Consider the following 114796-nt stretch of genomic DNA (forward strand, 5'->3'; position numbering starts at 1 on the left):
TTTAGCAACTTAAATATTTATTTTTAAATAAGCAGTTTTGGACCTGATTGTTTAAATCCAGAACTAAATATGTCATTTAAATCTTAAATTTATATCCTATATCCTTAATGCTAAATCTGGAAACGGTTGGAACAAAATATTTAGCTTAATATGTAAATTCACATGACCGGAAGTAACAAAATAAAAGGTGGTGGAGCAGCTCAGACTGTCTGTTTACGTTGCTTGAAAATGAATAAAACCTTCTCAACGGTGGTAGTCTTCTCTTGGACATGGGTCATTGTGATAATAACAATATATAGGTAAAATACATATTTAGGAGAAACTATTTAAATAGTATTTTGTGTGCTCCAGCTATTATTTTGTTACTTCCGGTCTCCAGTCATGTGAATTTGCATATTAAGCTAAATATTTAGTTCCGACCGTTTCCAGATTTAACATTTAGGACATAGGATATAATTTTAAGATTTAAATTAAATATTTAGTTCTGGATGTAAACAATCAGGTCCAAAACTTATTTTAAAATAAATATTTAAGTTGCTAAATAATGTTGTAATTGTGCAAAAAAAAAAAAAAAGTGACCTATAAATTCACACTATTTTAAACACTGTGTGACGCTATATGTGAGAAAATGTAATTTTGAGCATGTGCTGCTTTACAAACGGCGCCCCATACACATTTAGGTCGCTTCAACTGCAAACGTGTAAATTCACAATCCAAATTCTTCACTGCTTCAATAACGAGCCAATTTGCAACTCAATGGTTTTATTTCATTTTTACAATGTGAACCACATATATCATACCAACAATTAAATGTTAAGTATATAGATTAGCCATTAGTTACCTTTTTTGACAATTATGTATGAAGAAAGAGCTGATAATAGTGTTGGCTTCAAACACATGTGGCTCGAGTCTGCCTGTGTAGAAAGTGACCCAAAAAGAAATTGGGATTAAAATCCAAATGTATGTTTTCGGTTGCAGATTTTGTCACCACGTACATCACACTTCCCTATTTGAGGTGCAACGACCACCTTTCAGTCAAAAGTGCTGCGAGTGAGTGTTAAAAACACAGGGCAGATTAAGCGTGTGGAAAAAGAAAGCGAAGCAAATCGTTCAAAATGCAGGATTTGAAACAATAGAAGCAGACTACCATCAAATCCTCCTTGCAACAGAGTGTCACATTCAGGGAGGGAAGTGAGGATGCTACCTAAGGCCTTCCAGAGCATTGGATCTGGCCCACCATGCAATTTTAAAACAAATTACACCTCAGAGGAACTGCTGTAAATGACCAACAAATGCTCAAAGTATAGAAAAGCCATCCGAGGACTGACTTTATGGTTCCTCAGCCATGAGATTGAAACCCTGTGATAAATTAACTGAAATTGTATTCCAAAATGAACAATAAAAGCAGTCCTCAGCAATGATTACTTTGTCACCCTTTATAATGGTTAGAGCCTCTGTAGTCAAATGAAATCCCACTATTCAGTGGTTTTGCAACAGAAATATGAAGGAACCGCCTGTGCGAAACGTTCATTATAGGACAAGCCAGCAGTCATGCAAGAATATTAGTGCCAAAGTAAAACAACGTTTGAACAAAATTGACACGCTTCATACAAGTCGCCATGTTCCATGTCGTCAAGATGAGAGCACCGCTGACGTCACAGTGGCTCACTTCAAGTGTAAATGCCTCCAACAAAGCACAGCCTGAAATAAATGCTTCACTAAGGGGTTTCATTTCCAGAACGAGTCACTTTAGAAAGTATTAATAACAAAAGGAATAAATCACAAATAAGTGAGCCGTGTTTGACGTCAATTTCTGAATGTCATCGTCTTGCGTGTTAATGAAATGAAATAATATAGCTTGTGTAAGAGCAAATAATGGGATGGCGAGTCAGATGAGAAACTCCGACTCAAAACTCCTTTTATTCTTACAGCACCAATGTAAATTAACTGAGGACCGGAAGCAGGAGCTCGTGCGTTACCGGCGTCCACGCGTTCAAACTGAGAGGCTACACCTGCGACGCAATGGAAGAGCCGATTTTGTTTTGCATGAAATCTTAAGTGCAAAAAGCCTTATTGCAACTCATCAGAAAAGTCACACAACCACATAAAAGAGCAGCTGCGGGGGGGAGAATGCGTCTCAAAAATCCTCTCAATTATCCTCAACAAAGAAAAAAAGGCGTCAGAATGAGTGAAACTGAAGATTTGGCTATCACTGTTGTTGACAGTGAAAACAAAAATGCTTACTTAACACTGGTGGTAAAAAGAAAAAAGTGGTTGAAGCATTTGAAGGGCTGGGCTGGACATCAAGTGCGCAGAGAGTAACAGAAAGAAGCACTTGACGTCTTCGGTGACACCTCACTTCCTTATTAAGGTGGCGGGTGGGGGTGGGGGTAAGGGCACAAATGTGTCAAGAATCAAGTGGCTTCAGCACAGTGCATCTTCACCCACGGGATAACTGCCTGGATCCGGCCCCCCGGACCTGCGGAGCGGGTACACGCGCTCCGATTTGACGAGAGGAAGGGAGACGAAAAGCTCCGCCGCAGACGGCCATCTTTACGTCCGCAGGGAAGTTCAAATCATCCTGTTGCGCTTGTGAGTGGGCGAGTCCGTGATGACGTCAGCGCACTGGGTGGAGTTTCGTTTACGGGCCGCGCCCCCTCCCCCCGCCGAGGCCGAGCCGGACGAGTCCAGGTGGAGCGCCATCTCCTCGGAGATGAAAGTGTTCAGGTCCACGTCCAGGAGGCCGTTGCGTCTGCCGCGACACAGCGCCCCCGAACCCGAAGAAGCCCCTCCGCCGGCGACGCCTCCGTTACCGCTGCTGCCGCTCACGTGCGTGGGAGACCCCGGGGGTCCCGAGCGCACGCTGATGCTCGCCATGGCGCCGCTTAGACCTGGACGCAAAATGATAATCTTTAGCCATGCTTAAGACCCTTGTAAGTATGTGCTTGGATACATATACATTATTTATTTAAAAAAAAAAAAAAAACTACAAAGATGTGGATATAAATTCTGCATTTTTCCATCCTGATTGGTGGGATAGGTCAATGTTCTTAAGGGAGAAGGGGTACCTACCACTAAGGTTGCAACAACTAGTCTATTAACTAGAAAATTTGATACCACCCTGTAAGTTACTTTATGTGCAAAACAGGCTGGATTTAAACTGCCCTTACAAATAAGGTTGCAACAACTAATCGATTAAGTTAGTGTTTGGGTCCTTGTTTGTGTGTAATGGGAGGCTGCGCGCACCCGGGTGATTAGAGCAAGAGAGCGCGAGAGAGAGTTCACTGCTACACTCAGGTTTGGTTTCTCAATTAATATTAAGAAGTGTCAATAGTTAGATTGTCTTTTGTGTTGTTAGTAGAAGCGTGCAAAATTTCAGGTTCTTAGATTATTCGCGATTCAGCCGTGGAAGATACGAGAACGATTCACAAACATCCAAATTCCGATTACTTAACTCTTCCAGGTAAAGCGGAACTAAAACATAGTCAGCGCGGTCTTCAAGACGCAATGAAGAACGGACCGAGAGTAAATATCATGCTCAACTTATGCCGCTAAATAAGAAAACAATATTACCTGACTGCAGCCGACAGTCGCTACAAACAACAACACCCAGTTGCTAGTTGCTACAAACATACGGCCGCAAAACGCTACGGTAGATATAACATATATATGGCGGGAAACACAGACAAGACTGAAAAAGCAGTCCCTGCTCTTGCACTCCTCTTAAAAGAAACTGCTGCATTTTAAGCCAAAACAACTGTTGTGTTTGATAGAACAATATGTCTATATGCTGCCATAGCAGATTCATGGCGCATTAAGCCCCCGAACTATTTTTAATTTGCCCGTTGTACCCTGAAAACCCCCGTTTACAGACGTCGCGCAACCGCTTGTGTTTCAACCCAGCCATAAAGCGAAGGTAATTAATTATATTTATTATTCAAAATGTCATTTTTAGATTAAAATCATTCATTGATGTCTAAAATTTCATTTACAAAAAAACAAAACGACTTTTCAAAATTATTCACTCGCATATTTTAAACTTTTAAACAAATTACGTCACAATGAAAAAAATGGCGTCTGTAGAAAAGTCCCGGATATCTACCTCATAACTATCGCTTAATTGTATTCTATTTGTTTCTGTCGCATTTTTTCCGATCTCAGATGATAATTGACCCACACATAGAAAAATTGGAAAAGAACGTTTAAAAAGGTATATATATGGAAAAGAAAATCTCGACCACTCCTTGATGTCTGCGATTTCTGCATCGCGACCCTTGTTATATTACCATGCTTCAACCATAAAATCCCCCCAAATCCAGCTTTGGCCATTCACAGCTGTGTCTTGACACTCAGTGATACATACTACATGGAGGTTTTGGATCGAAACAAGGTAAGTATGCGATAATATCTCGTTGAAGTCATGGCGTCTGTAATTCTGCTCTCGCATGCTCTCGCCTCCAGATAGGGCTTTGCTGTTTAAAATTTTTTTTTTTTTTTTTTTTAAATGCCCTCCTGTTCAAAATTTTTCTTCCCCCAGAAAATTGAGATTTTATGCTTTCCAATGATGTATCACACGTGCATATCGGACAATTTTGAAAGGGGCCTTAATTGGGGGTCTCAGAGCGGAACTTCAATTCACCCGAGTGTTTTCCGCCATATAGAACAAGATGCGAAATGACGGACTTGCCGGCGTTCGTAAACAGCCACCATCTTAAAGCAATAGACTTCTCTGGAAGGCACTGTTGTAGCGAACCTATTTAACTTTTTATCCAAAATACTCTTAAATCGGCAAAATCTTGACTTGAATCTATCTTCAAATGATGAAACAGTTTTAAAATTTTGACATGTTGAAAGTAGAGCTGGGCGGTAAACCGAAAATTTACCGTCACCGAAATTCTTCACGATGACCGACGTAATTTTGACCATGTCGGTAAATTCGGTAAATTAATAAAACAAGAAAATAGTCTTTTCATCCCGCTTTGACTCTGTGTTGTTCGTCTATGCTCATTCCCCTTTAAGAAAGCAGTGAATGTACTTACGTAGGGAGTCACGTGATCATCAGGAAGCCAATCAAACAGAAGCCCGGTAAGGTAACGCTAGCAGCTAATGCTACAAGCAAAACGTGATGGAGTGTGGCTTAAGGGAGGTTCGCCAAACTTTCACCCGACATTTAATAGACTCTTGGTGGCATCCAGACGGGCTTTCACCAGCTGTCCTCCCTTGTTCTCACAATTTCCGGAGATGGTGCTTTCAGTGCTTTCTACCGGTAGCCAGGCCACAGGCTAACGCTAGCCGCTAATGCTAGCGGCCGCTAGCGGCTAACGCTACAAATGAACGTGATGGAGTCGGATAGCGGCTCTAACTTTGTCGAAACGGCTGAATTTAATGAGTGGATTGGGCATGGACTGCATCTAGCAATTACTATGTCGCGTTATTTTGTATCTGACTGTGTGTGATTTCTCTGATAGCTTTTGTGATGGTAAAGCATTCAGCATAAAGCACAAATGGCCCCAGCTATTTTTCTGTATGTGTTTAATTCTGTGTCATTATTGCTATCATAAAATCTTAAGTGTTTCATTTGCAGAAGATCAATATAGCTTTAATGTGTGTCTGTCTGTTTGGGGGTTCATGTATGTGTGCATTTATTAAAAAATGCACTGGGGGGGGGGGGGACGGGGACCCTGAAACCATAAAGTAAACACTTGTATTGAATAATTATGTCACAGCAGCCATTAACAATAAATTGTCTTTTTGAAGTGTACTGTTCGAGCTGCAAGTCATTTGTGTTACAATGACATGTTTGCACAGGCATATCGATTTTGACAATGTACATTGTTCAATCCATACACTCTGTTATAAATGCTCATACTTGAATTCTTATTGTTTACAATTCATTTGTATAAACCTAATGTCTAGACTGCATGTACATTTGTTAAATATATCAAATTGAATGCTGGTAACTAAATCAACAAGAAACTGTTAATCTGTATTTCATGCATTGATTCAGATTTTCAAATTATATAACAGTCCGCTTGGACGACTTTATCGTCATTTATCGTTATCGAGATAAATCTGCTCCATTTATCGTGATACATGTTTAAGGCCATATCGCCCACCCCTAGTTGAAAGTAAACAGAAGAAAAATTATGGAATAACGGGAGCAATTTTAACAACTTTAACGGTTGATTCACAACATTAAATTAATTGAATGTGGTTTAAAGCTGCTGATACAGAATGGGGACTTGAGTATTTTATTTACTGTTTTGAACTGTTAACTTGATACTGAAATAGTAGTTTGGTTTAGCCTGAGAGGATTTTTTTAACAATTTTGGAACTAATGTACGAAACATTAAAATCGTAGCCTCTGAATCGTAATTGAATCGTTAGGTGACCCAAGATTCCCACCTCTAGTTGTTAGAGGCCGTGTGCCTCCGTCAAAGGAGAGTAAATGAAGCCAATTGTATTGTTTGTAGATGAGACCTTACTACTTAGCACGGAGCGCTAAGCTAGTTAGCGATTATACTAATCAGTGTATTAAGTGTCCGTTTGTATTGTGTTTTGGAGAAGCAGATTAATGCTTGATTTATTGTTAGATAGTAAAGTTGTATCATTTCTTTTTATAAAGAAATCAGACACATAAACCCGTTCATATAACAGCTTAGTCTCTCCTTTAAAGTGCTTAAGACACAAAAAAGCATGTTTATTTCATAATACACGCGGTATTTTATGCTCCTGAATGATATGGACCGCTTGGATGTGTGTGGAAGCGATCGCTATATTTATTTAGTTTTTTGAATCCCGCGCCAGGAAAATGAGTGACTTCCGGCTTCGGTCTCGCATTGAGGAGGAGGGCGCTGTGACGTGTACGGTAGAAGACGTCCTCTTCACGCTACAGTGTACTGTTGTGTATGAGGACGAAGGATTCAGCTGATTTTGCGGATTAATACTTTTATTTTTTGCATCACGCCAGCCAAACGACTGCAGAAAAATCATTCTGTATGCGGGAGAGGCGTATGCGCCTTTTTGGAGTTTCAAAAGGTTCCCATTCACCGTGGATATTTACTGTGGGACCATTGGACTTACAAGGAAGTGAGTAAACATCTTGTTTTGTATTATGTCAAATACGAATACAGTGATTACAAAGTAAACACTATAAAATTCCTTTAAATAAAGGACTACTTACGTTTGATCATTGATAGGCATGTAAAAAGCTATCCTCACGCTCATTAGCAGTTAGCTGTTAGCACGTTAGCTACACAACAATTCCAGCCACCCTCCTCCAGGGAACGAACTGTAAATTGCTCTCCGCCGGGCGGTTTGCCGATCCGCAAAGAAACTCGACAACCGGGTCGTCATGTCAAATAATCCAGGCTAGCTATGTGTGATTTTCCACTTCGAAGACTTTGAAACATCCCTCGGTTCGGGTTAGCATGTCGGCTAGCTGTCACTCCTTCTGGTCTGTTTACATTCTCCGAAGCCGGGGAAGGGAAATGACATATGTCCGATTTAGGTGTCATAAAATATCGTTCGGCAGGTGTGACAGTAAAGGTAAAGTCGACTGTTTTGACCATTATGGAGTAATTTTGCCATGTCGTCTTGAATAAATGGATTTTTATTATTTTATATTCCATTTAGCACAAGTTATTTGTCATGACCATGCCATTTATTTAGCAATTAGGGAAAGTACTTGGGTAAAAAGAATATCCTGTAAAAATATTGAAGTAAAGAGACAGAAACAATGACATTTTGCCGCTCTCTTCGTCGCGTTTTCCTCATTGTGAATAGTTCCCCCTCGACGGGCTGACTGGTCCTTCTCAAGCCATTTATATAGCTATTGGGGAAAAATACTTGGATAAAAAGAATATCCTGTAAAAATATTGAAGTAAAGAGACAGAAACAATGACATTTTGCCGCTCTCTTCGTCGCGTTTTCCTCATTGTGAATAGTTCCCCCTCGACGGGCTGACTGGTCCTTCTCAAGCCATTTATATAGCTATTGGGGAAAATACTTGGATAAAAAGAATATCCTGTAAAAATATTGGGAGTAGAGAGACTGAAACAATGACATTTTGCAGCTCTCTTCGTCTCGTTTTCCTCGTTCTGAACAATTCCCCCTCAATGGGCTGAATAGTAAAACCGATGAGCCTAGTCTACCGCTGACGTCATCCACCTGTTGGGGACGCTAAAGCCCTATAATTGTAGGCGTGGCTAACCGGCAGATTAAAAGACTAATTTCTCGTCATCTGCGCTTTGCTAAATTGTTGTATATGGTCGAATCGTCTCAAAATATGATTCTAATTCACATAATAATGCCATTTAAGACTTTTTTTCTGGTGTCGTATGCTCTTTAAGCTCCCATTCAAAATAAACGGTCATACAAGACATACAAAACTGTTTTGATAAAGAAAACTCATATATTAGTCTGCCTGCTCCTCATTCGATTTTGTTGTTTAGTTTATTTAAAGAAAATAAACTTTTTTTGACACACTGAATTGACACAAATTGACAAATTATACCAACGTTTTGCCAACAAGAAAAAAAAATGTCGATCAGCAGCACTTTTTTTTTAATGTACAGGACGTTTGTCTGATTCGTGTACTGAGAAATTCAAATGTTATATATTGAGAACCTTTATTAAAAACGAAGTTTTATGTACTTAATACATTTGTAGACTAAGTTCAGTCAGGAAGCTGTAATACTTTTGAAGGGAATAGTCAACCATTATGTCTTTATTGTTACTTCAAGTTACATTGTGAAAGTAATTGAAAAAAGTGACATTCATCCAATTAATCAATTATTCGTTTAATTAATCTTCCGATTAACTGATTATAAAAATAATCGTTAGTTGCAGCCCTACCTACTACCCTTGTCCCTGCTGGCCCAGAGCAAACACGCTTTATCTCTCAACCACATGCGGATAGGCATTTTCTTTTACAAGTACAAACTTGTATATACAAATTCGGAAGAAGGAGTGATGAACTTGTTAAAACTGCATTTGGGAAGAAACCCCGAATTATACTTTATTGTTAAAACTTTAAATTTTAGGGAGAAACCCTGAATTATATTTTACTATTGATTATTATATTTTATTAAGTTGTTTTATGAATAAATAAAAGCAGTTATTAACGGACTATGAGGTGCAACTGACTATAAGCCGCACCCACCTAATTTTACAAGAAAACGGCATTTGTTCACATAAAAGCCTCAGTTAAACTATAAACCGAAGGTGTCCACATTGTGTTATATATTTCACAAAAAAACATAAAAATTAATTTAAAAATGAAATAAAATGATAAATTAGCCACATTGCATTACTGTAAAGTAGTACAGTATATAAGCGTATATTATATAGTAGTATATATTAATAAAATGTTAATAAACCCCAAATTAATGAAAGTAAAATAAAAATGTTTTTTAAATTCAGTGTTTTACTCACTGCCTGCAACAATAGACGTCCAATTCATTTAAACTGGGAGTGAATGCTTATGTTTCAGTGCTACCAGCGCCGCTAGACAACAATCCATTTTAACTGGGTGGGCTGAGAGCAATCGTTCGCTGCTAAACTCTGCCAGTCAAGATGAATTGGAAATCTAGCACCGTCACATCAATGGCGCGAGTTAAATAAGTACCCTATAAAGAGTTAAATTTTGGACAATCAGTAGAGGTGGGAATCTTTGGGCACCTAATGACTGGATTTTGAATACGATTCAGGGGCTACGATTCGATTACAAATCGATTATTGATGACGAAGCCCCCCCCCCCCCCCCCATTAGCTGCTTTTAATGTTTTGTACATTAGTTACAAAAAAAAAGTTTAAAAAAAAAAGCCTCGCAGGCTAAAATAAACGACTACTTCAGTATCAAGTTAACTGTTAAAAACAAATAATATACTCAAATCCCCATTCTGTATCAGCAGCTTTAAACTACATTCAATTAATTTAATGTTGTGAATCTACCGTTAAAGTTGTTAAAATTGCTGCCGTTATTCCATAATTTCCCTTCTGTCTACTTTCGACATGTCAAAGTTTTAAAACTATTTTAAAGATAGATTCAAGTCAATATTTTGCCTATTTAGGAGTATTTTAGATAAAAAAGTTAATTAGGTTCGCTTGGAAGGTTCGCTACAACAGCCTTGCAGTGAAGTCTACTGCTTTAAGATGGCGGCCATTTACTAACGTCCGCATCTAGCTTTTTGTACATGTGCTGCTAACGCCATCGTTATTTTGCATCTAGTCCTATATAATGGTATCTACAGTACCATTATGTGGACGTAGTTTGTAGCAGCTGTTGGCTGCAGTCAGGTATGTTGTTGTTTTTTTATCTTGCGGCATGAGTTGAGCTAAAGGAGTGAGTTGAGCATTGTCATTACCCGAGTGGCCTGGTAATGACAAGCATGATGTTTAGCTACTCTCGCTCCGTTCCTCATTGTATCCCGAAGACCGCGCGGCGCACTGAGTGTGTTTTACTTCCGCTTTACTTGACATATTTCAATAATCGGAATTTGGATGTTTGTGAATCGTTCTCGAACCTTCCACGGTCGAATCGCGAATAATCTAAGAATCGGAAATTTCGCACACCTCTAACAATCAGTATAATTCGTGAATAACATGCAAACTCATTGGGACCAAATACGTCACTTGAGGAATCACATTTGATTGTTGCTCACCATGCAATGCGATGGCCTCCCTGAACGGCTGGAGGTCGGCTTCTACGGACGAGCCGGTCTCAGCCGGCGAGTTGGCCCGGCTGGGGGCCACCATGGCCAACCTCGTGGTGGCCCTGCTACTCCTATGTGGGGGTGCTTTGCCACACAGAAAGCTGATAAGATCCTCCCGGCGGATGGTTCTCCGTCGCTTTTTTACCCACGCCAACATGTCCTGCGAGGGAGAAAACCGGTAAACCGTTCAAGGCCTTTTATTCTTGAATGAAAAAAATAGAGACTTTCAGTCTGACAATGCTAAAAACAGGCCAACCTTATTACGTCGCTGGTGTCCTATCTGGATGCCCCTGTCGAAGCTTCGCTGATGGGCCTCAACACTCTCTACGATGATGAAAACAATAAAATGACCAGAGGAGGGTAAAGTAGCCAAAAAATTTACTTGAGTAGCGTTACTTCAAAATAATGTAATATTACTCAAGTAAAGGTCGTTATCCAAAAATTATACTCAAGTACAAGTATAAAAAAGAATTTTGGTTAAAAGAATATTCAAGCAATGAGTAACATTGTGAGTAACTGCTTACTATGATTTTTTTTTTTTTTTTAAACAGTGGTATTTTTTTTCTAAGCACAAAGTTATCTGTACGAACTGGTATTATTATACTTTGAGGAAGAAGATGACTATTACATTAATATTACATAACCACATTAAGCCAAACAAATTAAAAAAAAATGTAATTCCGGCAAGAAAAAACAAATACAGAAATAAAGGATCACATCTCCGATTTTCCGTGGTCAATCAGTGACGAATAAAAACTGGGAGAGAGGTTAAAATCTGCGCTTTCGAGTCATGTTGTCGGCAGCGCTTTATGTCAAATAATTTTTCACGGTGCTCAACGGGATTGAACAGGCCGGCGTGATCATAGAATGGCAAGCTTGAGTCTGATTGGTATAATGGAGTCATGTAATCATTGTTGCGACATCTCCTTGGTGAAACTGGTAGCGCCGCTGGCAGAAAAGAAAGGTAATATCTAATATGTAGAATAAAAAGGGAAAATGTAAGGACTAGCGTAGCACAAAGTAGTGGAGTAAGAATACATTTCTTCTTCACAAATCTTTTCATGTAAAAAGTATGGCTTAGTAAAACTACTCTTGAAGTACATTTTTCTCAAAAAGTTACTCAAGTAAATGTAACGCGTTACTACCTTCCTCCAAACATAACAACAAATACATAAGCATAATTCCAGATACTTTAACTGCGGTAGTACTACAACAATATGGTGAAATTGCTGTACACAGATTACAAAACAGTGTCCAGTGCAATCCTATTACTGCACCAGACAGCAATTGTGTCAGTGGTGGATTCTTAAGATTGTAACAGAAGAATATAAGACAGCAGGGTTGTTATTAGCTACACAATGAACGTTTCAGTAAAAGGTCATCCAGCTTAGGGACACACTAGCCAATATGGCAGTGATACAAGTGGCGTCCTTCCTTTTTGAGGCTGAAAGGATTGGGTACAATGGAACATAAAAAGATAATGAAAGTGACTGTTCGAGAAATGTTAGTGTCCAGGAACTGTTGACGTGCCAGGATGGACAGGTTGTTACTACCCTGTCTCTCGTTCTGATAGTACAAATTAGGGATGTCCTCGATCCAATCACATGATCGGAAACGTCATATTCAGAATATCGGAAAAAGATTTTTTTAAATGAATGTTTGTTTTTGCATTTACACTCGACGTCCAATCCATTTTGACCGGAAGGGCTGACAGCGATCGTTCGGGTCGCATTCAAGCTGATATTACGTTCATTACGCTCACAAGTGTCGGATAGACAGCTGATTCATATGCAGGTTTGAATAAGCCTAGGTTGAATATGAAAATAAGTAAGAATTGGACAGTCCATACTACATGAAAAAAGTAGTGTAAAGGGAAAGAAATCAGAATTGACCAGCAGTGTCAACGTAGCCTGAGTGTGGTCTGCGAGAGCTTAACACATTGGCAATAGATGTTCATGCCATTTGAACTAGGAGGGTCTACCAGTTTAAATGGATTGGATGTCTACAAGGAACAAACTAATGTAATTTTAGAGCCACTCCATTGGACGTCTATCTTCTTCAATGGCATTTAAAAAGTGTTAAAAAGCCTAATTGTGCTAAGAAAAAAAGAATGGCTCCGTCCAATCTGTGTACAGTTTGCATATTCATCCTGTGTTCATTTCCATGTTATTCCTACATGAGCAACCTTCCAAGCATTAAATTTGAGGATTTGAAATCTACTTGACTACAAAAAAAATGCATATTAAGTTAATCGAAGACTATGAATTGTCCATAAGTCTCAATCCAAGTGTAAATGGTGTTTAGTATGTATGCGTTAGCTGGACTCAGTTTAATACTTAACACAAAGTCAGTCTATGAACAGGTTTTGAGCATCCATCATGACAGTCTAATCAACCTAAGAGTTGCATTTCCAAGGATCGTAAATAGAGCAAAAATGGAACCAGGTGGACTGAAAAGGGTTGTAAATATACAGCAGAAAGCCATGTTCACCGCAGGGTCTGTCCTATTCACACATTACGAAAACAAATGTAAAAGATATGCGTCCATGAACTGACACTGATGCGCATAAAACACAAGGTAACTTCGTACAGTGTGTTTACGGAGGTAAATATTGCTCCTTGTGTAAGGTCCGAGTCTTGACGCATATAATAAATTCAAGGTTTTTCAGATTCTAATTGACCTGCAATATAAACACAGCCGTATTCACCTTCATTTTCATATTAAAAGTGGTGTGTGGTGGTGTACCTTTGTACAGGTTGGTGACTGCTGTAGCTGCGTTCTGAAATGGCACCCAGAGTGACAAGCCCTGTTGATGACATACTCGGTCTGTAAATGAGATAGAAGGGGAAGGGCGTGTTTGGGTTATTCAGATATGACAACATGAGGCCAAACAGCAACTAAACGTCCAAGAAACACAGCAAATCAAGATGAAGCCATTTTATCTTAGCTCTACAAAGTCACGAGCACCAAAATAAACAGTTCGAGAGAGACACCAGCTGAAGTGCCCTCTCAGCAGTAAAGTTGCAAAGCAATGTCAAACATATGTCTGTGGACAACACGCTCTAAAAATATGGACATCAATCTTCACCCGCACCAGAGAGTCGTTGCAGGCCGGAGACACACCAAATTTCATACAGCCAACTAATAATATCCACGCCATTTTGTGATTGGAAAGCTGGCTAAGCTACACGTTGTCTCGATAAGTGTCCACTCAGCAGCTGACCGAATGCTAGCATGTGCTGTGCTGATGAACTTTCGTCGCCATTAGGCGAGACATGGAATGAAGCGGCGAGTAAACAGATGGTAACATTGACAGTTCAACAAACTGTCATCGGGGAATGTCGCGTAGATACGATTGTTGTTACCATCGCCATTTTGTAACTAGCTTGGCTGACGACGGGGTAGCACAACGGTAGAACATTGAGTCAACAATTAGTTTATGGACACACGTCAGCAATCATATGTGGTCTTTTTTTTTTTTTTTAAACGTAGGCTCTCGTATTTGCCAACTAATTTACACTGGGCTCTTCCAAAGTCCCCTAACTTGTCCTGTAGTCATCTACCAAGTTCACGGTTCATATCGTTGGACAAAGTCAACATAAATTGTGTACTGCGCCGCCGTTTTTGCTAGTTCCTACTGTACAATAGCGTTCGATCAACGTGTCAAAATGTCAGTAACGCTGAGCTAAGTTGCTAATCAACAAGCTAAAGGGTAAGCTGGCGGTGTGGCGACACTGTCATCATGCTAACAAATAGACACTGAAGAAAGCGACGGTTTCAACCTTTGTATAACTGTGCCACGGCGGTGGCAGAGTTCTGAAAAAGATGCCACAGTTTATCCTGGTCGTTGTCGGCCTCCTCCTCGCTCGGCTCCCTCTGCTCCGCCTCGGCCAAACACTGCCGCTCCCATTTTGAGAACCAGTGTTCGGGTCCGTGTTCCTGGATCTCCGAGTCACCGTCTTCCTTCTTCTCCTCCATGAATCCACGAAAACTTGGAGAAACCTTACTTTTAACAGTTTAAGGTACGTATGTAGATGGTATCTAGACCTGTACGAAAATCTTTGTTGAGAATATTAGCGGTTTTACTACTTGGCACTCGATTTCGACCGTGTCTCGACCATTTCACGCTATGCTTAGCCGACTATTTTCCGAGTTGCCGACGTCAGGGATATATACAAACGTAAGCTACCTTGTTGTTCGCTTAGTCCCGCCTTTTTGTTGTACACTCGGCGGTGATTGGCCAGGTACAATATAAGGGGTGGGTTTACCTGAAGGTTAATAATTCCATTGGATTTCCGACTTGTCCTTCACTTTGTTGCCACAAAAGAAGCTCCGTGAAATTTCCCCATTTCAAAAGCTTGCAAGAGAGTTCATGCTTGTCCAAACTACAATGTCACATGTAAAAATAGTCACGAATGAAATTATAATAGTCGAAATGCATTCATTTAGAAACTTTTCCGTGTGTTTTCCAAACATATCCAGTCAGTGTTATTGTTTAACATGCAATCCCATTGTTTCTTCGCCACCGTGCAATCGTTGTGATTTTACTTTTATTTGCGTTGTCTCAGTGCTGGAAATGTGTTTGGTTTTCTTTACGATTAGTATTGCACACTAATTTTGCGAACTTCCCCCCAAAATGAACATATAAACGCATGCAACGTTAACAACAGAATTACCTTTCCTTGCTTTTAATGCGTATGGTATTTATTTGTTTAAAGTACGTTTTTACACATACTATTGATGTCTATATATACGCATAAAACAAAAAAACGAGTGATTTGCAGAGCAAAACAGTACAACGAGACGGATGGAGTAATACGAGCATGACGTCACACTCAGGTACGGTACACGTTTGATTTAAGAGTTGCCCTTCTTGACATGTTCAAAACAAACGGATATGCCTGAAGAAGATGGCATGGCCTGGCAAGAACGATGGAACGAAAGGTATGCTTGTTTTCCAACGTATTTTAAAGCTTTCAGACGAGAAGTAGGGTGTCGACTCGCCACCGTCAGTCAGCTGGGATACACCTATGAACATAAGCGGTAAAGTAGTTTGATATAAGTTTGATGTTTTTTTCCAAGTCTTTCAGGAAGTCTGCTTCGTATTTTAGAACACAACAAACCAAATTTCTCGATGTCAAGTCTAATATTAGTTTGTTGTGTAATGTGATGTACCAGTGAGTCTATTTATAGAGACGCGAATCAGCATCTGTGTGTGGTGATAGTGGTGATAGCAGCTCAAATTAATCTGATTAGGATTCATTGTATTTTTTTTTTCTCTTAAACTTCATCCATTCATTTAATTCACTTGTTTGCTATATTTAAAACCATTCAATTTGCGTAAAACACGTTTTTTTTTCCTGACAGGTGACCGTTTTGCAGATATTTACAGCATATTATCGTATAGATACATAAAAAAATTAAAAAAAAAAAAAAAAAAAAAAAAAAAAAAACACGCATGCAAGTAACATCACAGACATAAAGGGTTATTATCAATGCATATTTCTCGTGGAGGTGATCGACAAAGAAGAGCAAAAGCTAACGTGATGGCTCACATGGTTCGGACGTTTGTCTCTTGGACTTTTCGGAGGTAACAAATGAAGTATATATTTACTACCCGGTCACTTCTACACAGAAAATCACCTGATTTTGCGTGAGTGTTGCTCATTTCGATAAGGCAGTCATTGCACTCTCGTATACACGTACATAAATTAATGAAAAAAAGTTTTCTAAACATAAAGTGCGGAAAACGTGAAAATATGTAATTTGTGCTATGCAGTAAATTAATACGCTTAAAATTAATGAATGCACGCTCAACTAATCAATATAGAACAATAATCGTTGCATTACACTGTTTAAATAAATAAATAAATAATCTGTTTTTAAGTAGTCATAGATGGCGCTGTCTTTTAAGGTATTATTTTACCGAACGTTTTGTTTTTATAGTCAAATAAAAGTGAGTTGTTGTACCCAACACAGATTGAAAATAGAATAGTGAATATGGAAATATATTTATTATTTCCTGCAGTATTTACAAGCAATAACAAATATATCGTGAATCAATTTTAACGAAATATGGCGCATTTTTATTTTGATCAAGTAATATCTCCACGGAATTTCAAATGTGTTTTTGCTATAGTCACTCAAAGTAAATTTAAAATGCAAATTAGTTTATAGTGGGTCATAAAGGGGTTAATGAGGGGGATTACATGACAAATTGGCCGATAGATAAGTATACAATGCGCGTTTTAATTACAATTGTGAAACAGGAATACGTAGTGAATTAGGTAAAATGACGAATATGACGAAGACAGTGTTATACAGATTTTACGTGCGTGTCAATTTGAATGTATATGAATTTCCTCCCTAATACAGACAAGGCCAATATTACTCCTTTCAACTGAACGTACATTTGTAATTTCCCGAATAATTTTGAGTACTGAACATGTTTTGGAGTGTTGGTGATCCTGGCCGGGCCGGGCTCTTGTTTGGATCTCCATGCGGATGTGACATTTCATAGAAGAGCGCGGCCGCCATTTTGACTCGACACACTGAGCCTTGCACAAACGGACGGGAGGAGCGTGTCGAGGGCCAACGCCGCTCAAGTCACAACGCTTGCATGATCGGGCAAATTCCTCTTGAGGAACGGCGCTTCTTTGACGGGAATGCGACGGCTTGCCGAATTTTGCCATTCGCGCTGTTAGGGACGCTTTCGAGTGGATTTGTTTGCATCGGGGCCGCGGCAACTCTCGTCTCCGCCAACTTCCAAATTATCGTCAGTGCTATTCCGATTTGCAACCTGGTTTGAATGGATAGCTTTCTCCTCCGCTCTTCCCCAGACGAGGGACAAACGGAGGAGCTCACGGACTGGGGATATCGCAGGCAAAGTTGTTGAATGTGCGTCTACTGCAAGAGGTTTTGTTTTCATTGTTGTGTATTTGGCGTTTATTGGCTGCCTTGTGTCAGGTAGCGAAGGTAGCTGAAAACCGGCTGTTTGTTCCACCAGGTGCGGGTCGTGTATTTGCTCCACACTACCCGGTGGAAAGCCGGAATAATTTAGCTCCTTTCAGCGGGCCTCCCTCCACGGAGCCCCGAGCCACTCTCCCAGCCGCCGCCAGCCAGCTACTCGCACCCACCAAAGGCGCCGAAATTGGGCGAATAGCGAGCAAATACGTCCGCGTTTCTCTACCCGCTCCCCCGCCGACCTCCCCTCCTCACTCCCCGGCGCTGACAGCGGACAAGGCCGAGGTCGTAGTCGAGCAGGCCCGGCCGCCGAGGCTCGACAAGTCCACTCCACCTTCGCATCATACCACACCTCAGCAGCAGTCCAGAACCAAGCTCGCATCCGAACCGGCCTCGGAGGACGTCGACGGCAGCCGAGAGAGCAAGGAGCTCCGCATCGCAACGACAAAAGCTGCCAACATGAACCACCACCATCACCACACGCAGCAGCAGCAGAAAGCCGGCGAGCAGCAGCTCAGTGAACCGGAGGATATGGAAATGGAAGGTTAGTTATTGCACTTGGAAGCATTAATAGACGCGATTGCGCCGAGTGAGCATGGAAGTTGCATCCGCGCGAGGAGAGCTGAACTTTACAGTAAACATGAGGGCCCGGAGCTAACCGGCTGCGTTTGTGCTGATTGCGCGTCCGTTGCAGCATACTTGTGTGGAACTGACCTCATTTTGTTCGTTTGCGTGTGCTTTCGTCCCTGTTGTGCCCGAAGCATGCCACAGAATACAACCAAGCAGCAGCTTTCAAAGTTCTTGTTTAGAACAATACGTTTCATTGAATTCCCTGCCCGTGTTTGCTCATTTATCGTAGCCTACCCGATCAGACATGCATATAGTGTTTGTAAACAGTTAGCTAGTAAGTATGGTTAATCAACATGGAAATATTTCGAGATAAAACATGAAGCGGGGCTACTGGTAGGTATATTTTGACAGATTCTGCCACTCCACGACTGAAGAGTCCACCGTTTTTGTACGTGACCTAAGTGTCTGAAAAAGCTTTTCGACCAAGTCATGTTATGGGAGCCTCCCGGTGATGGTGCGTTAGCATCGTGTTTAGTGACGTGAAGTAAAAAAATACCATTCGTTACCTTCATACGCGAAAAGCCTAATATAATTACTATATCGGTAATGTACATTGTTGTCGGTTTGCGATTAAGGGTGATGTGTTAAGCCGGTAAACACATGGATGTGTCTTAACAAGGCAGCTAATTTGAAGCTATGCAATTAGCCTCAAGGCCCACTTGGCTACGTTCACGTACTGGTTAGCTTCATGCGCTAACGCTGACGGAGGGGGTGTGTGGCGTTCTAAAATGGAGGCCTATGTTTTGCAAGCTGCTTCTCGGTAACGACACTCTTTTGAATCTTAATTTAGCGCCGCACGCCTTCTACTCTTTATATACTCTAGTTGATGCCTATATTTGTCATCTATCATTTATGGCTGTTAGCTGGTGCTTGTCACCGCAGCTAATAGTGGCTAATAACGGCCTGTATGTGTGACTGCACGGTGGCTAAGTGTTTGCTAAAGAGCTAAGTGGCTAACGCAGATGCGTCAGTCCCAGTTAGCCAAATTGTCAATGGTATGATATATGAAGACGGTGCAGTTGAGGTAGTGAGTCATTATTAAAACATTTTAAACGCCATTCCGAATGCTATTTGATTGTGCTATGATGGCTGTGTGTTAGTAATGGTGTTGCCGCCGCAGTCAGGCCAGGCCCACACTTGGGCAGCGCGGGGATTTGCTGCTTCATTGTATGGCAGACAAACAGCATGGAGCTCGCCATTTTTAATCATCTGTGTTTTTGTTAGTCCACTTAGTAGTCGGGGCACATCTGCTTGAAACATTATTGTAGTTCCCGTTGTACGTCAGCGGATAGCCCATTTAAAATGTGTTTTTCTTCTCTAAAGTTCATTTTGTAACGGTTACAAGACTGCCAGTCCTCAGCATCACTGCGTCACTTATCCCCATTGATTTGATTTACTGGTTTAACGCACTGCCAAGCTTTCTTCACCAGCACACTGGCCTACTCGGTTGTTAGTCAATTCAATTTGCAGCATAATCCTCAAATACTCTCTACTTTTTAAGATGTTAGTTTTTTATGATTATTTAGAACAGGTGTTCTCAAACCTCTTTATTTTCACATGCTCAGTACCTACGTTGGCATCATATTAACTATTATAAGCAAATGTTGTTTCAGCTGCTTGACAATTTAATCCACTTTAGCGGTGCCTGCAATTTTAACTTTTCAAGTGGAATTAAAAAAAAAACGTAACCACTTTCAGGCAGCTTGGCTAAACTTTGTTCATGTAGCCATTGCCTTTATAAAACATGTCAGAACAGTCATACAATCATAATTGGACACAAACAAATAATTTCTTTTTGGACATGGCCTTGACCGATTGAAGCAGTTTTAGATGAAAGAGGAGAAATTTGAAGTCTCTTTGGATCAAAGATGTTATGATTCCAGCATGTTTCATGTCATTCACTCTTAAGTAAACTGAACTGAAATAATTGTTTTATTCTCCAGTTGTATTTAGATCCACTAATGTTGTAAACATTTTCTTTACCTCCTAAGCACTGTCCGATTTGAAGGATTGACACAATTTTATATGATCATTGTTTTCAGTGTGAAATATATCATGGTGTTTTGCTACTGAGATTGGATAAAGTTGAAAACCCCTATTTAACATATTGAATGCAGACTTTTTTTCTCCAAATGCAATGCTGTATTTTATTCTATAGTTACTTGTTGTTTATCGAGTAAGAAATTCTCCCAAGTTCAATGTGATCTGTAGAAATTCTGACTTAGTGAATGGCAATATTGATTGATTGCCGTGAATGTACACTTCTATTATAAACTTTTTTTTACTTGAGGAAAGCAAGTTTGCTGGAGACGGACATATCTTAAACATTTTGCATGTTAAAATTCATAGGAAGTGGACACACACACAGGAATACTTGTATAAATACTTTTAGGCTAGGTTCATACTGCAGGTCTTAATGCAAAAATCTGATTTTTTTGTCATGTTTTTTTGGCGTGCCCATTCAGACTGCCTTTGTCCATTGAGACCATTCAAGTGTTACGCATGCGCACTAATTGGCAGTCCGACACGCGCTGAGCAAGATGACCCGCATGCGCAGAAGCATCAAAACAAATGACCACACATGCTGGCTGTCATCCGTCATTTCAGGGATATCATATTTTGCTTTTTAAAAAGAGGACACAAATAACAGACGCAAATAATTCCAGTTTAGGTTTATATTCAAAGTATATGGATCGATAGCATAAACGCACTGTCTGTGCATGTCACACACACATACGGGCAGTTTGCCCCGACTCTCAGCTGTGTAAGCAATGTTGAAATATTGCTTATATGGAGCAGACAGAAAACCGATCCTTCTCAGGTTTATCCTCAAGGCAACCCATTTTTATATTTTTTATGACTGTTGTCAAGTCCAACCCTTCCTACAAAGCCGTGTTCAAGGCAAGCTAGGCGCTAATAACGCACAGCTGCACCGCTACCGTAGCGTGTCTCTCGCTTTTTGATGACGTAATTGCTGCATGAATTCCGATTTGAGAGACTGGACAGTACAGACCGTCGCGACAGTCTGGAAAAATGTGGCCCAGATCGGATTTGAACCACATACGAAAGTGACCCAGATCGGATTTGAAATGGTCCAGTTCTATGCGACTTGTCACGTTCAGACCATCAAAGGTAATGCGAAAAAATCTGATTCGTGCATTAAGACCTGTAGTATGAACGTAGCCTTAGTGGCAGGCAACAATTGCCATTATGTACCCCTGACAAATTTGAGGTCCGGGGCCAAATCAGTTTTTGCTAGTTTCTGATCTTAAATCCACCGGATATTCAATTTGTTGCGTATATGTAATATCAGGCAATCATCCATTTACATGGGTTCGCACTTCGCAGTCATAATGTGATAAGTCGTAATGTGTCAAACTGATGTAGCCGAGACAAAAATGAGTTTGGTTCCGTTAAAATTGCAATTGTCCATCATAGAAATTTCTTGTTCACAACCCTCACCAAGTCACCCTTCAGGTATTATATTTCAATTAGGGCTCTGGTTGACTTTAATAACTGTGGAGTATCAAGATGGTCTAATTTTAAATCACAAGCTTGCTTGTATTGCTTACCTGTAATTTTTTTCTCCACTATCTTCACCCAAAACGCCCTTTTCACATCACTTAAAATTGATGCGGACCTTGTCTGGGGAAACTGACAGCCTTTCCACCAATGGTGCTTTGGAAATGTACATGCTCTGCTATACTCAAACATTTCGGAAATTTGGATTGTTGTTAAAATGCGCCATTTCTCAGACACCTAGTATTGTTATACATTCAGATCAAAATAGGCACTGAAGCTCATAGCAAAATTATTTGCAGTTACTAGTTAAGTAATAAAATAATGTCATGCACATCGCCGCCAAGTTAATCCAGCAAGCACAAGCTTCTTTCAAGTCTTATCAAATCACAACCGAGGCCCATCTGTACAAACAACCTCATTCCAGTCCCGCAACGTTTTTCCCAATTCTTTATCAGAGCCACCAGGATATAAATCGTACAAGTTTACTTAACCCCGTCTAAATTAGGCGAAGTAAAACACTGAACGGCTCTGTAACTGTCTGGGTCCTCAGAACAAGTTGAGCTGACTTCCTTCTACTACTTTATTGAGACACTAAAGAAAAGTATCAAGATTTCTTCTGAAGTTATTCAGATTGATCAATTATTGCGTAAAATAACAAACTGTTAATTGACTTCTGTCAGCGTTTTTAGAAGTAATGAAAAGTATCAAGATTTCTAATGCAGTTATTCAGATTGATCAATTATTGCGTAAAATAACAAACTGTTAATTGACTTCTGTCAGCGTTGTTAGAAGTATTGATACTGAACAGGAAGTGTTGTATCTGGATGCGATATTTGTTTGCAAAAGTTTTGATACTCAGTGATTTCTTTTTGCCCAACCACAGATTACTAGATATTTTTTCTCAAGGGGTGAATTTTGCCACTACTCTTGATGATAATAGAGGATGATATTTGCATTTTCCTTGTGAACTCATTGGCAGCCATTGACGGCGCTAGACGTCTCTACCAGTAGTCTATCAGCAATAACTGAAAGAATTCATTCAAAAATAACATTTAATTTTGGTGATATGGAGTTGAAAACTGCTGTATCATGACAACAGTAACGTCTTTAGAGAAAGGTATCCTTTTTCTGACTACATGACCGCAATTCCCTCGAAAAGATACTAGTTCTAAAATCTGCTAAAACCCACCGTAAACCACTATTAGTGCCAATGTTTGTTGCACTGTGCCGAGTCCATCATTTTGTTGGTTTGTATGCTTCATCTGCAGTTTTTCTGCATCTTACCAGAGCCTTGAATTAGTTTCATGGAGCATTGTTATTGTGATTGCCTTAACATTTTGGATGGTGTGTGACTGTCCCTCTATTTGTTTTTAGAGAGCTTTTAGCAGTGTTATAACTCGACATCCCTTTTGAGTGAGTCAATATTGCTTTAGTCACTGTCTGTAAATCAGCACTTTCACATGACCTTTTAAGGAAACCCTGCCAAAAAGGGGTGTTTATTATGTTTCTGGATCACAAATTGTAAACAAATAAACGTTCCCAGCTATGGATGCAATGTGTATATCACAAATAGTTTTTATTTTGCCCACTTTTCAATATTTGACTGTGCTGTTTTTGTTCCTGCGGTCCACATGTCATACAGACTTAAGGCATTTTCACTCTCTCTGTGCAGCTGGGGACACCGATGACCCTCCAAGAATTCCAGCCAACCCAGTAATCAATGGTAACATGGCCATGGCGGACGGACACAACAATACAGAAGAGGATATGGAGGACGGTGAGGAGGGTGTGCATTGACACAAAATTTGGATTTTTCCATTTTTATTCTCACCCCTTTTCAGGGAGCGCTGAAGGCCTTTTTTTAATTTACATTTATTCCATCTCACTTACCCCAGACACCAGCTGGCGGTCAGAAGCTACCTTTAGGTTTGTCGTGGAGCGCTTCAGTCGTCTCAGTGAGTCAGTTCTCAGCCCGTCCTGCTTTGTCCGCAACCTCCCATGGAAGATCATGGTGATGCCACGCTTCTACGCCGATCGACCACACCAGAAGAGTGTGGGCTTCTTCCTGCAGTGTAATGCTGAATCAGACTCTACGTAGGTGTCTTCTCTTGAAATTGACATTCATCAACATCATACCAAGCAGAACATGCCTAATAAGATCAGTTATTAGTAACACTTATTTATGCACCACATTTCATTCACTGATTGCGACGTGCTTTACAGGATAGCTACAGCCTTCATGAAAGTAATGCAGGATGAAAATTTTGGAAAAATGTCAATCTACATAGAAAAATCTAAAGCTTTATATGTTTTCAGGTCATGGTCGTGCCATGCACAGGCTATGCTAAAGATCATTAACTATAAAGATGACGAGAAGTCATTCAGTCGCAGGATTGGTCACCTGTTCTTCCACAAAGAAAACGACTGGGGCTTTTCCAACTTTATGTCCTGGAGTGTAAGTTTATCACAGTTGCACTTATTCCGCCAATACACCCACTTTTCAAAAAATGATATGTACTTACTAATTACATAAATTTAATACTATTTTTTTCCCTATTCGTTTAACTGCCGGTGGTAACCTTTTGATCGACAATGTTTTTTAGGACGTCACTGACCCAGAAAGGGGCTTTATCGATGATGACAAAGTCACATTTGAAGTTTACGTCCAGGCAGATGCCCCACATGGAGTGGCGTAAGTAGCTTTCGACTGGCTTTTGGGTTGGAGTGTTCTAAGCCTGCCTTTTTCCTTGCCTGTCTGTATCAAGTCTATGCTGTAATAGTAATCTTTGCTTCATATGTAACCAGCTGGGACTCAAAGAAACACACAGGCTATGTTGGACTCAAGAACCAAGGAGCAACCTGCTACATGAACAGCCTGCTACAGACACTCTTCTTCACTAACCAACTACGTCGGGTAAGATATTTGTGGTTCACTTGCCACTTAGTGGGAGCATGCGTCTTTGTCTTTCTCTGTACGTGCGCTGAAATTGACTAGTGACCAGTTCTGGTTGGAGTTTGCCTTTCACGCTAAGTAAGCTGTAATAAGCACCAGCACCCAACTTCCCTTACCACAGTACTTCTCAAATAGTGGGGCTGGTCCCCCAGGGGGACGCAGAGTGGGTGGCGCATGTGACCTCGGGGAACATACTTTTTTGGAGTACTAGAATAAAGTGTAATTGCACATCCACTCAGTGGGTGGCAGTGGCGCTTATTTTCAGAGTGTGCGCAGTATTTTTAAACCAAACAAGGGCACACAGCAAAGCGCACTGGAGAAATGATGAGCTAAGACGAGGAAAAATGACAAAGCATATGTAGTGTTTGGCTTTTAGATTTGACGTTTAATACAGTGGCAGACGGGGAAAGACCAGGCTGTTTACTGTGTCTAAAAATGTTTACAGCAGACGGCAGGAAACCAAATCAATTAGACATCACTTAGACATTAGACCAGACCCCAATCACATTGATAACCCGCTTGATTTTTTTTTTTTTTTTTTTTTTTCCAACGAAAGTGTGTCGAATATTGCCAACAATTGTCCTGCTTCTTGAGTGTTACATCAGTAAATCAGCGAGCATTGTTAGTAGAGGTGTGCAAAATTTCCGATTCTTAGATTATTCGCGATTCGGCCGTGGAAGATTCGAGAACGATTCACAAACATCCAAATTCCGATTATTGAAATATGCCAAGTAAAGCGGAAGTACAACACACTCAGCGCGCCGCGCGGTCTTCGGGACGGAACGGAGCGGGAGTAGCTAAACATTATGCTTCTCATTAACCGGCCCCTCGGGTAATGCCAACGCTCAACTCACGGCTCTAGCTCAACTCATGCCACGAGATAAAAAAACACAACAACATACCTGACTGCTGCCGAAAAGCTGCTACAAGTACAGCTAAGCTACATAATGTTACGGTAGATATCATTTATATAGGACTAGATGGATTATAGACTCGATAGCGGTAGCTGCACATCTGCAAAAAGCTAGATGCGGGCGTTAGTAAACGGCCGCCATCTTAAAGCAGTAAACTTCCCTGCAATGCTGTTGTAGCGAACCTTCCAAGCAAACCTAATTAACTTTTTATCTAAAATACTCCTAAATCGGTAAAATATTGACTTGAATCTATCTTTAAAATAGTTTTAAAACTTTCACATGTCAAAAGTAGTCAAAAGGGAAATTAAGGAATAACGGGAGCAATTTTAACAACTTTAACTGTTGATTCACAACATTAAATTAATTGAATGTAGTTTAAAGCTGCTGATACAGAATGGGGACTGGAGTTTTTTTATTTAATGTTATTTTTGTATATTTTTTTACTGCTATATGTTAACTTGATACTGAAATAGTAGTTTGGTTTAGCCTGAGAGTATTTTTGAACAATTTTGGAACTAATGTACAAAACTTTATTTAAAAAAAAAAAAAAAAAAAAAGGAGGGGGGGTGCATCAATAATCGTTTTATAATCAAATCGGAGCCTCTGAATCGTAATCGAATCGTTAGGTGCCCAAAGATTCCCAGCTCTAATTGTTAGCATCATATAAGGTGGCATACCAAGTTGCTCAGTGCAAAATAACACCATACCATAGCTAAGGATGTCATACTGCCTTTGCAAAAATTAAAACGGTCCCTCTGGCCAATGACACTGTCCTTTTTGTTCTCCAATTTTTTTCGGTCAAATTGTGTGGCATTTTATCCTCATGAGTTAATGTTGGTAATTATGTTAATTTTATTATTTTATTTTTCAGTATCAAATGGTCAAAAAATGTATCTTGAGTGTATTTTTACAGTTTGGATGTGACTTTTTTATAATTCAGGCAAAATGATGCACTTTGTCTTTTCTGTTACAAACCAAACAATGTTAATCAAGTCATAGATTATTGTGTGTTGTTATACTGTATATATTTTTTTCTCTAATATTGAGAAGGACACACCGTTTTGCAGAGGTGTACTCATAATATTCAGACAAATGATACTATTCACAGTGGCGGCAAAGAGTGGGGTTTGGGGCGGGAATATTTACGTCTTCCTGGTGGGGGCGCAAAAGAAATAATTGAGAAGCATTGCCTTCACACAACAGTTTTTGTTTTAAATATATGGGCTAAAGGCTTTTTCACACTCGGGGCAAGCTCAAAATGGGAGGAGCCACGTAGGCCGACGTAGACACTATCGGGAAGTGAAAAGCGGGTGGACTCAGCATATTTACTGACTTTTCCTATTTCGAGGTGTAGGGGAGATTATAATAGCCCTGTAGTTTTACGATTTTGGGTGAGAAGGTGTTTTTTTTTTTGTTATTCTTGAACTACATTTCCACACAAAAGCACATCGAGATATCCTTTAGCTTAGCAAGCAGAGATGTGAGAGCCATTTTTCGAGTGTCCCAGAGCTTGCAAAAAAAAAAAAAACCAAAAAACCCCACCCATCTCATTTTTCTAGGTTTTCGTGTATCCGTCCGCCGAAACAGCCTGTTAGCACATATGTCAGTACACCTGCCCCTCTGCTGTTGGATGTGTTACTGATGTTGGCGTGGAAACGCGGTGAAAATAGAACACGGTTCTATTTTCGGTCCCGCACTTTGGCGAAAATTTACTGAAGACTTGCCGCTCCGTCCAAAACGGCCGCTGCCGCCGCTCACTTATGCCAATAAGTCCTCTCCCACATACACAATGAATGGGTTGCTGCGAGTGTGAAACTACGTTGTCATGTCCGAAGTCCCGTTTGTGGGCTATGGAATGTACTAAAATAGTTTTTTTTACTTTTGACAAATAATGAAGTCTTGATTAAAAAAAAAAAAAACACAAAAAAAAAAAAAAACATGGACACGTGTATTACAGCGTCAATACTAGTGATGTATGGTTGAAAGTAGGGCTGCAGCTATCGAATATTTTAGTAATCGAGTCATCGACTGAAAATTCTATCGATTAATCAAGTAATCGGATAAAACATGTTTTTTTAGGTAAAGAGCAGTTATAAATATACATGAGAAAACAAGACATTTCATCTAATATTGAACCATTTTCAGTCAATCAATGTCTTTTTTTATGTACATTGTTGAAAACAGCCAACAATTGCCTCTCAGATATGACTAGAATTAAAAAGACTAATTCACTGCTTTCACTCAAAAAACGTTTAGATCTTATAAAAATTTATATGTATATATATTTCTTACCTAAAAATGCCATCACGCTTGATAACGCACATCACTTAAAATTTAGGTGTTTCAATTGAATTTCCATTTGTGTCAAACTATTTTTGAGTTCTAGGTAAGTTTTAAGTTAGTCTAAACTTTAAGTCCTAATAGGATTTTGAGTTTTTGCTGTGTTCTAAATAAATGTATTGTAACATATCAGGTTATAATATGGCGGGGATATTTGCATGCGTTCCTGAATGCACCGAGTGAGGTGCGGGAGAGCGAGAGACGTGCCTTCCCGTTGTTGTCATTCTGGTAGGTGCGTCGGCTACCGCAGACATCAGTCGTGTGTTGGTTGTTCCACAAGTTCCCAAAAAATAAATAATTGAAACCTAACGAAGCGGTGACTCTTTGTCAACGTTACAGTGTGATACCTGCTGTATTGGAGCACATTAGGGACCAGTGTTACTTGCTGTTTTATCCAGCAATGACTACTGAGCTCAAATTGACAGTGAGCATTATTAAGTTTTTATTTTACACCCTCATCACTCTACAGTGCTTTTTTTTTTTTTACAGATTAATTAAAGCCTGTATGTAAGACACGTTAGCCGTGATAGTAACGTTAATCTTACTGTATTTATTAGCGCTGAGAGATTTACTGCTTTAAGATGGCGGCTGTTTACTAACTCTGCTGACTGTGATTTCGCATCTAGTTCAAAATACATGTGATATCTATGAGACGTATCAGATGCTACCTGCTACCACCGTAGCATCATGCAAGCTAGTTTTTAGCAACATCGGCGTAGTTTGTAGCGGCTGTTGGCTGCAGTAAGGTTTTTTTTAAAAAAATTATTGCTTCTTCCTCTACGCACATAACATCAGCGCTTTGTCCCGTATTAAAAGTAGTCCGGGCAAAACTTGATGCTTAGAGGGGACAAAATTAAACGATTCCTCGAGGTGAATAAAATTACTCGAATCAGTTTTTAAACTCGAGTTACTCGAGTATTCGTTTCAGCTCTAGTTGAAAGGTAAATGATGAATACTTTAGCTTGAATGTATTAGGTTTAAGAAATGCAAGAGGGCCTTTTCATCAAAAGGACAGCCCTGGACTATATATATATGAAGAGAAAGTAGTTGTAAATATTGTATCTTCTCATTGCAGGCAGTGTACATGATGCCAACAGAGGGAGACGACTCATCCAAGAGTGTTCCTCTGGCATTGCAGAGGGTTTTTTATGAGCTACAACACAGCGACAAGCCAGTCGGTACCAAGAAACTCACAAAGTCTTTCGGGTAAGATACATTCTTTATCTGTGTTTCTTAGGCTAGGTTCATATCGCAGGTCTTAATGATCAATTCCGTTTTTTTGGCATATGTTTTTTTGGCGTGCCCGTTCAGACTGCCATTGTCCATTGAGCCCGTTCAAGTATGACGCATGTGCACAAATTCGCAGTCCGAGATGCGCTGTGCAAACTGACCCGCATGTGCAGGAACATCAAAACAAATGCTGGCTCAACGCCATTCTAGGGTGATCATATTTTGATTTCTGAAAAGAGGACACAAGTAACTGACATGAATAATCCCAGTTTTAGTCTTACATTCAAATAGGGCTGCAGCTATCGAATATTTTAGTAATCGGGTATTCGACTGGAAATTCTATCAATTAATCGATTAATCAGATAAAACATTTTTTTTTTTTTGGGTAAAGAGCAATTATAAATATACATGTGAAAACAACACTTTTCATCTAATATTGAACCATTTTCAGTTGATCAATGTCTTTATTTTCGATGTACATTGTTGAAAACAGCCAACAATTGCATCTCAGGTGTGACTAGAAAAAAAGACTAATTCACTGATTTCACTCAAAAAACTTCTAGATCTTATTTAAAAAAAAAAAAAAAAAAAAAAAAAATCTTATTTCTTACCTAAAAATGTCATTACGCTTGATAACACACATCACTTAAAAGTTAGGTGTTTTTCCCACGTGTTTCAATTGAATTTCCATTTGTGTCAAGCTATTTTTAAGTTCTAGTTAAGTTTTAAGTTAGTCTAAACTGTAAGTCCTGATAGGATTTTGAGTTTTTGCAGTGTTCAAAATAAATGTATGACGCCTGCTTTATTGAAGCACATTAGGGACCAGTGCTACTTGGTGTTTTATCCAGCAATGACTACTGAGCTAAAACTGAGTTATCGTTATTATGTTTTTATTTTACACAGCGCTATGTTTTTACAGATTAAATAAAGCCTGTATGTAAGACGTTAGCCACACATCGACAGTAGTCATAATAAATACATACCTAGGCCTCCACAGGGCTAACGTTACGTGAGCAAGGGACAGTAACGTTTATCTTATTTATTAGCGCTGAGAAGTCTACTGCTTTAAACCCTTAATGCCTAAATTTATTTCCAATAACAAAAAAAATTGTTTTGGGTGTATTTTTCAGGCATGAAAAACTCTCACCTTTCGGCGAAATTCGCCGTTTTGAAGTAAAAAAGGATGACCTACGTGAATCGTGTAGATCCGAGGAGAATTTTTTTAAGGGGGGTATGGGGGTCAGGTGTAGAGATGTGCTGGTTACCTTCACGGTTTACCATGCTATGAAAACGTCGCGGTTACAAAACCACTAAAAATTTCCGTCATACAGTAGTACGTATTTGTTATCTTTCATGTGTCCAGAAGTGGCTTGGCGCGGCAGCGCTTACCCCTTCCCCTGTTTGATGCTGCGTGTGTCAGTGACGCTATTCCAGCAAACCCAAAAACAAACACTCCAAACACAGGGCGTACTTTTCTTCAATTTATTGAGCTCTCAAATCATGGTAACTGAAATATACCAAATGAATACATTTAAAACATTGTACAATCATATTTTTCCATGTGTGAGTAGCTTCAACAGTTTAGCTTCATGAAAAAGTTCGCCAAAAACAAAACACACATTTTCTTTCTAATTCAATACACAAAGTTACTAAAAATTTACAAAGACAAATGATAGGCAAGGCTTAGCTAGGAGAGCAACTTCATTGAGGTTAATCACAGCCGCTGAGAGAGCAAACAAGTTTGAATGCAGGGGGGGAAAAAAGAGAGCGCCAAAGATGGCTAATTGCGACAGAAAATCTTGTCCTAAGTACAAATTCACGTTCGCTGGACGAGGGGAGGTCTCACTCCCAATTTTTTTTAGATGAATGCATTTGCCAGCATATTGAATTTGGTGAGGAATGGTTTCAATCGTTTTCATATTTTGCGGTATGACAAAATTACTGCCGTTCGTTGCAGCTAGCGTTGAACACTGCCAGAGCTTGCCAAATCTCCGGTCAAAAAAATAGCTCCCGTTAGCGTCAAGTTAGTGTATTTAACGGTAATATAAAAGCAGTGTTGTCAGTAACGCATTATTTGAGTAATGCGTAACTGTAATCTCATTACTTTCAGTAAAGACTAATCTAACACGTTCATTTTTCTCAGTAATCTGATTACTTTCCTTGATGACTGTGCGTTACTATTTTGTTATTGTTGAATGAAGAATACTGTAGTCATGGGAGTGACATCACATGTCACATTTTCTAATCGGGCATGGAAAAAAAAAACGGGTCACATGTATTACCATGATGCGTGAGCCGTGAGCGCTGGGAGTTAGCGGCCAAAACAACACAGCCTTGCTACCTCGCCAGGATGCAATGAAATAGGCAGGAGATATACAACAAACGGCTGCATTTGCACTCTGGAAACACAGCCATTATTTCACATTTTTGTCCAGTAAAGATGACCAAAATATCTCCGTGCGCTACGAACTTTGCGCTGGCTCAAAAAGACTGTCGACCGCTAAAAGCATCCCATTCAAGCACCACTTGGAATTGCAGTACAACAGGTGACAAGACAGCCAGGACTTTTTGATACTGCTCGTGCTCAATTCTCGGTTCAAGCTCTGTTGTTGTTGAAGGTTTTGAAAGCTTAGGTTCAAAGAAATTCTAAATATCCATCTTGCCTCCTCAGCTGTAGTTTTGGCTAAGCAAAGCAAACGGCTGTCTTTAAGGTGCTATGGTCACATGATCTGTTCGAAAAATAATTTGGACCCATTATGAAATACTTTGAACGATTCTTGTTCATTTCATTCATTTTTGTTGTTTGTTTTATTGCTCTAAAAGTTTTATAGACAACATTCTAATGGCCATATTCAATGGTCTTTATTTTAAAGGGGAAGTTCAGAATTTTTTACATTAGGCTTACTCTTTGAGTTAGCCGGGGTTGAATTAGTCGATGAAGTTGATTTGAACAAATTCTGTGCAGTTTGCATGTTATTTGTTAGTTTCAGGGCTCTGGAGTGGCTAAGATAGCGCGAGTCAATGGTGGTTGAAATCAACTCCTTCAACTAATTAAACCCCCGCTAACTCGAATATTAAGCCTCATGTGAAAAATTTATATTTTCAAATTCGCCTCATGTAGGACGTTTCGCCGACAGACGACATTTTGGCAGAACGCCGGAACATATCTCCTCCACACCCTACTCACCTTTTTAACCCCTGACCCATTTTCATGCCTGGTTTTTACCTTCAGATAGATGCTAGATTAAATTGAAAGTGATCATTTGAATATAGCCCATAAAATAGGCATACATTTAGGTATGATGCCGATTAGCGACAACAGGCAATTAAGTAAAACAAATGGCAAAAAAGGCACATGTTCCCATCTCAGGTCTGAACACACTTTTATTGATACATCTTTTTTCACTGCTTGTGAAATTCAGAAACGCAATTATTGTTTCTGTTTAAGCACAGATGTACATTGCACTTTTCACATTTGAAAACGCTCTGCCCCTTACAGTTTGGGAGTTTGCAACGTTGCCGCGCATTTTCAGCATTTGGCACAATGTTACCACTGGCTCCTATGTCTGGTTGGCTTGGTACCGGATCTATTTTCCCTGTGAATACATCAAATGAGTGCATCAGACCTCTTGTGTCACAAAGCACAAAAAATTGTCTCCCCATTTGTATGGCTTTTAGGGGATGTATTGTTTTAGGCTCAATCTGACCTTGAAAGGAACCATTTGCGCATCTACACACAACATTTGGTCCTAAGAGAGAGCTTGAAATTTGGGGAGAAGTGTGTCAATTAGTAATCTAATTTTGTAAAGCTTTTTTGGGTGCTATGTTGTCACATAAATGAAGTGTTTTATTTCTTCCCATCTGTCTCGGGTCATGACATCTGCTACAATCGGAATTCGAGTTATACTGGACCAGTACAACATGAACAAGTTTTGCAGAGTTCTGCTGTTTTACAGTTCTCCAAGGTATCCTGTTTCTTTTCGATGTAGTAGCTCTTGCAGGTGCAGCACTGGTGGTTGGAGGTGGATGAGGCGGCCCATCAGCATCTGCCCTCACTTTCACTGAGAGCACTCTCATCACTCTCCACAGGAGTAGTTTTGGTCCGATGTGCTTGCTTAGCGTAAAAAGCCGCTGCGTCCATTTGTATTTCTGCAGAAAAATAAGGAACACAAATTACGGTTATAATTTCAAAATAAAATGTGTTTAAAACCATCAACATACATATTCTTCTGTTTGATAGTTATCAGCACATGCTGTGTTCATTTTTCATTAGAGAAATAAATCAATAGCAATTACATTGTTTATGTAACACGTTATGTTTGTTATGTCTACAGATAAGTGTGGCAATGTCTAAATAAAACGTGTCTAAAAGCGGAACAACATGGACGCACACGTGTGCACCGTTGCATACAAAGGATGCGTTCATTTTTTTGTTCTACAGAAAAAGAATCACTACAAATGCTCTTTTTTATGCAACACATTACTTTTGTAATGTTTACAGATGATAACGAGAGTGGTAGTTTATACACAAAAGGCGTGCGAGTATTGCAAACCGCCGACAAACAGCGCATTTACGTTTGCGGGGGGGGTGGGGGGGGCGCTTTTCCTTTGATGCCGGCTGTGGCATAAAAGCGACAAAGCAAAATAATCAAAGCGCTTGAAAAATACTCGTCATAGAAACTATCTCCTTGTGTTAGCGACACAAGTACACAATAAGACGGTACATATTTTTTATTTCAGCTTACTTACCTCGAATCGGCCGAATTTGTCAAGTAGGTGACGAGAGGTTGGACGTGACTCACAACTTGAACATCGCGGTCCGGGAAAAGGATGTGGTGTCGTTTCTGGTCGGACCCGACAGAAACTAATGCTTGAAGTAGGTTCCTAGGCATGTGTTTACAATAAATTGACCGGCAGTGAACAAAGACTGACGGTATTTTGGCCGCAGTTTGAGCGGAAACACTTTGATGCCGAATCGCCGCATACGGCATTAAGGGGTTAAGGTGGCGGTTGTTTACTAACGCCCCAGAGTCTGTCATTACGCATCTAGTTCTATATACGTGCAATATCTATGAGACGCATCCGACGTTACCTGCTACCACCGTAGCATCATGCAGGCGTAGTTATTTAGCAACGTCGGCAATTGGCATAGTTTGTAGCGGCTGTTGGCTGCAGTCCGGTATTATTGCTTCTTCCCCTACGCACGTCCCGCATTAAAAGTAGTCCGGGTAAAATGTGATGCTTAGAGCTGGGGAAAAAAACGATTCCTCGAGGCGAATAAAATTACTCTGATCAGTTTTTAAACTCGAGTTGGTCGAGTATTCGTTTCAGCTCTATATTCAAAGTTTATATAGATTGATAGTATGCACACACTGTGCGTGTATAACTCACACATATACGGCCAATTTGCCCCGACTCTCGGGGCAAATTGGCCGTATATGTGTGCTGCAGCCACATTCTGGAAAAATATGGCCCAGGTCGGATTTTAACCACATATGAAAGTGACCTAAATCGGATTTGAAATGGTCCACTTTTATGGGACCTTCACTGGTCAGACCGTCAAGTTAATGCCTGACTCGAGTCGGAAAAACACAATCAGATTTGTGCACAAAGACCTGCAGTATGAACCTCGCCTTAGTTGACAGACTGATAAAGACAACTTTTTTTTTTTCTGCAGGTGGGAAACCCTAGATAGTTTCATGCAGCATGATGTTCAAGAGCTGTGCAGGGTGGTGAGTTCTCACAAAAGACAACCTTAACGACGGTCCATCTGCTTTTCATTTCTGGAAATCAATATTTCGGTTTGTTTATTTCAGCTCCTTGACAATGTGGAGAATAAAATGAAAGGCACCTGCGTTGAGGGAACGATCCCTAAACTCTTCAGGGGAAAGATGGTGGTACGTTCACTCTGCCTCATTGTCTTTGACAGACTTCAGGCTGTGGCCACCAATGACAGCGCTATACATCCAATCCATTTGAACCAGGAGGGCTAGCAGCGAATTAACATTTGTTCATTTGCTGACGGACCCTACTGGTTCAAATGAATTGAATGTCTCTGAGTGATAAATGAATTTCAATTCACAGTTGAAGGATGGATATGGTCACATGACTACAGTCATATCTGCATAATTTGATCATAAAATGTGAGGATATTCTAAGTCAGAGCAATTTTGTGATTTTTCTTTTCTTCTTTCCAACATTATAAAGGTCACACAGCAGAGTGGAAAAAATTGCCCATTTTGTTGAATAGTTATGGTGTTTTCTGTAACGATGCCATGAGGGAATGCTTTTTAGGACTCAAATTATTGTTTATTTTAAAGAATTGAAAAATTACAAATTTTCCTGTATTGTGTTCAGTTAGGCATCTTGGTCATTCTGATTGATGTATGCTTTTGTGTTGCTTTACAGTCGTACATCCAGTGTAAGCATGTGGACTACCGATCAGAGCGGATAGAGGATTACTACGACATTCAGCTTAGCATAAAAGGAAAGAAAAACAGTGAGTATGAGCATAGCGACCTTTTGAATTTTGCATTTAATTTTCTGGGGAAAACTGTGATTAAGTCGTAGCTTTTTCACTCATATCCACTATTTGATGAAATATAAAAAATATAAATTTTCTAGTGTGTAGATTAGTCATACAATAGATCTGTATAAATGTGTGTGTTTTTTTTTTAGTTGTTAAATTAAAAATTCTCTAAATGTTCCACTGTGATATTGTTCCTTTTGTATCTAAAAGTATGTTCTCCTTCCTTCTCGCAGTCTTTGAGTCATTTAAAGATTATGTGGCAACTGAACAGTTAGATGGAGACAACAAATATGATGCGGGAGAACATGGCCTGCAGGTATGGTTTAATTGTAACAGGATTACAATCATTAATCCCAAGAAAGTGTTTTTAAAAAGTCCCCCATGCATATCTCTAACCCAGTGTTTCCCAACCTTTCCTTAATTCAGGGATATATGTTAAATTGGGAACATCCCATTAACTCTACCAAAAATATTTTTTTGACTCATATACACAGGTTTTTGACATTTGGCCATCTAGTGGAAAATCATTTAATTGTCTTTTTTAATTTTTAATTTAATTTAATTGCCTGTCACCATAATATGTCAGAGACGTACCGGGTAATTAGATTGAAAACAATATATTTGTGGTAAATATTATTTTGGGACTAGTAGAGTGAAAATTGTATATTTTCCAAGCAGTACATGATCTTAAACAGTATGCCTTGCTGCTGCATCGTGCTTAGGGGATCACTGCTCTAGCCTACAAAAAAACGACTCATGTGAGCATCTATGTCAACATTTAGGATGTGATGTTTACTTGTTTGGTCTACAGGAAGCTGAGAAAGGAGTGAAGTTTCTCACTTTCCCACCAATCCTTCACCTGCAGCTGATGAGGTTCATGTATGACCCACAGACTGACCAAAACATCAAGATTAATGACAGGTGCAACAGTCAGGATACCTTTTTCACCTGTTTTTTCTTCTTACTTGATGTGAATATTATGTGCATTTTGTTATATCCAGTGTTCCCGCAGGTCCTTAAAAAGTCTTTAAATGTTTTGAATTTAAAATCCACATAATCAAGGTCGTGCTTAATGCCAGTGTAGTACTTTGTGTATGTTTAGGACTTGAGTTGTTGCCATGATGCCAATTCCTGGTTGTTTGCGGTTGTAGAGGTGAGCGATCATGTGAAGAGATGGGGAAGTGTACATGTAATCAAAAATGGATGGAAGATGGTTTATTTAAGAGGAGATTGGCCCCTGGTGAAAATAACTGTGTCCGGTGCAAAGTCTTGCAAAAAGAATTTTTCGTTAGAGACAATAGGGGTCAAAGCCATCAAGTCGCACATGAGAGGAGAAAAACACCAGCGGACTGTGGCAGCAGTACTGTGGTTGGGTAAATCAAATTTGATTTTTTTCATTAGAAATTGTTGCGACATGTTTTGGTCTTAAATTATATTTTAAGGTTTTAAAAAAGCATTAAATTTGACTTTTGAAATGGTGCAGGAACCCTGATATCTAAGTTCTCCTAAAATGGTAGAGCGGTCTGTGACTCCCTTGAATCGCTGATCTAATATATCTTTAAAAAAAAAAAAAAAGAAAAAATAAAACACCGCAATGTTAGCTATTTTTCGCTAGCTTCCTTGACACCTTTTGATGTTATCCCCAGTACCTTGAAGCTTGAGGGAACGGTTTTTGGATTAAACATATTTGACCTGTCAAACATCAAAGCTGCCCATCACTGCTTCACGTTGCTAAGCTTCTGAGTAGTGGTTGAATTAGCGATAAGTCTATCTGTTGGATCTTTTTAATTCTTCTTTTTCTCTCTTTGATATATTTATTCTGATATTCCTAACATCTTATGTCTGCCATAGGTTTGAGTTTCCAGATCAATTACCTCTGGATGAGTTCCTTCAAAAGCCCGACACCAAGGACCCGGCCAACTACATCCTGCACGCTGTTCTCGTACACAGCGGGGACAACCATGGCGGTCACTACGTCGTCTATCTTAACCCCAAAGGAGACGGCAAAGTGAGTGTCAAGGAACCAATAGTGAGAACATTTTATTTTTTATACATTTCACCCAGAATTCTGTGCTTTTGTAATTTTTGTGATGATGGATTGTGCCTAATACATCTTTCAGTGTTTAATTGAGAACTATTTGAGATGAATGGCTCTGTTTTGCTACAAAAATATATTTCATCTATTGAAGCTTTAAATCCATTAAAAAAATGTTCATTCAAAAGTAGCTTTGCTTCAAAATTCTAGTCACCAGTAGGATAGCAATGTCAGAACATCAGCCAAATCAAGACTGTGTTGTTTGAAAGCCTCTGGTTGAGTCACTAAACATAAATGGATGTCTTAAGTGCTCTGTGCTCCTCCTTTTTCCCCTCCTACACCCTCTGCCTCTTCTTTGCTCTGCTGCAGTGGTGCAAGTTTGATGATGACGTGGTGTCACGCTGCACCAAAGAGGAGGCCATTGAGCACAACTATGGCGGACATGACGATGATCTCTCTGTTCGCCACTGCACCAATGCATACATGTTGGTGTACATTCGGGAGTCCAAGCTCAGTACGTAGTACGGGATTTATGGAGTGCAACCACTTCCTGTGCCCTTTGGAAGAACGTCACAGGCTTGGCTAACGCACATTTTCAATCGTCTCAGGCGAGGTGCTCCTACCCATGACTGACGTGGACATACCCCAGCAACTGGTGGAGCGTCTACAGGAGGAGAAGAGGGTGGAAGCCCAGAAGAGGAAGGAGCGTCAAGAGGCTCACCTCTACATGCAAGTTCAGGTAGGAAATCAGGAGATGGTTGCCTTTCATAGAAATGTGGAGTTGTATGCAACAAATTAATCACCAGTTGCTTTTAAATGGATAATATTTTCGGTATATTTTCATGGTGTATGATTTTGCATTGGAAAACATAGTTTTTACTAATCATAGTACAATTTTGTCATAATATAACATTTGATCAACGTGTGAGTCAATTGGCCAACTGATCGCAGAAATAATGGGTGATTAGGCAACTATTAAAATACTTACCGGTATCTGTGCAGCCTAAGTGCATGTTTGTTTTGGTTCGGAATTGCTAAGTGCTGATTGGACAGGATTTAGTCATGGGAAACAAACACAGGTCTCGCATGGAGACTTATGACCGCCACATTTTATGCACTGTATGCAGATTTTTTATTTACACATGCAAATGCGAGCAGTAAACTTGCAAATTTGAAGTTATTATTAACAATCATTTTGCTGGATACTGTATGCAGCAAACAGCTCTGCTGCAAAATGTGTTTGAGATTAAAAATTGAAAGTTGCGGTGGTTTTAATATAAACCGTTTGACAAGATTTACCAAGTTCTATTTCATCCCCGCTCAACACCAGAGTTTGTGCTGACGCACTGAATGAGCCCTTCGCGTGTGCACAGTTACGCGTAGCAATACCAAAAAAGTAACGTGTTACACCCGGAAAAGGCAAAAAATTCCATAGTCGCGTTCTGGTCCCTTTTTTCTTTTCGCGTGGCATTTTTATGCTGCTGGACACTGCTTTAACGTGGGTTTGGCTGTCCCGCTTTCGCGTTGTTGTGTCGCTGGTAGCCTTGTGACTACTTTTCGATGAACCAATGAGACATTGTCTTATGTTGTGTCAGCCAAAGGTTCATTAAGCTGTTTCATTCATATTAGCTCTGTCCTGACACCTGCTGTACAGGTGAAAGTATAGCGGATCAAATCTTGCAATAATTTTAAGAATGGCCAAATCCCACTATTACTAAACACACTGTTCATAGCAGAGGTTGCGCTAGACTTTTTCGTTGTCTGTCATTTTGACTGACAGGGTCATAAAAATCCGGTCATAATCTATTTTTACCCGTCACTTAAATTTTTTAAATGATGATAATGACATTGTGGTGACCCTTTGTTTGGCATAATTCACCTTCCGTACTTGTGTGTCCATTTGGCCGAGCGCGTTAGCGGCTACGACACAGTCACGTGACAGACACTTAAGAGCCGCGCGTGTTCCCACTTGAATAGAGAGTTCACAGAGAGCAGCAGAGCTACAGCGGCTGACACAGCAATTCGAGCTAACAAGACTCTTAACATTGCATACCGCTTCAACATATTCAATAGTATTTAGTTTTCATTCATTTTAAATTAATATTCTGTCCGAACAAGCTTAACAGAGAATCCACACCGTGCCATCACACATCAAGCAGATGAATATGTAACTTTTTCTCCGCAGTGACAAAAACAGCTGACTGTGGCCCCAGTAGGTAGGTAGCCTACCATATGTAGCATATGGAACAATGAAATTAACAGTTCACCTGCTGTGACCTGAACGTAGTTTCACACCTTCCTTCGGTGCGCATGGACTTGAATTCCTTGCCCGCTTGTGCAGTCCATGTTTTTTCACCTCTTTTATCAACACCATCGTCGTTTTGGGGCTTTTTGAAGAAACTTCGGACACTCAGTTGCCTTGACATTTTTCAGAGTAAGGCCAACGACGTCATGCATCAAGAGAAACAATAGCTAATTAATATGCTCACTCGCCACCCTGTGGTCTGGAGTGTGAATTGCAACCTGTCAAAATGACGGATGGACTTCAGTTTTTTCCGTCACCGTTTTAAAAAATCGGTCAACGACGGAAAATATTCGGTAAACGCGACCCCTGGTTCATAGATAGGCAGGCACAGGCACATCATGTGAAAGTAAAGATGGTTGAGTCATGTCATGGATTTTTGAAAATATATTTTATTTGGGTGTGGGACTAGGGGGTTACAACCCTCATTCTTCATCCCAAAAGGAAATCTCAACATTTGACAAAGAGCAAACAATGTACTTATTAACCAACTAATAAACGAGATTCGACAACATTTTGCTGCGTTAAGGGCTTAGGAAGTTTTCACTTTTGAATGGGACCGCGTGGGGGACTCTGGCTGAGCAAAGGCAGTACAGATGTTCGTAGCGTATTTTCCATGTATTAGTATTCAAATAACTAAATAAGTAAATTGGCTATTTGACAAACCTTTTGAAAATGTTTTTTTTCTCCATAGATGTTAGTAATCTGTTGTGAAAGGCAGAATGTTTAATTTTTATTGCAAGACTTATGCAGTCTGTTGGTAATGACTCCAGGAAACTAGCGGATGACCACAGTCAATGCATCTAAGTTTAATCTCACTGTACTGTTTGTGATATTTATTTATTTATTTATTTTTACCATTCACCTGAATATATCTTGTGGCTCCTGTCTGTGCACAGATGGTGACAGAGGACCAGTTCTGTGGTCATCAGGGCAATGACATGTATGATGAGGAGAAGGTGAAGTACACTGTCTTCAAAGTCCTGAAGAGCTCCTCCTTGCAAGAGTTTGTTCAAAACCTCTCCCAGACCATGGTGAGAAATACTCTGAGGCCAAGCTATGAAGCCTATAAAATGCACTAAAACATAGCATGTGAGATGCCTTTTATTGGCTGAAGAAATTCAATTAATGTTTCGGTTTGCTGACAAAATGAGGTAGCGCTCGCAAACACAAAATTGACCAAAAGATGTTTGTTGATAACTTCGCTTATCTTATTATACATTAGACCATCATAAAAAGATAAGGCATCTCTGATTGATCACCAGGAGGAAAATAGAGTACATTTCCAAAGCCATACTTGAGTGAATTGAACCTCATTCACGCAGTGAACAGAAGACATGTTGCAAGCAGACACTTAAACAATACAAGGCAGCAGAAGGCTGAACAAAGACACCACTGTTTAGTCAACAGTCTTAATCTTTATACATGACACTTGCAGTTTTGTCACCATTATGACTTTCCAATTTCATTGTAAAATGAACTCTATCTCCTTGCAGGGTTTTCCACAGGAGCAGATGAGGTTGTGGCCCATGCAAGCCCGGAGCAACGGAACTAAGCGGCCCGCTATGCTCGACTATGAGGCTGACTGCAACAAGTCTGTAAGTAATTGCGAGGGCCTTTTTCCCTTAATTACTGTGCCCTCTTATATACAATATGTGGTGTTTTCTTTTAGATGATTGCCTTGAGTGACAATGAGAATCCATGGACAATATTTCTGGAGACTGTGGATGCCGAACTAGCAGCCAGTGGGGCCACGTTACCGAAGTTTGACAAAGACCGTAAGTAATGACAAGTCTTTAAACCAACTCAGTTTCACTTTCTACCCTTTCTACATTAATCACTGGCTGCCATTGATTGCAATAGATGAACCAAAGCTCATTTTACATTGACGACACTGTAATGCCGAGGTATTACAACTTATAACATCGAAACTAAGGAAACCGATCAACAACCTTCCTACTGTTCCAACGTCTATTGTTGTTTAAAAAACGAACTCATGGACAGCGATAGGCATCCGATCGATTTGTTGTAGGGGGCTGTGATGATTCGATCGCTACTAGCCCCCCAAGTCCAAATGGATCGGACGTCTATCGATGTCAATGGCACAGAAACACAATCATTCAATGCCAGTCATCCTTGTTCATATGAATTCGATATCAATCACTGTCTATAGCTGTGAATGAGTTAATGTATTAGCTTTCAGTTTGGATACTAAAGATGCAAATGACCAGAAATATGGTATATTCTTAAAATGTGCCATAAATATTAAACATCTGAATTTAGTGAATGTTGATTTTTGTACGATGTGTACCGTATTTTTCGGACTATGTCGTGATTTTTTTCATAGGGGGTGCGTCTTATACTCTGGAGTGACTTATGTGTGAAATTATTAACACATTATTATATCATTTCACATGTTATTTTTCTGTTTTGGCGTGACACTGATGGTTTGGTAAACTTGTTAGCATGTTCTTTATGCTATAGTTATTGGAATAACTCTTAATAGCTATGTTACGTTAACATAACGACCACGTTCGCATTTCTTTGTTCATGCATCATGTAACTATTATACTCTACACTTATTCAGCATGTTTTTCTCTATTGTATTTTTATTTTGAATTGCCTTTCGAGATGACATATCTGTTCTATGTGTTGGATTTAATCAAGTAAATTTCCCCCCAAAATTCGACTTATACTCCAGTGAGTCTTATGTTGTTGTTTTTTTTCCTCTTCATTGTGCTGGTGCGACTTATACTCAGGTGTGACTCATAGTCTGAAAAATACGGTAATATAATTTTCAACTGTTGATAGTTCTGTGATGCTACAGTTTACTTTTCTCAAGAAATGTTTTTTGGAAAATCTTTTTACAATTCCTACACCACCATTTTTTACAATATATTCATCAATCGTCCTTACAGGTGATGTCATGCTTTTCTTGAAAATGTATGACACTAACACAAGAAGCTTAAATTATTGTGGACATATCTACACGCCTATATCCTGCAAAATCCGTGAGTAGCAGCCTTATCTTGAAAACGCAGCATGGTTTACGCACCACTGTAGTGTTCATCTTTATTTCTGCTCTTCGGTTTCCAGGAGACCTGCTACCAGTCATGTGTGAGCGAGCAGGCTTTCAGCAGGAAACTAGCCTTATCCTCTATGAGGTGATCTATTTCTGTAGCACTCTTGTTGACACATTCCACCCTCTTTCTTACTTAACTTTTTTTGTACAAGCGGTCTGTGGCACTCGCTCCCTGTTGTAAATTTAAATCATTCTTTTCACACCTACACAGCAACGTAACTAGTGCTGTACGATATTACAATGTCTATCGTGAAAACGATATCAAACTGTAGCGACATTCGACAAAAATAGACTTGTTCCTGCAATGCAGGAATTACGCTGATACGTCTTGATACCTCAAGATGTTCCTATCACCACTCAGTCATTGGCAAATTGGCTTCACCTGCCTAACGTGATAGTCAGTAATAATGCAAGACAATCAAAAATAGCAACACATAAAATCCAAATGGAACACTTCCAAACTTGGTTCCAATATTAATAATTTATTATAAATTATATCATTCTAATTAAATATACAGCATTCCTAAAAGTCAAAACCACTAGTCACAAGTATTAGTAGATAAATATTTTTACATTTGAGGAAGAAATATGTATGCTACTGTTCTGCTTCCATTTAACTCATTTGCTCCCCAAAACGTATAAATACGTTCTATTTTTAATTGTTTGTGTCCCCAAGAACTTATTTATACGTCTTTTATGTGTATTTTTTTTAACTTTATTTTTTAACAAAAGGCATCTATAGACCCTACTCACGTGACGTCACAGCCACGCCCCCGCGCCATGTTGTCCGTCTACTCGTCATGTTAATGCATTAGCGCTTCGTAAATTCCTCCTATTATGGCGTGTTTTTCTGCTCGTTAACATTAATAATCAAAATGGTGAAGTCGTGTGTGGCAGTCGGTTGCAAAAACAGAGAATATAGACAGAGAGACTTGAAGTTTTACCGTATTCCGAGAGACCGGAGAGGAGAGCGAGATGGACTGCTGCAATTCGACGAGAAAACTGGGCTCCAAACGACTACCACAGATTATGTAGTAGTCATTTTATATCTGGTAAGATGCATTTAATATATATTTAGAGGGTTTTGGGCTGACAACCACAATTAAGATCATTGCTAGGCTAATCGCCGACAACATACACTCAGATGTTCTGAATGAACTACCTGAAAATATATAATTATAAGGGGATAATAAGTCAGTTGTCATACAATTAATTTACAATTTCATTATTGAGGTCAAAAGCCAAAAAATAAATTCAACTAGGGACAATCTGGAGTAGTGCTATCGCACTTCATATTTATTACATATTATATATGTATGTAGTGAGAGTGCTATCGCTAAACCATATAAACATTAAAAGCCCTAGCTCCATTGACAAATGACATGAAATACATTAGACTTGACAGTGGATGTTAGCAAGAACTAAAGATTTTGAATTGAAAATTTCGTAACTCACCTTCCCGAGCACAAGATAGATTCCTGCCGAATTTTCGTGAACGGGGACCTGTTTCACCCAACCAGCAACGAAGTATTTATAAGCCTCCAAGCTCTTAAAGTTTTTCAAACGTTCGTGAGAATAGGCTGATTTTGTGTGGACAAGATAGTTGTAAATATCAGTAGCAGATGTCAGGCAAAGACGGGGAAGACAGCGGGTCGAAAAACACCGATTTAGGCATCAAATATGGATCTGGCGAATGGATAAACTGAAGCTTTTCCACATAACGCCTTTTTTGCAACGCATCCAATGAGTTAACAGCGTCAGATAACACCGGGGCTTCCATGAATTGCTCTATAACTTGCACGACTAATTGAAAACAATGAGAATAGGTCTAAAAAATACGGACAATATGGCGGCCGGATACAGCGACACGTCATTTTGTGACGTAGGTGAGTAGGGTCTATAGGTTCTGTTGCACCTAAACTACAATGCTGAAAACTCATTTTAAAGCAATAAAACTGGCCACTGGAGGGCAGTAACGCATTTTGTAAGAAAACATCTCTGGCCAAGAAAGGAAGTGAAGAAAAATGGTCAGGAAACAGAAGTTGGAGGGATCTTGTGAAGACGCATGAGAATTTGAGAAAAATGGGGAGAACGATCGGGGGGAAAAAAAGGCGAACGACACTGGAGTGGAGGAGTGTTTTGAAAAGAAAACGAAACCATCGTCAAAAATCTCTTGATGAGACAGACGGTGACGGCCACAACAGCGTCAGGTTCCACAGGCGTTCTGCGGAGCTCACGTTGCGTTACTCCTGAGCCCGAGGTTGAAACCATGATGAAGATGATGAAAAAAGTGAGACCAATTTTGATCCGGACTCATCAGATTAGTAGGCGCCACCTTATTCAACCGGGGGCAGCCGAGAGCCATCCCAGTTGTTATGTGTGCAAATAGTTCAACATTTCAATACTTTAGTTACGTGTAAATAAATTGTCACTTTGCGATCAAAAGCTCTATTTGTCTTGGTGTTATTTTGTAGAACGAAAACATTCAGATGTTTGGGATGTCACAAAAGCGAAAAATAGCTGTGTTAAAGTCAAGTTTGAAATGTATGCTTTTACAAAAAGCTCAATTTTGTTTTTTCTCAGAAATTGGAAAATTGCTCAAACTAAACTATTTTCTGTAGCTGATTTCTAAAGAATGGAAAAAGATATGAACTTTTTTTTCTGCTGAAAGAATAGAGTCTAATCTTTCTTTTGGTGGGTTCCATGTTTATATAGCAATAGAACAGAATTTTCTGTGGGCCTTGCAAAATCTGTCAAAATCCAGTAAAACGGCTGGGAGCGAAGGGCCTTGCTCCGGTGAAAATGGCTGTGAGTGAATGAGTTAAACTGGATAGTTTTGGGTTGCAGCACAACTTGATGCATTTGATACTTGTGGCAGACCAGTTTAATGTCAATTAAAAATGGAGTGGGGAAAGAAGCTGTTTTAATTTTGTACAATTTTCACCAAATAATAAAAAATGTATAATATATGTGGCATATTGCTATTTTGATATGAAATGCCCCATATCGTGATACATTTTTTCCATGTTGCACAGCACTAAAAGCAACCAGTTGACTTGGCTGTTCTAAAGCATTACATGTTCTACAATTTCTTGTTTGTTACAGGAAGTAAAGCCCAATCTAACAGAGCGGATTCAGGACTATGATGTCTCTCTGGACAAGGCCCTGGATGAACTCATGGACGGGGACATCATTGTCTTCCAGAAGTAAGTAGCATGGATTTCTTATTCCAGATCTTTCTCACCTCACAAAGCCAAAGCCACACTTTCTGCTCTTTTGATGCATACGTTTTCCTTCAATCATGCAGGCACGACCCTGAGAACGACAGTGAGCTGCCAACGGCCAAGGAATATTTCCGGGACCTCTACTACCGAGTAGATGTCATTTTCTGTGACAAGACCATCCACAATGACCCGGGCTTTGTGGTCACGCTCTCCAACCGCATGAACTATTTTCAGGTAAAGCAAATGTTATAAAATAATAAGAAAAATATTGTGAATGACTTAAAGTCAGTTGTTGTGGTGCAGAGATGAAGAACTAAGACGTATGTGTTGTTTTTGTCAGGTGGCGAAGACGGTAGCCCAAAGGTTGAACACAGATCCCATGCTGCTGCAGTTCTTTAAGTCACAGGGGTAGGAGGCTCGTCTCAGGCGCACACTCACACACATTAGAGGCACATATAGAGGCTCGCATGTGCCGTCACTGACACGGTTGACTTTGACATGCCATAGAAATGTTGCATAACCTGTCCCCCTCCACCTTATGTTGTTGTCTCCCCTCTTCCTCCCACCTTTTCTCTCTATTGCCCATTTTCCTCCCTTTCTCCATTTTGGTCTCCTCCCAACCCGTACCGCTTCCTCCTTTGTCCCCTCCCCCCCTGCCTGGTGGTGTGGTGGCCAGGTACAGGGACGGTCCAGGGAATCCTCTCAGACACAATTATGAGGGAACGCTGCGGGACCTGCTGCAATTCTTTAAGCCTCGGCAGCCCAAGAAACTCTACTATCAGCAGGTGACAACATGGCACTTTTATTGAATTTTTTGGGGTCGGGGTTTCAGTGCCGTTGATGTTGATCCAGGCATCCAGTCCATTTGAACTAGGAGGTGCCGGCAGTGAATACCAGTTAGTTAAAGTGTACTCGTAAAATTAATGAAGACACAACATATTTGGATAATATCAACCAAACGTCATTATTTTTTTTTAACAGCATTTCATTCATACTAAACGTCTCTCCTTACTGCTTACCTTATTTTTATTATCATTAGTCATTGTGTTTGATGTACATTTAATAAGTAATCTTTTTTAATGAATAGTTATTTTAAAAAGTTAGTAAAAGCAAAACTAATTTAAATAAAAACAAATACTCATGTTCTGGCCTCAAATGACACTTCAAAGTTAATTTGATTCAATTATTTCATAGTATTTAACTCATTGCCTGCCAATGACAATAATAGAAGTCCAATTCATTTAGTTAGTAAAGGAATTACATTTATATCAAAAACATCCAGTGACTGCACTAGATGTCCAATTCATTTTGACTGTTAAAACGGATTGGACGTCCAGCACAGTCAATGAGTTAAATGTGTGCCAAATACAGACTTAATAAAATGTAAGTCAACAAGAGATTTTTTTTTTTTTTTTTTTGGTGGCCGAGATGAGTACAAATTTTTATTTTAAAGTTGCTCTATTCACCACACTCACAAAAAAAAAAAAAAAAGACGTTAAATGTCAACCTAACACCCGAGGTAAAGTACAGGGTTTATGTGGGTCATAAAAGTCATTAATTGCATTTTATCCTTAAAAAGCATTAAACTAAATGTCCGAGGCATAAAAAATTATGTAAACTTGACAGGTTTGGGTATTGGTGTTTATACTTCTCAGTTTTGCTTCCTATAAGAGTTGCGTTATCTTAAGCCCAGGATTCGCTCTTATGTACTGGTAGCTACTGTGGTTGCTAATTTTAGAGCTGAAGGTAATACCCATCGGCTGCTAGTGTTCCTCTCCTCCATGCATGTATGGCTTTCCCGAGCCTTGTGTTCTCACTGGAACAGAAGTTGCATCAAGTTTGTTGCGTTTAGTTGCATTTGTATTTTCAACAATTAATAACATTTATTGTTTAATGCTTACAATTTGTGTGTGTAAAACTATTTGCTGTTAGGCTTGGGTAGGGTTGCCATCCTCCTGGGGGAAAAAAAATACGGCCCACCTCAGTGGTAAAGCTGGCCGGCCCGATAACCATCACCTTTTTATTTTTTTTAAATGAATATTCATAATATTAGTGATATAGGCACACAGAAAAACAAACATTATCAGCAGTATATACTGGACTGTCTCAGGAAATTAGAATACACAATATTCTAATTTTTTGAGACAGTCCTGTGTATATATACAGGACTGTCTCAGGAAATTAGAATACACAATATTCTAATTTCCTGACTGTCTCAGGAAATATATTGTGTATTCTAATTTTCTGAGACAGTCCAGTATATGTTTTATAATAGTTATTATTTTTCACACTAAAGCACTCACCACAACGGGGCGAACATCACAATCATACGAAGGAAGAAATTGCAACTGAATAATTCACACAAACGGAAAAACATTATTCTCCACGACTGAGCGGACACCACAACTAAACATAAAAAGAAAATATAGCTAAATGATCACCTAATGACCCTGTCTCCCTCTATAATGATGAGTCAGAGTTCCCCATTGTACACATTTCACTGTATGTCAGCCACTTCCCCAAGTTTTTATCTTCAGCCTATATGTTTGCTGTTCCATCTCAAGTATTTCGTCCACTATTAACAGCCATTGTTCATATGTTGGAGATTCAGTTCTTAAGCCATAACTAAGAACTGGTTACTTAGTCCCCTGCCCCCTTTTTTAAAGTGTTTTTTACATTAGTTCCAAAATTGGTAAAAAATCCTATTAGGCTTAAAACAAACTAATATTTCAGTATCAAGTTAACAGTTAAAAATATTAAATAAAATACTTAAGTCCCCATTCTGTATCAGCAGCTTTAAACTACATTCAGTTAATTTAATCATGTGAATCAACCGTTAAAGTTGTTAAAATTGCTCCCATTATTCCATAATTTCCCTTCTGTCTTCTTTCGACATGTCAAAGTTTTAAAACTGTTTCATCATTTAAATCAATCAATCAATCAATCAAATTTATTTATATTGCCCTTTACAAAACCCAAAAGTTCCCCAAAGTGCTTTACAACAAACATGGTTCATAGTAAATAAAAGGCAGCAAAGTATTATACAATGACATTAGGAAGAAAAAAAAAAAGAAACAAAACAACGCATCACGATAAAAGTCAGACAGCAAATAAAACAATAAAACAGATAAAATCTGAAAACATTAAAAACTCTTAAGAAATAAAACCAGGCTAAACTAATCTGGGGGAAAGGCAAGTCTCAAAAGGTGTGTCTTTAAATGAGATTTTAAAAAGGCCCAAATTCGCAGTGGTGCGGATTTCAGGGGGAAGACTATTCTATAACCTGGGGGCAGCAACCGCAAAAGATCAGTCTCCCCACTGTTTGAGTTTGGACCTCGGAACGTGCAAATGAAGTTTGCCGGTAGAGCGAAGAGTCCTGCCAGAATTACGGATGATTAAAATTTCTGATAAGTAAGAAGGAGCCTGGCCATTAATAGAATTAAAAACAAACAGTAAAAGTTTAAAATCAATTCTAAAATGGACTGGAAGCCAGTGGAGCAATGATAGCACGGGGCTAATATGTTCACGTCTAGGTGTATCTGTTATAAATCGAGCAGCAGCATTTTGAACAAGTTGGAGACGAGAAATTGAGGACTTGGGAAGACCAACATAAAGTGCGTTGCAGTAATCCAGCCTTGAGCTTAAAAAACGTGGATTGCTTTTTCAAGGTCGTGGCGAGTAAGAAGAGGCTTCACTTTGGCCAAGAGACAGATGGATTCAAGTCAAGGTTTTGCCGATTTAGGAGTATTTTAGATAAAAAGTTAATTAGGTTCGCTACAACAGAGCCTTCTAGAGAAGTGTACTGCTCTAAGATGGCGGCTGTTTACAATGCGGCAACTACTAATAGGCAAGTCTGTCATTTCGCATCTAGTTCTCTTTATATGTTCTAATGCCGCCATCTGTTGTCATTTAGCATCTAGTTCTGCATATATGTGATATCTACTATAGCCGTATGTGGCCGTATGTTTGTAGCAACTAGCAACTGGGCGTTGTTTGAACCAGCTGTCGGCCACAGTCGGGTATTTTCGTTTTTTTATCTAGCGGCATGAGTTGAACATGATACTTGCTCTCGGTCCGTTCCCCATTGTGTCCCGAAGACCGTGCTGGCTGTGTTTTAGTTCTGCTTTACCTGGTATAATTCAATAATCGGAATTTGGATGTTTGTGAATCGTTCTCGAATCTTCCACGGCCGAATCACGAATAATCTAAGAATCGGAAATTTCGCACGCCTCTAGATATTGGTGCCTGTCCACGATATATGTTTATGATCTGGATTGATGGCTTTGCACCGTTTCCAGCAAAATTGTTGGTTATCATTTTATCACCAATATTTGTGATACAAAATATACTAGAATTAACATCTGAACTGCTAAACTTAAGATGATGATTATAAAATTTAACTCTTAAGGTCCCGAGCCTCTTTTTGTGTGTGTATGTGTGTGTTTTTGGTCAATTTTTATTATTTTTTATTGACTTTTAAAAAGTGCAAACATAAACTCTTAGGTAAACTGGTTTTTTCACCCCCTTGTTCAAAGTCCCTTCAGCAATAACATTTTTGCAAATGATCATTCCAAATATAATGTGGAAATACAAACGAAGTTGACAGAACACAACAATATAATACAATTAATGAAAATAAAGTAGAGACGAACAAGAAAACAAATGTTTATCATTTTGAACATGCGCTTTACTCAAACATCCCTTATCATAATGGCATGCGACACTACCTCGACCAATGAGTGGGATATCGTAGTGTCATTGTTCCGTCAGCTCATTGGTCAAAAAGCAGGAGAGGCGGCGGAATACATTTGCCTGCATGTTCTTGTACAGCACCATGCCAGTATTCATTCATTTTTGATTCAATTTGTCAAAGGATGGTTGGCAACCCTAGGCATGGGCATTGAATTAGTTTATAAGTGGCATTAAATGAGATTTTCTGATACCTGTAGAAACGCTGAAGTACTCACTCATTGGTTTTATTTCACCCCCTACACACATGCAGTTGAAAATGAAGATCACAGACTTCGAGAACAGGAGGAGTTTTAAATCCATATGGCTCAACAGCCAATTCAGAGAGGAGGTATGCATGCACAGATATGCACAGACATGCACCCACCACCAGATAAGTGATGTGAATGAGTGCCCCTTTGCTCTTTGAAGGAGATCACCCTCTACCCTGACAAGCACGGTTGTGTTCGCGACCTGTTGGATGAATGTAAAAAGGCAGTGGAGCTCTCTGAAAAGGGCTCTGAGAAGCTCAGGTAGGCTTCCTTTAGAAGGGCGCGTCTATGTTTTGGACATTTACTTGTATACCGAGCTTTAATCTGTCCTTCCTTCATCCTCCCTGCAGGCTGTTAGAGATAGTAAGCTATAAAATCATCGGGGTTCACCAGGAGGACGAGCTCCTAGAATGTTTATCTCCGGCTGCCAGTCGCACCTTCAGAATAGAGGTATGAATATGTTTTGTACCCTTTTCTGGTTTGAATTCTTGAGTTTATCCAGATGTAGGCTGTGTTATTAACTCCTGGGAGGGCTGGTAGTTTTTCTTAAGGAAATATAAAAACACAATATTGCTTGGCTATGAACGCCGACTCTTGCTTATCTTGACCATTCAGGAGATCCCGGTGGACCAGGTGGATCTGGATAAGGACAGCGAACTGCTAATCCCTGTCGCTCATTTCCACAAGGAGGTCTTTGGCACATTTGGGACCCCCTTCTTGCTCAAAATCAGACAGGTGTGTGTCTGTGTTTGCTACGCATATGTACAAATTTCTGTTTCCTCATCATATCCGCCTTCCCAATAGGGTGAGTCGTTTCGGGAAGTCATGAGGAGGATCCAGACCATGTTGGACATCCAAGAGAAAGAATTTGAGAAGGTAAGAAAAAGTGTAGAATGCTCATCTATACTATAGATGAGTATTCTACACAGCCAGACACACACTATAGATTGTATAGTGTATTTGCCCAAAGTTGACTTCTGCCAGTTGTTGTGCGTAACATGTTTCCGTTCATCACGCTGCAGTTCAAATTTGCCATTGTGATGATGGGCCGACATCAATACATCACTGAAGACGAGTACGAGGTCAATCTGAAGGACTTTGAACCGCAGCCAGGTATTTACTGATGTCAGAGCACTTTCCACACAGCAAAGCATTAGTAGTGCACTGCCATTTTATTTCCAAACACTTGTCATCACATTTCCAGGTATTTTTTAGAAGTAACTTCTCTGCTCACCATCTGGGATTAACCCCGGGTTAGGCAAACTATTCCATAAAGGGCCACAGTGGGTGCAGGTTTTCGTGGCAACCCATCAAGAGGACATATTTTCACCAATCTGGTGCCTTAGGGGCAAGACACACGGGAGGCGAAATGGGAAAGTCATTGTCGTTGAGCTGAAAGCCAACACATGGGGTGGAGGAAGCGACAGCGACACGCACCGCCTTCTAGGGGTGTGCCATTTTAGGCACGTCACGATTTGATTCGATTACGATTCAGGGTGCTACGATTCGATTATTGAACGATTATCACGGTATTGACGATGATCACGTTTATCAGGATTATCGATGCATCGTGCATTACTAATAAAGTAGCCGAACAAATTTATGTCCATTATTTATTTAAAATATAATATAATGATTCAGCAGGACCGATGGAAACATGCCCATACAACACAAAGCTGCCATTAAGCTTTATTATTATTATTATTATTATTATTTTTTTTTTTTACAGGAAAGTGCCAAAACATTAACCATTTTAAAGCCAGTACTTATTTCTCTCAACAATGCAATAGAATTTACACAGGTGGAATAAATTCCATATTTTCTGGAAATACTGTCTTTAGAAATAATACTTCTTTTAGCAAATATACTTTCTTTTCACAGATTTCTCTACTATTTCGCTTGTTTGTAGTGTTACCACTGTACTTAATCATGGTTTTACACGTTCTGCATATGAAATACACGTTAGCGAAATGGCTAATTAGCTTAGCGCCCGGCGCGAACTATGAAGATCTCAATAACAATAAAGGCTAATCGGTACAATAGGGTTCGTGTACTCACCTCTTATAGACGCACACGGGTCTTAGCAACACACTCAGGACAATTTTTAAATTGGCATGTCTTGAAACTACTGCTGGACATCTAATTGGCATGTCTTGAAACTACTGCTGGACATCTGAAAGACAAGGAGCAACAAACTATTCTTGCCCCTCGCTCTAAAAAATAACTTGCGCACAGAAGCGCAACCGCTGATTTCCTGCCCGTCTCATACACAAATTTATTTTCCAGTCTTTTGAAAAGGAGTAAATCTCTCGCTCAGTAACCGGCAGCATTGATTATAACGTTGTGCGTGCGTCCGTTAAAGGTGTCTGGGCGGCAGACGTGTCTTGAATTTCGTTCCGTTACGAGAGGCTGTCATAAAGTTATTAGGGAAAATCATTGTTTTCGAACCTTTATGAATCGCAATCAAATCGTCATGTGTTGAATCGCGATGCATCTAATAATCAATTTTTTTTTTTAACTCCCTTACCGCCTTCATCGCTAATCTGATTGGGTATGAATTCGAAGGGCATTTTAAAATTTCCAGTCTTTTCTGAGCGCAAACAACTTCCCATACTGCTGCTTTTTTAAAAAAAAAAATTGTCCTGGAAATTATGCTGAGAGGTATCATAAAGTATGTGCTGGTCGCACACTGCTAAAATGATACGCTCCCCCATGTTTTTTTTTTTTCTTTGTATAACATTGCTTGTCATTTAAGCATTGAAACGTGTAAAGAATATCAAACGTACAAGAGACTCGACAGAAAAACTAAATATCCATGTTGAGTTGTCAACGAGCGCAAAACTTCACTTGCACAAATGTGTCGCTTCACCGCAAGAGAGTTGGCGATTTTTGCCCCTTCGCGCTCGAGATGTCGCCTCCCTTGTGTCTTGCCCCTTACAAGTGCAATCAGTTGATTGCAGTCAGGTGCTTCTTGTTTCCCTGGACCCTTCATTTGTTAAACTGCCTGTGCTAGATCAGTTGTAACAAAGACCCGGACTTACTGCGGCCCTTGAGGGCCGGTTTGGCCACCCCTGGATTAACCGTTGTTGCAGTTGTATTAGTTTTCCGCCAGCATCCCGTTTATAAAGGTGTGTTGTTGTTTTTTTTCCCCCTTCCTCTCTTGTGTGTGATTTGTGCGCAACACCTGCGCCGCAGGAAACATGTCGCACCCTCGCCCCTGGCTTGGCTTGGATCATTTCAACAAAGCTCCAAAGAGAGGTCGCTACACCTACCTGGAGAAAGCAATCAAAATCCACAACTAAAGCAACCCGTCCTTTCTTTCTTCCCACCTTCCTTTCTTCCTCCCTGCCTAAGTCACACCATAACTGACTGTAACCAACCTCACGTGCGTACGCGTGTGGAAGTGTGAGCTTGAGTGTACGCGTGTGTATGCGGGCGCTCGTATGTGCGCTCATCACTTTCAGCCCAACCGCCTGGACGCAAGCGAGCTCCGCACTTGTTCTTGTCTTCAGCCCATCTTTCTGCAGCTGATGGATTCTCCTTCAACTCCAACATAAACTGCGACTACATTTCTGGGTGGTTTTTTTTGTTTGTTTTTCCCCCCCGAAATCCACCGCTTTAATAATTTTTTTTGTCCCCCTCTCTGGCTTCTCTTAACTGTTGACTGCCTGTGTTGTGCCTGGAAGTGGCGGAAAATTGGATTTTAATACGTGGAGAAGAGTAACACAGAAAACTATTATACTATAATGTATATATCTATAAATATACATAAAGTTCTAGACTTAATTTTTCCCTCCTGCCTCAACTCGTGTTTTTTTTTTTTTTTTTTTTTTTTTTTTTTTTTTTTTTTTGGGTTGACTTTTAAATGAAGACTTGCTGCTGTGAGAGAGTCGAGTGGAAGTACGCTTGCAACTACTAATTGGCAGCGAGAATAAATAACTGTTGCCATTCATTTTACGCAGCCCGAGTGTGCTTCTTACGTTTTCTGCTCTCGCCCTCTTACGCAACAATCATAAGTATTTCCACGTTTACGCACAGTTGTCTCACCTAGTTTTGTCGGGAGGACGTTCTTGTGTCTTTCTGCAGAGTTTGTATTATTATATAGTAATAAGAATTCACTGCAAATGTTTAAAGTGAAATAAAACGGGGTTTAAAGAGAGCAAGAAATTTGTCTGTATTTCATCTTGCACGCTGGCACTTGACATCAGAGAGCTCTCAGGACTGGAAAATGTTTTGGGGTGTTGTTTGGGTGACGGTCCCTGGTTATCTTTTGTTTAGCTGCTTTTCTCAGTCATTCTACCCATAGAAACACCAAAGCACCTGCCTTTCAGCTCTTATTCATCCTTTCCTTTCTTTCATCTGCGCTGAGTGAAAGTGTCACCCCCTGGTGGTCGGGAGCAGTAAGCGAAATGTGCATGTGGCAGGTAGCAGCAACTTGGCACGTTTAAAGATTGTGTAAAGGCAAAAACCAGCATTGTAAGAAACACTTAAATTCCGTTTTTTTTTTGTTTTTTTTTTTTTAAAGCACAGATGGAATGCTCCTCAGTGCGTAGTGAGGCTGTGTAAAGACAACATTTAAGAATTGTATATTTAAAAATATGGACATGTAAAATTTAAGAGAAACACTCGCCTTTGTTTTGGGGTACAGAAGGAGCCAGTTGTTCATATTTCTTGTGTGTAGGTTTTCAAGTTTTTTTTTTTTTTTTTTTTGGTTTTTTGCGTTCCTGATGTACCATCGACAGTTTGTTACATTCGCATCTGTTCTCCAAACTAACTGCACCAGTTTTGTCTCGTTCAAAGGTGCAGTACAAAGAAGACTTGCAAATTCACGTTTTTTTTCCCTCCCCAATTGAAAATCCTCAGTGTAGCAGCAGTGTACGACAACTTATTCCTGTATATTGCCTTTTTGCTGGAAAATGTATGTTGAATAAAATTTTCTACAAAAGACTGCTTTCTGCTTGCTCACACCAGTGGTTTAGGAACACTGCCATTTACGATGATGGACGTCAATCACGTAGCTTTTAACCCTTTAACACCGAACGTGTCGGCAGCGACGCGTTTACGCATATCATCTTTGAAGCTTCGTCACGCTGTAATTACATCACCCACGTGCTGCTTGTTGGTCTCGTTTGAAAGTGCGGAAGTTGATGTCCACACCAGTTTTTATTTGAAGTCAATCGACCAAGTAAAACGGGAAATAATGTCATTTGAGTTTTATAGTTTTATTGCACTCATAAATATGCATTAAAACGCTGCATGGACCATGTATCCATCTCCATATTTCCATCATTTCTTGTCCTTTTTCAAAACCGAAAGCAGCACAAAAGACTACTTATCCCAAGAGTCGTTGTGATGTCAGGAAGGACGAACCGAATGTGATCATTTTTAATAAATTTCCGAGCGAGGCGCCAACTATTGAAAGGGAGGCATGCGAAGCAAGCAGCGGCCGGTGTCGTGCCGAAAAATGCACAACACCGGTTGGTTTGAGCGAGCGACTTTGAAACGTGCAGAATGAATCTAAAACTACATTTAGCACAACCTAATGCATTATTTCATTAACTCAAGGAAGAAAATGAGTCGTATTTGTCGTTGTTTTCCTTTGATGAATCGGCGTCTCGGCGAGTAGAAGTGACAGTAGAGCGCAAACGGCGAAAGAGTAGGCTGTGTGACGACGTGTGTGACGCAGCTCCGTGACCTGTTCAAGAAGCTTTATTGAGTGCGCAAAAAAAAAAAAAACTTTATTGGGTCGCATGCCTGAAAAATTTGAATGGAACTACTTGTCAATATTTTTTTAAAATACTTTTTTCAATGTTATATATATTTTTTCTTCACTATAATCTTTTCGATTTTTATGTAGACGTGTGTGCGAGAAACTTGATGGCATGTACGTATATACTTTTGATAAGGTGATGGGTACAACACCTAACTTCACAAAGAGATATCTTCCTAACCCTTTTTGTGTTAGATGATATATATAAATTTTTTTCTCACTATTTTGCACCCTATATAGACTGTTTTGACCATAGTATGTGTAAAGGCCAAAAACGCCTTTGACCATATCTGCTGTTTGTGTTGAATTGTCAAACATAAAACTATTCAATCTTATTTTTTTCTATTGAATGTTTATCCTAACAAGTTGAATAAATATTATCAAGCTTCAAAACGGTTGGTCGAGCATGTTTGGTTGTCAATGGGACGCCAACATTACAAATTTTGAAACAATATATATATATATTTTTTGTCTTTTTGGGTCCAAAATGTGGATTATAATTGGTCAGTGAAGAAAACAACAGTTTAGACATGAAGTTCAAGGTGTCCTGAAAAAAGGGACCCAATTTGGCCATTTTAAACAATTTTTTCTTTGAAATATAAGGGCAACATCAAATGCATGCAAATTCGGACAAAATAGGCTTAGGTGTTAAAGGGTTAAAGGGGAAGTTCAGAATTTTTTACATCAGGCTTAATATTAGAGTTAGCAAAGGGTTTAATTAGTCGGTGAAGTTGATTCCAACAAATTCCGTTTCTTATCTGTTGGTTTGAGGGCTCCAGAGTGGCTAATTTAGCGCAGGTCAATTAGGCTGACTTAGCATGCCAATTAAAACAACATATGCACGCATGAGAATCATCGATGACCCATGCAATCAATAGTGTTGGCTGTGTTTTCAGGATGAAGTTGATAAAACTTACCATTGCATTTCAATATTTGCAATCCAGAAGCTCTGCAGAGGAGCAGGGCGGAGTGATATCACGTTTTTTTTTTTCCACCACTGATTTTTTTATGTCGTAGCCAGCAGCAAGTAACCAGTTTATATTGTTCCTTGTTCTTCATAGGGAATTTGTGGAAACTTTCCTTTGTCCATTTCATTGTTTCAACAGCCTCTAAATGCACATTTCACCATGTTGTCGGCCGTCAATTACCTCAACAGACTGATGCTGCATTCGAGGAAGGTGGGAAGTCAGATTTTCTAGCCTTCAATCTGGAAAAATATCATTGGAACGCCCCCACTATTTGATCACTTACGAGGTGGCAGGTTTGTTCGAGGTCAAAATGTCTTTAGATGGCCAAAACAAACAACCTGTCGCGATCAGCCATCTTTGCTGTTTACATTCGCTTGGAACGCTTTGAGGTCACAACTTGTAGCCTCCAAGCGGGAGATGTCAGACTTCCAACCCTCCTCGAATGCAGCGTGAGCACGAGTGGCCGAAGCACTCCTTTTTATTGTGGTCGTATTACACGTCTAAAAAAAAATAGTCCTGCAGAGTGAAATGGATTATGGCAGTTTTTTGTGACATTGTTTTGGCCTCATCGGTGTTTTGGAACAATGATCTGCGTTTTGAATTTTTTTGACTATGTTGGATGTGCACCTAGATCTGTATTGTTTTTCATTGGCATGCTAAGTTGGTCCCATTGACTCGTGCTAGCTTCGCCACACTGTAGCCCTGAAACTATGAAATAACTTACAAACTGCATGGAATTTGTTGAAATCAACTCCACAAACTAATTAAAGCCCTGCTAACTCGAAGATTAAGCCAAATGTCAAAAATTCTGAACTTCTGCTCTAAGAATTAATATCACCAGACGTCCAATCCATTTGAAGTTCATTTGCTGCCATCCCTCCCCAGTGGTGGAAAGTAATGAACTAAAAGTACTTTATTACTAAAGTACGTTATGTGTATCTGTACTGGAGTAAAAGTGATACTCTTTAGTTCACTACATTTTACAGCACGTATCTAATTTTTACTTTTGAAATTGTCGCTTCCGTCACACGTTTTTTTTTTCCTCGTTGTGAATTGATCATTTCGATTTCATGCCTCCGCCGCAATCGACACCCCCCCGTGCAACTTTACCATAGTTGAGCAGTAGATGAAGCAACACGAGTACAAGGAAGATTAGGCAGGTGAGCAAGATATTGACCAATAGAAACCAACAGTGAGAGCAGCGCGCCTTCAGATGGGTGCTGCACACTCCTGTACAGTTGGCACACACATTTTTGATTTGTAAATTTTAAAGCAAATACTTTTATCCCTAAGAATTTTTTTCTTCTTCAATACTTAAATAATTTTCCCACTGTACCTGTATCTCACTTACCCTTGGCACTTGCCCTCGGGGGATTCCCTGCTGCTTTAAGGGCTGTTTCAGTTCTCCAAACAGCTGAAGTGAACTTGGTGAGATTGACCCTTGAGGGCTTAGTGATCGAGTCAACAACGATGGTCACTTCAGAGCTGCTTATATCCCACAATGCATTGTTGTGGTGCATGAAAAATATGTTCATGCCATTTCGATAATGAAGCTCAAACACCATTGGCACCTCTCTATTTACCACCAAAGAAGAAAAGGAATTAAGGAGCCAGCAGTGTTTAAATGTTATACCAGACTGCCTTTTGAATTGTAAAATCATCATTGTTTAAAACAAAACCAAAAAAATAGACTGAGTGTGGCAGTTATGGCAGAACATATGGAAATAAAGAAATTAAGAAATATCAAAAATGAAACTACAAGTAGGCTACTGTATAATTGGACTTTCAATGACTGTCATTAAAAATAAGGAAATAACTGACAATTTTTGTCATTGACTTTTCTATTTCGCTTGCCTTTTCTATTTTTCTTTTACCAGGAAGAATGGTCTGTCAATCCAGTAGCGTTTGGAGGACAAAATATTCCTGGCAATTCTCCGTATAGTTTGTGTGATTTTGAATTGGCAGTATAGCGCCACCTCAGCAACGTGTGGTTGATCCATGATGATGATTGTCTTGCCTGTGAGTGAACGAGGGCAAGTGTGGCCGCTAGTGGCTGAAATATATCATTGCATGTAAATGACTTTCCTGTACACAGTGTATATGAATTTAGAATTAAGACTTTGCTGGTAAAACGTCTATAAAATTTGTAAACCAATAAAACAACAGCAATGAATGAAATGAAAAAAAAAATGTTTATGATGGGTCAAAACAATTTTATGAACAGATCATGTGACTAGTACCTTAGAGCAGTGGTCTCCAAACTATTCCACATAGGGCCGCTGTGGGTCCTGGTTTTTGTTCATACCGATCAAGTACAGACCTTTTCACCAATCTGGTGTTTTGTAAGTGTAATCAGTTGATTGCAGTTCAGATGCTGCTTATTTTAGTGCAAACCACAATGGTTAAAGTAGGGTTGGGAATCTCTGGCATGAAGCCGATTCGATATGTATCTAGATACACAGGTTACGATTCGATTAAAAAACGATACATTTTTAAGGCCGAGCAATTCGATACGGTTCGATACAGAGTGAAAACGATACGATAGTAAACATTTGTTGTGTGTGATCGTACAGTAATTTAAACATTAATAAAAAAGATTAAAGACTAAGTTAAACAACATTTCATGCCATAGTTATGTTTGATTTTTTTATGAAGAAAAAAAAAAAAGCTTACTATATGACCGTCATTTTGTTGGATGGGATTGATAATAAAACTCCAGTGAAAGACAACAATAAAGTGCAGTAATTTAATTACTGTATTTCCTGGTGTTTTGAACACAATAAGTCAGTAATTTAAGTGCAAACTTTCAACGTAAACATTACATGCAAAAAAATATTAGTTATATGCAGCAGCTCTAGGAGAAAAGAATTAAACCTGCTAGTGTTATAAATAAATTATAAATTATGCTTTACCACTGGTATAACTGGGGGAATAAAAACATGGCATTTTGGACAGACAGGTCAATAATCATTACTTTAACCTTATACACAGCAAAGTTTAAACACACTTATGCCTGTGCTTCCACATTTTTTTTATTCCTCATCACTGTCTATATCTTTTTTGAAGGGCAGATTTTTCTTGAGGAAGATCAACTAATCCACATGTTCATGTTTAAGTAGACTGCGTTTCGTGGAAACAATATGCCGCCCTTTCTACCATTGTAGTGGGTTATTTTTCAGGGTTAAAAACTCACGATCTCTGTACCACTTCACACTAGCTCTGTCCTACGCGAACAGATCTGGCTGCTTTCGTCACTTCAAAGTCCGACTTTTGTTTTCTGGGGTGCATTGAAAATCAATCGCTGCACGTGGCTGGCGTCGGTGATCAAACTGTCCATTGGTTTAGCATGTGGCTTCGTTGCCACTACTACCGGTAGTTTCGTTTTGGGCTGTGAAGAAAACGCTTCGGAGCGTGCGTTACAGTGGTTTTGTTAGCTCTCGCGTTGTTATGACACGCCCGTGACGATCAGGTAATGACGGCGACTAGTAGCGGTTCTGCCGAAATGAAGGGAAGTTGAGGCAACCACTACGGCGGTCTAAGTGCGCTGTGTGGTGAATGACACAAGTGTAGCATGTGAGGTAAAAGCTAAATTATACTAAGCAATGCAATGAACTAGGCATGAGAAGCCAATTCTTGTGCTCGCGATAGCCGAATTCTATCTCTACTATCGGTTCATTGAATATTTAATGGCTAATTACTGTCGAATGGTCATTTTACTATTGATACAGCTGTATCTCTCACCTGTAAAACTGGATATCCGGTCGTATCGGCTTAGTTAAAAGGTCTGTACTTGATCGGTATGAACAAAAACCAGGACCCACAGCTACTGTTGAAATTCGCCTCCCCAGACAAGTAGCACGGAAACAGAGACAGCTGAACAAAGTGCCGCTCTGCCGATGCTGCCTCCGCGCGCGCCAACCGGGAAGGCAGAACTTCGTGCGTTCATCTCTGATATTAACCCTTTGTACTGACTCCATGTTCCAAAAGTTTGAAAAAGACTCGCCAAAAGCAGGTTGACAATTTATTCGTCGACAATGGTCAAAAACAAGGCAAAAACAGACGACGGAGGGACAATTCTGGATCCAAAACAAGGCTACATGTTTTCGAGCAGCAAATCTGTCTATCCCCCTTAGAAACCCTCTAACCCGAAGGTGTGTCCAGGCGTTGCTTTGGGATCATCCCTCTCTGGCCGGTTTCGGGCTGTTTAGGTTCGTGCGTGGATGGGATGTGGTTGCCACAACGACCGACGCTGGTCTTGACATCACAGGCGCATGCTATCAACTTTGTTATCCGGGCTGGCACTACTTGTTTTAGGACAAAGCGCGCTGGTCTTTGTCCTTGTTCGTTTGTCGGGTGGACTTAGTGCCAGAGTTTGGTGCGTCAATCTTGCTCGTGGCGCACACGTTTTGGGCTTCTGTGATAAGATGGCGTTGTGTATCTATTCTGCTTCTTTAAACTATGGTGTGCTATTTATTTTTCATTAGGTGTGTTAGAGTAGTGCAGTCCTACAGTGAAAATGAGAAATGATACTATTCCCTGATTGATTATATTACGTGTGTTCGAGTAATGCAAACAGTTAGGCGGTGCCTACGAGAAATGGTACCATTTTTCCTTTTCCCCCTCATGAGCGCCGATAAGGTGGTTCACTTTACTGTGTTCAAGGCCACTGAGTGGAGTCTGCCTAAACTATAGTTAAATGAATGTGTTATACTAATGCAAACAATTATATGGTGTGAGTGAGAATGGTACCTTTTTTCCTTCACTACCCTCGAGGACTGGTTTGGAGACCACAACAGACAGCACTGGGCGTACCATATTCAATGGACACCGATCTTGGCAGAGAGCATCTACGTGGAACGCAAAAGTCGTCTACTGCACTTGGTAAGACTAACCCCCCCCCCACGCACGCACAAACACACACATACACAGCTGGGTGGGATGCCTGTATTTATGAACATGGGCTAAGCTACTAACCAAGCATATATCTTGTAACATTTATTGCTGAAACTGCGTTTTGGAGTCATCAACATGTTTTTTTGCCCCCTTCTACAAAAGTCAAACTGCCCCATGCCCTCCGCCCGCCAATTTGCCTCAGTGTGACGTCATCGCAAAGGGCTTAAGGCACGTGAGCGAGGGCGACTTAAAACTTTTTGAAACCTAGCCTAGATCTCGACGCGTACAAATTTAACACCATCAATGCGTTATTTCTTAGTACTTGCCGATACCGTTGAAATCATTTCACTGCCATATCGGTACGGATACTTGCGTTAGTAGCGGTACAGCAACACTTCATGACAGGTGTCATGTCATGATTGTGACAGTCTTATAACACTGTCAAAGCATTCAAATAGTGTTTCAAATATGATCAGATTTGTGTACACATCTTCCCGTTGACAATCTGATTTCTGTTTGTGATTTGAAGTATAAACTACAGGTACCGATTGAATAAAATGGGAATGCAAAATATTTTACACATGCACTGTAGTCTTTGACATCTCTTTGAAAAACAATAAAACACATGCAATTTATATAGACTAATTTTATTTGACAAATATGGTTTTAAGGTAGTACATGAGAATAGTCACACTATGGGATTTATTGAGATTAAATTTTCTTATCTAAGAGTACAGTATTGCAAGATTGGTACCAAAACATTCCAGATGGTTTCGTTTTATATTTTTCAGTTAACATATAGCTGGTGGGTTCAAACTGGATGCTTTACTAGCCATCTATATCATCTTTAATTCCTTCATAAACAGACATACACACTGAATAGCTTACTCTCTTGCATATGCAACTATGACACTTTCCATTTTTTAATTTCACGTGATCCATCCCTTGAAACAAAAAAGAGGTTTGAATGTATGTACAAGCCTTCATTCGAACTATATATAATAATCAACGGTCTAACTGTAACAGGAGAAAGAAGTGCATGGGAGCCTTGCCAGCTCAAGCAGGCTCCACCATAAAAATAAGTGACTGTCGTTCTTTTCAATTAGGTTGGTCTCATTTTGACATGAGGTGGGGGATGAAGGGAGGTCTCATTTACAGCATTTCCTCTTCTCCACATGCAACAATCTGTTGCAGCGAGGGCATGTGTGGTGCGCATCCTTAAACTGCTTAATAAACAGGGGGATCAGGCAGCAGCACGCCACCAACCTGCAAACAGAACATACAGTCAAACATTTCTTTTGGGGCTTGACATCAAAATAACGATATTGCATAAAGCTTCTCTGACAGAAACCTCACTCACCCGAGGCAGATGAAGAGTAGAACCATGAGCCAGGCGTACATCCCTGGTTTGTAGGCGACGTTGGTCATGACCTGCTGCTGGCATGAGGGGCACGTGGTCATGCCGGAATTAAAACCCAGCGCCGTATCATAGCTCGTGACGTTCTTTTTGCCAGAGTCGAAGCCTGATCCTAAGCCACCGCCTCCACCGGTGTACACTGATGAATAAAAAAAAAAAGTTGAAGGATAATCTCTTGGCTGTCGTTGACAGTCTAAATCAGGGGTGTCCAAACTTTTTGCAAAGGGGGCCAGATTTGGTGTGGTAAAAATGTGGGGGGCCGACCTTGGCTGACGTCCTTTACGTAGAACAATATATTTAAGCAAATTTTATCAAGCCATTCTATGTGTCACATTTGCTTTATTATTTTTTTTAATTAACCCTTTAACACAGAACGTGTCGGCAGCGACGCGATTACGCATATCGTCTTTGAAGCTTCGTCACGCTGTAATTACGTCACCCACGTGCCGCTGGTTGGTCTCATTTGAAAGTGCGGAAGTTGATGTCCACATCAGTTTTTATTTGAAGTCAATCGACCAAGTAAAACGGGAAATAATGTCATTTGAGTTTTATAGTTTTATTGCACTCATAAATACGCATTAAAACGCTGCATGGACAATGTATCTATCTCCATATTTCCATCATTTCTTGTCCTTTTTCAAAACCAAAAGCAGCACAAAAGACTATTTATCCCTAGAGCCGTTGTGATGTCAAGAAGGACGAACTGAATGTGAAGATTTTTAATAAATATCCGAGTGAGGCGCCAACTAAGAAAAGGGAGGCATGTGAAGCAAGCAACGGCCGGTTGGATTGAGCGAGCGACTTAAACGTGCAGAATGAATCTAAAACTAAATTTAGCGCAAGCTAATGCATTATTTCATTAACTCAAGGAACAAGATGGGCCGTATTTGTCGTTGTTTTCTTCGGATGAGTCGGCGTCTCGGCGAATAGAAGTGACAGCAGCGCGCAAACGGTGAAAGACTAGGCTGTGTGACGTTGTGTGTGACGCAGCTCCGTGACTTGTTCAAGAAGACGCTTTATTGAGTGCGCCCAAAAAAAACAAAAAAACAACTTTATTGGGTCGCATGCCTGAAAATTTTGAATTGAACTGAACTACTTTTCAATATTTTTGAATATACTTTTTTTCAATGTTATATATATTTTTTCTTCACTAAAATCTTTTTAAATCTTTTCAATTTTTATATAAATGTGTGTTCGAGAAGCTTGATTGCATGTACGTATATATTTTTGATAAGGTGATGGGTACAATACTTAACTTCACAAAGAGATATCCTCCAACCCATTTTTGTGTTAGATGATATATATAATTTTTTTTTCTCACTATTTTGCACTGTATATAACTTGTTTTGACCATAGTATGTGTAAAGGCCAAAAATGCATATGACCATACCTGCTGTTTGTGGTGAATTGTCAAACATAAAACTATTCAATCTTATTTTTTTTAATGAATGTTTATCTTAACAAGTTGAATAAATATTATTAAGCTTCAAAACGGTTGGACGAGCATGTTTGGTTGTCAGTGGGACATCAACATTACAAATTTTGAAAAAGATTTCTGGATTTTTTTTGTCTTTTTGGGTCCAAAATCTGGATTATAATTGGTCAGTAAAGAAAACAAGAGTTTGGTCGTGAAGTTCAAGTTGTCCTGAAAAAAGGGACCCAACTTGGCCATTGTCAACATTTTGTTCTTTGAAATATAAAGGCAACATCAAATGCATGCAAATTCGGCCAAAATAGGCTTAGGTGTTAAAGGGTTAATAATTTCAACAATCTCGGAACTAGCCTTTGTGGCGTACTCTTTTGAACCTCGGGCTCTTACGAAATACTGCTGCTGTGAAATTAAACTAGCTTCAAGTTGCTTCAATTTATCGCTATGTATTTACCCTGTAACCTTGTCGTAAATGTCAGCGTGTCGTTTGGTAATATCGCCTCACATTGAACTATTAAAAGCAGTGACTGTCTCCTTGCAAATGAGGCAGACACAGTTGTTGCGTATTTTAGAGAAGAAATAGTCCAATTTCCATCTATCCTTTAAGCATCTGCCGTCGCAGTTGATTGTCGCCATTTTAGAAAATTGGGAGTAAAGGGTCACACGGAGTAATGTTGCTTAGAGTGCTGCTGCATTTTAGTGGGTAAATGAAGGGCAGCATTTAGTGTGCAAGCTACTTCATATGCTGGTAGCAGTACTGCTGACCAATTTATTAAATCTGTGTGTGAGCCAAATGTTATTAATTTTAGGACAGAGGCTGGTGGCTGGATGAAATTTGTCCACGGGCCGCATTTGGCCCCCGGGGCGGACTTTGGACATGTCTGGTCTAAATGGTTTGGACATCTATTGTCATTTGCCCTTTATTGAACAAGTACCGGAATTTTCGGACTATAAGCCGCTACTTTTTTCCCTCTTTTACAGTCCAGTGCGGCTTATTTGTTGGTTTATTTGAGTTAATAGGGAACACTTGATTTGACAGCAGCGTCATAAGACTCATGTCTATGGATTGTCATAAGACCGTCATAATTATGACACTATAATGGGGATTACTGAATGCGTATGACCGATGTCATTCAGGGTCATCCGGCAAATTATGTCACTAACTCCCTTTATGTCCAGCTCATATCTTTAACATCCATTCAAAAATGAAATAATTTGCCGGATGACACTAAAAGACATCTGTTATAAGAATTCATTAATGCTCATGACAGTGTCATGTCATAATTATGTTGTCTTATGACAGTCTTGTGGCGCCACTGTCAAATTAAGTGTTACCAAATACCATAACTAACAATAAATGAAACAACTGGAACAGTAACTGAAGAAATAATTAGCACTGAACATGAATTTTGATTGTTATTTACATCTGTCATGCTGCAATGCATGTTGGACGCCAACAATGTTGACAGCAGGTGGCAGCAGAGGTTGACTGTCTCCCCCAATGGAGCAGTGATGGCCAAATGAAACTTCTTGAAGCAATGAATGATGGTTCATTAGATCTAATGACAGTCTTATGATGCCGCGTTCAAATAAAGTGTTAACGGCTAATATCCTTTGGGGTAAATATTCCATAATACAGTGAGGACAGCTGTGGCCTATAGTCCAGTGCAGCTTATCTATGAACAAATGCCGTTTTCGTGTCAAATTTGGTAGTCAGGTGCGCATTATAGTCCAAAAATTACGGTAATTATTATTTTTCCAGTGAAAACACTGCATGGCTCAGTGGGGGAGTAGTCGTTCCACAATCCAGAGCATGTGGGACTATTCTCTACCCTGGTAACCTTCACTAATTATTAGGGCTGTCAAACGATTAAAATTTTTAATATAGTTAATCACAGCTTAAAAATTAATTAATCGTAATTCATCGCAATTCAAACCATCTCTAAAATATGCCATATTTTTCTGTAAATTATGCAGTCCTCCCAGCTCATAGGAGTCACATGCAATATTATTTTTTTCCCTCCAAGACACCTTGACTTCATGTTCAGATCTTATTGTAGCATATTTGTGTTTTCAAAGTAATTTATGGAAGAAATTAGACTTCATTTTTGTATGTGACAAGACTTTTGTACTTGTAAAAACTGATGTTATGGGCTTTAACAAGCTCTGAGCGTCACACTACTTTTTGACTAACCTTTTATTGTAAGAATAAAATAATTAGAAATAGGTATATGCCATTTTAAGTCACTATGTCCTTATGCGACAAGACTTATGTCAGGGACTGTACAATAATGTTCATTTGCTCTTCCCAGCCCAGCCCAGATTGGAGTTAAATGAGTTACTTTTAAGGGATATCATTGAAAACGACATTTATTCTATGTGTTGTGTTTCTGTCTGTATTTTACCTGGTACAGCTGGTGTGGCCTCTGGCGAGACAGGGTTGAATGGGGTGTGCACATGGTACACCTTGACCTTGTCACCGGACGGTTCGACTAAAAACAGAGCAAACGGCATCTTGATTTAAAAACAAACAAACAAAAGATGTGGTCGACAGCGATGTTAATGACGATCATACCTGGAATGGTGTAAGGAGGTGGATTCTTTTTGATATCGGACATTTTTCACACTATAACAGAAGAAACTAGAATCAGTATTTCTTTTAGCACTTGTTATACTGCTTATTGTCTCTATAATGAAAACGCTTGTTTGCCATCAGCAGCCTTGATGAAGGCAACGCCCAAGCCTGGTCCTCCAGGCGTTCCTTTGGCTATGTTATATCATGCTAATTAAGTAGCTTAAATTGCAGTTTTGTGTCTTCTTTTAGAATACCAACCCAAAAGTAATTAACATTGTTAAAGGTCATCATGGCGTGTAAATAGACTTATAAATAACATTTGTTCTTCCTCATGCCAATATGCACCCTCCTACCATTTAGTCTATCATTAGTAGAGGGACAATCCATTTGAAGCTGGAGGGTGGCAGCGAATGAACATTGGTTCCTGCTTCAAATGGGTTGGACACAAAGGCGTAGGTTTGCATAGGGATGGTAGGGACATAACACTAACAACTTTTCAGGATGCTCAAATTGTCCCCACCAACTTTTAAGCAACCTTAGTTGCATTTTATAATGAGTAGGGTTGTTCCGATCATGTTTTTTTGCTCCCGATCCGATCGTTTTAGTTTGAGTATCTGCCGATCCCGATATTTCCCGATTCGATTGCTTTTTTTTGCTCCCAATTCAATTCCAATCATTCCCGATAATTTTCCCCGATCATATACATTTTGGCAATGCATTAAGAAAAAAATGAATAAAATTCGGACAAATATATACATTCAACATACAGTACATAAGTACTGTATTTGTTTATTATGACAATAAATCCTCAAGATGGCATTTACATTATTAACATTCTTTCTGTGAGAGGGATCCACGGATAGAAGACTTGTAATTCTTATAGGATAAATGTGACTTTGTATATTGTGACTAAATATTGCCATCTAGTGTATTTGTTGAGCTTTCAGTAAATGATACTGTAGCCATTTAACTGTTCTGCCCAAATGCATGATTGGAAGTGCAACCATGACTGTGCGTAGTGGCACCAATTGATATATCTTCTCTGCATTGGGAAGTAACATAGGGTGTTAAGGAAAAGATCAACCACTACTGTTCTTCCCCACATTGCTTCCCACGACATTTCTAATTGTTGAGATGGGGATTTTAAGGCTTAAGCCGATTAAAAAGAGGCTCCAAAGGCTGTCAAAATTCTCTGTACTCATTTTACGCTGCCTGTTAGCTCTATATATAGGTAAAATGGTGCCATTTTAGATGGAACGCGACAATGCGTGAGTGGGTCGTGCAGCGCATGCGTTAATTGCATTAAATATTTTAACGTGATTAATTTTTAAAAAATAATTACCGCTGTTAACCCGATACATTTGATAGCCCCACTTTAAGCCAAAACTAAAGACTCTGGATGAATGTAAGACATTTTGTCTGTAACGGTAAATACAATTAGAAAACGATTTAATTAAAAAAATATATATACAGTATTTTAAAAAAAGGCATGTCCGATATTTTTTTGCCGATTCCGATACTTTGAAAATGATGTGATCGGACCCGATCGATTGGGATGTCTTTAATAATGAGTTCAGTTATATAGGTAATTTAGATTGCCTTGCCATATGTTGTAAGAATACAATTGACCCTACCATTATTAAGTGAATTATTGTCATTATGTTCAGACTTATATTTACCCCTTTTTCACTTGCTGAATGTGCTAGTCCATTTCCCCCCCTCACACTCACGTTTGATTGGCTGATGACCACCCACACACACACACACGCACTGACCCGACAAAAATACAACATGTCGCCAACATGCCACCTCATCCGCCCCCTTCAAAGAGGAGGGATATTAAAAGTTTTTTTTTCAGCCAGCAGCAGCCACCGTAAGTAATGTAAAAAGACGTCAATGTTATGGAGGTGGGGAACACACCACTAATTTTGCTAATGAAATTTAGCTACAACCTGCATCAGAGTTTGCATAACATTAAACTGTGTGAATTTGCTAACCTGCAAAACTCAAGTAGGAAGCTGCTTAAAAGGAAGTGTCCTCCACTTTTGTATGAATTTTCTGCTGTTAATTAACATTAATTAAACTGTGAGAAATGTAGTGAACCGAGGTTTACCCCCTTCAACCTAATTTTTATTTTTGTTTTGTTTATGTGGTCTTAAAGCAACACTTTGTAACTTTTCAGTTTTGGTCGATTTTAGCGACCCTGGTGGACAAAAGCGATAGTTTTTTGAAGACTGCGTTTCCCATGAGGACCAGCGCATGAGCGCATAGTGTCTTCCTATGAGGGGCGTTACAGAAAATAATTGAGAATCACTGTTATATCTAAATACAGACTTATTTTGCAATGATCAGTTAGCCTATCAATTAATTAGGTTCATATTTGTGAGAAATGTAGCCCTGACCCCCGTTAAGCCAATCTGTTTGGTCTTATTAATGTCCCGTGCCCAGCAAAAAGTTAACATGCATGCTATGCTCAGTGGCGCCACCAGGGGGTGTCCAGGGGTGGCCATGGCCCCCCCTATAAATTTGTTGGCCACCCCACTGGCCACCCCGCTTGCCAGTATAACGTTAGATTGTTGTAGCATCAGTTACTGTCACATTAACATTGTGTTGGGAAATATCCAGTTAAAATATGTTTGCCTCTGTACTTGCTTTTATTTGCATCTACCAGCATCTGCTTTTCCTCAGTAATCATTTTGTTTTGTTAAAGGTACACCTTATGCCAAATATATACATAACACAATAAAAAAGAATTGTTGTGGAACTCAAAATGTTAATTGGACAAATCATTAGTAACATCAAATATTACACAATACACCAAAGTATATCAGTAGCCGTGTCCTTAAGTCTTTCTGATAGTTTTCCCCTGACCTTTTTACTGCAATAATAATGAAAACCTGAAATTATGGCTTTTAGTTTTGGTGTGCCACCCCAAGATTTGAACCCTTTTATTGCCAAACATCACATTTGATACACCTAAAATTTCATGATTTTGAGACTAATTAAGAATGTTGACAATTCTTTTTGGGGAAAAAAAATGATGGATGCAAGTCAACACATGCATCTGCAGGTTCCATGAGAAAAACAGACAGGATTTAGCAAGGGTTATAGATATCAGAGCACTTATTACACATATTCACTTATTACTTTTCTTTTTACAAATTTGGAAAAAAAAGGTTTCATGAGGACCTTATTTTTCAAATTTTGGGATTCTCTGATAATTGCTTCAAGTTGCCGGTATTTAAGGGTTACAGTAAGTGGCCCCATCTGGCCACCCTTATGAAAAATTTCTGGAGGCGCCACTGGTTATGCTGTTATATCATCCCTACCATTGTTGAGTCCAAACCTACACCCTTGTTAGGACATGTACTGTAGTGCTGTCATGGCAGCCAATGAGTTAAGTAGTGTCTATCCAAGCAATGATAAAATTACTTTAAATTCAAGTCAGTATGCAGCAAAATATTTTAAAAGAATACATATACATACATTTTTTTTGTCCAAAAACGTGGTATACGGTACAGTGTCGGCATCCGCCGATACCGTGCAGCCAAAAATTGTATCGGCACAACACTACATTAGTCTACCTTATTCTCTGACAATCAATTGCAGTGAATGGCAACAAATGAGTTAAGCAAATAAAAAAACAAAAAGGTAAAGCATTAATGAGCCTAAACAAGAAAAACCTGTCCACAAGTTGCATACAAGTGTATCCTTTTTATACAACACCAAAATAAACATTGCATTAACACACAAGAACTCACTGTCAACGCAGTTTCTCAGATGACAGTTTTCGTGCTCACATGTGGAGGGATGCATATTTTGGTAAAGAATGTGACCCAGCGGCATGCTTGTCACAGATGGAAGGGTGCGTCAAGCCAATTTCTGGTGACTAACATTTGCTATTTCAAATGTGTACAGGTCTGATGTGAAACAGTTGTGTTTAAAAGTATTCAACCCTCAAAAATATAGCGCTATAGTAATACATTTTTAAATTTGATTTGATTCATAATCATATCAAATTAATAAGAGACAGTGAGGACAAACGGTTGGCAGAATTAAGTCAGTATTCTCACTTGAAAAGTTGGAATCCTGCAGATTGTTTTTTCTCCTTTACTGGCCCTAATACTCCTTCATTAATTAAAACTTGATATTACATTTGTCTGTATTTAATATAAAGCAACACTATGTAACTTTTCAGTTTTGGTCGATTTTAGCGACCCAGGTGGACAAAAACGATAGTGTTTTGCCTTAAGGAAGACTGCGTGTCCCATGAGGACCAGCGCACATAGTCGTAAAATCCTGATCTGCCGGTCGCCTGCATAGTATATGACCATGATAGAAATGTTTGATTTTGTACCGTATTCCCCCATCGGCACTTTGACTCTCCTCAAAATTAATTTGTGCCGGTGAAAGCGATAATGACCCCCTCGAAATATAAAAGAGGTGTCATTCAACTAGTTGTCAGTCGACATATCCTCACAAATGTTATAAAAATATTTTATAAAGGTTGAAAAGCTACCTAGTGTTGCTTTAAGTCCTTCTTTGATCTGCTTATGTATGAGATAAAAAAATAAAATAAATGTCGGAAATGTCACATGTTACAGTAGTTATGGTTGAATTGTTTTTAATACAACTGTAGATAATAATGACTGCCCTAAAAATCATCTGTAGTAGAGCAATATAATGTATTATATGTATTTCAGTAGCAGTATCATAGTACATTGGTATCTCTAGTTATGAAATTAATTAGTTTTGGAAGTAGTTTCGTAAACTGAAAATTCCTTAAGTAGAGACTCGTTTTCATAAAGCATAAAAATGCTTCAAAACATGGAACAAATACATGTTAAAATTTAAATATTTCACAATTACAAAAAAATAAAAGTTGTGCGTAATGTAAAAAATAAAGAATCAAAGTTAATACACCCATAAAAAGCTGTCGGAACACGAGGGGCGAATGAAAAGGACGCTGTGATATACAGATACAGAGGTCCCTCTTAGCCAATTGAATGTCAGGAAGATGCTTGACAATAGCCAATGGCAGAGCAGCTATATGTATGTTACGTTCAGTAAACTCTGGGACCTGCGTGTAGCAGCCTATACTGTATTTTTGCCTTTTGTATCCTGAAATTTCTTTCATAAAAAGAGAAAATATTTTCCAGTTGAGGTGCGTCTTAACCTGAAAATTCCTTATGTAGAGGCATTCGTAAGTAAAGGTACCACTGTGCGAGTTGTATGAGGAGTAGTTGTGGAAGAATAGTTGATTCTACTTTCTGGATAATGTGAGCGTTGGTAATTTAGTGTAACATAACTATAAAAATGCAATAACAAAGTACTGTTATAAATTTACTGTTAGTTTGTTGCATTGTAGATTTTAACTTATATGTAATAATGGAAATAATATACGCGCTCTTTTGATTTTTTTCTATTTATTAGTTTATGAACTTCAGAGACTATATTCTGTATATAATGCAGGGAAAAAAAGATTATTAACTCATTTACTAATACTTGACAGTGAGAGACATCAAATCAGTTTCAAATGGTATGGCAAGCATTGAGTGATCAAGTTTCACTGCCATTGACCGATCGAATGATCGCTGCCAGCCAGCCCAGTCAAAATGGATTGGATGCCTGTTGTCGTCAATGGCAGTCAATGAATTCAGTTACCTGATGTTCACATTCAACCCCTTGAGGCCTGAATTTACATTTAACAAATATACATAGAAAAGCATTGGGGAAATAAACACGTAACTACATGAAAATAATAATAATATTTATTTATAAACTAACAATGGATCAAGTGTCAATATAAGAATTCAAATAGATAAAAAGAAGTAGAAGGAAATATAGAAAAATAATTAAAAAAAAAAAATTAATTAAGAAATATTTTTTGGAAAAATATAAAAATAAAAAGTTTGAATTATTATTAAATTCCTTCTTCTATTTCCTTTATTGTTATTTATTATTTTTCAAATCAAAGCATATATATGTATTTTGCATTTATAAAAAAATGTTCTCGACTTATTATTTTTTCAATCTTTTCCAAAGTGTTTAGCTGTTTTTTTCCCTATTTATTTTCTATATTCAGTATTTTTTTAAACGATTATTATTGCATTGAGTGATCGTGTTTCACTGCCTTTGACCAATCGAACGATTGCTGCCACCCTCCTATTTAAAATGGATGTCTGTTGTCTTCTATGGCAGTCAATGAGTTCAGCTACCCTTGATGCCTGAATTGACATTTAACAAATATACATAGAAAAATATTGGGGAAATACACCCGTAAGTACTTGAAAATAATAATAATTAATACATATACGTATATATATGTTTATAAAAATAAAAATATAACAATTGATCAAGTGTCAGTAAAAGAATTCAAAAAATGAAAAGAAATAGAAGAAAATATAGAAAAATAATTACAAAAAAAAAATTTAATTAAGAAATATTTTTTGGAAAATATAAAAAATAAAAAGGAGGAATTGTAATAAAATTCTTTCTTCTATTTCCTTTTTTATTTACTATTTTTCAAATAAAAATGTGTATGTATTTTAAAATTATAATAAGTTTTCTCAACTTTTTTCCAAAGTATTTAGCTTTTTTCAAATTTGTTTTTTGTATCGAGTATTTTTTTAAAATTATTATTATTGCGTTGAGTGATCATGTTTCCTGCCTTTGACAGTGCAGTCAAAAATGAATTGGACGTTTAGCGCCGTCAGTGCCAGCCAATGACGCCGGTTTCAGTCTGTTGGACTGTGAGTGAGTGTTATGACGGGCGCAGTTCATCTCGGTTAACTGGTTGCTCCCTCACTCACAAAGCAAGCCCGGTGACATTTATCACTGTGTTGAGATTCCATGACATTGACGAGATGAAAGGAAGATCTTTGACTGTACAGCTGGGATGTTTGCAGGTGATTTACAGAAATGCAGATAACGACTTGGGCTTGGCTTTCAGAAACATTCATATGTGACATTGTTTTAAAATTCTGTATTACAGCAGGAGCAACAGGCTTGAAGGGGAAGACAACCCCCCGGTGCTGAATGTTGACAATACAGTCGGGCTTAACCCTTTTAAGGGACACTGGTTACTACAGTGAACATCTATTCAAAAGTTATCGTTAGCTTAACTGTTAGATTTGAAGCTAGGTTTATGTACATGATGTTGTCAATGTAGCTTTTGTGGAGGTTGGTAGCTGCTCCCCCAGCTGCTGTGATAGCAACCTTCTTTAGTCAGGGGAAAACCATAGGATGGGAGGGGTCAGGAAAGCAACATAGAACATAGTATAGAATACGTAGACTACATGAGCTAACTAGGCAGAAGTTATCCTATGTGGTGCATAAATGTTAACTGTATGCACAACAATTCCAACATTAACACATTCACTTCCAGCCCAGATCACATAATATGTGTTGTGGTAGTAAGTTAAAGAGGGAAATTGATATTGAAAACCTATTGACGGCAATAGACATCCAATCCATTTCAACTCCCAATTAAAGTGGATTGGAAATCTGTTACCGTCAATGGCAGCCAAAGAGTTAAACTATGTGAGGTCACAATAAAAATAAAAAATAAAAAAAATTAAAATTGAATTCCCAGCACAAAATGCACTTGGGCTACAATTTATATATTTATAATTTATATATATATATATCCATGTATATATATATCTATGTATGTATACACTTTTTTTTTACTATTTAAATCATTTTTCATTAACTATTTAAATCATTTTCCCCCAAAATGGATCCAACGATCAATTTATTCGTTTTGTTTAAAATTATTTATATATATTTGTAAGGGTGGGACTTTGACTGATTAAATACAATTATTCAAATACAAAGGATTTAATGACATCATTCGATCGCTTCCAGCCCCTCAGAGTTAAAATAAATTGGACGTCTATTGCAGTCAATGATTTAAGCTTTGAGAGGTCACGAGATTTATAAAACATAAAACAAATTCAAAAATTAAATAAAATCAAAACACATACAGTACGTGCCACACTGACTTGAATTTATGTCTGCATTTTTCTTCTTTTATTCCATTCATCACAATTTATTTTTCTTTTTTACTTTTTGACTATTCAAATAAATAAAAAAATGTTCCTCCCCAAAATGGGTCTTCAATTAATTTTATTAAATTTTTTAAATATATTTTCTAGAGGTGGGACCGTAACTGATCAATTACAATGAATTAATTACAAAAGATTGAATTAATTACAAAAGATTGAATGAGTTAAAAAAAAAAAAAAATCACGTATTTTAATCGCAGGTTATGTTACAACCTTTATCGGTGCACAAATTTCTGGTACATCGATGAAATTGAAGCCCACATCAGCTCAGCTAACAGCTACTAAATTAGGAAATCCAATTTACAGCAATAAGCACATTTCATCGATAAAAGAAAAAAACAAGATACTTTGATATAAAAAATGTGGGTTAATGTAAATATCATATGCTTGTCTTTATATAAATCACTCACATTTTGTTTTGCAGTTTTAGGCCCGTTCATTTTTCTGCTTCTCCTACTAGAAAAAGAAAGACGTGCACTTGTGTGTTCTTTTGACCATTTCAATGTTGGACTGTTCCAAAATCACGATCGTAAAATGGCACTTTAACTTGGACATTATTTTTCTCCTCTTTTGTATCGAAATACAATTACTATTAATTTCCAAGATATATGTTTTGATTAATTCGACTCTTAAAATCCATTTTGGGACAAATATTTCTACATGATTAAAATGTGATTATCAAGGTTAATTCATTACAAAGTCTCTAATTAAATATTTTTTAAATCGAGTGCTATCCCTAATTTTATTGTTTACTGCTCATCACTAAATATGTTGGCAGCACTAATACATCAATTGGATGTCAAATAGGTCTCGTGGGCCGCTAGATTGAGACCTGCGTACTATATGAATGTAATTTTAAAAATCATAATTCGTGCATGTAAGAGTTACATGACGCATAACGTGTGAAGTTTCGCAATCAGGTCAGTCTGCATTCTGCGGTCCCGACAACAAGAGTCATGGCTAACCACGTACGTCAGACATCATCACATCTGAGCCAAAGGTGTGGTGTGACTGCATGTGGCATCCACGCTGGTCTAACCTGACTGATGGAAGAATGTTCGTCATCCTCGGCTTTCATATTAATCATCTGACAAGGGAGCGGAGAGCCTCTCTAATTACCCAATGAATAATTTGTCATTTGACACCTGACATCTCGGTACAAAAACGGTTTAAAACGTGGGGAAAAAAAGGATAAAATGAGGAGTACTGTAATTTTTTAGAAGTGGTTGAGTGTTTCAGCACTGATTTGAACTACTACTTATAGTTTTTTTTTTTTGGTTTCTTCAATGTGAGCTGTCCATTTCTCTTCTTCATTTAACTGTCCCTTTTAAATGAATCAAATAAATAAAAATAAAATAAAAATATATCTGAAATGACTTCATTCATTGGATTTCGCCGAAAGGGATAGGTGTCCAGGTGAACTGCCAAACCTCCCAGGCAAAATTGATTGGACATCTAGCTCTGTCAATAGCAGCTGATGAGTTAAACTCAAAAAAATAAAAATAAGTGTTCTAACAGAAGGAATGGCATATTTTGCCATTATTTGCAATATGCGATGTTAATTAATAATAATTGCAGTTTTTGCATCACAATTAACTCTTTCAGTGCCATAGCGTCCAATCATCCTTCTGCAAAGGAGTTCATCACTAGGCAGTGAATAAGCGCAGTCAATGGCAACCTATGAGTTAAACAAATGAAATTTGTTCTTCCTACCAAGATTCACAGATGTTGTTGTCACTAGTATTCACATTTAAAATGGGAGGATGGCAGGAGTTCAAATGGATTGGATATCTACTGGTGATAAACTCCTTTAAAGAGGTTTACTTAGATTTTTAAGAGTCACGTAATTTATTTATTTAATCGGGACTGTGCACATTGATGAATATCTATAAGACACAACCAAAAGATGTAAACATGCCAGACTGGAGCAAAAATTCTAATTTACCTTAGGCAAAGGTAAATTAACGCAAAGACACAAAAAGACAAAAAAGAACTAAAGATTACAATAAAACAGCACGTACAATACGTTAAGAAGTAATTAAACGTCAGTGATTGCAGGACTTGTTTATTTTCGACCGCTGCTTGAGCTGAGGTTTGAAGGTTCGTATTGTGCGACACTCACTGTTGACGAGTGGTAAACTGTTCCAGATTCTACTGGCCTTTAGAGAGAGAAAATTGCGACCAGACTGCACATCAAATGCCGTCAATGGCACCCAATATGACAAGCCAATAATCAGTTTAACCCCCCCCAACACTGTTGAAGTGAAGTATGGATTGAATTGCATGATAGCAGAAGTATATGTTAGTTTGTCAACAACAACAAAACAAAACAAACAAACAAAAAAAAGCTATTAAGTTTAATATTCCAATTTATCGACCAATAACGAAATCTTTAATTTATTCATATTGTCCACTGCATTTCCATGATAAACAATGACCAAGAACATGCATTTAAATGTGCACGTCTCTCGTTTTTCAATATAAAAACGTCCTAAACCAGTAAACAATCTTTCTTTTTGAACCTTTTCTGTATAAATCCACTATGTTTCCACAAAAAAACTCCAGAAAGATCCATTAGTGAGTCTCACCTGGTTCAGGATCTGTTGTGACTGTGCAGGTTTTGAGAGAAGTGCTGCCACTACCGCTACCTATGGTCCAGAGGCGACACAACTGTCAAGCCGAGCCGTGTTACCCGTACCCTAAACCCCTGCCTCACCCCCAACACGCCCACAGGCACCACCCCCTTCGCCGAAATGCACGAGCCGTTCTCGCTAGGTGTAACGCAAAGAATTCAACTTTGTTCTTTGTCTCTCACAGATTATTGAAGGAGTGTATGTGTCACTCACCAAAAGGGAGTCAAACCTGTTCTCGCTCCTGCTGAGTAAAACATCATCTGTAAAACATCATCGGTAAAATTGGAGTATATAAAGCTCTAAAATATGACTTTGGGGGCCACAGTTGACTTGAGTCAATACTTGTGGGGGAAAAAAGACAATTCACCATAAAAAAGTGGTTCCTGAGCTTTTCGCATCTCGAGATGTTATTTGGTTGTTTGTTTTGATTGACATCAAGACAGTGATGGAAATTAAAATACTTCATTACAGTACACAAATATTTCCACATGTATCTTCATTTTACTTGACTATTTAACACACTACATTTCTCTACTTTGTAATAGGGGTGTGACAATATCTCCATATGGTGATAAAGCGTGATACTTTGCATCTCCATAGGCTATTGATATGCTACCGCCAAGAATCGATATATCGTTTTAAAAAGATGTTACTGTTTAGTAAAGGAACCAACCGGTTGCTACAGATATTTTACACTAGATCAAAAATTTACAGTGTCTATGTTAAGTCATTGGCTGCTATTGGTGGCGCTCGACGTCCATTTCATGAATTAGTGCCGTCAGTTGCACTCAAACATGAGTATTCAAAGCCAATCCTCTAGTTTAAATGAATTGGATGTCTATCATTGTCAATGGCAGGCAATGAGTTAAGAAAGACACTCAATTTACAAGAATGTTGCAATAATATAGAGTCGCTGTATTCAGGGCGCTTTCACACTAGCACTGTTTGGTCCGTTCTAAACCAGAGTTCTTTTTCTCAGATACTCCGTTTCGTTTTGTAAATGTGAACGCCCATCCGAACTCTAGTTCAGACCAAACAACTGAACTCTGGTCCACTAAAAAATCGTGGGTCTCGGTCCGCTTTGAGCGCACTCTGCTTCGCTTGTGAATGCAACTGGAGCAGGGTGCGCTTTTGCTACTTCATGTGCTGAGTCACAGTGTGGAGCTGTGATGCTCTAGGCCAGGGGTGGGCAAACTGGTCCTCAAGGGCCGTAGTGGGTCCTGGTCTTTGTTCCAACTGATCCAGCACAGATAGTTTAACCAATGAGGTTTCTGTTGAAACAAGAAGCACTTGACTGCAATGAACTAATTGCGGTTGAAAGACACCAGATTGGTGAAAAGGTTTCCTCTTGATGGGTTGGAACAGAAACCCGCACCCACTGCGGCCCTTTGTGGAAAGGTTTGCCCATGCCTGCTCAAGTCTGTGAAGAAGACAAAGGTTTTTGACATAGTTTGTTATTCCGTTTAGAAAAAACTTGTTTTTCAATTTAATGTTTGTGTCATTGAATATCAAAGACTGATTACCTGACTTGTGTATCAATAACTGTTCTATCGCCATATTGTATGATAATCGTAAACATGAGCTTTGTAATCGTATCGTGTCTCACTTATAGCCCTATAGACTAAAAGTTAACAAGTATGAAACCTATAGTATGAACTTTACATGTGATAATTCATCTGCGTGACAATGGAGAAAATAATATCGTCATAACGACAGTCTTGCTTGAAAATTGTAATTACCATAATTGCCTTAGTCATCTCTTTGACTTCTAAATTGTTGCCAGGACAACCGAGCCGGGGAAGATTTCCAGTGAGCGTTAAAGGGAAGGCAGGAAAGCTTGGCCCAGGTATTGGGCTTTCTTGAAGCCCCGCCTCCTCCTGGAGCTCCCAAGAAAAAATGTTGGTTATACTGGAGTAATTTTGGAATGATTAAGGAATTGGAATAGGATAATTTGCACTAGATAAATGTTTTTTCTCCATTTTGCTGCACTTTTACTTAAATCTAAAAAGAAATGTTATTCATGTTATTCAAGCAAATTTTTTCGTGATTATTTGAATCAATTACTGACGCGTTTATCTGGGCCAGTGGTTTTGATAGTAGGGCCAGCTAACTTTAAAAGCCACTGGTCCAGAGGAGCATCTTTGCCCCCATCATCCAGCCCTCAGGGAAAGGACGAGGGGATGCGCCACCACCACCACCACCTGCCCCCACCACTGCCCGCCCACCTGGACCCCCAGCCACCTCCGCGCTACCCCCATGGGGCAGGAAGGATCCCCATCTCGAGGGTGTGACACCCCGCCACCCCGACGACATCCAGCCGGCGATCTTCTTTACATTACAAGTATCCAGCGTGTCCTGGGTCTTCCCTGGGGCCTCCCGGTGGGACATACCCCGAACACCTCTCCAGGGAGGCGTCCTGGATGCATCCGAACCAGATGCCCGAGGCCACCTCAACTGGCTCCTCTCAACGAGGAGGAGTAGCGGCTCGACACTGAGTCCCTCCCGGATGACTGCGCTTCTCACCCTATCTCTAAGGGAGAGGCCGGACAGCCTGCGGAGGAAACTCATTTCGGCCGCTTGTATCCGGGGTCTTATTCTTTCAGTCACGACGCACAGCTCGTGACCATAGGTGAGGGTAGGAACGCAGATCGACTGGTTCTTCACCACTAAGGACCGGTGCAGAGTCCGCATCACTGCAGATGCTGCACCGATCGGCCTTTCGATCTCCCGCTCCCTCCTACCCTCACTCATGAATAAACCCCAGGATACTTGAACTCCTCCACTTGTGGCAGGATCTCATCCCCGGTCCGGAGAGGGCACGCCACCCTTTTTCCAGCTGAGGACCATGGTCTCGGATTTGGAGGCGCTGATCTTCATCCGCACCGCTTCATACTTGGCTGCGAACCACTCCAGTGAGAGTTGGAGGTCACAGCTTGATGAAACCAACAGCACCACATCATCTGCAAAAAGCAGAGATGCCGGACCCTATCAACGCTTCGGCTACATCTAGAAATTCTGTCCATTACTTTTCTTAACAGAATCGGTGACAAAGGACAGCCTTGGCGGAGTCCAACCCTCACTGGGAATGAATTTGACTTACTGCTGGCAATGCGGACCAAACTCTGACACCAGTCGAACAGGGACCGAAGAGCCCTTAAAATTAAAAGTAGTACTACGTAAATAAAAATAGGAAATACAGTGGGGCAAATAAGTATTTAGTCAACCACTAATTGTGCAAGTTCTCCCACTTGAAAATATTAGAGAGTCCTGTAATTGTCAACAAGGGTAAACCTCAACCATGAGAGACAAGATGTGGAAAAAAAACAACTGAAAATCACATTGTTTGATTTTTAAAGAATTTATTTGCAAATCATGGTGGAAAATAAGTATTTGGTCAATACCAAAAGTTCATCTCAATACTTTGTTATGTACCCTTTGTTGGCAATAAAGGAGGCCAAACGTTTTCTGTAACTCTTCACAAGCTTTTCACACACTGTTGCTGGTATTTTGGCCCATTCATCCATGCAGATCTCCTCTAGAGCTGTGAAGTCTTGGGGCTGTCGTTGGGCAACACGGACTTTCAACTCCCTCCACAGACTTTCTATGGGGTTGAGATCTGGAGACTGGCTAGGTCACTCCAGGACCTTGAAATGCTTCTTACGAAGCCACTCCTTTGTTGCCCTGGCTGTGTGTTTGGGATCATTGTCATGCTGAAAGACCCAGCCACGTCTCATCTTCAATGCCCTTGCTGATGGAAGGAGATTTTCACTCAAAATCTCTCGATACATGGCCCCATTCATTCTTTCCTTTACACAGATCATTCGTCCTGGTCCCTTTGCAGAAAAACAGCCCCAAAGCATGATGTTTCCACCCCCGTGCTTCACAGTGGGTATGGTGTTCTTCAGATGCAATTCAGTATTCTTTCTCCTCCAAACACGAGAACCTGTGTTGCAACCAAAAAGTTCTATTTTCGTTTCATCTGACCATAACACATTCTCCCAGTCCTGGATATGATCATCCAAATGCTCTCTCGCGAACCGCGGACAGGCCTGGACGTGTATTGGCTTCAGCAGGGGGACACGTCTGGCAGTGCAGGATTTGAGTCGCTGGCGGCGCATTGTGCTACTGATAGTACCCTTTGTTACTGTGGTCCCAGCTCGCTGTAGGTCATTCACTAGGTCCCCCCGTGTGGTTGTGGGATTTTTGCTCACCGTTCTTGTTATCATTTTGACGCTTCGGGGTGAGATCTTGCATGGAGCCCCAGATCGAGGGAGATTATCAGTGGTCTTGCATGTCTTCCATTTTCTAATAATTGCTCCCACAGTTGATTTCTTTACACCAACAGCTCTTTGGTCTTGGCCATTGTGGAGTTTGGTGTGTGACTGACTGAGATTGTGGACAGGTGTCTTTTATACTGATAATGAGTTAAAACAGGTGCCATTAATACAGGTAACGAGTGGAGCCTCGTTAGACCTTGCTAGAAGAAGTTAGACCTCTTTGACAGCCAGAAATCTTGCTTGTTTGTAGGTGACCAAATACTTATTTTCCACTCTAATTTGGAAAAAAAAGTCTTTAAAAAAAATCAAACAATGTGATTTCTGTTTTTTTTTCCACATTCTGTCTCTCATGGTTGAGGTTTACTCATGTTGACAATTGCAGGCCTCTCTAATCTTTTCAAGTAGGAGAACTTGCATAATTGGTGGTTGACTAAATACAGTACTTATTTGCCTCACTGTATGCCGATGTATGTTTTTCTTTCAAACATTTTACAGTGATTTTCTTCATTTCTGAGGTCAAGACATTTATTGATTAATTACTGATGACGTGAATAAAATGAATAATCAACTGGAAAAGTCCCTCGACCTCTGGCTGTTTACTCAAAGCTCCAAAATTTTGATATGGTGGTAATCTTGTGGTTGCACACGTTTACGTGCGAAATGAAAGGGGACAGTCACAATTTATAGAATCCTGTTAAATAAAAGTAGTGAACATCCTTCTGGGGAATATTTGGAATGTCATTTCAAACACAGAGGGGAGGCATTGCAAAAAAGAATGAAATGCATCTATCAGCATTGCTACTGTTGCTCACTGATAATGGCTATGCTAGTCACTGCTCGTCAGATATTGTCTTAAAATGGAAATCAAGTAAGTGGCAAAAGACCAGTGCTATTAACCATATCATGCATGGATTATGAATTTTTTTTGTACCTGTACCGGGCATCTATTGAACTCATTGACTGCCATTTACAGCGCAAGTCGTCCAATCTATTTTGACTTTGAGGGCAGAATTTGTTTATTCGCCCCTCTCAGTCAAAATGGATTAAACATTCATGGCCAGTCCTCTCAGTTTAAAGGAGCCATATATAAGAATTACACTTCCATTATGTATTAAATGGCCCTCAAATACACATTAAATAGAGTTTTATTTTGGGTAAATACTTCTAACAGTTCTGAATAGTTAAGCAATTATTTTCCCATTTTAAAAGTCGATACTCAGCCCGTTTTAGTTGTTATTGTTTTGATACTGTCTTTGTTTACAACGGCTGTCCTGGCCCCAACCAATTAGCCAATTATGAGATAAGCTCTTTGTATTCATCCAGCTTGCCAGAGCTCCATAGGCATTGTAAACTAAGGTTGCAGAAATAAGACCAGGATATGCATAATGCAAAAATGTCTGCATTGGCTGCAAATAAATGTGTTTTTAAATAGATAAGGTAGAAAATAAATCAACACATTTTAATTAATAATAAATGCATTAATAGGTATTTGGTTTAAAAAAAAAAAAAGTGTCACAACATGCTATACCCTTCTTTGGTTCTAAACCATGCCGTTTACAAGAAGAAAAGCAACAGCACTTTGACTGTCAACACTTTGCTGTGAAACACAGATTGGGACCTCTCTCTCTATGCAGCCTCTTGCTCACATTTTTCTGGTTCAATAGTTTCCAGTAGAGTTCACTACATTTCTCAAGTTTAATTAACATTAACAGTAGAAACAAACAGGACGACGCTTCTCTCTAAGCAGCATCCTACTTGAGTTTTGCGGGTTAGCATAACGTTAAGCTGTGTGAACTTGGTAACGCTGATGCAGGACTTTAAGTAGCTAAAGTACTGGTGTGTTCCCCACCTCCACAACATTGACGTCTTTTTACATTACTTACAGTGGCTGCCGCCGCTGCTATTGCTCGTAAAAAAACTTCTAACATCCCTCCTTTTCGAAGGGGGCGAAGGAAGCGGCATGTTGACAAGCATTGCTGGTGGTTTTGTGAGCGTGCGTGTGTGTTGGGGGTCTAGTCATCATCAGCCAATCAAACGTGCGCTTGAGGGGGAAATAAAATGGACCGGCACATTCAGCAAGTGAAATGAGGTAAATGCAAGTCTGAACATAATGAAAATAATTCACTTAAAAATGGGAGGGTCAATTCTATCCTTACAACATATTGGAAAATAATCTAAATTACCTATATAGCTGAACTCATTATATAATGCAAATAAGGTTGCTTAAAAGTTGGTGGGGACAATTTCAGCATCCGTTCAGTCCTTACTGTCCCTATGCAAACTTACTCCCTTGCACAGGCCAAAAGGAAAGGGGATGTTGTGCACTTTAATAATAATGATATGAACAATACAACAATCAACATTTAAAAAATAATGGTAATATTTATGTATTCTTTTGTTTTTCCCTTTAAGGGGTCAAAAGTCTTAAGCGTCAACTTTTGAATATCTGTCCAATGCAGGAATCACCGTCGCTGAAAGGGTTAAGATGTCAGGTAAGGACACATTGAAACAGTTTTGTTTGGTTATAGGTGGACCCAAACACAAAACAGTGAGTCAACAGGAAGCTTCCATTAGACTCAAAGAAAGAACATACCTGGGAGGCATGAGCCGAGGACAATAATTAGTAGGCAGTCCAAAACAATGATGAAGCCTCAGCGACTGGAGTGACAAAGATGGGTAAAATACAAGGGATGGTGTATCTCATCATTGGCTGCCAACCATCCCACTTCAAATGGATTGGACATCTACTCATTACAAAGTCACTTGAATTCAGAGCAAAAGGATGATTGGACGTCACACGATTGGACATCTGGCAAGGTCAATGGGACAGAAAGAGTAAAATGTAAATTCAGGCATCAAGGGGTTACATATTAATAGTCTACAATGGGGGTGGAAACCTCTTGGTACCTCACGATACGGTACGATTTGCGATACAACGCTCACCATAACATTGACCTCACGATATGGCGAAACATTATCAATACATTGGTCAATTCAATTCAATTTTATTTGTATAGCTCTGGATCACAACAACGTTGTCTCAAAGGGCTTTGCAGAGGCAATATGATACACAATCAGAAACAGCAAATGAAGCAACAAAGATGAATAAATACATTCAAGTCCTGGGTATCCCCCATCCTTAGACCCTCCATGTCGGGGCAAGGAAAAACTCCAAAAACTCCAGAGTCTTTGGGAGAAAATGAGAAACCTTGGGGAGTACCACAGTCAGGAGAGATCCACTCCCAGGACGGATAGACAGGAAGCCCCAGGACCGCTAATAGGAATTAGCAGGTGAAGTTACAGTCCGTAAAGATGCAGTGGAGTAAAGGAACAAGAAGAGGTCCATCTAGCCAGATTAGACGGGGGTAGCAACGAGGACGTCCATCCAGCTTGGGGTCTGGACAGTCAGGAGGCTGCAGCTGAAAAATAGCCCCTCCCCAGAGGGGAGGAGGGAAAGGGGACACCGGGTGACTAGTGATGAAGAGACTAGACAACTAGATATTAACATTGGAAAATAGAAATAAAGTAAGATAAGTGGTAGGTAGAATGCGAAAAAGGAGATAGAACTCAGTGGCTGTACTTCCCCCAGCTTTATAGCTTCTAGTGCAGCTTAGACTAAACTTTGAGTCTACTCCGACTTCAACTAACCTGACCATAAGCTTTGTTGAATAGGAACGTTTTTAATCTAATCTTCAATGTGCAGACTGTCTCGGCTTCTTTAGTATTAGCTGGAAGCTGATTCCATAAAACAGGGGCTTGGTGGCTAAAGGCTCTAGCCCCAACAGTACTTTTAGAAACCCTGGGAACTACCAGTAGACCTGCATTCGGAGAGCAGAGTGTTCTGTTGGGGCGGTATGGAACCAGAGCATCGGTGAGATAAGATGGCCCCAACCCATTAATGGTCTGAAATGTAAGAAGGAGGATTTTAAATTTAATTCTAAACTCGACTGGAAGCCAGTGAAGGGCCTGGAGCACAGGGGTGATGTGCTCTCTTCTATTGGTTCCTGTTAAAAGTCTTGCTGCTGCGTTTTGGACAAGCTGAAGACCTTTTAGAGAACTTTTAGGACAAGCTGCAAGTAGGGAGTTACAGTAATCCAATCTTGATGTAACGAACGCGTGAATTAAGTTTTCTGCATCTCTTTTAGATAAAATATTACTAATTTTGGCTATGTTGCGCAGGTGAAAGAAGGCCGTTCTGCAGGTTTGTTTAATGTGAGCTTTAAACGATAAGTCAGGGTCGAATAAAACTACTAGGTTTTTAACTGTGGTGCTGGAGGCTACACTTACATTGTCCAGAGTGACTATCTGGGCAGCTAAAGAGTCTCTCACACTTTGCGGGCCTATTATAAGAACTTCTGTCTTTTCAGGATTAAGTAGAAGATAGTTAGGAACTCATTCTAGGATATTCTACAAAGCAACTAATAAACAGAAAAACAACTTCCTTCTGCTGTAAGTTTATCGCTAGTAGACGTCCAATCCATTTGAACTGGGAGGGTGGCAGTGAATGAACCCCTCCCTCTTCAAACGGGCCCCTCCTACTTCAATGGCAGTCAGTGGCAGCCAATGCCAGGCAACGAGGTCATTTTGGGCAATTTCATCTCATTACCTGTTGATTTTCAGTCACTTCCTATTGATTTTGGGCATTTTATGGGTCACTTCCTGTAGATTTTGGGGCATTGTACGGGTCATGTCCTGTTGATTTTGGGAGGGCAAACAGCGTACGAGTGTACTTCCGCTAGCTCTCTGAGTGGTTGGCTTAGTGACACTGCGTGTGCTCAGCTGAGCGCGCAGAGAAAAAAAACGGACAAGCGCAGGAGTCGAGAAATTTAGCGAGAGCAGGAGGTGTGCTCAAAATCCAATTTTGCTCGCTCAGAATAGAGGCAGCACAGGTGTGCAGAAATTGAGCGAGAGCAGGAGGGGTGTTTTCTGTGCTCAGAATCCATTATTGCTCGCTCAGAATAGAGGCAGCAATATAACGCCTTATTGCCGGTGACTGTAGCTGGAGGAGAGCGAGCCTTCAGTAAAATGAAAATAATAAAAAACTACCTATGCTCCACCAAATCACAGGGCAGGATTAACAACCTAGCCATGCTCTCCATTAAGCGTGAGCTTGCTCAAAAACTGGATTTCACTGATTTTATAAATGACTTTGCTGTCAAAAATATCTAGGCCTGTTTGAGGGCTTGATAACCCCAAGGATGTGGAGGGGGCAGGCACAGGATGTTTAGTTATACTGTTTTGTTGCTTAGCAAGCAGGCATAGCACTCTCAGTTGTATTGTATTGTAGCTTACATGGGACAATAGATGGAAATTGTTTGTTTGTATTGCGTCACATCACATACGGTCTGTTCAATTTAAATGTCCATCTCAAATTAAATAATTTGAAAATGTACATTGTCATTGCTTGCAAAGCGTTAAAAGTACTGCGTATGTTGTCGTGGCAGGGGTGGAGTGGGGTGAGAGGGCCCTATAATTGTCTCTTGTACCCGGGCCACTGCAAGTCTTTTGACAGCCCTGCCACTTTATCTCCAGATGTATGCTGCAGATAATTTGTAAAGGATATGTTATCAACGTCCTAGAATCTTGTGATGGGGTTAAAAAAAAACAACATTTTTTTTTTTAAATCATATGATAAAAATGTAAAAGGGTTTCTCATTTCTTCTCACACATTTCCCTCTTTGTATCCTCTGTGAATCGAGAAATATAGCTCAAATGGTCAGGGCAAGTTTTTTCCTCGATAATTGGGGGTGTGATGAATTTTAATAAAAAGGTAACAAAATATATAATCTGCTTAAGGGAAAACTAACAAAGCTCGGTTGCAACTTGCTCTTCAACAGTGGTTCTTAACGTGGGTTTGATCAAACACTGTAAGGATTTCGACAAAGGTCAAGTAAGACCCTGATTTTCACAGGCTAACTAAATCTAGACAACGGGATGTTTTAGACTGGTTTAACCACAAATTAGAGGCATTATCCCATTTCTTTCAGTTGTTAGTCTTCTATCTGATGGTTGGAGAAACTGGTTTGCTCAGTGGAAGGTTGACTCGCTTTTGATATGTGTAAGTATAACAGACCGATGGGCAAACAGGACTCAAATTTTCACCAGTTTAAAAACATGGTGTCAAATTGTAACGAAATTTGAAGAGGAATTTGCTTATTTATTAGCTTGTCAGTTTAATCCATCAGTTTTAAATTTTGAAAAACAAAACAAAACTGTATTATCTAATAATTTTCTGTGAATGCACATGTAAAACTCGTAGGGTTCGGTACCTTAAGCAAGGTTAGGAACCACTATGGATATACTTGTATATGGACCATTAGTGTAGTGGCGATATTTAGTCACTGATTGATACATTGTACTTTTTACAGTTATTAGAAGGGTCTTTTTTCTTTTTTCTTTTTTTTTAAACAGGGTGCCATTTGTGTCCCCTGTATCAATTAAGCTGCATTTTCACTAAAGTTGGACAAATACATAAATAAATTAATAATACTATATTTAATTATTAATAATACCAATAAACTTAATAAATCCTATTAATCTTTTTGAGTATTATCAATTGCCATCTATCATAAATTCAAAGGTACAGGCTCCTAAATTCTAATTTACACACAAAAAAAATAAAATTTACATTTCTTTGGGTGGTTATGAAATTTTGCTTTGTCCCCAGTGTGTTTCATTCAAATTCAGTCTATAAAAGAACTAATATAGTAAGTAGAAAAACAATTCCCAAATATTTGTTATTATTTAATTGTCCTGGATAAGTTATCTTTAATGTGATGTCTTTAAATGAAAATAAATTATTCAAAAAAAAAAAAAAAAGATTTCTGTATCTCCCCAGTATCACTGTTCACTCTGTTGTGTTTGTGTTCCTTTAAGGAAATTACCCATTTATTAATCACTCTTCTGCGATAACATCACACAAGTGGTGGGATATTCAACTGTGGTAAACAATTTTCTTAACACTTTACAATAAGGCTCCTTTAATTAACTTATATTAATTATGGAACTAACTAAAAAACCTAATCTAAATGCCTCAATCATTAGTAATTATAGGCCAATATAAAATCTGGCATTCCCGGGGAAAATTATCGAGAAGGTTGTGTTCGAACAGATCCAGGTTTTTGTGATGCAAAACAATCTTTTCAACTCATTTTTTTTTTTTTTTTTTTTTTTAGTTTATTCACACATCGTATCATGGTACACACATGAACATGGTCATATATACAAGCAATTCATCTGACAAGATGTATGAAAGGGACACTCCGAATAAGCTATTTAAAGCTTTTAGTAGGGGCCTAGTCAAACAACACACACATACACTCATTCATACACATACATGCAATTAACTATGGGAAATTTCAAAATTCTGATTACATCGGATTTGACATGTGATACCTTAGGAATGTTATTCAAAGACAGCATATTAAACATACATAGCAAGGAGATGTGTTTTCAGTTTTTTCTTAAAAATAGAGATGGAGTGTGACATTTTAAGTGTTTCGTTCAGTTCATTCCAGATCTGTGGTCCTCTGCATACAATCCCAAAGCTTGTAGACTTTAGACTTCTGGTTTTTCCTGTGATGTGATGTTTTCTTCTAGTAGTATATGTGTACTGAGGAATACTGATTGGGATGAGATCACTTAATTTACGGTTTAGTTTATGGATGACCTGATACATTATGCAAGCATTTTGAAAGTAGTTGTGTTCTTTTAGCCTCAGAAGGTGGTGGTGGTGAAATATTAATTTAGTGGGAGCATTGAACCCAGACCATGTTATGGCACGTATGACTTTTTTTCTGTAGGATTTCAAGCTTTTTTAGATAGGTTGGAAATGTGTTGCACCATATGATATTACAATATTGTAAATGTGGCTCAAATAAAGATTTATACAGGGTGAGAAGTGCAGATAGTGGAATATAATGTCGCAGTTTAAAAAACAGCGCAGCATATTTCGACAGTTTATTTGTGAGCTCATCAATATGTTTTTTAAAATTAAGGTACTCATCAATATGGACTCCCAGGAATTTTGTAGAGCAGACTCTTTCAATGGTTTCTCCATTTATGTTTAAGCAGATTTGTGTGATGGGCTGTTTTTTATTGGAGCGAACCACAATGTAATTTGTTTTATTGATATTTAGAGAGAGTTTATTACATTTGAACCATGTGTCTATTTTCTTTAGTTCACTATTTATGATTTGCTCAAGTGCAGAGGGATGTTTATGGGAAAAGAATAAATTTGTATCATCAGCAAATAGTACTTTATAAAAAACAGATGAGGAATTAACAAAGTCATTAATGTAAAGGATGAAGAGGAGTGGCCCTAAGATGGAGCCCTGGGGGACTCCATGATTGAGGAGTCTGTATGATGATTCGGAATTGTTAATCTTGACATACTGATGTCTTCCAGATAGGTAGCTACTGAACCACTCTAGTGCTAGGCCTCTAATCCCATAATGTTGTAGTTTTTTAATTAATATATCGGTCTTAATAGTGTCAAATGCTTTGGATAGGTCCAGAAAAACGCCGACTCCGTAGTCACCTTTGTCAATTGTATCGTGGATTTTTTCTGTTAGATCAAGTACTGCCATATATGTGCTATTTTTCTTTCTGAATCCATACTGCAATGGTACAATGATGTCTAGCTTGTCTAGATAGTTACTGAGTTTGTTGTAGACTACTCTTTCCAATACCTTGGAAAGGGTAGGCAGAATAGATATTGGTCGGTAATTGCTCAGATCATTTTTATCTCCAGATTTAAAAATTGGTGTGATTCGTGCAATTTTTGCTATTTGAGGCACTACTCCAGAGAGTAGTGATAAGTTGATACAGTGGGTAAGAGGTGCAGTGATAATGTTGGAAATGTGTTTCAGAATTATGTTAGAAATTCCATCTGCTGCAGCTGAATTTGAATTCTTCATGGTCATGATTATTTTATAGACTTCATCATAGGTAGTTGGATTAAGGAAGAAGGAGCCCAGGTAATTACCTGATAAATAATCTCTAAAGGAGGCATCTTGAGGCTGACTGATTTTACTAGATATATTACTACCAATAGAGGCAAAGTAATCATTGAATTTGTCAGTAAGACTGTTATTTGTGGTGGCTGTAATTATATTATTATCATGGGCAAGGAACACAGGAGTTTTTTGTTTTTTGCTTAGGACCTTGTGTAGTACTCTCCAACATTTCTTACAGTCACCCTGTGATGCGTTTATCAATTCTGCATAATGGTTACTCTTTCTTTTCCTGATAATGTGTGTAAGTTTATTTCTATAATTAATATATTCATTTTTATTATTATAATTAGGTGTGTTTATATATCTTTTGTATAATTTATTTTTGTGCTTAATCGATTTTAGTATACCCTTGGTAATCCATGGATTTTGATTGAATGTACTGCATTTGATGGTTTTTTCAGGAATTGTCCTTTCAATCGAGTCACTTATTTCTTTAGTAAGTGTCTCAAATGCGGTATTAGCATCACTACAACTGTATATTTTATTCCATGCCTTGTCCTTCAAATCCTCACTCAAATTATACATAGTTTCTTCATTTAATATTTTTATTTTTATTTCATGTTGTATGGGTGATGATTTAATATGAAGGTCAGCAAATAATACAATGGGGTAATGATCCGAAATGTCAGAGAGTACGGCTCCAGACATAAGTGTAGAGTTTTGAATATTTGTGATGATGTTATCAATAATTGACTTTGTGGATTGAGTGACTCTGGTATAGGTATTAATTGTAGGGAAGAAGGATGAAGAATATAATACATTTATAAATTCATTCTGTGCAGTAGCATCCCTAGAGAGGTCAATATTGAAGTCGCCAAGATTTCAGTCTGGATTTCGGCCACAACACAGCACCGAGACCGTGCTTATCAAAGTCCAACATGATATTCTTTGGAATACCTGCTACTATGGATCTCAGTGCTGCATTCGACACGGTTAATCATAGCATACTACTCAGCAGTTTGGAACAGTGGGTAGTGCTCACTGACACTGTTCTTCAGTAGTTCAAATCTTATTTACATGATAGGGATTTCTTTGTGTCAATTAGAAACCATCAGTCAGAACGAACCAAATTCACATGTGGAGTCCCACAAGGGTCCATTCTTGAAACACTCTTTTTTAACATCTATATGCTTCCCCTAGCTTAGATCTTGGAACAGTGTGACATCTCCTATCACACCTATGCAGATGACACAGAACTCTACATTTCTGTGTCCCCACATGATTATAGTCCCTTAGTCTCTCTGAGTAAATGCATTCATCAAATCAATGAATGGATGTGCCAGAATTTTTTCCAGCTAAATATGGAGAAGACAGAAGAGATTATTTTTGGGCCAAAAAAGGGAAGGTCAAAGATTGGCAGGCACATTATCACAATGTCACTTACAGCTACAAATCAAGTCAGAAATCTTGGCGTAATTATTGGCTCAGACCTAAAATTTGATAGCCATCTAAAGACCGTCACTAAATCTGCTTATTACCACCTAAAAAATTACCACCTAAAAATATAGCCAGAAATAAGGGGCTTCTGACTCAACAAGATATGGAAAAACTTATGCATGCATTCATTTTCAGTAGATTGTACTATTGCAATGGTATATTTACAGGTCTTGATAAAAAGTCAGTCTGGAAGCTGCAGCTAGTACAGAATGCTGCTGCCAGAGTCCTTACAAATACAAGGAAATTGGACCACATTACACCGGTTTTGAAATCGTTACACTGGCTTCGAGTGAGTCAAAGGATAGACAATAAAATACTACTGCTCGTCTACAAAACACTTAATGGCCTTGCACTAAAATACATGCTTGATTGTTGGATCCCTATGAAACATCGACACCCCTAAGGTCGTCTGAAACCGGTCTCCTATACAGTATGTTCCAAGCACAAGAACCAAGCAGGGCGAGGCAGCATTTGGTTATTATGCTCCTCACCTCTGGAACAAGTTACCTGAAGGTCTGAAGTGGGCTAAAACTGTTAGCACCTTTAATTCAGGGCTAAAAACACTTTTGTTTACCACAGCATATCCATAACTGTCTACATATTTCAAACTATTTGCTTTTTATTCCTTTTCCGCTTTTTTTCCATTTCTGATTTCAATATAATGTGATTTTCATGTATAATTTCATTTCCTGTTTCGATTGCCTTTGTTTTAACGTTCTTTTGATTTAATGTGATTTTTATGAGCACTTTGAATTGCCTTGTGTTGAATTGCACCATACAAATAAATTTGCCTTGCCTAACATTAGTTAATGCATTTTAAGAAAACAAGTAATGTTTAAGTAATGTAATAATTCATATAATCCCTTGTTATCTATCTATCTATTTATTTATTTATTTATTTATTAATTTATTGTCATCATCATCGGTATCATTGACAGTTGCAAGATGTGATATGATTTACCCGAAGAAAGAAAGAACCGAAGAACGACAAGGGCTGACGGGAGAAGCATATGCTTATCAAGTCCCGTCCCCTTCAGCCAAGGACGCACAATCGGACATGGTAGAGTAGGCATTGTACATTGCATTACATAAGCTTTTTTTTTTGTATTCACATGAATTTTCTTCCCAAAAGTTATTGATTTGCCATACCACTTAAGTAATGTTGTCGATCAGTGTGGGTTCATCAATTAGGGTGATTGTCAGATTTTGTCAAACAATAATTAATATACTTTTGTTAATGCATAACCAGACACTAACTGAAGTAATTGTTAACTACAAATCAAAAAAGCAATATAATGCAATACTTAACATTAATTCACGTATACATTAGCGCATTAATACAAAGTTATTCATGTATACTGGTCCAAGTTTATGCGTACAGGTGCCTCATAAGTATTATTTAACCATAGTTTACTACTACTGAATACTGTTTGGACCTTTTTTGTAAAGTGGACTACATGTCACCCTTGGGTAGCAGATTAACTGAACCATGAATAGTTCAAATGAATGAAGTTGGAGCAATCACAACCAAATATCATGTCTAGGAAGTCATGTTAGTGTTTTGTTTGTTGGTGCAGAATTTCCTGCTTTTATTTTGGTAATGGCAGTCTGCCTGGTTCCAGCTTTACGTCCTGCTCTACGCAATCAGGCTGATCGTATCCACCTGTGATCCATTGTATATATAGTCTGCATCTAACCTTGCCCTGTGTCGGCTTGTCTTGTATCCTGACGTGTTCCATGTTACCAGCTCATGTAAGCCTTTTATTGACTAAGATTTACTGTATGTTGGGTTCAAATGCCCTTTTTGTTACTTTGTTGACTTTGCTCAGATTTTTGGTATCCAGGAAGCGCTGTGATTTTTCGTTGACTTTGCTCAGATTTTTGGTATCCAGCAAGCGCTGTGATTTTTCGTTGGCTCTTTTTGAACTCCTGTAAACTGAAAATAAATATTTTTGTTAAAACGGAAGATTCGTGCATTTGGGTCCTTAGTGAATCCCTGTCACCAAAGACTTGTAAATATTTTATTGAAAACAATAAAACATGATTCGAGGTGACATCTTAACTTCAACAGTTACATACAAAAAATGCACTTTGGTACTAACCATTAGTTACTGTCTGGTTATGCATGAACTAATGTTAAAGCTGTAGTGTGAACTAATTTCTTCACATGCCAAATAGGGTCACAAGTGAAGTAATTAAACATTGTCCACCAAATAAAGCATGAAAAAATAATTTATATGTTGTATATTTGACAAAATAATCGCGTTTCCGAAGTTCGAGCCTGAAAGGGGACGAACCCGGAAGTGATATGTCACACCGGGAACAGCGTTGGCAGCTCCATACATACGACCGCCATACAAAGCCCTTCAAACAATGATTCAAACAGCGATACAAGCGATAGACCGAGCGCAAGGGAGGAGATCCAAGTTTTTGAAGAGTTGGAGGAAGAAGAGGAGCTTGGAATTTTATGTTGGATCTAACATGTATTAGCCAGACGCTAATCAGAATGCAAACAGTGTGCCTAGACTACCTGACATGGAATAGATACAAGACCCATCGAGATTACAACATTGGTAAGATATAGGCTGTTATTATTTTTATGATTTGAAGATGCAGGCATTTGCACATAATGTTACGTTTTTGTCTATCTGATGACATTGTTAAAAAAAATAATAATCAGACTTCATGTTCATTTTGGCAGATCCGGCAGCTCTCGTGCATATAAAATAATAATATAAAAACGTTGGGGGGAAAGAAGGAGATGAGTCTTCGATGGCTTTCTCCACTTTATTGTGGCAACAATAAGAAAACAAAATATTAGCGGACTGCCGCCACATTCGACCGCGAAGTTTTGCTTCTCGCCGATCTCCTCCTCGCCTCCCACTCCAGCGTCTCTTAAACGGATTGTGCATAGTGTCTTGTTATGAGCTTTTTGTTTACAAATGTATCGAACACACGACGCGCTGACAACCTTGTCTCTTTATTAACACATGGAGCAGTTCTTATGGAAAAGTTAGAACACAGCTCGGCACAGCTCTCGGCAGGAATTGGCGTCTAATGGCGTGAGGAAATGTAGTTTTTTCACACAAGCGAACAGATTACAAAGCACCACTTCAGTGTTGTCCCGAGACTACATTTTCCATGATTCACTGCGTGACCTGCGCGCTCGCTGATTCGCTGCGAGATTGACTCAATGGCTACGCTAAACCGACACGCTATTTTTCAGCAGTCACCTGTCAGCGGCTCTCAGAAAACACAAACTAGAAGCCTATCATGCGATCACCGTGAATGCTGAACCGTCCATAAGCAATGCAATGCTTGAAGCATGAAGGTGGAAATACATAATACAAATACAAATAAATGTGCACAAACTAACCGGCGGTGTGTGTCTGTTACAGCAACGTGACCGTGAATTACCGCGACGCCGACCCGTTTATATGCACATCCACACCTGTTTCCCGATTGACAGTGGATTAACCCTTTCGGACATGATCGTAGATGACGCACAATTTAAACACGCTTAACCTAGCGAACGCAACAACAACTATGATCGGGGATTTCCACGAGTTAACTTTCGGCTAACGTCGCCAGCTTATACTGTTCAATTCCACAACAGAAGGCAGCTATGCTTTGACAAAGTCATCAGTCATCTATCCAAAAATCACACTTACTTTTTTGGCAAATCCTTGATCATAAGCAGACCGGTTAAGGAAGCGGGCATCTTCGAAGTGTTTGCAGCAGAGAACACTACTCGATGATGGCGTGAAATTCATTCGCTTCGTGCGAACGAAAGATGTCCATTTACGTGCCCTGCTATCCTTTGGCCACTCATATAACTTTTCGTTTGAGCGAGAACAAAACATCGCCACACACCGCTGTGGCATCTTACCGAGAAGCAATGCAACAAGCAATACTGTTCTATGGTGGACTTCCCTCGCATGTCTAGGTGTGACGTAATTTCCGAAGATTTCCGAAGATTGCCGAAGAAAAGCATTTTCGTTGTCAAGGGCGTTGCTATGGGTTAAACAAAGAATCTGGAAGGGTTGCGTTAAAAAAAATAATGAAAATATGCTTATAACTGTTTAGCCATTGATATTATTCAAAAACATGGTTGGTTAAAGTTCCCCTTTAATTAATACTGTATGGGATCATATGAAGCATTACTGTTACTTAAACATTAGTTATTGTCTAAAAAACACATTAACTAATGTTAATTGAGGGACCCTGCGTGTAAAGTGTTACCGCAATTTTAAAAAAATTTTTATAAAATAAAAAAATTAAATTAAAAATCAGATTTTGCAGTTTTATGCAGTACGGTTAGTGTGGTTGATCATAATGTGTCCACTCTGTTAACATTCTATTTCAAAGAAATTAATTGAATCGAATCATTTCAAAAGGTTTAAGTCAGGTTAGCTATTATGCTACCAACGCTAGGCCAAGGGTAACTTTAGCACAAAATGTCTCCTCTGTTAGTGTGCACTCTGTTATGACCAAATGGCACCCTTTAAAGAAGCAGAAGCAATCTTTCCCACAAAATCCCTCTCCAACACAAATTGAAGAATAGTTTAAATGTTGATTTATTTTGTTATAAGTGGTGTTAAAGCAAGGGCTTAGGTTTGCATGGGGACGGTAGGGACACAACACTATCAACATTTCAGGATGCATAAATTGTCTCCACCACCTTTTAAGCAACCTTATTTGCATTCTATAATGAATTCAGTTATATAGGTAATGTAGAATTTCTTCCCATATGTCTTAAGGATAGAATTGACCCTACCATTATTAAGTGAATTATTTTCATTACGTTCATGCTTACATTTACCCATTTACACTTGTTGAATGTGCCGTTACACGCCCCCCCCCCCGCCCCAACGCCCGTTTGATTGGCCGAGGACTTGCATCTATTTAAAACGTATCTATTCATTTTTTACAATATTTATTTAAAAATATTTTATTTGCAGCCTAAGCAGACATTTTTTCAAGATAACCATACATCATTCATAGCCAGTGTTAAACGTTTTCATTTTTTTGTTGAGTTTAGTTGTGCTTGTGGACAAAAGCAGTAGTGTTTTACAGTGGTGTAAAAAAGTATCGGAACCTTTTGGAATATCTCATATTTCTGCATAAAATCACCATCAAATGTGACCTGATCTTTGTCAAAATCACCAGATGTAAAAACAGTGTCTGCTTTAACTAAAACCACCCAAACATTTATAGTTTTTCAAATTTTAATGAAGAATTTGAAGATGAAGAATGGGGAAAAATAGGTAAGTGAACCCTCTGCCTAAGGAGACTTAAAGAGCAATTGAAAGCAATTTTTACCAAACAATTTAGGTCAGGTGTGTGCCCAATCACCAATAAGTGGTTTAAAGCTACCCTGCCCACTATAAAACACACACCTGGTAAGATAAGAAGTATTGTCTGATGTGCATCATGGCTTGGTCAAAAGAGCTGCCTGAAGGATCAAGGATCAAGGATTGTTGATTTTTATAAAGCTGGGAAAGGATACAAAACAATCTCTAAAAGTCTGGATGTACATCAACCGACAGTCAGAGAAGTTGTCTACAAATGGAGAGAGTCTGGCACTATTGCTTTTCTCCCAATGAGTGGCTGCCCAACAAAGATGACGGCCCAGAGAGTTTAGCCCAGAATACTCAGAGAGGTAAAAAAACAGAAACCTAGAGTGTCTGCTAAAGACTTGCAGAAATCACTGGCACAATCCAAAATATCTGTGCACACATCAACTATATGTAAAACTATGGCCAAGAATGGTGTTCATGGGAGGACTCCACACAGGAGGCCACTGCTGTCCAAAAAACCCAATTTCTGCTCATTTAAAGTTCGCAAAAAGGCATTTGGACACTCCACAGAAGTTTTGGCAAAATATTTTATGGACTGATGAAAGCAAAGTTGAATTGTTTGGGAGTAACACACAACATAATTTGTGGAGGAAAAATGGAGCAGCTCACCAACATCAACACCTCATCCCCACCGTGAACCACGGTGGAGGGAACATCATGATTTGGGGGTGTTTTGCTGCCTCAAGGCCTGGACAACTTGCACTGATTAATTGAAGAATGAATTCAAAAGTTTATCAGGATGATTTGCAGGTAAACCTGAGGCCGTCTGTCAGAGAGCTGAAGCTAAAAAGAGGATAGATTCTGCAACAAGACAATGATCCAAAACAGAAGTAAACCAACAGAAGGGTTTCAGAAGAACAAAATACATGTTCTGGAGTAGTCAAGTCAAAGTCCAGACTTGAACCCCATTGAGATGCTGTGGCATGACCTAAAGACAGCGATTCATGCCAGACATCCCACGAATGTGACTGAACTACAGCAGCTTTGTAGAGAAGAATGGGCCAAGATTAGTCCTGATCGATGTGCCAGACTAATCTGCAGCTACAAGAAGTGTCTGTTTTAAGTTATTGCTGTCAAAGGGGGTGGGGGGCACAAAATATTATTTTTTTCCCCCTTCTGTCATTTTTTGAATACTATCCTCATTAAAATATGAAAACCTACAATATAAATGTTTGGGTGGTTTTAGTTCAAGCAGACAATACTTTTTCATCTGTGTGATTTTGACAAAGATCAGATCACATTTGATTGTGATCTTATGCAGAAATCTGAGAAATTCCAAAAGGTTTAGATACTTTTTCATACCACTGTAGCTTTTTTACCATTATTTATTTTTGTTATACCCTGACTAAGAGGTTTTTTCATCTATATTTAATTTATTTATTTAGACAGACAACACTGAGTTGTCTTAAGACAAATGTTTTTGCATTCCTTGATAGTTAAGAGATTATTCACAAATTTGTATTTATTGTGTAGGTTAATGTAATTGAAGTCATGTTCAAATATTGCAAATTAAATTGGCTAATAAAATCCAGAGAATTATTCTGGAAATATTCTTTAGTAATTTTTGAAAACAAAGTATTGAATTGAATGATGTATCACCTGAACCAATACACATGAACATTTGTATAAGTCATTACACATTTATTTTTGCAGTGATCAATAAGCCTATCAATGAATTAGGTTCATATTTGTGAGAAATGTAGCCCTGACCCCCGTTCACCCGATCTGTTTGGTCTTATTAATGTCCCGTCCCCGGCAAATGTGTACATGCAGGTTATGCTGTTATATTATTATATAGATATCTTATATATATATATTATTATATATAAAGCGTCTTTGTGTGTTTGAAAAGCGCTCTAGAAATAAAATGTATTAATATTATTATTATTATTATTATTATTATTATTATTATTATATTGTCCCTACCTACCAATTTTGAGACAAAACCTACGCCCTTGTGTATCAAAGAAATTACTTTAATTGAATCACTTTAAAAGGTTTAAGTCAAGTTAGCTAATTTGCTAGGAAAGCTAGGCTGTTGGCTAACTTTACCACAAAATGTCCCCTCTGTCATGACCAAATGGCACCCTTTAAAGAAAATGGCTTAGAAGCAATCTTTCCCACAAAATTCCCCTTCCAAGACAAATTGAAGAATAGTTTTATGTCGATTTATTTGGTTATAAGTGGTTACAAAGTGTTAAAAATATATAATAAACACGAGGGCGATTTGGGCATTCCTAGTAATACTGAATAATGGGATGATTTTACAGGTGCCTTGATATGACTTTCTTGGCATACATAATCACAGCTACTCTAACTCAAGAACTTAAAAAAAGACCAGGATGGCCTGCAATTGACGTCAATTGGATGACGAAAACAGTACATTCTTTGGGGTGAATTACAGAGGAAAGATGTTAAAACTCTTAAATCATTTCTTTGCAATGCGTTGCCCTGCAGCAAAGAATGTCAAATGTTAAAAATGACTGATCTCCCACCTGTCTGACATCATTCAAAACACTCAGAGCCTGTACAACTACATACGTACAGACATGGGCGTAGGTTTGGTCTCAAAATTGGTAGGGACAATATAACAGCACAACCTGCATGTAAACTTTGGGCTTGGGATCAGGGGTCGCGTTAACCGAATATTTTCCGTCATTGACCGTTTTTTTAAAACGGTGACGGAAAAAACTGAAGTCCATCCGTCATTTTGACAGGTTGCAATTCACACCCCAGACCACAGGGTGGCGAGTGAGCATACTAATTAGCTATTGTCTCTCTTGATGCATGACGTCATTGGCCTTACTCGGAAAAATGTCAAGGCAACTGAGTGTTTGCCTGGCACGGCCAGACTGTTCTCCCTGTATTTTTCAAACACTGAGAGAAAAGTCTAGGACACAGCCTCTCGGGTAGGTACAAAATCAATCGACAAATCAGATTTGTTTATTTGCGTGACGTGTTCTTCACGAGCAACGTCACTCTTGCGTGCCGAAAGTCGTCTCTACAACAACACGGATGGCGGGAGAGCCGAGAATATGTTCCAATCCGCGGTAAATTCAGTTTTAAATGAGCTAAAACACATCGACACGAGACATTGACAACAGTCTGTCTCGCGCTAGCCATGTTGAATAAACTCCGTTCTCCTCGTATGTTTACTTCCGCGCGCAAGTCCCTCGTCCTGCCCTCGTCGCTTTGCTAACGGCACGTCTGCCCGTCGCTGATTGGTGCACTCCGCTGTCTGTTTGCCTCTTGTTAAGCTTGTCCGGACAGAATATTAATTAAAAATGAATGAAAACTAAATACTATTGAATATGTCATTATTATGATTTTAAAAATGTAAGTGACGGGTAAAAATAGATTATGACCGGATTTTTATGACACTGTCAGTCAAAATGACAGACAACGAAAAAGTCTAGCGCAACCTCTGCTCGGGATGGAACATTAATAAGACCAAACAGATCGGGTCACTCATTACGTCGATCACGATCGACCAGTCGGTCGCAACGTAATGTGGGTAGCACGCGGCATCCCCCCACTCCCATTTAAAAAAAAAAAAATGTACATAGTTAATTATAATTATGTTGTGTTGTATGAAGTTATGCAGCACCCGTCTCTCTCTAAGCAGCTTCTTGCTCACGTTTTTCTGGTTTTATCGTTTCCTGCAGAATTTACTACATTTCTCACAATTTAATTCATGTTAACAGCAGAAAACACAAAAAGACACTACTATGCAGCTTCCTACTCGAGTTTTGCAGGTTAGCAAGTTCACATAATTTAATGTTATGATAACTCAGATGCAGGTCTGACTTTCAGTACCAAAATTAGTGGTGTGTTTCTCACCACCACAATAATGGCATCTTTTTAAATTGCTTGAGATCAGGTGAACAGGGGTCAGGGCTACATTACTCAGGAATATGAACCCATTTAATTGATATGCTAAATCAGGGGTGCTCATTCCGTTGATCACGATCGACCAGTCGGTCGCAACGTAGTGTGGGTAGCTCGTGGCATCCCCCCACCCCAATTTTTTTTTTAATGTACATAGTTAATTATAATTATGTTGTGTAGTGTGAGAAACATATGAGGTAATGCAGCACCCGTCTTTCTCTAAGCAGCTTCTTGCTCACGTTTTTCTGGTTTCATCGTTTCTAGCAGAGTTCACGACATTTCTCACAGTTTAATTCATGTTAACAGCAGAAAACACAAAAAAAGGACACCTCTAAGCAGCTTCCTACTTGAGTTTTGCAGGTTAGCAAATTCGCATAGTTTAATGTTATGCTAACTCTGATGCAGGTCTGACTTTCAGTAGCAAAATTGGTGGTGTGTTTCCCACCTCCACAACATTAGCGTCTTTTTAAGTTACCGTATTGGCCCGAAGACGGCCCTGATTATAAGACGACCCCCTCTTTTTCAAGATTCAAATTTGAAAAAAAGACTTTTTGAACACCAAATTCATTTTTATACAGAAAATAATTACAGTACATCTGGGGGAAAAAATGATTGTAACAATATATTTGAGAGAAAAAGCATGTTATTTTGCCTCATTCAAATGTTAATATATGAACATTTAAATATGTAAAATAAAGTGCAATCACATTCGTAAATGAATGGCTTCTGGTTTTTAAAATGTAAATAAACCAATCTATTGTGATAAAACAACAAAATTGCAACAACTGAATTAACCATCAAAGTGAAGTCTAACTGTAACTGTAGTCTTGAAACAAATTTGAATAAGGAAAAACATTGCAATAAAATAATGCAAACTGGTTAAACTTGAGCGTAGCTGAGATCTGTCATGACAGAACATCACTCCAATGATGTCTGGCGCCATCTAGCTTCATTAATGGGTGTAATGTCAAGACTGTGAATATAAGACGACCCCCTCTTTTTCAGTCTTATTTCAATGCAAAAAACACTGTCTTAAATATGGTGTATATATATGTACATACTTATATACAGTATATACCAATGCGGTACTTGAGATCGGGTGAACGGGGGTCAGGGCTACATAACTCACGAATATGAACCCAATTAATTGATATGCTAAATCAGGGGGGCTCATTACGTCGATCACGATCGACCAATCGGTCGCAACGTAGCGTGGCTAGCACGCGGCACCCCCCCTCCCAATTTTTTTTTTAATGTACATAGTTAATTATAATTATGTTGTGTTGTGTGAGCAAGATATGAGGTTATGCAGCACCCGTCTCTAAGTAGCTTCTTGCGCACGTTTTTCTGGTTTTATCGTTTCCAGCAGAGTTCACTACATTTCTCACAGTTTAATTCATGTTAATAGCAGAAAACACAAAAAGAAGGACACTTCTAAGCAGCTTCGTACTCGAGTTTTGCAAGTTCAAATAGTTTAATGTTATGCTAACTCTGATGCAGGTCCGACTTTCAGTAGCAAAATTAGTGGTGTGTTCCCCAACTCCACAACATTGGCGTCTTTTTAAATTACTTGAGATCGGGTGAACGGGGGTCAGAGCGAGAATACTCACGAATATGAACCCAATTAATTGATATGCTAAATCAGGGGTCCTCATTACGTCGATCACGATTGACCAGTCGGTCGCAACGTAGTGTGGGTAGCTCGCGGCATCCCCCCCAAAAAATAAAAATTATTTATATAGTTAATTATAATTATGTTGTGTTGTGTGAGCAACATATTGGGTTATGCAGCATCCGTCTCCCTCTATGCAGCTTCTTGCTCACATTTTTCTGGTTTTATCGTTTCCAGCAGAGTTCACTACATTTCTCACAGTTTAAATCATGTTAAGAGCAGAAAACACAAAAAGGACACTTCTAAGCAACTTCCTACTCGAGTTTTGCAGGTTAGCAAGTTCACATAGTTTAATGTTATGCTGACTTTGATGCAGGTCTGACTTTCGGTAGCAAACTTTCCCACCTCCACAACATTGGCGTCTTTTTAAATTACTTACAGTGGCTGCTGCTGGCCAAAAAAAACAACAACTTCTAATATCCCTCGTCTTCGAAGGAGGCGGCATGTTGTCGGCATGTATTTCTGTCAGGGCTGTGTGCGTGTGAGCGTGCATGTGTGTGTCGGAAGTGGGTCAAGTCATCAGCCAGTCAAATGTGCAATTGAGGGGGGTATAAATGGACCGGGGCATTCCATAAGTGAAAAGGGGTAAATATAAGTTTGAGCATAATGAAAATAATTCAATTAATAATGGTCGGATCAATTTTATCCTTACAACATAAGGGAAAACAATCTAAATTACCTGTATAACTGAACTCATTATATAATGCATATAAGGTTGCTTAAAGGTTGGTGGAGACAATTTGAGCATCCGGAAAAGTTAGTAGCGTTATGTCCCAACTGTCCTTATGCAAATCTACGCCCTTGCGTACAGAAGCTCCCATCGACTACCAATTTTCTTTGCCTTAAAATTATTTTGGTTACGATAATGCATTAATGCAATAGGCAATTGTGATCCTTCTACAAAAACACAGGGCCTTCGGAAACGTATTTATTGTTGTCAAATTTCCTTGACGTCCAATGATAGAGCCTCTGTGCTGCGAAAGAATGAATGCAGGAAAGGAGTCAAGCGATATAGCTTGTCAAACAGGTCATGCTTCAGATACAATCACAAAAAAAGTAGAACACAAAACAGACATTGTGGCAGTTATTGATGCAAATACTTTGTACAGGAAAGTACAGCATGTTTTGCTTTCACTCAAACAAAAATAGAAAAAAACTGCCCAGATTAAAAAAATGATTCTTGGTTTAAAGACTGATTTTATACACTTTCTTTATACTGTACACTCATTCCAATTTGGCTCAGTTGATAACAACCATCATCGCGGTGGCGTGTCGGATTTTGAATGTCGTCTTCAATTCGTAGGGAGGTATGTTTGAATTAATTCACAAATGATCTAAAGACTTAATTAGGTAACAATAATGATCAGGTATACAGTGAATGTGAAATAAGTGAAGTACAGTATATACAGTACAGTATCATAAGTGAATAGTGGCTAAAGAACAGAGTACTTTCTCACTCAATGTTTATATACCCGCTGAGTCAGAGTCTATTTTTGTGTTCATGACTCCTCCCACCATGCATGTATCCCTAAATTACTGCCCCCTCACAAAGAATTTGCTGCTGTCAGAGGGGCAGTTGGCTTTTTTTGTCGTTGTCTTTTTATTTAAACCAATTTATTCAACATCTGTTTCAAATTACTGTTAGGTATATTCATAAACACACACAAAAAAACTTTGTAAGTCACAGTTCAATATTGCAATTGTTGAACTGACTGAATTTTGATACAGTACTCATATCAGATAAGGAATTTCTGTAGATTTTAAGTAGGTATATATTTTTTAAAATATACAGTGGTACCTCTACATACAAATTTAATTCGTTCTAAGACCTGGTTTCTAAGTCAAAATGGTCGTATGTCGATCGGGATGTTCCCATAAAAATACATTACAATTCGATTAATTCGTTCCGCAGCCCGAAAACCTGTGGTAAACCCTTAAAACATCCTGCTGGTACAATTACAAATAGCAAGTACACATAGCAAAACAAATAAATTATAAATACAAATCGGAATAATAATGATAATGTAATGAATCGGGTTCTAATGTGGCGGTTGTGTTTTGCACGCTGTTCCTGAATGCAACGTGTTGTTGGCGTCGGCTATGGTGGATAGTAACAGTGTTTTGTTGCGCAAGTTCTAAAATAAATGATTAAAAACCTGATGAAACTGGTGATTTCCTTGGTGATGTTACAATGGCAAACAGAAGTCGGAGGAGGACCATCGACATTGTAGACAACCGCCCCTAATGTCGGGCCAGTTCACTGACATATTTTCGATCATTTCCAGCGTCATTTCAATGGCATGCGTCACCTTTTTCCTTTTTTCACCAACTGTACTAACCTTCTTTGGACCCATGTTGATTTCTCTTACAAGAAAATCCGCCATGCGTCTGGCTTGCGGGAAAACAATGAAATTGCAACGCTAACGAAGAGTCATATTTTACGTCGGAGGTCGAAAGGATCGTATGTCGAGGTACCACACAGACAAGACTAAAAACAAGAAACAGCTGTATTTTAAGCCAAAACAACTGTTGTGGTTGATAGACCAATATGTCTATATGCTCCCATAGCAGATTCATGGTGCATTAAGCCCCCGAACTATTTTTAATTTGTCCGTTTTACCCTGGAAACCCTCGTTTACAGACGTCGCGCAATCGCTTTTGTTTCAACCCAGCCATAAAACGAAGGTAATTAATTTTATTTATTATTCAAAATGCCTGTCATTTTTAGCTTAGAATCGTTAATTGATGTCTAATATTTTGTTAAAAAAAAAAAAAAAAAAAAAAACGACTTAAAAAATTTTTTTACTCGCATATTTTAAACTTCACCATGAAAAAAAATGGTGTCTGTAAATAAGTCACGGATGTCTACCTCATAACTATCGCTTAATTGTATTTTTTTTGTTGCTGTCACATTTTCCCTGATATGTTAGAGGATAAATAATCGATCCAAACAAAGAAAAATTGAAAAAAAAAAGGTTAAAAGGGTAAATATATGAAAAAGAAAAAAGATTTCTGCATTGCGACCCTTGTTATATTACCATGTTTCACCCATAAAATCCCCCAAAAATCAAGCTGTGTCTTGACACTCAGTGATACATGCTACATGGAGTTTTTGGATCGAAACAAGGTAAGTACTCGATAATATCCCGTTAACGTCATGGCGTCTGTAATTATGCTCTCGCGTGCTCTCACCTCCAGATAGGGTTTTGCTATTTAAAATATATATATATATTTTTAAATGTCCTATAAGCTTTCCAATGATGTATCACACATGCATATCGGCAATTTTGAAATTTGGCCAAATTGGGGGTCTCAGAGCGGAACTTCAAGTCACCTGAGTGATATATACAGTATGGTGGAAAACATAAGGCTAAAAAAGCAGTTTCTGCTCTTGCACCCCTCTTTAAAATAAACTGCTGTAATTTAAGCCAAAAGAACTGTTGTGTTTGATAGAACAATATGTCTAAAATATGAAATATGAATGAAAAAAAAATAGTGTCTGTAAATAGGTCACGGATATCTACCTTATAACTATCGCTTAATTGTATTTTTTTTGTTACTGTCGCATTTCCCCCGTTATTTTAGATGATAGATAATCGATCCAAACAAAGAAAGAAAAAAAAAAAAAAAAAAAGGGTGAATATTTTCAAAGAAAATCTCGACCCCTCCTTGATGTCTTCGATATCTGCATCTACTCTTTTACCATGTTTCACCCATAAAATCCCCAAATGTCCGGCTGTGGCCATTCAAAGCTGTGTTTGACGCTCGGTGATACATGCTACATGGAGTTTTTGATTCGACTACATGATAATATCTCTTTGAAATCATGGTGTATTTAAAAAATATAAACGTTTTGCATTATTATATTCAAAGAAATATTTGAAAAAGAAGATCTCGACCACTCCTTGATGTCTGTGATTTCTCTCTTGTTATATTACCGTGTTTCACCCATAAAGTCCCCAAAAAGTCCAGCTGTGGCCATTCACAGCTGTGTCTTGACACTGGGTGAGACATGCTACATGGAGTTTTTAGATCGAAACAAGGTACGCACGCGATTATATCACGTTAAAATCATGGCGTCTTTATCTATGCTCTCTCATGCTCTCACCTTGAGTTAGGGTTTAGGGGTTTAAATGTATTATTATTATCTTTTTAAATGCCTCCTGTTCAAAAATTTTCTTCCCCCAGAAAATTGAGATTTTAAGCTTTCCAATGATGTATCACTCATGCAGAGGGGGCAATTTATAAAATTTGGCCAAATTGGGGGTCCTAGAGCGGAACTTCAAGTTACTTGAATGTTTTCCGGCACATCGGACTATAAGCCGCTACTTTTTTGGACAATAAGCCACTACTTTTTTCCTTCACTTTGAATCCTGCGGCTTATAGTCGAGTGCGGCTTATTTGTTGATTTATTTGGGTTAATAGGTAACACTTTATTTGACAGCGACATCATATGACCGTCATTATTGTGACACGACACTATCACGGGCCTTACTGAATGCTTATGACAGATGTCATTAGGTGTCATCTGGCAAATTATGTCACTAGCGCCGTTTATGTCCAGCTCAGATATTTTACATAAATGACATTTGTTATAAGCATTCGTTAATGCCAGGGCCGGCCCAGGCCATTTGGGGGCCCTAAGCAAAATAATGCAAAGGGGCCCATATTTTTGTCCCACCATTTCGTCACAATGTACTGTGAAACCCATACATGCAATCCAACCCATACGTCCATATTTTGTATATTAATCAGATTTTGTTGCACTGCATACTTCAAACTTCTCACCCCACACCCCAAATTATTGTCAGTACTTACAGTAGATAGCGCCAAACCTTTTTCTAAAAGAGGAAAGAAAGAAGTTAGGGAAGAACTTTTATTTTTTTAAGCTTGTAATCAAGTATCAAAACTCACAAAAGTCAAATAAAGCAAACTGTAGTAAACAAAATAGAACATAAACAATTGCCAAATTGGGGGGGGCCCCTAGTGGTCAGGGGCCCTAAGCAGCTGCATAGTCTGCATATAGGCTGGGTTAATGCTCATGACAGTATCATGTCATAATTATGGTTGTCTAATTATGATTGTACCAAATACCATAACTAGTAATCAATGAAACAACTGGAACAGTAACTGAACTTGAATAATTAGCACAGAACATGAAATTTGATGGTTATTTACATCTGTAGCGCTGCAATGCATGCTAGGAGGCATGTTGGACAACATCAGTGTTGACAGCAGGGGGCAGCAGAGGTTGACTGTCTCCCCCAAGGGAGCAATGATGACCAAATTAAGCTTCTTGAAGCAATGTAGCTTTGAATTCAGTTGGTTCAAAGGTTCATGGTGTTTGGTCATTTGGTCTTATGACAGTCTTATAATGCCACTGTCAAATAAAGTGTTACCGGTTAATATCTTTTGGTGTAAATATCCCATAATTCAGTGAGGACAGCTGCGGCTTATAGTCCAGTGCGGCTTATCTATGAACAAATGTTGTTTTCTTGTCAGATTTGGTGGGTGGCGGCTTATAGTCAGGTGCACCTTATAGTGCGAAAATTATGGTATATATATGGTGGAAAACACTCAGGTGACTTGAAGTTCCGCTGTGAAACTCCCAATTTGGCCAAATTTAAAAAATGTCCGATATGCATGTGTGATACATTATTGGAAAGCTGAAAATCTCCATTTTCTGGGCGAAGAAAAATTTTGAACAGGAGGGCATTTAAAAAAAAAAAATTTTTTTTAACCCTTTAACACCTAAGCCTATTTTGGCCAAATTTGCATGCATTTGATGTTGCCTTTATATTTCAAAGAAAAAATTGTTTACAATGGCCAAGTTGGGTCCCTTTTTTCAGGACACCTTGAACTTCATGTCTAAACTGTTGTTTTCTTCACTGACCAATTATAATCCACATTTTGGACCCAAAAAGACAAAAAAATCCCAAAATCTTTTTTCAAAATTTGTAATGTTGATGTCCCATTGACAACCAAACATGCTCGACCAACCGTTTTGAAGCTTGATAATATTAATTCAACTTGTTAGGATAAACATTCAATAGAAAAAAATAAGATTGAATAGTTTTATGTTTGACAATTCAACACAAACAGCAGGTATGGTCATAGGCGTTTTTGGCCTTTACACATACTATGGTCAAAACAGGTTATATACTGTGCAAAATAGTGAGAAAAAAAATTATATATATCATCTAACACAAAAAGGGTTTGGAGGATATCTCTTTGTGAAGTTAGGTGTTATACCCATCACCTTATCAAAAGTATATACGTACATGCAATCAAGCTTCTCCAACACACATCTACATAAAAATTCAGACGATTATAGTGAAGAAAAAAAATATATAACATTGAAAAAAAGTATTTAAAAAAATATTGACAAGTAGTTCAGTTCACACACAACGTCACACAGCCTTTCGCCGTTTGCGGCTTTACGCGCTGCTGTCACTTCTACTCGCCGAGACGCCGACTCATCCCAAGAAAACGACAAATACGGCTCATCTTCTTCCTCGAGTTAATGAAATAATGCATTAGCTTGCGCTATATGTAGTTTTAGATTCATTCTGCACGTTTCAAAGTCGCTTGCGCGGGGCGGCTATTTTTCGGCACAACACCGGCCGTTGCTTGCTTCGCATGCCTCCCTTTCAATAGTTGGCGCCTCGCTCGAAAATTTATTAAAAATGATCACATTCGGTTCGTCCTTCTTGACATCACAACGGCTCTTGGGATATATATAGTCTTTTGTGCTGCTTTCGGTTTTGAAAAAGGACAAGAAATGATGAAAATATGGAGATGGATGCATGGTCCATGCAGCGTTTTCATGCATATTTATGAGTGCAATAAAACTATAAAACTCAAATGACATTATCTCCCGTTTTTCTTGGCCGATTGACTTCAAATAAAAACTGGCGTGGACATCAACTTCCACACTTTCAAACGAGACCAACCAGCGGCACGTGGGTGACATAATTACAGCGTGACGAAGCTTCAAAGACGATATGCGTAAACGCGTCGCTGCCGACACGTTTGGTGTTAAAGGGTTAAACAGGAAAACCCTATCTGGAGGTGAGAGCACGCGAGAGCAGATATACAAATGCCATGACTTTAACGAGATATTATCGCATACTTACCTTGTTTCGATCCAAAAACTCCATGTAGCATGTACCACCGACTGTCAACACACAGTTGTGAATGGCCAGAGCCGGATTTTTGGGGGATTTTATGGGTGAAACATGGTAATATAACAAAAGTCACAATGCAGAAATCGCAGACATCAAAGAGTGGTCGAGATTTTCTTTTTCATATATTTGCCCTATTAAACGTTTTTTTTTTAATTTTTTTTTATTTTCTTGGTTTAGATCGATTATTTATCATCTAAAATATTGGGGAAAATGCGACTGTAACGAAAAAAATACAATTAAGCGATAGTTATGAGGTAGATATCCATGACTTTTTTACAGACACCAATTTTTTCATTGTGACGTAATTTGTTTAAAAGTTTCAAATATGCGAGTGAATAATTTTTTAAAGTCGTTTTTTTTTTTTTAAGATATGTTTGACAACGATTAATGATTCTAAGCTAAAAATGACAGACATTTCGAATAATAAATACGATTACTTACCTTTTTCTTATGGCTAGGTTGAAACCAAAACGGTTGCGCGACGTCTGTAAATGGGTGTTTCCAGGGTAAAACGGACAAATTAAAAATAGTTCGGGGGCTTAATGTGCCATGAATCTGCTATGGCAGCACATAGACATATTGTTCTATCAAACACAACAGCTGTTTTGGCTTAAAATACAGCAGTTTCTTTTAAAGAGGAGTGCAAGAGAAGAAACTGCTTTTTCAGTCTTGTCTGTGTTTTCCGCCATTATATACAATATATATATATATATGTATATATATATATATTTGTTAGGGCTGTCAAACGATTAAAATTTTTAATCGAGTTAATTACAGCTTAAAAATTAATTAATCGTAATTAATCGCAATTAATCGCAATTCAAACCATCTATAAAATATGCCATATTTTTCTGTAAATTATATATATATATTCTGTAAAATAAATTGTTGGAATGGAAAGATAAGACACAAGATGGATATATACATTCAACATACGGTATATAAGGACTGTAGTGGGCATTTCACTCTACTGTCATTTAAATCTGTCTATGCTGTCCTCACTCCGAAGCGTCTACTTTTTCCAAAGCTAGACAGCTAGTGAACGACGCCTTAATAATCAGACTTCTTCCTTTTTCATCTGATCTATTAATAAAATGGCCTCAAACCATTGTTCTCTTTAGACCGTAGTGAAACTACAAAAAAAAGTACACAAGCATTGCATTAGCAACAACGTTAGCTTAGCATGCTATACAGGTTCACTAAACATAAACAAAAAGCATCTCATACAAAAAATATAACATTTCGCTTACTAACATAATATGTACATTCTTTACAACAACCATACTTACGGACAAATCTTGTCCAAGGATCATATAAGCACAACATTACAACGTAGGCGTCAGCCCGAGACGTCATGCAGCCATATTGAACTGGCAAGAAAGCAATAAACCATGTGTTCACTGTTAGACAGCACAAAAAACCTTGCTGTAAAACTTACCAAAAGGCAGAATATTGTCTGACATGGGACAGTGCGGGACATGTGCGTTAATTGCGTCAAATATTTTAACGTGATTAATTTAAAAAATTAATTACCGCGCGTTAACGCGATAATTTTGACAGCCCTAATATATATATATATATATATATATATATATGTATATATATATATCACTAAATTTCAAGCTAAAAATGTTAGCTTGTACCATATTTTCTGTAAATTTAAGTTCAAAGTTTAATTTCATTCCCACTTTTTCCCCCCGACCTATTATATTGCCCATATTTGGGAGGCAAATATGTCGGACAACACTCGTACCATTCATGTCAAAGTGTTTTTTTCTTCTTCAGTAAATTAGACAACTTTTATATTTATTGGATCTCTTTCCTATAGAATCTACTGCAGGGGTGCTCACAGTTTTATGCTCCAAAGTCTACTTTATAAGGAGATAACCTCCCGCAATCTATATATTTTGAGTCGACTCGCAAGTGTATCCACGCGCAACAATACCACAGTAGCAGTATATTATACAGCATTGTGAGGATGGTTCTATTGTCAGGAATGTTGTTCTTCAAGCCCAGAGAAAGAGACGCACATACCATCACCTCACCCATTTGACATCATGCAGAGGCAACACCCTCTCACACACCTTTATCTAAAGTACATGAATACCATTGCTAATAAGAGTATTTTGTCTCTCAAGTGGTGCAAAATATTCCGAAGAATTATGCGCAAATTTGACATTATTTTAAGAGATATAGCAACACATCCATGAAAGACCTTTGCTTTAGTCTGCTGTCAGCGCAAAGGAAAAAAACATTGAGTTGCACTCTTTGATCCAGTGACCAATAGTTAAAAAATGTGGTTTAACTGGCCTCCGAAGACATATTTGGAGCAGAGATGCTATGACAAACGCGAGACGAAATTAACCACGGGAAAGACTTTGCACAGGATATATTAAAAAAGAAACCAACTCTTACTAGCGCAGTTTAATTGAAGAATTGTAACCATTTCGGGGACAGTGTTCACTTCAGTGGACATATATTCAAAACATATCATTAGTTTAACTTATTCAATGCCAGACAAGGTCACACAGTGTGTGTTGTGGTAGTTGGTAAAAGAGGGAAATTGATATTGAAAACACCTATTGACGACAATAGATGTCCAACTATTTCAACTGGGTGGGGCTGGAACCGAGCGTTCGAACCCTCCCAGTTAAAATGGGTTAGACATTTATTGCCATAAATGGCAGCCAAAGAGTTAAGCTAGGCGAAGTCACAAGATATTTCATAAACAAAACAAAAAAATGAATAAATAAAACTCCTGAAGT

The 114796-nt window shown here is 38.8% G+C and overlaps 3 protein-coding genes across 11 annotated transcripts; 1 reads left to right on the forward strand and 2 right to left on the reverse strand.

Moving 5' to 3' along the window:
* Positions 1-647: 647 nt before the first annotated feature.
* hapstr1a (HUWE1 associated protein modifying stress responses a) lies at positions 648-15045 on the reverse strand. Its single transcript, XM_057861205.1, has 5 exons — positions 14498-15045; positions 13461-13541; positions 10972-11039; positions 10665-10875; positions 648-2891 (listed from the first exon to the last, which is right to left on the reverse strand). Exons 1-5 carry the CDS (start codon positions 14691-14693, stop codon positions 2572-2574), a joined length of 876 nt encoding a protein of 291 aa, XP_057717188.1. The 5' UTR covers positions 14694-15045; the 3' UTR covers positions 648-2571.
* Positions 15046-17419: 2374 nt separating this feature from the next.
* usp7 (ubiquitin specific peptidase 7 (herpes virus-associated)) lies at positions 17420-56368 on the forward strand. 9 transcript variants are annotated; one of them, XM_057861195.1, is made up of 32 exons: positions 17420-17630; positions 17722-18222; positions 23503-23616; positions 23726-23924; positions 24147-24285; positions 24434-24522; positions 24636-24744; positions 29113-29243; positions 34945-34999; positions 35084-35164; positions 35676-35766; positions 36030-36112; positions 36608-36717; positions 37648-37825; positions 38201-38345; positions 38440-38570; positions 41033-41167; positions 41630-41731; positions 41806-41911; positions 43052-43144; positions 43230-43297; positions 46321-46421; positions 46523-46673; positions 46780-46847; positions 47116-47224; positions 51442-51519; positions 51600-51700; positions 51790-51889; positions 52055-52174; positions 52244-52315; positions 52462-52552; positions 54635-56368. In XM_057861195.1, exons 2-32 carry the CDS (start codon positions 18138-18140, stop codon positions 54739-54741), a joined length of 3342 nt encoding a protein of 1113 aa, XP_057717178.1. In that variant the 5' UTR covers positions 17420-17630; positions 17722-18137; the 3' UTR covers positions 54742-56368. The 9 variants fall into 9 exon arrangements, with proteins under 9 accessions (XP_057717178.1, XP_057717179.1, XP_057717183.1 ...); XM_057861196.1 differs by having other exon boundaries at positions 47122-47224; XM_057861200.1 differs by having other exon boundaries at positions 37648-37804.
* Positions 56369-63807: 7439 nt separating this feature from the next.
* Positions 63808-79257, reverse strand: si:ch211-157c3.4 (Lipopolysaccharide-induced tumor necrosis factor-alpha factor homolog-like). Its single transcript, XM_057860501.1, has 5 exons — positions 79149-79257; positions 68492-68542; positions 68322-68408; positions 64431-64626; positions 63808-64336 (listed from the first exon to the last, which is right to left on the reverse strand). Exons 2-5 carry the CDS (start codon positions 68532-68534, stop codon positions 64219-64221), a joined length of 444 nt encoding a protein of 147 aa, XP_057716484.1. The 5' UTR covers positions 68535-68542; positions 79149-79257; the 3' UTR covers positions 63808-64218.
* Between the last annotated feature and the right edge of the window lie 35539 nt (positions 79258-114796).

Source organism: Corythoichthys intestinalis, chromosome 16 (assembly GCF_030265065.1).
Source record: "Corythoichthys intestinalis isolate RoL2023-P3 chromosome 16, ASM3026506v1, whole genome shotgun sequence".
NCBI classification, from domain to species: domain Eukaryota; kingdom Metazoa; phylum Chordata; class Actinopteri; order Syngnathiformes; family Syngnathidae; genus Corythoichthys; species Corythoichthys intestinalis.

What these genes read in the sequence shown, in the direction of transcription:
- si:ch211-157c3.4 (XM_057860501.1), bottom strand. Translation starts at nt 68,534, where the DNA reads ATGTCCGATATCAAAAAGAATCCACCTCCTTACACCATTCCAG. An exon ending in GGCCACACCAGCTGTACCAG is followed by an intron (nt 64,627 to 68,321) that starts GTAAAATACAGA and finishes TTTATTCATCAG; the next exon opens with TGTACACCGGTGGAGGCGGT. An exon ending in CTACTCTTCATCTGCCTCGG is followed by an intron (nt 64,337 to 64,430) that starts GTGAGTGAGGTT and finishes TTCTGTTTGCAG; the next exon opens with GTTGGTGGCGTGCTGCTGCC.
- usp7 (XM_057861195.1), top strand. Translation starts at nt 18,138, where the DNA reads ATGAACCACCACCATCACCACACGCAGCAGCAGCAGAAAGCCGGCGAG. An exon ending in CATAAAAGGAAAGAAAAACA is followed by an intron (nt 35,767 to 36,029) that starts GTGAGTATGAGC and finishes TCCTTCTCGCAG; the next exon opens with TCTTTGAGTCATTTAAAGAT. An exon ending in ACCGAAGTTTGACAAAGACC is followed by an intron (nt 41,912 to 43,051) that starts GTAAGTAATGAC and finishes TCGTCCTTACAG; the next exon opens with GTGATGTCATGCTTTTCTTG.
- hapstr1a (XM_057861205.1), bottom strand. Translation starts at nt 14,693, where the DNA reads ATGGAGGAGAAGAAGGAAGACGGTGACTCGGAGATCCAGGAACACGGA. An exon ending in AGTCACCAACCTGTACAAAG is followed by an intron (nt 11,040 to 13,460) that starts GTACACCACCAC and finishes TCATCATCGTAG; the next exon opens with AGAGTGTTGAGGCCCATCAG. An exon ending in GACACCAGCGACGTAATAAG is followed by an intron (nt 10,876 to 10,971) that starts GTTGGCCTGTTT and finishes TCTCCCTCGCAG; the next exon opens with GACATGTTGGCGTGGGTAAA.